Raw genomic sequence first — 144179 nt, 5'->3', positions numbered from 1 at the left:
CCATCATTATATAATTAGGGATAAAAATAATTGAGTTAAAGAATGAAATATTGAAAACATTTGTAGACTTAGGCATTAATTATTATTTCATTCCTGAACGGACAGACTTAAAAACATCACCCAGTTTTACAATTTGAGTAAAATTCACCCCTAAATTCTTGTCATGTTTAAAATGTTTTCAACATTACTCTCAATTTTTCATTAAGAGTGTGTTTGGTATAAGGAAAACATTTTTTGGAAAATGTTTTACAATTTTCCCATGTTTGTTGGGACAAAAGTTTCGGAAAATGTTTTCCAAATCAACTCATTTTCCTCAAAATTAAGGAAAATCACTTCCCTTCAAAAATTAAGGAAAACATTTTCCATAATTCTCCTCCAATTTCAAATTACATTTTTTTAAAGAAAAAATATCAATTTAAATAAATATTTTCAATTTCAAAATTTTATTTTTTCACCTTATCCTTGACCCTCCCCCCACCGGTCAGCCCCCCCAACCCCACCCCCACCCCCAAAAATTAATTTTGTTTTTTAAAAATATTTTCAACTTCAAATTTTTACTTTTAAACTCCTACCCCTCCCCCCTCCCGGCCAGCCCCCTACCAGTCCCCACTCACCCCAACCCGCCAAAAAATTAATTTTATTTTTTTAAAATACTATCAACTTCAAATTTTTATTTTTTCACTCCTATTCCATCCCCCCTCCCCCTCCCCCGCCCCCACCGCACCCCCACCACCACCCCCAAAAAAATAATAATTTTGATTTTGAAAAAAAATTCAATGTCATAAATTATTTTTTTACTCTAGTAAAAATAAAAGATGTCTCTCAAAAACATTTTTCATTCATAAATCAAACACTAAAAATCATTTCCAGAAAATATTTTCTACTCACCAAACCAAACAGAGAAGATAAGTCCAAAATCTATTTGTTTTCCAGGAAAACATTTTCCATGAAAAACATTTTCCTCCATACCAAACACACCCTAAGAGTTTCATGCTTTTACATGGTTCAAGAGTTTAAGGGTATTTTCAAATTTTTCTCGAGTTTTAATTGTATAATTGGGGAGAAAAAGAGAGTTCGAAGGTGTTTTCAATATTTTTCTCGAGTTTATACAATTTGAGTAAAATTCACACCTAAATTCTTGCCATGTTTAAGAATGTTATCAACATTACTCTCAGTTTTTCATTAAGAGTTTCATGTTTTTACATGGTTCAAGAATTCATGGGTGTTTTCAAATTTTTCTCGAGTTTTAATTGTATAATTGGGGAGAGAAAGAGAGTTCGAGGATGTTTTTAATATTTTTCTCGAGTTTTATTTGTATAATAATTGGGGAAAAGATTATAAAAAAGAATGGGGTGAGAGAGCTCGAACTCTCGACCTCAGGATTACTCAGAAGCTATGAGACCTACGCGCTAGCCAACTGCGCCACCACCCCAAGATGTTGTTTACCTTCTCCAAAGATTATTTATAACTAAATTCTGTAATATGACAAAAGCAATATTTAATTGAATTTTGATGTATACTACCTTGGACTAGTAGCTATTATTTCTGTTATTTATTCTTGCCTTAATTAATTTAAACTGAGTCCTCATCCTAGAAGGTACAAAACGGAAGGTAGTAAATGCACAATCACAATTAATAAAATAGGTCGAGAATCATAAGGTTTTGATCAGCTCTAATCGCAGTTAAAGTTAGAAACACTAATGCTTTCTTCCCTAACTTACTTGAAACTTAAAGTTTTTTTCTTTTTTGGTCTATTTGGATTCAGGACTCATTCTATTAAGTGTATGTTTTTCCTTCTATCTTCTTGGTCTAAAAGTAGAAGAATGGGTACCATCTACTTCTTTACAATATATTCTATCCATAATTGTTTATGATATGCTTTAATTGAGTCGAGCGTCTATTGAAAACAGTTTTTCTATCTTCACGAGGTAGGATCAAGATTGTGTACGCACTAGCATCCTCACATCCCACTTGTAAAATTACAGTGAATATGTTCTTTCATATTTACAAGATCAATATGGAGAGTAATCTAGGGAACTAATTTGTGCATTACATGTTTTGATCTACATTGTCACCCTCTTTACATATATATTAAGATTGAATATTTGTGTGTCAAACTTTGAGGTATTTATAGTCGTCAAGAATAAAAACTACTAAACAGTAAAGTGGAAAATTAGTTTTATATAAGACTTCTAAAATGACAAGTCATTTTAAACAAATATAATCAAGAAAACAAGTATTTCAAAACGAAAGAGTACAAAATTTAATATATATTGGTATCGCAGTCTACCTATGTTACAAAGAATGAACAATTTGTTTACGAAAAACCCAAATTTATACAAAGAAATATATATATAAATCTGTACCCGGGTTTAAACCAAATGACCAAATACTAGTAGTATAATAATTCACAATAATGAAAAATGATGTTAGTAAAATTGAAAAAAAAATATCTCAGAAAAAATTACGGATTTGCCCTTGTGACAATATATTTCTCCATGATCAACCCTCATTCATCTGCCTGCATAGTTCCTCAAAACTCCAATCTCTTCTCATCCCGGAGCATCGTTGCAGCCTCGGCGTGACACTGGGAAACTCCATCGGACTACCATAGCTGTTATGAAGGCGGTGAGCACCTTTGTTCGACGTTCGAGTCATCACATTCTCATAGTCAGAGTTAGGTGCCATGTTCCCTGACCAACTCCTATCAACTCTTCCCAAACATGAGCTAAAATTAGACATGTCTTGACTATTGTTGTCAACATTGTTTGAATCCATCCTCCTCAAAACTTGACATGTCAAGCAATTCAAATTCATTTTGACTCTAAATTAAATCAAAGAGATAGAGGTTTGTGGAATTGGTTTAGGAAAAAAAATGTAGTGATACGAAAGAGAATTGATAGTCCAAGTCTTGGCTGATAGAGTTTCTCATTATCTGTGCTAGTGGCATGCAGAATGTACCCTTGAAATTAGTTGAGATATGTGTAAGCTGGTTGAAGTTTTGTGCATGAATGCACTCAATGGTATTAATTGCAAGAGAAAATGAGGGATTAAATTTATATGTTATGGAGAGGGTGAGTATTTGAGGTAGGTTCAATTTCTTTATTCTTCTTATTTTCCCTATCTCCTCACATTTCTTCCCTTGTCCCATACTTCCCCATTTTAAAGGACAAGTTTAAGGGCATGTGTTAATAATATCCATTAAATATTGGTCTTTGAGGTTTGATCCCTAAATTAAAGCTCAATGTCAATTTTTAGTTAGTGGCTACTATTGATTTCTTAGCTTTGACTCTAAACTTTAAAGGAGATTAACTTTGTAAACACATGAATCATGGCAATGATTTTGTAGGTTGTCAATTACTTCCTAAATTTAGCTTACTAAAAGACCAATTCTTTTAGGGAATTAGAGCTAATTACATTATATTCTTATTATTTTTACATTACAAAAATATCTTATATTTATTGGTGTCCGATACATCCCAAAATGTCCCAATACATCTCGTTTCGATTTGAATACATCTCTCAATATCTCGATACATCGCATCTCGATTTCCTATACATCACTCAATGTCCCTATCGCGTATGACCCGGATACATCACGTAAAGTAATGTATCCAAGAATAAGAGAGAATAGAGACTTTTGTAATGTTTTCAAATGATAGAAAATTTTAAAGAATATGATAAATAAATTGTGTAATGAGTTAATTTTTTCATGTTTTAAATTATTTTTCTCAACTAATTGAGCCATCAAAAGGGCTGGCCCAACCATCTGTTGTGGGCTACAGAATTTGATGGGCTAAAATAGACCAATTCATTTAACGAAAAATTGTATATAATAGCAAATTAATAACCTAAATTAAATGGAATAGCTAGGGTTTGATTTAATTGTGCTCCATAGCAAACATTAGCTAAAATTTGCCAGCATCTCTCTCCCAAAAATCTCTCTCGCCACTCTCCATTCTCGCTCGCCTCTCTCGCTTTATACACAGAAGTGTATAATTTTGTTTCTGTTTTGTATAAAACGAGAGAAAATTGTATATACACATGCAAAAATGTATATCTTAGTGTTATACACATAATTATACAATTTACAAACATTTTACTTCAAATATTGCAGAGAAAAAGGCCAACGAATTATACAATTGCAGTGAAATACAATTTTCTCTAGTTTTATACAACAGAAGTGTATATATTGTGTTTCTGTTTTTGTATAAAGCGAGAAAACCATATATCTTCTTGCTATACACTTATAATTATGCAATATACATACATTTTAATTTGATTCAACTGTATGCAAAACAAATTATACAATTGCAGCGAAATAGGCCAGCGAATTATACAATTTAGGCCAGCGAATTATACAATTGTATATGTATAGCAAATTATACAGTTTTATATTTCTATGGAGCGCAATTATGCAAAGTTTGCTATAGCATACAAATATGAATTTTTTGTTGCTATATGTGAAAGTTGCACTTCATTTAAATGGTCCTTTTTAAGAGGGAGGAGAAGTGATAGTGTTCTTTTTTTACGTATTGGCTAAATTTTATCTAATTTATATATCTTGATTAAAATTTAAATAGAGGTCCATCTAGATTAGAAAATACGGAAAATTATGTTTAATTTAATATATACTAGTTAATTGGTTATCACTGTTATAATTTTAGTTAATTACTATTTGTGATCTACATTCAATGATAATATGTGGGTTGTTGGTTTGAGTTTGTATAATTTGCATGTTTATATAATATAATTTGTATAATTGTTTAACTTTCAAATATTTGTGTTTGTATAAATTCGTTATTTCGAGTTTATACAATAATAGCTCAATTATACAAATGTACCCGTGAATTATACACAAATCAAACAACTTAAATTGTAGCTACGACATGTAGGTCCTAATTACTAGGATTCATGATAGTTTCGAATATTACTTCTTATACCATATTTCGTCTTTTAGATGTATGTATCATTTCTCATCAGATACATTATCAAATGGTTCTAAAAATCGAGGTACATGTTTTCTTTGTTTGAATTAAATGGTTATAACTAATTTCACTAATTAAACGAGTAATTGAAGATTTTCATAATACATGGACAATTGATTTTGGAAACTCAAATTAATCAAATTCCTTAATATAAGTCGGAAATCAAAGAGTGTTATTTTGTTCATTTAATTTCATTTAATACTTTTGAAATAGTAAATTCATTAATAAAAGATAAAAATATGTATATCTTGGTTATGTAATTTGATTAATTTTGTTTTATTACTCTTTAAATAATAAAAATTAATTTGAAGTATCTATCAGTATGATGTATCAAACAAACTAAACACTTAGATACATGAGTGGACAGTGTCTAGTATTAATTTCATGTATCTATTTATATAATCTATTATTAATTTTATGTATCTATTTATATGTATCTTGTAATTTATAATTTGATGTATCAAGTATCAATTTCATACGTTACATCCAAAAACATGGATCTCGGTGTTCGCAACAAATATGAAGGGACATAAAATAAATTGTGATCATAATAAAATAAGTAGAAACATGACTTTATTGAACAAGATAGCGGTTACAATTCTATTGATCCGTTGATTCTACTCTTCTAATATTTATCCATGATTCGAGGGTCGTTAGTAGCGTATTTCTCGAACTAGGATGATTTAGATATGATCTATATATGAATATTCCATGACTTTTGTGAAATATTCGAGATCTTGATCTCTTTATGGAATTTTAGAGATGTCTTTTAAGAAAATTTAATACCCTTTATATAGGCACAAAATAGGGTTTAGGGTTGAGTAGTCTCCATGAATCCTAATTTGAGTTGAACAACTTGTCGAGTCCCAACTCGAATTAAATGCATCTTGTAGAGTCCCACAAAATTTCAATGTCTACACTCGGATACATGATAGGCAAATACATCTAATTATGAAATGTAATTAAAACGCATAACTTATTATGTGTATCTAAATATGAAATGTAACTAAAACGACTGAAGTTAAGAACAAATCACGACGATAAAATATGATAGTAACTTTTAAAATATATGATATAAAATATCAAATGTAGTAATATATGCACTTATTTAAAAGTAAAGATAAAATTAGTGTATATGATAACGGTATATGTCTGATTAAATAGTGTTTCCTCTATTATTATGACTATTTGCGAAAATTCCCAATTAAAATACTTGTTTTGAAAGCTCTAAATTTTATGGTTTCACCAAAGACAAATATCTGTTTGTTTTTATTTATTTATTTAAGTCCATTTTTAGTAATTTTTTAATTATAATTTTTATAGAATATATTTAAGATTGCGCGATTAAAATATATTTTAATAGTTTTTCTATCTTTAATCTAAAATCATAAAATTCATTCTTGTTTACTTTTTATAAATTTTGTATCAAGTAAAAAAAAAGATAAATAAGTTAAATCCGAGAAAATAATATTAGTAGAAAAACAAAACAAACGAGATATTTGCATGATGAAATAGTTAGTGTTTCCAAAAACTGAAAATGACAATACCCAAATACCGCAGCCAGACCACCTACCCCTTACTCTGAACAATAATGAACACACAAATTTGGCTTATTCACAAACTTGATGGACCAAACTTTTATTTTTCTATTTTGCTTTGGTTCATATAATAAAAAAAATCACAGCAAATAAATAGGTGGGTCATATAATATAAAGACTTGGAATTAATTATTTAACCAATTACACATGATAAACATGATTTATTTTTTTTGTCTGCAAGTCCACTTCCACCAAATTTGCGTCACGTCACAATTCTTTGTTTTCTAGTCTATGAAAAGAAAAGTGTATTAAAATATAAATATTATAATATATAGTGTAGTAGATGATTTTTTTATTTACATTAAATGTGTCCCTACACTTTTGTTCAATAATTAGCAGTTGAAGCTAAGCCGGATCTACCGTTAGGGTGTCGGGTTCATACTAATAAAATAGTAAAAATTATTGAATTTAATCGAATTAATACATTGACTTCTAGCATCGAGAACATTGGTGAAGCTCGTACCTCCTTTTTTGTAAAAAAATATTGTGTATATTATTATTTTTTATGAAATAAAAATCTTATTTACGTTCTTACGAAAAAGAGAACGGCCTAATTGGTTGGAGTAGAAGTTAGAATGAATGTGTTCAAATGAAGTGTATTTGAAAAGTTGCTATCAGTTACGACCTAAAGCATGATATGGTAATACTATTATGGAAATAATTTTAGTTTTAGTCTGTAATAAACTATAGGGTTTAGACCAAAAAAAGAACCAAGTTCAATGTATTCTCCATATGAAAAAATGCAACACATGACTTCTTATGATTTTTTATTTTTTTTAATTTGTCTAAATATGTGGATATATACAATTCATATTCATCATTTTGATATAAATATAAACAAGCATGCAGCCAAACGAATAAATATGATTAATTCCATCTAGTTTCCTTTATTATTTTTTGATGATGCATCTACTCTAACTTGGTCTACAAGACTAATTTCATCTAATCTTATCATTCTTTTAAGAAATTCTTTTTTCCTATTTTATTGTTGGTTTTTTTTCGGGTTTAATTTGTTAAACAAACTCAAATAAGAAAGATTACAGTTTTTCTAAGGTATATTTGTTTGTATATATAACGAAATCCAAATATTCTCATGAAATAATCCTTTATTTTTTTAGTCAAAATTAATGAAATGAAGGTCGTAAGCAATGACATCTCGTACGTATATTTTAAAATTTAATTTGAACATGAAGTTTGAATTGAAAAAATAATGCATAGTGCTTGTCAAATGATCTCTTTTCACATTTTTCTCATGAGCCATTTGTTTAAAATACTTGAATCAAATTCTAATGCAACTCAAAATTGGGTATAAAGAAAGAAAGAACACGCAATTACTTCAAAATCAAATTAACCCGCCATCAAATTTCTTCTTCATCTATGTAATCTTACATAATCGGAGGCAAATTTATCTTTAATTACATGAACTAAAGCCCGATTAAGTTGAGTTAATCGGGCTTAACATTTATGTACAAGAATGTTTTCAACAACCACCGAGGTACAAGTTGAAAAAATAACACGAAGATAGTCTTCGTCTTAATATCTCAAACTTCATTACAAAAACACTACTTAGAGCTAGCAGAAACCAGAGATTTTAATTTAAACATGGCCCTCGACGATTTCTATCTATTTTCTAAGGGGTTTAGTGTGTTTCAGCAATTTTCGATGTCAACGCTACCCTAAGCTGCTCTTCAGTGTAATGTCTGCTACCCATTTTCACTGTGGCTTGTTGGATCATCAAATCGTTGACAACTGAAACACTGGCATGATGCACGTCTAGGTCTAATTCCATGAGCGCTGCCATTAGCCTTGCGGCTGGATGATTCTTTTTATTACATTGTATACGAATCATTGCATCCCATCCGATGATCTTAACGTCTATATCCACGTCTACAATCTTGCCTCCAGTGTGGCTAGACATCTTGAGATCTTGATTTGGTGGTGGAGGAGGACCGGGGCGCCTTGATTCTTTCTTTAAATCTTCTATTTGGCTCTTCAAGTCTTCTTTATCTGACTCTGTATTTTGAAGCTTCGATTTCAACTCGTTTATATAGGAAATAGCATCTCCAAGGAGTGATGCCTTGTCCATCTTAGACACATTTGGTACAACAGCTCTAAGCGCGTAGAATCTTTGGTTCAATTTCTCCCTCCTTTGCCTCTCTGCCTCGACGTGATTCAATGGCTCCTCCCGTCCATTCGCTGGCTTTCTACCTCGCTTCCTTGGCCTCTTTTCAGGCTCTACCACTCTACTACTATCAGCTTCTTTCACCACTGAAGCCTCGAGATCTGAATGTTCAGAGTCTTCGCCTCCGCCTCCACCTGACTTCATGCCCGAAGAAGGCAAAACTGTACCTGAAACAAATGAAAGCATTCCTTCTTCATTGCTTCCCCTGGAAGTAGCTGATCTTTTCTTGTTCTTGTTATTATTCTCCTCCCCAGCCCCAAATTGGGACTGACCTGTAAACAAGTTCACATTGGCACTGGAAGCACTTTTTTTAGTACTATCACCAAAATTCAAGATTTCTCCTGATTCAGGCTTGCAAGAAACCGATGAATTTCCATTCCTATTACTACTTCCATCGAAACCGAATTCCGAAAAATTCAACTCCCTCGTGAAGAATCCTTGTGTTTGTTGCTGAGGAGGATTCTTCTGTTGTTGCTGATTGTAACAACTCTGACCATTTCCAGATGGATGATTATTCTCATTTCCATAAGCAATTTGCTTATTACTATTACTAGATGGAACTGAATTTGTTTGAACTGTATTTAAAGACTCTCTAACTTCCATACCTGAGGACGATGGATCAGTGAGCCAGAGCGCCGATGGGTCGCTCTCCGGCTGCACAGCCCATGAACCAGAACCCAAATCATTACTGAAGTTAAACAATACTCTAACCTTGTTCATAAGATCAGAACTTTGAACAATCAACTCCGTCGAGCCCAATTCAACCACGCCGTTAGCTGAAGGAATACAGACAATCGTCTGAAGCCCGAACCCTTGTGCTTGCCTCACACGTTCACAGTGTGAAGCTGCCAATTTCTCAGTTCCGGCGACCCAAATCGGGCTGGAACTATACAACGCCTGACCAGGAAGCCCACTTCCATTAACAAACGATTGGGTCATGGAGATAAGAAAGAACCATTCGGTGTCGGTAACTTCTTCATCAACCGCATCATCCGTTCCGGGTGGTGCCCCGGAAATCAACGAATTCAGCTCCCGTAGAACCTTCTTCCGGTGCTCCTGCTCAGCAATATAAGCAGGTGATGACACCGATAATTTCCTTTTTGCTTTATCTTCTTCCCCTTTGTAATAACCATCTCCCCAACCCAACACAGACGGACTTGAGAAATCAACAACCGACGATTGCCAAAAGATAGCATAAGTCCACGTCTCTCTAGCACCATCAATAAGAGCTTGAAGACGCTGCTGAAGGGTTTCTTGGTTGAAAAACGGCATAGATTTGGAAGCATCCACAGTCGCAGCTGCGGATAAAGTAGATGCAGATGTAGAAGAAGATGGTGCAAAAACAGAGGGAGTATTACTACTAGCATGAGGAAGATTTGAATTGACACCAACCACAGCAGCAGAAGTAGAATTATTAGTAGCCCAAAAAGAAAGATCAGAAGACATAAAAGCTTCCATCATAGAAACGTTATCATCGCTAGTACTATTGTTCCACAAATTCATGGTGGGCAAGCTGTATTCAGTCATTCCATAAACACAGCAAAAAAACAGGTGAAAATGGTGGAGAGATAGATAGAAAGAGAAAAAACAGGGGGTGGCGGAGATATATGAGAAAATTGAAAGCTAAAAAAAGATTTGGAGTATTTTTTTTTTTTTTTGGGTTAAGACTAGAATTTGAGTTTGGTTTTTATTTGAGGTGAATTTGAGCTGAATTTAGGGAGTGAAGAAAGAGAGTGGACAAAACCTGGCGGGTTCCACGAAGGCCCCGCCAATTAATTGGCAATTCTACTCCTTTTTTTTTTTTTATATAGACAATTACGTAAGAGTTCGATTAAATTTAATAATATTTTTAAATTTAATAATTAATATTTTTTATATAATTTTTTAGTATTCATATTTTAGTTTTAAATAGACGAAGTATTTCTCATACTCTATTATTTATTCATGTATATATAAAATAAATATTTATTTTTATTATTTATTAAAATATATTAAGTCAATATCAGACAAATAAAATTAAAAGGAAAAAATAGTTAATACTTTAGTCGTTTTCTTGAATTTTTTGCCCACTAGAAAGGAAAGGAATTGTAAAGCTAGAGAAGAAGATATTACTTTAATGGAGTGACTATTTTTGTAACATTACAGTTCAATGTTTCAACTTAGAAAAAGAAATAACTTTATTTCCAATATAAAGTAAATTATTGATATTTTAAGGACTTAATAATTAAGTCATAAAGATAGAAATAAAATATGCTCCCGCTAAAGAGATTTTTTACTTTATTGTATAAGCTTTTAGTCATTAAAATACTCATTTAATCACTATGATAGTTAAGTAAATAAAATGGCAAAAAGCTTGTTTCAGCTCCATGTTGCTATCTTATTTTGGAAAGGAAAATATGTGCATTTATAACTAATTCATTTAATATATAAAGAGAGAGAGAGTTACAATTAAAAGATTGATAAATATCAAGTGATGACAACTGTATTTTAAAAAATTAGACTAATTATATAAAATAAATAAAATTGTAATGTATTAAATACGAGTGTTGAATTTGAAAATAATCATTGGGTTGCTTCGTTAAAATACTTTTTTCTATTAATGACTCAAATGCCCTTACATCTATTCACAAGAGTGTATAAAAGTTAATTGTTTGTTTATTCATAAAATACATAAATAAGTAAGAAATAATAATGAAATAATTTAATCAAGTTATAAGTTTAATGAAACATTACAATTTTGTTGGTGAATTGGAATGTTGCAAACCATATTATTGGCAAAGAATAAAGTATCTAGAACTTAGAAAAGAAGTGTGTCAATTATTTTTAATTTAATATTTAACCACTTTTCAATTATTAAGATAATTCTTTCAAATAAGCAATTATTACTCAGTTAGGTGGTAATGGTATTATACAAACAAACTATTAAGTTTTATTTGCCCTAAATTTCTTATCATAAATATGTTTTTCTTTTAGAAAAAAGTTTTGCATTGACTAATCATTTTTCTGGTGCGAAAAAGTTTAGGACTTTATAAATAGAGGAATGTTCCTTTTAACTTAATCAGCATTCACAATGTAGTCTTAAGGGCTTTGAGAGTTTTGGTTAGGGGGAAATTTGTGGGTCACAAGCTTGATATGTTATCACTTGTCTGAACCTCCCATGTATTCTGAGTGAATTAGTTAAGGTTGTTTCTCTCTCTATTTTGTAGTCTCATATTTATAGTGGATTGCTCATCTCCTTTGTGGACGTAGGTCGATTGACTGAATCACGTTAAATTTTTGTATTTTTTGGTATATTTCTCGTTGTCTTCTTACTCGTAATCTTTCGAGGTTTGTTTTGCTAGCTTTCTCATTTACACCTGCTTATTTTCGATCTTAACACAAACAGAAAAATTAATCAAATGTATGAGAGATTGTTTGATTATCTTTGGAAGATAAAAAGAAAGCAAGTAGAAAGTGGCTACATCGTAGAGTTTGTTACGAATTAGAGCTCCAATAAAATTTGAAATATATATTATAAATTTTATTCTAAAATGCTTTTAATAGAATTATTTCTCTAGTAACACCAAAATGAAAATTGAGTGGATTGAAAATGAATCAATAGAAAATAAAAAATAATCTAATTTACTTATATTTTGTACGAAGTAACAAAGGATTGGATGACAACCAAGGTGGAAAAAGATTTTATTATCTCATATTTATTCATATTTCATGAATAAATGGTACTCAAATTCAAAAAATATTTTATATTTTGTTAGGAGAAATGTAGAAAATACTTTACTTAGTTTCATGTTAAAAGTTTTAAAAAAAAGTTTTTCATATTTAATCTATGAAACATTGTTTAAATCTCAAAAGTCAAACAATTAAATTTTAACCTTGAGCATAAAATATTTACATTCTCTTAAACTACATAAAAATATTATAAATTATAGTAATTTAAAACTTAAAATATTTTAAAAATATATAAAAAATAAAATAAAAAATTTATTTATATTATAAAATTAAAATAAATATCAGATAAATTGAAATAATCGAAAGTACATGCTAACAAGTGAAAAAATATCCATTAGGGAATCCTAACAGAAGTACTTGAATCTCTCTACTTTATGGTCAGAATACTTGAACTTTATAGAGCTAATTAGCTTGGTCAATCAAAAGGAAAGTACATTATAGTTAAAATTAAAAAGGAAAAAAGATAAATATATTATGAACTATTTTGGTTGGAAGTGTCATTTGTAGCGGAAATTGATATCTGTGACATGCATGTATTTTTTGTCATAATTTTGGGATAGTGATATTTATATTGTCCAGAAATTAGAACATATATATCATTTATACTAACATGTATATAAGTGTCATTGGTCCAACATCGGATCAATCGATAAGATTGCGACACGTGTTTCTATTTAATTATCAATCAGAGAAAAAGACATAAATTTTAGTTTTTGAATGGTAGAACAAATAATATCCCAAAAATATGAAGAACTGTATCTGTATACTGTTTGCAGTAATTCGAGATATATTTATCATTTTCTCAAATTAAAAGGATCTACATTACTTTGATTTCTAGTAATGATTTCTACTTTCTTTCGTCCTATATTAATTGTTAAAATTATTAAATATTTATTTTATAAAATGATTTACGAGTAATATTTTGCAGTGAATTTGGGTAAATACTTTTTGGAGCTTCGAGAAGAGCCGCCGATCAGAAACCAATTAATCGTCGGCTGCGTTCCTCAAAAACTCGCTACAGTCTAACAACCTTTAGTTTACAGTTTACACTTTTCTTAAAAACAAGTATATTCAATTATACGACGTCTTACCTTTATTCCCCATTTTTTATTATATTATATAATCATTATCCTTATATTCAAAGAAAAGGTTAATCCATAAATAATTAAATATATTAAAATATCAAATTGAAATGCTTTGGCATCACGACGATGGTTACTAGTTGGTCCCTCAAGTCTTTTTGACCTTTAGTTCGATATTTAATTTAGAGTTTAATTATTTTAAATTTATATAGTATATAATTTCATCCAAAAATAAATCCTATCAAAAAATAATTTATATTCAAAATTTGAATATAAACTCAAAATTTTATTTATTAAATAACAAGCTTGATGGTCAGTTGGTCCCTCTATGTTTGTTCCTATTTCCAAAAGGTTTTGAATAATATCTTTTTTCTGATAATATTATTTATATATATAACGATATTTATTTATTAAAATAATAAAATATAGCTAAGACACGTTTTGTATTGTTAAAATGCCTGGCGTAGAAATAACGTGATTTTTATTTTTAATTCATCCACTACTATTTTTTGCTTTATTTTATTCGGATTTTTGTATTAAAAAATATATCCCCACCCCACAACCCCCACCCAAAAATTAATATAACAAATAAAACTGAAATCAACAAAGTATATTATAAAAACTATCTAATTCCTATCTGATAATTTATATTATTATTATTATACAAATTTATTACTCCATAAGATTGCTAAATCTTTTCCTTTTACGAGAGGAATAAAGAAAAAAAGTGAAAAGAGAATCAGGATCCACAAAATCATTATTTATGTATTTTTATCTCCGTTTATGCAAAATTATTTATTTTAGATATTTATATGATCATAAAGAGAATTCTAAAAATTGAATTATTTTTATAAAAAAAAAATTCTATGATATAGATTAAAATAAAAAATACGTCGAAGAAATTGAGACAAATACTTATACGGTCTCTTTTTCACTTAGTAGTGGACTTATATGGATTGGCTTAAAAAGTTAAATCCAATGTATTGTCTTATCATAAGATTTGTTTTGACATTAAGAAAATAGAAGCTTTCAAATCAAGCTAATTATCTAAAGGGAACTGATAGCTTTTAATTACATTAATGTTCAATTATAATAAGAGTAGTTGAACCAATTCGATTTTTATTTGAGTACATTAATGTGATTCAATTTTTATTTGTGTACATTAATGTGCATGGCGTAAAAATTTTTATTGAACCAAGCAGATTTTTATTTTATTTCTTGATAAATTGTTATATCCAAATAAGTTTGTATGCTTCTCGTTGTATTGATCGATAATTTTACACAGACTTCATAATTACATTTTATTGTTATTCTTTTTCAAATTACAAAAATTTCTTAAAGTTTTAAGGATTTCTGATACATTATAACTCAAATTTTGATTCATCGCATTCAGATTTTAGATACATCACGTCCCAGTTTAGAATACATCACTCAATGTTTCGATGCATCGATGTATCCGATTAATACATCGCGTAAAGTGATATATTCGATCAATATATCGTGTAAAGTGCTATATCTAACTAGTATAATATACTATTGATTCAGAAACGTTATGTCTTTTTATTTATCTCATCTTTGTTCAAAATTGTTTACACCTAGGTAGCAAAAAAACAAAAAGAAAGAAGGATAATATAAGAAAACTATGATCAACAAGTTCCTACTAATATCCATCGTTAGTGACAATAATATAACACACCTGATAGAGAACAAAATGGAGAACTAGGACTTTTCTACATTATTATTAATCAAGATACAAGATACCAAAAAAAAATAGATGCATATATGTTACAAAAATGGTACTAAGTATTAACCAACAAAATAAATTTAGTGCTATAATTTGAGCTTTTGCTTAATTAAAAAATATATGAAGTAATAATTATTTACAAAATATAGCGTAATATATTGTATTCTCATACAATAACAATGAAATATATTATATCAGCACATATAATAAATGTAATCATATTTGTACAATATCCTATAGCACAAAACAATGTATCGTCTAAACGCATAATATTAATATAATATGTTAGCTATTTATGTCCTTGTTAAGTGATATTTTATTTTTTTTCTTTTATATGATTTAGTAATATTCTTTTTAAGTCAATTCATACGAATTCTTAATATTCTTTTCATATTGCATAGCTAAAATTAAAGCAAGAAAACTAAAACCATAGAAAGAATAGACATTTATATAAATTCATCCTCCAAATTGAGACTATAATCTGCTCATTAATTTGTTAATCAAAATGATTGAGCAATTTATTCTCCAAAGCCCCAATTGGTAATTTAAATTTTAAAAACCAGCTTTAATGAGTGCACATTGAGGGTATCTATTTTTTTAATTAGGAAATAGATATTGTTGTCTAGAAAAAGTAAATTAATTAGATTCCGTCATAAGGTTCAATATTTTACATGGATTGTTGGGTGATTTGAATATTTAATATCAAGTGATACAGCTATTACATAAAAAGTCATGGGCCATGTGCTTTGTGCTTAGTTTTTTTATATTTCTTACATGGTATAATTCGTATTAGGGTTTGACTATTTTGGCTTCATGCTATATAGAACTTTATTCGAAAGAAATTCTTAATTTCAAGAATCTTTTTATGCTCAAAACGTAAAGTCGAGACTTCTAATTAAATGAATATACTTCACCAATCGATAATATTAATAGTTAATCAATTTATATGTTCTCTCCCTTGATGAATCTGTAATTGCCAAATTTACCTTGCTAGCATATCAAATAAAATGAGTAAAAAATCTAGAAAGAACTAATCTACATAAAAATTAAGTTAATAACTGCAAAAGGTAATATTGAAGAACTGTAATCTTCAACAAAAACTATACTAAGGGTAAAATGGTAAGTATAAATTAATTTTGTCTTAATTTTTTAAAATGATAAATAATTTGAAGAGGAGGGAATACTCCAGAGGTCTATTTAGTAGTCTTTTTTATTGATATAATTGATTAAAAATAATTATTGTTATAGAACTGCTGCAGCCTGTGATTTAATTAATTAAAGAAAGAGATTATAAGGATTTGGTTTTTCAACCTAATCATTTTTTAAATTTTGGATCTTAGCGACAAGTTTGAGTAATTAAAATATAAAATGGCTTGTATATGAGATATTTTCAATTGTTTTTTTCTGCTGTCCATGTGCTTAGTCTGATTTAAATTAACCTAACTATTAAATAATTGCTAATTATGAGTTCGAAATTTATATTGCTCCAGAGCAGAATCATCTTGATTTTGCTGCTACTCAGCAATTTTTATTAAAAATAAAAACAATTTTTTAAGTGTAAATTTAAATTAATCAACCTTCAAAATTAGTGTTCGTCACTAAAATAAAAGATAAGAAAAAAAGGTTCTCTTTCGGCCCTTTGGTTGGAACATAAATTATATTGAAATTAGTTATTTTTATATTATTTTATTTTGGCAATTTAGGTTTGTTATATTAAAAATAACTTATACGACAATACTTTTTTAAAATAATTATTTGTTTACAAAATATCCTTTCCAATAAATAGTTGATTTTTTTTAAAGTATCTCTAATATATACATTTTTCTCAATTTTATTATTTTGTTCTAAAATAATTAATCTCAATACTATTATTTAACTTTTTGACAGAGATAACTTATAACAATATCAATTACTAATCTTAATACAATTTATCCAACAATTAATGATTAAATAAGAGATAAAGCTATTTCTGAACTATATATATATATATATATATATATATATATATATATATATATTTCTATGTTTGTCTAAACATATCAAACGAAATACAATAACATCTATCAATAAATATAAAATAAATTATTCCAAAAGTTTTTTAAAAAAGTTTATATTATATAAAAGTCATTATTGATCAAATTATGGGAAGTTTTAGAACTATTTTATGAGCTCAAAAAATAACCCTAGGTCTTGGTTGAAAGAAAAGCAGTTGACCTACATAAAAATCCCTTTTAAGATGTTAGTTAGTAAATCATTTACTATATTTTTCACCTGAAACTAATTTTGGTAAATTCAACAATTTTGACACATCAAATTAGTGCCACACGTTTCAATATCACTAGGACCCATTCAATTAAATGGCCTAAAACAAAACGTGTACGTAAAAAGCAAAGACGAGTATGGTCATCAAAAAAGACAAAGTACACCTAATTCAATTGGAGCATATCCCTATTTATTTGTGGCCTTCGAAGTTCGCATAGGAGATTCGACTAAAATCAAATCAAATAGCACGATCTATTTAGGATATTGTTCCTAATATACATAAAATTTGAATTAGAATTATTTAGATACTCACTATTACACCCATAAATCGTGTTCATATTTATCTTTCCGTTCATTGCGTATGCAATGTGCATTATGTTTTTTAATTAAATATTTTTTCGATTTGTTATATTTGTTCATTTTACAAAGATAATAATTCTATTTTATTATTCTTAAATATAACAAGTTAATTATGGTAGGAAATACACTATGAGATAATTATAGTTTATAATAATTTAATTTATTAAAAATAAAATAAAATAAAATAAAAATAGTATTTTTTTAAAAAAAAATAAATTAAAGTGAACGAAGAGAAAAGTAAATATATAAAAGCCGTTTGTTACTTTTTTGACGCAGAGGCAGCTTGCACGTGAAACACACTTCAAAATGCATACTCGGTCTCGTGGACGGCCTGTCTAAATTTAACATGTTTTGACCAAAATATATATATTTTTTTAAATATTAGATAAGCATCAGATTAGTATTAAAAAACAAAAATATAATCCATTAAATTTAATTTATCCTTAATAAACATAGAAGAGTAAAAGAAACTAATATGTTGAAAATTTGATGAATAATATAGACATTTATTAAAGTATTGATGATAAAGGTTGTTAGATCAAATAATTAATTGATGATATTTTTATTCAATTTTACATAATTTTTAAAAAAATAATTTTTTTTAATTATTTAATGACATTATCAATATTCCATCAATGTTAACCATTTATTTGCTCAAAATAATCACAAATATTTATATATTCTTTTAAAGATATTTTAAAACATTGCTAAGTTTTTTCATATTTCTTAAATACTATGTCCAGTTTAACATTGTCACATACTTTATACATTGATCAAAATGAATAGCTAGTTTTAAATACATTCTAAGTGTTTAGAGGCTAAAATAACAAATCCAAATAAATATAAAGGTCTTTCAAGCCATTTAATCAACTAAAAAAAAGCCTCAAAATAGGTGTAACACTAAAATTCAAGAGATTGTAATTGTTTTTGACAATATAATATACCTTTGTATTAAGAAACTAGATTTTCTCAATAATGCTTAATTCACACACAAAAAATAATAATCTATATCCTCTTTTTATTTTTATTTGTCCATTTTAAATTTTACACGTTTTTTAAAAAATATCAATTGATAAAAGTATTTTATTATAATATTTTTATTTATTCTAATGCAAATAATGTGTGAAATAAGTAATTAATGCTAAAAATAAAATATGATTAAAAACAATTGCATTTTTTATATATTAAAAACTACATGTTACAATAAAAATTTATTTCTAGCTGGCGAAAATAATTTAATAGTATATGCTCTTACCAAGGCCAAGGTTGAGGGTTCAAGCCATCCTTTCGCTCCTACTTTTGTCATTTAATAAAGTCAAAGATAAAACGACAATATTATTCGTATTATTATTGAGAAAGATATTAAATAATTAATAAACAAATATTGTTAGACAAACAAAGTAATTTCATAGCTACCTACCATAAATCCTTCTCCATGGAAGTCCCCACAACCTATAGTTGTGACATAGCTTTCCTACCATTAAAGCAGATCTAGATACTTCCATTCCAACACTACAATAGAAATCAAACATTTCCTCACCACACACATACACAACATGAAATACAATTCTATAAATGGACCAACTTGTTTTCTATCTTTGAGGCACAAGGGGAAAAACAATCAAAACCAGACTATCAAATGACCCTCTGACACAAATTATTATATCGTTTTGATATTAATTGTGAAATAAGTTATTTTAAATATAATAATTAAATAAGCCTTAAAATGAAATTTTAATTGAAGACCTAAAATATAAATACACTTTGTATACATATTTATTCAAAGTTTATTTTCCTTCAACTATTTAGATGAAAATTATTAGTACTTAATGTTGTTTTTTCGGTTATTGATTTCAGGTAAGATTTTATCAACTCAATATTGAAAAACATCTTTTCAGATAATTATTATATGAATTGTTAATACTATTCTATAAGTAGAGTTGACATATATTATATAAAGATAAGAGTCAGAACCACATAATCTGGTTCAAGAAGATGATGACTTGATTTACCTCATTTCTATATATTTGTTGTAATGCTTGAAACGAAATAAAAAAGGATTTGTAATTCTCTTTGCTCAACGCTCTTCACTATTACTCTCTCTGTTTCAAAAAGAATGATCTAACTTGACTTGGAACGAAGTTTAAAAAAAAGAAAGAAGATTTTTTGATTATGTGGTTCTAAATTAAAATTATGTCAAATGTATCAAAATGCTCTTTAATCTTGTGACCTTAAATATGTGTGAAGAATTAAAGTTAAAGTTTTGCCAAAAAAAGGGGTCATTCTTTTTAAAAAAGAAAAAAGAAAAATGAGCTCATTCCTTTTTAAATGAAGAGAGATTCTTATTTTTAATGAAGGAAAATATATGTTAAAACCAATAATAAATAATTAATTTTTTCTATAAAATTTTTATCACATAATTTATTTTAGATAAAAATTTAAGGACCTAAGGTATAAATCTTATCTTTCAAAGATAAGAGTCGATCACTCTAGAACTATTATTTTATTTTATATTTATATATTCCTCACCCTAAACGACTCAGTAGTAGGTAAGGAGTCGAAAGATTAACAGAGGTAAATTTCTTTTTCTTTCACTTTCATTGTTGTAACGCACACAGATGATGGTATTATTGTGTAGGAACATTTTTATAAAGAAAAAGAAAAGGCCACTCTAACTAGTCTGACAATTATAAATGGGCATCTGTTATACTAACGACCATTTCGATTTTGTCGTCCTACCATTATTTGAAGTCTTATTTGTAAAAATATCCTTTTATTTTTTATTATGATACGTTTAATATTATAAAATTATATAATAATTTGATATATTTGATATTTGTGATTATTATAATTGCTAAACGGTTTACTTTGTTAAACTTTCATGTCTTATGCACCACAACTTCATTTTTTCATTTAATCAACTCGGACCATATATAGTTAAATTAGATTAGATATTAATTTAAAAAATAAAATAATATTATAAATGTGAGTTATTTTCATCAAATGAATGAATAGATGAATATTTTTGAAGAGATAAAAGTGTCAAAAATATACCTTAATAATTATTTTTTAAAAAGTTATAGAGACTTCTTTTAAAATGATTTTTTATTTATGTCATATTTAGTATATAAGTACAAAAAAAATTCTAAAAAATATATATATACATATCTAACACAACATGAGAAAAATATAAAAACTTAAAAAATAAAAGGATGGGGGACTGTTCAGCGAGCGGGGTACGGGGAAGTGGTGGTGGAGTGTGTAATAAAAAGAATTAATTTTTTTAAAAAGAATTAATTTTTTAGGAATAGTAATAAATCTTTAATTAATTAGTTTATTATTTTTGTCAAGATAGAATATTTTATCTATGTGAAATGTCATGTTTTAAAGTGTTTAAAAAAAAAAAAAAGTGCATTACACACATTATGAGTTGTTTTTCAAATTATTAAGTGATTAATTTATGTATTAAACTCTCAATATTTTATGTATTAAACTAAAAAAATTCAAATACTTTAAACGTATTTTTGTCATTTATCTCTATTTTAAAACTTTGTAATTTTTTCTCAATTCACTTTTATTTGTTATATTTATACTTGAGACATCGATGAAGAAAGAAATAATAATTAATTATTATTTAGATTAATAATGAGTTGAATCTTTTCATCTATTTTCCATCTATGATTAGTGCTTTGTTATAGGAAAAAAAACTTTCATGATCAGATTTTTGTAATTTTCTCTATTCTAAATCCTAATCTTCTATCCCTTTAATTTTCTTGTTTTTCTTATTGATCGAACAAAAATATTTTTTTTTTAATATACACTGTAATGGAAGTACATAAGACATAAAACTAATACATGATCAATTATCACTTTCTTCCTCTCAAAATTAATTAAATTAAAACCCTAGAAAAAATATAACTTAAACAATTATATTTGGAGACTTGAAGTAGCACCAAATTGAGGTGTTTAGGAATTGAATAATCTATTCTTGTCTTTAAAGAGTGCATGCATAATATAGAGAATGATTTTTTTTTTTCTCTTCATATCCACGTCGAAATTCCAAATCGCTTCATTAAATAAAGAAATTTTTATACTTCACTATCACCTTTATTGGTGAGGCAATAATTATTTGAAATAGTAATTTGTACTAATTGTTTGTTTGGAATTATTGTTTTGATAGTTATCGATATCAAATGAGGTACTATCCTTTTGATATGATACGTTTGGTGATATTATTATATCTTTAGTTAGAGATTTTAATTTGAGTTTTGAACATAAAATTTTTTTAATATAAAATATTTTCATCAAATAAAGCTACATTCAATATAAATTTAAAGTAATCAAATTTTAATATAAAAAAAATAATATAAGGTGACTCATGTCAGCCTGTTTAACAATTAATGTTGCACCCAATTGAAATATATAAAGTCGTGGGGCATGTTCGTTTTGCTTATTGATTACGATATTAGAAAACTTATTTTATATATATGGACCCTGCTAAATTAATAAAGGCTGCTTTCAATTAAAGATTTTTTGTTTTTTTCATGTACCCTATTGACTATATATTGTGACCATTACCAACCCCGATTACTATTCTTAATTAATCAATTTAAGGCACATTTAGGGCGGGTTTGGTACGACGAAAAATATAGTTTTATTATTGTGTAAATTATATAAGTGAAGGTCTTTTATTTAATAATTATTACTTTTAAATATATTTTTAATTTATTATTATTTTTGTCAATTTTTAGCAATACTTACTTAAAATAACTTTAAAACAACTTTAATACATGTTTAATAAAACACTAATTCATAATGCAAGTTTCAGTTTAAAATTTTTCTAAAACTTACATTTATCATACAAATGAATTATAACTATTTTTAATACATATTTAATACTTTTTTTTCACCACTTATAATTTTTATATAATATAAATGAATGATACGTAGCATTTTAACACGCATGTGTAATGATATACACATAGAAAATTTCATAACATTCATACATAATACTAGAGATGCGTTAATACTTAATTAGAAGACAAAAAATGATCTGAACTTTTATATTAAACTAATCAACTTCTAAAACAAAATGCTAAAAAAGATTTTATTCCTTATTCTTTATTCTTTATCATAAGGCCTAACATTTTTGCACGTCTTCATTTTGTAATCTTGTTATCCATAGTTTATGTTGAGTGAATCTCTTTTAATAAATAATTATTTATATTAAATATACTCTCTAATTCGTAAACTACATAAAATTATATCAATAATTAATTAGACAAGTAATCTAATCGTAAGAAATGAAGAGATATAAATAAACCGCCAAATAAATTAAATTTAAACTAAAAATATATTACACTCATTTTAAAGTTGAATTAGAAGCGAATTAAACATGAATTCAAAATGAAGCAAACGAAAGAGCACTATGTGATTTGTAAACTAAATAAAACTTACACCAATAATGAATTAAACAAGTAATTCAATCATAATAAATTAATCAATAAACTGCAAAATGAATTAACTTGTATAAAAAGTGCATTACACAAATATTAAAATTGAATTAGAAGAGAAAATTATGCATGGATAAAAAGATGTAACTAATGAAACATCAGACAATGATCTATAGAGTGAATTAAGTTTATATCAAGAATGAATTAAACAAGTAATCTAATAGTAACAAATAATATACTATACAATGAATTAAATTTGTGTTAAAAGTGTATTACACAATATAAAAGTTGAATTCAAAGAGAAAATTAACGATGAAAAACGTTACTAACGAAAGACAAGACAATAATTTATAGACTGAATTAAACTTTTTATTCATGAATAAATTATGTATTATAAGTGTTTTATAAATCATTTTAGTTTGTATCTCTAAGAACATGAGTAATGTTTGCAATATTTATTATGTCTATGTTATATATGTATTAGAAGTGTTTTCTTAAATTATTTTGGTTGATATCACTATAAAAAAAAAAGAGTGAAGTTCGCAATACAACTTTAATACAATTGTCATATAGTTCCTCAAACTTCATTTTTTTTCGAGTTTCAATCTAATTTTCTCCAAAAATCAATTATAAGCTTAATCAATCCCTCTTAAAATTGAGATATAAACTCCAAATGACATTTTTAATTATTTGTAGGAACTAACTAATACCTTCGTTTAAGAGAATATTTTAGGTGTAGAAAGTCTCAAATTCAGGATCTTCCGCTGCGCGAATTTCCTGAGAAACGAAGTCATAGGCACGTAGGTTCAGCGCTAGACCGACTACTCCAAGAGCTCCTTAAAAAAGTGATTTTGTATAAATTCCTGATCTTTTTATTTCTCTTTTCATCTTGTTTTTTTAAAAAATAAAAATAATGATAAATGGGCAAAAACTAATGCTATTTAGGAAACTTATTACTTATTTTATGGGCAAAATCGTAGGGTGGAGATTATAAGGGTGGTGGGGTTGATGGTTACGGCCTATGGGGTGGGGGAAAATACAATTGACACGAATGCTATTTATGAAACTTATTACTTATTTTAATTAGTAAAGTTATTTTTTTTTATTTTTAAGAAGTTTGTTTTTCAAAAAATTTAATCAATCGAAATTCGAAATTATTTTCTTCGATTCCAAACATACTGTTGCAGTTGATTACTTTTTCCGTCCACTTTTTAAATGTCATGTTACACTTTTTAAAAGTTAATTTGATATTTTAAAAATATAATTAGATTTTCAAAAATTATAGGAAAAGGACTATAAATTTTAATTTTTTGCACATTAATACGATGAAAAATACATAATAAAATATTATTTAAAGTTCTTGTAATCTGACTTTAAAAAGAAAATCATGACAATTAAAATTTGATGAAGGAAATCATAATTTTCAAAATTTTAAACGAAAGTGTTTGAAAGTTATTTAAACTATGAATACGAAATAAAAAAACAATATTGAAAAATCTAACTTGGTGATTTTAAAGTCGTGTTTGACCATTAAATCTTAATAAGTCATTATCATTTGTCTCTAATTGATATGAAATACACTTATCTAACTAATCCTAAACTAGAAAAAAGCATAAAATTTTTCCATCTTATTTCTCTTCATTTCGACGTGGTTCTTGACAATTGACATGCATGAACGTTCTTTAATTTATTTTTCGTTTTACAAGGTAAATTGATTTATTTTATTATATTTTATGTTTTAAGAAAATCAAACTGTTCATTACTTATTCTAAGCAATTTATCCTAATAAAGTGAAATTTTAAGAACAAATAAATAAAATAAATATTCTTATAATTAAAATTCAAAAATATACGTTATTTTTCTCAAAATTTCTTCATTTCAATTCTAATATTAACTTGATTAGGACAAGAAAAAATGAAAGTAGGTTATGTATTGTTCAAGTTGGTTGATCAATCTTCATTTATTTACGGACAAGGATTGGTTGTCTTCCGCACATCGAATTTCGAGTACAAATTAAGGAGAAAGACTTTTATCTCATGCATACCATTGCACTTCTATAAAAATAACTTTTAGCGGCAATAAATATATACATTAATAAAGAATGTTAAAAAATCTTTGTCGGCATTAGTTAAGTGTCATTAGATTCAATTTCGGTAAAGGTTTAAAGGTCATATACAAAGAGTGTTAATTGCCGCTAAAATTATATATTTAGAATGTATTATCGTTAATTAATTGACACTAGAAATCATTTTTAATGTAGTGTCGACATAATAAGGAAAGGACTTGCAGAGGTCTAAAGTGCAAACACTCACCGCCGTCAATTGAGAAATTTGCGTGATATACAAGGTGTTGGTCCATTATGCCTTAGGTGAAATATGTAAAAGAAAATTCTAACATTTTAACTGTAGCGAAGAGAAGGAGAAGTACTGAAAGCCACTTAGCTATAACGAGAGGAGCCTTCTTCTTTTTCTTTATTTATTAAATTTTCTAGAGCCGACAACAAAGCTAAGTCTTTTTTTTAGTTAGTTGGTTGGCAATCTATATACAACCCTATATTATTCTTAAGACTTTGTTGAACATGAGATAACAATCCTTGCTCCATCAACTAAATTTTGATTAGCCAATATTTAAACATCTTAAAATATATTTGATCGAAAATAGCTGAGGAACAAAAACGATAGCCAAAGTACTCAACTGGTTTAATTTCAATCGATTTGTATTGTTCAAATATTTAGATAAAATATAAAAATAAGTTTGAAAAATTATCGATATATTCTAACTTTAAATTTTATATTTAATCAAGCTAATATAGGCAGGGTGGGGTGGGGGAGAGTTATACAATTTATCATGTTGTCACCTTTCAATGTAGTGGATTGACTAGTGCATAACATTATCAATTAGTGGGAAAATTCTACTTCCTTTGCAACGTTCTAGTCATGACTAAAACCACACGTACAAAAATTAAAGTAAAGAAAAAGAAAACAAGAATAAAGTAAATTCCACTTCTTCTTTTTTCATTTCGTATTTAGTATATGTATTAAAATTAGAAAAAAGGTCTAAAATATTTTTAAAGTATTGAAAAATCGTATAAAATTACTGTTCATCCACCTATTGGCTCCAAAATGCCTTTTTCATCCATCTATTGACTCCAAAATATCTTTGTCATCCACCTTTGGGTTTAAAATTGAGCACTTATTAAACAGTTTTAAAATTAAATTGTTTAAATATTTTTTAATATACTTGGCGCTCAACTATTGATTATAATTTAATTTATTAATATAATTTTTAAACCAACCCACTACCCACTCATTACTTACTAAACTCTACCCAATTAATAAATCAATTATAATATCAAAATCGCCATAAACACTAATAAACACGACGAAATTATAGATTCCTGAAAATGACATCCAAAATTATTCGAGTCAGAATCGAAACCCCAATTAAATTTAAGTTGAGCAGCTTATATAGAAGGACACTTTCTGTAGGATTTTCTTTCAACTTTGAATTCGAAATTTATGATTAAAGGTAAAGAAGTAGTACATCCCGAATTAATCCTTTAATATATTATTTTAAAAAAAAGTTATTTATGAAGTAACATCACATAATTGAGATGAAAGAATAATTAAGATAAACATAGTCAGAATTTTAAGTTTATCGGTAATTTTTATTTAGACACTTGTATGTATGATAATTTACTTCTATAAATATTTTCGCCCCAAATTTTTAAAAACACTCATTGACAGTAGTTGTTGTTGCATTAGTAATGTGACGAGTTTATTAATTTGGTGGGGTTTAATTAGTAATGAGTTGATAGTGGATTGATTTATAAATTATACTAATAAGTTAAATTATAACAAATAGTTAGTGCCACATATTTTAAAAAATATATAAATAGTTTTAATTTAAAATTGTCAAATAAGTTGTGAATTTTGAATCTAAAGATGGATGACAAAGGTATTTTGAAGTCAATAGATGGGTGGAAAGGAAATTTCGGAGCCAGATGAAAGGTAATTTTATACTATTACTAATACTTCAAAGATATTTTAAGCCTTTTTCTAATTAAAATTTAATTAAATAAATTTGTATTATCTAACCCTCATTCGAGAATAGCACTTTTTTATAGGCAAAGTATAAAGGAGGTTGATTCTTAAGCACATGTTGTAATTTGTAGGGACATTTTATCTAAATTGCATTAATTCACTCCGAACCTTACGTTTAAAAACGTGCAAAAATCTAATTTGTCCTTGTTGTAAATGATCTTTGAATATATTTTGAGGGGCCTTTTTTGGACGGTGCTTTTTACTGCAAATTCATATAGTATATTAAAAATATTTTTTACTAATAATCAATTAATAAGAAATAATTTAATCGTTATTGAATATGTATTTTTAGCAGTAGCTAACACTTTTTATAAGTCTTTTTGAAGCTTATAATATTTTATTTTTTCGAGTTTTAGTATGATACCTTACTAGCATTATTTGGATCTACTATTATTTACTACATACACCCGAGGAATATCAATGAATTTGATTGTTGCAATTGCTCAATATAATCAATTTTTAACTCATAAGATCTATTTATTTGTTCAAGATCCCTTTTATTGATCAAAATAATAATTTTTTTAAAAAAGAGGTAATTTTAAAGACGAAAACCCTTACTATATTAACTCAAATTGATCAAGAATAAGAATGATAATTACCCATTGAAAGATTTTATTTTACACATAATTAAACAGATCAATCTAGATGAATGGCATTTTTACATTGACCCCTAAAACCCTACATGCCTATATATTTTGAGGGTATATTCGTTGAGTTAAATTAATTGCCATGTGAATTCTGCTGCTTGAATATTTTCTTTAAAATAATTTGTTTGGGAAATTGTGAAACAGAAAAAGTAAAGTACAGCAGCAAGAGACCATAGCTTTAATTTCAAAGAATTAATTTAACTCCAAGAATAGTGAAAAATGCCTCAACAATTGGGTGAGTACTGAGTACAATGATAAGTGACAAAAAAACTAAGATATATACAATGTGTGGCCAAAAAAGAAACCAAATGATCTTTTAAAAAAACTATTTTGAGTAAAAGATGTATATGCCCCCTCCTTCCCACCCCCCTACAACCACTCACCCAACCAAGATAGACTTGCCAACAACTTTTATATATGTGGGTAGATGTGGTCTTAGGGATGGCATTGGGGGGTCGGGCAGAGCGGGTTGAGTTTAATTCATAAATTTTTTAATTTGTTTTGTCTCGTCCTGTATAATAATATTTTTTATTTTCAACCCACTTCACTTCGCTCCGCATACAGTCACTTCACATAATTTTTTTAATATTTTTTTTTTCTAGTTATGTTTGATACTAGAAATAAAATTCATAAAAATAAATTTATTGTTTCATTAAGTTATATTAATTTAATAGGATAGTGACTCAAAATTTTATTTTTTAGAGGTCAATTGGAAAACATGTAAGAAATTATAATAATTTTTATTGAACTAATTTCATTTATTATCTTGAATATGTTAGTTGTTTTAATGAAATTATCTTAATAAATAATGCTTTATCACTCTATAACATGTATATAAAAAAAGTTAAAATTAAGTTTGAACTCACATAAAATTACATGTACCCGCAATTCACGCCGCCCCACGTTAATTTTTTTTTAAAAACCCACTCCAACCCGCCCTCATCCGCCCCACCCAGATAGCCTTAAACTCACCTCACCCCACGTCCGCCCCATCCTCATTGCCATCCCTATGTGGTTCTCTATGTATATAGATGGTAAATTAAGTTAAAAGGGGAGACTTACATAAATATATTATATTAAGAATATATTTACTATTTATAACAATAACATTTTCTTTCACTTGATCACTTTTAATACATTTATAATATAGTATTAATACATATTACAAGAACAATTTATTATTCACATATAATACAAACTTTATTGATGATTAATGCATTTATCACACATTTTAATAAACTTATAATATAATGTGTCGATTTATTACAAAACAAGTATAATATATTTTCAAAAATAATTATAATACATATTTATTGCATACATAATTCACTTTTAATACACATTGCAGATTTAAGAGTTTTTGGCCAAAAACATCCTTAAATTATATCTCAAACTTAAACTACATCCTTAAAGTATAATTTTTAGCAGAAAACATCCTTCAAGTATTTAAAGTGAACAATTTTCATCCTTCTATTAGATATCATCAAAAAAACTAATCGATCCTACAAAAAAATATGAGCAGTTTACGTGATTATCAACAAAAATTTTCCTAGATAATTTCATTACCTGCTATAAAAAGATATTTAAAATCTTAGAAATCATTACTTACTAAAACAAAAATATTTGAAAGGTGTGATGATACGTGATTTGCTCTTTTTCTCATTTAGTAACAGAAAGAAGTTGGAGCTTGATAATTATCTTTACTTTTTTAAAATAAATATTGTATTTTGATCAATAAATTTTTGAGTCATTATGATATTGAAGTGATTAAAATATTGATTATGTCTTGTATTTGAGTTTCATTCTACATTATTAAAAGCGAAAGTCTCTAACAAACACCGCTTCTAGCATGTTCAATTGAGAAGAAACATATAGATTCCAAATACAAAAAACTTCAATAATATTTTTTGTTTGAAAGTAGAATTTTTTTTATGTAATATCGATACCTAAATATTCAATTAATAATATTTTTAATTCTAATAACATGAAAAGTAAATGAAAAGCTGTCAAATTAAAATATTTTGCATAATACTAAACTCAATTACTGAAAAATATCACGATAGTATTTATGGTATCTTTGAAAATAATATCACGAAGGAATAACTTGATTTTTGTGGGATCTGTTAGTATTCTGATAAATTCAAATAGAAGGATGAAAATTGTTCACTTTCAAATACTTAAAGAATGTTTTATGCTAAAAATGATACTCTAAGGATGTAGTCTAAGTTTGGGGTATAGTTTAAGGATGATTTTGACCAAAAACTCCAGATTTAACATAATGTTGCTATAAATAATAGTAATTTTTCCTTAAGTTAATGCCTATGTAACTTTTTTTTTCTTCTATTGTTCAAGTCTGAATGGACTAAATTTGAATTATGCATTACATGATTCGTTCTAAATAATACTCTCAATAAAAAATTTTCTATACCCAAAACTTGAATCGAGACTTCAGATTATGAGTGAAGCAGTTACACTTACACTACTATACAACTGATGTTGGTAAGTTAAGGTCTATTCCCTTAATTCTATTTTATGTGCACTGGTTCAGAGTATTGAGTCCGGCTCACTATTCTTGAGCATAAAACTTTTTTAAAAAGTTGTATAAGGAATTATGTAATAATTACTATAAATAGTTATTTAAAAAGTATTTAATAAGATTATGGTAAAAAAAGAAAAAGATGCATTATAAGTCAAATCCAAAGTAAACATAGATACTTTGGAATTGAATGGAGAAAATAAGAGCCTCTTTAAATGACTTATTGCTTTTAGCTTATAAGTCAAAATTAAAGTTATAGGTTAAATTTTGTAACTTATGTATTTGTCTTAATTTTGTTGTTTAAACTTTAAAGTTGGTATTTTTGAAAACACTTTATAATTTTATCCAAACAATATAAAAATATTTAAAAATTATTTTAGCTCAACAATATCTAAGATAAGTCAATTTAAACGAACTCCAAATGTTCCTAATAAATGGTCATTTCACCATTGTAATTACTACAGTACTTGCATCATCATGCATGCATTTTGTTAAAACAAACTGGTAGGTGATTATTTTTTGAATGATTATATTGGTTGAAAATCTAATTAGTTGGAAAGCTAACTATATAAGCCAGTGAGGAAGAATCTTGGTTCAACATGGGCCACATTAGGTTGCACTTTTTCCCAACAACTTCCTCATGGAAGGCATGATGAGTATTGACAAATAGTGATAAAACCAAATAAAGTATATATTAATAACTAGTACACCATGATTCTTTATTTTTTAGAATTTTAGAGTGGTTGGATACTCTTTCAGTTCTTTTCTATGTTTGATTAATCAAAAAAAAAAATTTAAAAGATATTATCTTTAGAAAAACAAATTTCGTCAAAATAATAAAAATAATGTATCAAGTAAACATAGAAAAAGTAAGTTTCACGACTGATATTTTCCTCCTCGATCCCTACCCTCCAACACTCTTACCCTCATTTTCTACTGACCCCTGTAACCCCGTCCCCACATGGCACACCCCTCCCTACCCTCACTCCGCTCTATCTTTCATAATATTTATCTAAATTATAGATAAGTATTTTTAGAATAATACTTTTTGTTTACATAACAAACATGAATAAATAAGTATAAAAATCACATATTTCATGGAAAACTTTTTTTCTCGAAAGTTTTTAAGACCCTCTAAGTAGTTATAAATATGATTTTTTTTTTTTTACATAAATACATAGCTTAAGATATTATAATATCTAAAATTCTCTACCATATAAGAAAAATTACAAGAATTTCCTTTCATAGCTATCCCCTCTCCAATACATTTCTCTCCTCTCGGATGCATCCATGAGCTATGTATCCGCAGATTTTATGAAATATCCGAGATTCTATAATTTTAAGAAATTTTTGTAATTTGAGAAAAAACACAAATAAAATAAAATAGAAAGTATCAATTTGTTTTTAATCTAAAGAGATGGCTTTATATCGGTTACCCAACACAATAGGCCTTCATGGGAAGCCCATCCAGTCAAAGCAGCATACGGCCCATACATTTGTCTATCCAAATTCCAAACCTAATCATATCCAAATAGTCAGTCAATTTTTTTCTAATCATATATACGCAAAATATAGGAAAAATTGTATGAAATAGCGAATTATTAATTCAAATTAAGTGCTATATCCATATTTTATTTTATTTATAATTCGCAGCAAACATTTCATTTTTTTCCTATCTGATTCAGTATACAATTCGTCATTTTGTAGATTTCGATACAAAATGTGTATATGTTTGTATAAAGCGAAAGAAAAGTGTATATACAAATACAAATACATATATTTTTGCACCATGCACTTATAATTATACATAGATCTTATTATACAAATTACAATGTATAAATGAATTTATACAAAACTGAACATTTTATATAAAATTGAATGTATCTAGCGAATTATACAAATCAAAACCTTGTATTTATGTCTTCGGACATAACTTGTATCACTAAACTTATGGCATGCGATATAACTTATGTTATTAAATTCATGTCATGCGACATAACTTGTCTCTTGTATCACTAAACCTAGGTTATGGGGCATAACTTGTGTCATTGAACTTGTCTCTTGCTACTTTATTTTGCTTTTGTGATCTTTTTTTTTTTTCTTGCAATTTTTTGTAATCACTTTTTTGTTACTTAAATCTACGAGACACATTCCTTCTTTTGTTCAATTTCAATTTTACTTTATGTTTAGTTCTAAGCTTAGCTTGCTTAAAATATATGTTGTATGTGATGGTGGTGGTGGTGGTTGGGGTGGGGTGGGGGCATAATTAAGATTTCTTAACTTAATTAGTTTGTTCTATTATTCTTCTTTTGAGGGGAAATTCATCTTTATTCAATTGATGAAATCATATGTGAGATTTAAAAAATGTATACCTGCAAAGCAAATAAAGAATTGTGCCCTTTGCTTCATGTGAAGAAATTGCCAACTTCTTTGACTTTTGAGATAGCAATTGTAATCTTTACTTGAAAGGTGATTTTGCCAACGCCTTCTATGATTAAGCTTGCTAACGGTAGCTTTTTCTATTTCATTTACTTAAACACCACGTTATTTCATTCAACATTTCGATACATTTTAATCATAAAATTTAAAAATCTAATTTATTTTCTAAAATTATGCAAATTAAAATCGAACAATAAATTGAACGAACGGGAAAAAAAATTTCTCTCCATGATAAATATAAAGTTTGATTCTGATCGAAATAATTTTTCAATCGACTCTTAAAAGGAAGTTTGGTATGCTGTTGGAAATCTCGTAAGCTTTCTACCTCATAGAACTACTAGGTTGTTGAAAAAGAACCACCGCAAGTATTAAGTATATGGTATCGTGAATTAATTTGTTTTTAAATTAAAATTCTTGAGTTTTAAATATGAAAATGATTGTTGGTAAATAGCGCTATTCAATAAAATATTATTCAGCACAAATTTAAATTAGTCAAACTTTAATCTAAATATCAAAGGTCAAAGACGATCATAGAGTCATTATAAAAATAAATTATCTAAGATATTTTTTACCAAAGACAATAACATCGCACCCTATTCCATTCCTAATATTCCCTAGGTCTAGTGGGTGTTCTCATTTCAAAGCTGACATTTATATTTAATAAAAATACAAACAGATAAAAAGAGAAAATGTTCAATTCATAGAGTTGTGTGCTTTTACTCATTCTAACTTACAAATTTAATGCACTCCACAGTTCACACTTAAAATAGCAGGGCTGTCAAAAATATTTTTTAATTATATTTTAAATTTGAACTATATTCTTAAAATATTATTTTTAGTAGAAACATCGTTTAACTATTTTCCAAAGTTAAACTACATCATTAAAATATCATTTTTAGCAGAAAACATCATTTAAGTATTTTTAAGTGAACAACTTTCATTATTTTGTTAGATATTGTCAAAAACTAAGGGGTCTTACGAAAACATAAGCAGTTAATGTGACTATCAACAAGCTTTATTATGCATAAAATTTCATTACTTTCTACCAAAAGTTCTTGAAAAATATAAAACATCTTAGACACTATTGCATATGAAAACCAAAAATGATTGGAAGATGTGAGCGTACATGATGCCTTTTTCGTAACGGAAAGAAGTTGAAGATTAATTATTTTGATTTTTTTGTCAAACTCATTCTTATATTATATCTCAAACTCAAACTACATACTTAAAGTATCATTCTTATTATAAAACATTCCTAAAGTATTTTAAAGTCAACAATCTTTACCCTTCTACTTGAATTTATCAGAAAACTAATTGATATATCCCACAAAAATAAGTCGTTCCTTCCTAATTATATTCTTAGATATGCCAAAAATATTAGTGAATTCGTAATTGAGTTAAGAATTATGCAAAATCTTTTAATTGGATCGTTTTTTTCATTCATTTTTCATATAATTTTAATTATAAATGTTACTAGTTTAAATATGTTTCTTCTCAATTGAATATGCTAAAAAGCGACATTTGTTGGAGACTTTCCCTTCTAATAATGTAGAATGAAACGCAAATACGAAACACAATCAATATTTTGGTCACTTCGATATTAGATTGACCCAAAAATCTATTAATTTAATTGTTTAAGAAAAAGATAAAAATAATTAATCTACAACTTCTTTCCGTTACGAAAAAGGCAAATCATGTACACTCACACATTCGAATCATTTTCAGTTCCATAGTAACAATGTCTAAGATTTTTTATATATTTCAAGAACTTCTTGTAGAATGTAATGAAATTATGCATAATAACTTTTGTTGATAGTTGTTAACTGCTCATGTTTTCGTAAGATTCTTTAGTTTTTAAAAATATCTAACAAAAGGATGAAAGTTGTTCATTCAAAATCTTAAAGGTTGTTTTCTGCTAAAAATAATACTTTAAGTATATAGTTTAAGTCTGGGGTACAATTAAACGATGTTTTATGCTAAAAATGATACTTTAAGGATGTAGTTTAAGTTCTGGGGCATAGTTGAAGGATGTTTTTGGCCAAAAACTCCTATTTACCCACTTTTTTTTTTATAGTTGTTAATAAATATTTCTCCATTTTGACAAATTAAAAAAAAACAATTCTTTTTACCTATTATACCCTCAATTAAATGATCAATTACTTTGAAAAATATAAAAATTTTCATCCACTTCATAAATAATCTACGTCATTAAATATTTTCTTAATAACTATGTCAATTTATAAGTGAACAAGTAAAAAGGGACGGAGGGAGTATTAAATAACATTACTTGTTTTTTTCATCCGATGCTCGAAGTTCATATTGAAGCTTCGATTAAATTCAAATCACGCAGATATTCTCCACGTGAAACATTTTCACCAGTATAACACAACTTATATTGGTTAGTTATATTTTTTTAAAAAAAACAAACATAAAAGAGAACTAGTTACTAATTAATTTTATATTAAATTTTACAGAAATTTGATGGTAAAAAGATGAAAATAAGTATTTGATAGAACTTTTGATGAAGTGATTGACAATGGATGAATTATTTTGAATTCACTGATAATTACCACTAATAGTTATACTTTATTCAAAATACAAGAAAAATTAGATGTAATTATTTCTTCATGTAAAACCAACCAAATGTAATTTTGTGTAAATTAATTTGGCTAATTATTTTTAAATTTTAATTTATCAAAATCATTTTTTTACCTCGTAAGGATAAAAATTACATTTGTATAAATATATTTTTTAAAACGCTACTTATGCAATAAGTTGTTGTTGTTGCAACAATAGTTTAGCCAGAATTTATTTTCAAATAATCAAAGGACCAAATTAGATTTTTCCAAAAAACAAATCACAAAAATTGGTAAAAATACCCTTTTAATAGAATTTTTACATTTATATTTTGCAGATTAGCGGTTTTACATATATTCCTCTATCACTGCTTTGTTGCACCATTTCTGTACGTTCCCTAAAGAGGCGATTCGCGTCGTTTTTCTCTCTATCATTGCCACCGTTTATCCTTTTCATCGGAACTTCTTAGAATCATCTATTTCTACAGCCATGGCTTCCGAGAACTTCAGCGACAAAAACGCTGTTTTTCGGAAGCTCAAATCCAAGCCTGAAAACAAGGTTAGTGTTTTAATTTTATTTTTTTGGAACTTTTTTTTTATTATTTACTTGATATTTGTTTGATTACATAAAGATTTTTGAGATCTGTTGTAGATCCGTTATTTTGATCGAGTAATTTTGCTCTTCTGTATGATTTTATTCAAAATTTGTTGTTTTTTCCTTGTTAGATGTGCTTCGATTGCAATGCTAAGAATCCTACTTGGGCATCCGTGACGTATGGGATCTTCTTGTGTATTGATTGCTCGGCAGTCCATCGCAGTCTCGGCGTTCACATCAGTTTCGTTAGGTATTTTTTTTTTCGTTTTGAACTATTGTTTTGGCTTAATGAGTTGATGTTTGCTTGGCTCTTGTTTGATGTGGCACCTGTATGGTTTAATATGGCTGGTTTTTGAGTAATAACATGTTAAGAGCTATGACTTTGGTGTTAGGTAGACACTGGTGAATGCATTCTGTGTTGAATGGCAAGTAACATTCACTCACTTAAATGAAGATATCTGTGGTTTTTGATAGATATGAATTTCTCTTATTGTTCAATGTTTCAATTTATGTTCAGAAATATTGTAAGATGACAGATTTTGTTGAATGGTAGTGAGTATACTTATGCATCTAGTTAGTTTCTCATTGAAGCAAAGCCTTACATGGACCAGAACAAATTGGTCAAAGCCAATAGGCAGCTACCAACCTTATAAGTTTCTTATTCTATTTCACTCCCACGGGTTTCGGTTTATTTCCATTTTAGTTGGACAAGGATAAAAGGAAAAAAAAGAGAATGAGGAAAGTGGAACATGAGGATGGGTTTTAGGAGCAAATTACAGGATATGCCATGGATAGTCACACGGCTTATTGATAGTTTAATAGAAGTTGAGGCTGATAATTGGTAAGGGGGAAGGTTATTGGAGATGGGGTCATGGGGAAAACAATTTAGACCAAGATGTGTGGAAGAAGAAAGGGAACAGGGAGGTTATTGCTCCATGATTTTCTGGAAAGTAAATCACTGGATGACATTCTACCCCTAAAACTTCTTATTATGCACAGTCAAGAATAAATGGTAATATATTAGACTAATAAGGACAATGTCTGGAGTACTTTGAAGATATGGGGGGGGGGGGGTGGAATCCCTCAAATTCTGGAATGCTATACCCCAAGCTATCTGGTGGACTGTCTGAGAAGGAAGGAACAACAGAATCTTTGAAGGCATTGGCGAACATACTTAGCCGTAAGTAAGAACTTTACCTTTGCTAGTGTTTAGGGTGCAAATTGATATTTCTATGTGATTCAGATTTCTTGTAGACATGAGAGAGGAATTGCAACAACTCGTAAGTTGTAATACAACTAAATTTTGACGCTCTAGCTTGGTGCTTATTCAATTGTAATACAATACCTTTATGTTTTCTCAAAATGGACCCTGGTTCCTTTTGTGGTGAAGTTAAAAACTGTAAGAGCATAAAGTTAGAAGAAAATAAATGATGTTATAACGCAAAGTGAAGAAGAAAATGTAGTGTCTCCCAGAGAGTACATCCAAAATAGTCGGGGAAACTTGTAATGTTTCAATATGATCTTTGCTTTTTTTTGCATTTTTTCTTAAATAACTGCGCAAAGTTGGTGCTCCTTCTCATTCCCACAATTCCTTCCATACACAACTCTTTCTACATGTGAACTACTGTTGTGGGTACTGTTGTGGGACTTGCGGTTACTCGCCTGTGCAGATTATGATGTGTCCACGGGGAATAAAATATTGAGTATATTTGCTGTCTTGTTGGGATTACTTGAAAAGCAAGCAGTGAGTGATGTGGAAAGGAGATGTCAATTCATTTCCTTCTTTTCGGATTTATTACTATTATTTTTTTTGATGACACTGGATTTATTACTATTATTAGTATATATATATATATATATATGTTTTTTTTTTAACATATTTTTATTTACTGTGATGATGATACAATTCTTAAATGAAGATTCATATAGCCAGTACCAACTTTTTTAGGACTGAGGTGTAGTAGTAGTAGTAGTTGTTGATAACCGTGGTGTCTAAACCCACAGTTCACCCTTCGGCTTAGTTGCGCGGACTCTTCACTTATGATACCTCACCCGTGATTCTCCAAAAATACACTACTTTTGGCGAATCCGACATGCACCCATTGATGTTTTGGAAGAGTTTGAGCAACATAGCGCTTCGGGGTGGCCCAGTGGTTTGCTAGCCATTGCATAAGAGCGAGAGTTTTACCTTGTGCGCACCCAAAGGGTAGTGGCTGCGGGTTTCCCTTGTCGTATAAAAAAAGACCCAACTGTCAATTCATGCCATTGGTCATCCTTTGTTAATGAAAGAGAAGAGAGAGTAGATTAGCGGTTAGTATTCTAGTTTGGTGGTTAAAATGATGGTGGCAGTATGATAGGCTTTTTTTCTTTACTATATTACGGTTGGGGAGTAGGGGTTGATGTATTCAAACAAGAGTAATTGTAATCTTCTGTTGTTGCTTCGTCATATTATTATTTCTATTTCCATTTACTGAGAAGTTGAGTCTTGCAGATCAACAAATTTAGATTCGTGGTCTCCAGAGCAGTTAAAAATGATGTACTTTGGTGGAAATAACCGTGCTCAAGTTTTTTTCAAGCAGCATGGATGGAACGATGGAGGCAAGACTGACTCCAAGTATACCTCAAGGGCTGCTGACTTGTATAGGCAGTTACTCTCAAAAGAAGTTGCTAAAAGTACTGCAGAGGAAGCAGCTTTGCAAGCAGCTTTGCCAGCAGCTTTGCCAGCATCTCCTGTTGCTTCTCAGGCTGCACAGGCTACTAATGTATTTCCGGATATTAAGACTAGTGAACCTCCAAAAGAAACGTCTTCGTTGAAAGACGAAAAAACCGAGGTTATTGCTTCACCTAAAGCCTCTCAAGCTGTTACCACCTTTCTTAAGAAACCTACAGTTGCGAAGAAAGCTGGGAAATCTGGAGGACTTGGAGCTCGCAAACTTACTAAAAAGGTACATATTAGACTTACTACAGTTGCGAAGATGCTTGTTCTAGTGATTTTTGGTTTCCAATCTATTGACCCTTCACCATGTACAGTCTAGTGAAAGTCTTTATGAGCAAAAGCCTGAAGAACCGCCTGTTCAAGTTCCCTCCTCCAATGCTGCAAGTAATGCACCAACTGTAGGTTCATCATTTGCGTCTCGTTTTGAGTACACAGACAATGTCCAACCCACAGAGACGAGTTCTGGAGGCTCTCGCGTTCTTAACCATGTGGCCCCTCCAAAGTCCACCAGTTTTTTTTCAGATTATGGGATGGATAGTGGTTTCACAAAGAAGACGAGTTCCAATTCTTCAAAAGCTCAAGTGAGTTCTTATCCTAGCTTTATTTTCCTTGATCATCCAGGATTTTGTTAAAGCTGATTCAGTGAAATTTGTCATGTATGTTGTTTATTTTCCAAGTTTAATGGAAGGAGAAAGGTGGACATTATTGCGGTGTCTCTGACTGTCTCTATTGTAACAAGCATTCAAAATATTGAGATGTTGGTCTGATGTTCCCTGTTACGGAGCTGACTGCGTCAAATTTTTTTTGCTCTATCCAGAACCGACTTGAGACAATTCAAGCAAGTTTTATGCAGTAAACCCTCCCCCCCCACCACCACACACACACACACACAAAGGGAATTATTTGTGAGCAACTTAAAACTGATATGGCTTTGTGTTTCTTCTCATTTTTTGATTGACTAATTATTCAGAAATTGGTGAAATGCCCTGGATCGTTAACAAGTAATGCCCTGTTCTGTTGGAGCTTTGGATGCTTCTTTAGCTATTATTTTTATTTATGAGATTCCCAAGTGCTCTGGAGTATACTTGGACCACTGACCTTCCCACCAGTTTCCTTGGCTAAATTTCTGGGTGACTATCTATATAGAAATTAGTGTATATCTCGCTTTTTGGAAAAGCAAGCAAGGATCAAAATTCATCCTAAACTCTTGGTACCTCAATTTTCTAGTGTTTGTTTACTTGTTAAGCCATTTTGGGTATTCCTAGACTGCCTAGAAGTAGGTTCTTGCTCCTCTTTCTGCATCATATGTTTCTTTTTGTGATTATGTTCCTTTTCTCCCCAGTCCTTCTGCTCCTGACAGATCAGTTGTTTACTTCTGATGTTTATGTGACAAAAAGTTTCTCCTTTCTGCCTCTTGATCTTTATCCAGTGCTATTAATATGTTTTATCTTATGTGTTTGCGTTATACTCTAATCAGATTGAGGAAACTGATGAAGCAAGGAAAAAGTTTACTAATGCCAAATCCATTTCATCTGCTCAATTCTTTGGTGATCAGAGTAAAGCTGCAATGGAAGCCTCAGTTTCTCTTCAGAAATACTCGGTATGGTTGTTATAACACACCTCCTCCCAGTTTACTTGGCTTATTTTGACCATCTATTAGAGTGATACTGGACTTTACTATGACAGTGTAACTAACAATAGAGTAGACATTAATAAACAGGACAGAATTGATATAAACCAATTAAATTTGATGTTCCAAAAGACCAAAGAAGTCAGAATTATATTTTAATCATCAATATAGGTATAGTTTAGTAAATTTGGGACAAGGGAAGTAAAATAATATTCCCTTATATAGGTATACCTACTGCTTTAGTTAGCATTGAATCCTTGAATTGCCTCTAATCCTTTATTTAACATCTCATTAGTGTTTTCAGATTCTTCTCCGTTCCTAATTATTAAAAACCTCCTGGAAAAGTGAAATGAAATTCTTTTGGTAAGGCAAGAAAGTCGCCCAAGGAAAGTAGAAGTCAATGCACACTAATCGAATCGTTGGGGTTGGATGAATGTGCAAATTACCCTTTTCCCTTCTCCTTTCTAAAGCAAAAATGGGTGTCGTCATTTTGATCGTACTTGCAGAGTAGAGAGGGTGTTTCCGATAGAGCATCAACTCAGAAAGAGAAGTTATTTGAAGCAGGAGTGTAAGAAAAATATGATAACGAAACATCAAGATACAAAGAAAACGAAGCAACAGATGAATATTATTAATAATTATGTCTTAGGAACCGAAGATAAAAAAAAATTACTTCACATACTCAAACTCCTGCTTAAGGGACTTCCTTATAAGTTATTAACTACTCAATTCAATAAGAGAGATATAAAAGGCCTAAACATGATTTAATTGATCCTCTTCCTATTGAAAGTCATTTCAGAGACTTCATTTAAAAAAAAATCAACCACTTCAGGGACTTCTGAGGTCCAACTTTTGGTAGGAGTTGAAGAGGTTTGAAACTATTACCTTTTCTCTTCCAACAAGCCTTTCACAAATCATATAACAGACAAGTTGTAAAGATAATGCATCTATAATGACTCAAAAATAGTGGAGCTCTCTAGTGTACTGCTAAAATATTCAACCCCTAGATTCTTCTAGTAACTGCTCAGTGGCTGAGTTTATTTTAGCGGATTCAGCTATTATTATAATAATCAATAATCCATATGTTTGGTGCAAGTTTATAACAGTATGCTATAATTAGGCTATTAACTATTACTGTAGTTTGTCTGATGATTTTGAATGTAAGTCTGATGATTTTGAATGTGCTTACGATGCATAATTGACGAAGTTGGCTTTTGGTGTCTATCTTTTAAAACAAGACTGAAGACTGTATCTGATAGTAAAGCTGATGTTTCACTGCTACATGAAGTTTATCTGAAAACTGAAGTACCAAACTCAGGTTCTAAAACATATTTCTTTTCTCTTTGTTATTCATAGGGTTCAAGCGCCATTTCTAGTGCTGACCTTTTTGGTCAAGATGATGGGGCAGCTTATGAAATAAGTGCCGGCGATTTAATAAATAGGATCTCTTTCCAGGTATAGTGAAAATTTTGATACGCAATGCTTTGCGTTTCACCAGTTTCTATATGAAGGTGTTGAATGGATTTTCATTACCAATACTTCCAGGCACAACAGGATATGTCGTCTATCAAAAATATTGCTGGAGAAACTGGGAAGAAGCTGTCCTCCTTAGCATCCAATTTGATATCTGATCTTCAAGATAGAATCCTGTGAGGAGAGACTTTTGTGTGTTATAAATGAAATGAAGATGACAGTATCTAAATATTGCTTGTAGAGGTGAAAAAAGTACGACATTCTTTCAGAAGAAGTAGAGTTTTAAGGCTCTTGAGGACTTTGGTGTCTAGTTCTATAGCGCGCTTAAAGATACGTCTTTCCAAATTTCCTATTGTAATGTGTTTTTTTGTTTGTCTTTCACTCTTTTACTTGCCTTAAAGCTCATAGATGTTTGTGAGTCGAATATTTTGCTCTGTATTATGTGCTCTTGCTAGAGTTGAAATACAAATCACCGACTTGTAATCTAGCAATAACTGTTCTCTTTGTTGTGCCCACGATTTGAAATGTATTAGTTCTAAAACTTGCCTCGTAAATTATACTTCCAAGTTACTCAAAAGTTGAAGATTAAACAAGCTTTCTTCTATTAAAGAGCGCTAGGAACAATATAATAAGATAAAACTTTCTTCTTTCAAGTATGTTCGTGTGAATAATATAGCTTCCCATCTTCTATTTATACGATTACATAGAGGCAGACAAAGAGAAGGTCATAAACACGATTAGGGGGAAAGATCATGGAGGAGGTGGGAGATGTAGCATTAAGAATTTGAAGTCATGGCAGAAGTGGAACATATACTGATATGAGTAGTGGGGAGTTTTTTTAGTGGACATCCAGATAATAATAATTTTCATAATAATAGTAACATCTTTTAATTAAATAATAGGATAAATTAACGTCTCACGAGGATCAATTTGGTTTGTAGGCGGATTCAGAATTCTTGATTTATGGGTATACACTTCTTTTAATATAAAATTACAATTACTCACATAGTATAAATCCATGATTATCTGCATTCGATGTTCAATGAAAAAAAAAGAAGATTAATATTACCATTTAAAAAACGAACACTGTTTTTGAAGATTTAAAATTTCTTAAAAATAAGAAAAGTGATTGGAGAAATTCATAAACCGTAAAAGAAATGCTTCAAACTTGCCGCTAAACCAAAGTACGAGATTTGTTTACGAGGTGCTGAACGCTTAATATAGTCAATTTTTAAAAAAATTATTATATATATAAACAATTTTATGCCAAAGTTCATGAATGAACGGTACGTGAATCCGCACTTGATTTGTAGACAAAATTACTCTGTGATTATAATCCAGGAATTCCAATTCTTAAACTACTTTGTTCTATATCCAGATAAAATAATATGATAAGTTTTTTCTTTTAATTAAATAAAACTCATACATATTTGGTGAGTTTTTGGTAATTGTTTTTAACACTTGCGCGCTGTATATACATTTGGCTCATTCGTAACTGAAAAACACTCTTGAAAAAATCCAAAATGGCGGCTGATTTTCCCTCCCATTTCAAAACTCTCCATTAATCTGAATAATTCCTCTAGATTTCACTTCCCAATTTTCCCTCAATTTTCATATTCAACCTTTTCCCTCTTCTTCCCCTTTCCCTCCATTCTTCAAAACCTTTAAACTTTGCTAAAACTCCCCAAATTCAAAACCCTAGAAAACCAATTTCAGCTTTCTTTCTTCCTCCAAGTCAACTTCAATGGAAGCGCTTTGCTCAGAAACCCTAGAAACCGGTTCAAAACCGGTTGATTTTGCAAATTCTGACGAAACCCTAGATATGTCTTCTCCGATTTCTGCTGATCAGAATCTACCGAATACTGAAAATTCAGCCGGTTTCAATGAATCGGAGGAGTTATGTATGGAGGAAGAGGAATTGGATGCGTCACCTGTTCGCACATATTCTGCTCCATATTATTGCTCCCGTTGGGGTCAACCTTGGGGTAAAGTCACCGACTCCAAGCCTTTGGATTCACAACTCACTGATGCTGAGCCCAAGGATGAGCCATCGCCTTTCGATTGGACGGATGGCTCTTCGGAAAATACAGTTGAAACTAAGAAATTGGTGACAGTTGAGTCTCAGTGGAATTCGTATAGAGACGAGGAACCTAAGTTTATACAGGTATTAGTCTTCTAGCTTCATGAATTGCTCTATTTTTTTTTACTGTAGGGTATATGTTAAATGAGATTTTGGTACTTCTGTTGATTTTTTTGGGATTTTTATCAGGGTGCAGGGCTTGCTAATTTAGGCAATACGTGCTTTCTAAACGCGGTTTTACAATCGTTCATGCACACAGTACCTCTGATTCAGGGCCTTAAGTCGATTGATCATGCCACACCATGTAATGGTAAGAACTAACCTCTCTGCTCCATTTTGTATATCTCTATTACCATTAATAAAAAGTTTTGACTGGATAGATTTATAAATTTTATTTTTGAAAAATTGAATGGTTCGATCCTTGTACTCAAATCACTTTAAGTTATAGTTAGTGTGTGTGGTCAGATTAATCTTGTTTGGTGGAGAAAATATCATCTTTATTTCTCTTTCTATTCTCGAAGTTGATTAGCAATATGTCTATGAAACAATTGCAGGTTACCTGAACGGGTTCTGTGTAATTTGTGCTCTGAGAAAGCTTATTGATGCTTCGCTGTTTTCTGAGGCTGGTGTAGTCTCTCCCTGGAAATTTGTTAACAACTTGAACTGTATCCTTTCAAATTTATTGTGATATTTGAGTAAGCTCCTTTAAATGTGTAATTTTGATCCCTTTGCTAGTAAATGTTCATAGTTATTACCGACATGTTATGATAAATGTGTGTGTTTTACTTCATATCTGATGGTAAAATAGTTCTAATAATTGTTCAACTATAGTATACTTTCATTGTGAAGTGATTAAAATACATATTTCAATTAATTAAAGGTTAAATGTGCTTAAGTCAAATATCACAAGTATCAAAATTTATAATTTACCAATAACCGTGGAGAAAGTGTTGCTTATTATCTTTTTAAATTAGTTATTTACCAGTTTCAACTTTCAAGATTCTATCAAGACATGCCAGCTAGGTAAGAAGGTTGTATAAATTTATTGCTTTGCTTGCAAATCTGTAGCTGTTGTTTCACTGTCATCCTTAACTTTGTGTAAAAAACAGATTTTTCTTCTACTTTCCATCGGTTCCAACAGGAAGATGCTCATGAGTTTCTACAGTGTTTCCTGGATAAACTTGAAAGATGTTATGATGATTCAAAATCAAAAGACTGCCAAACTTTAGAGACTGACAACATTGTGAAGCAGGCTTTTGGAGGTCGTTTAGTTAGCAAAGTAAGAATCAAACACTTGTCATTTTTTTATGCCTTGTATTTTGTCATTGCATTTGCACATATGCTATGATTTTCATTCTTAAATAAAAATGTGGAACTAATACTTTACAAATGCCTTTCTGAAATTGCAGTTGCGGTGTTGTAATTGTGGCCATTGTTCTGACACATATGAGACTCTAATAGATCTGAGTTTAGAGATTGAAGATGTCGACAGTGTGGACACAGCTCTAGAGTCATTCACAAAGGTTGAGAAAATTGAGGACTCTGAAACAAAATTCACATGTGAAAAATGTAAGGAGCAAGTCTCCATTGAGAAGCAACTTGTACTTGATAAGGCTCCTACAGTAGCGGCCCTTCATTTAAAGAGATTCAAAACCGATGGTTCTCTTGTTGAGAAGATTGACAAATATGTTTCGTTTCCTCTTGAATTGGACTTGCATGCTTATGCTGATAACAGCCAAACTGATAATGTGAGTTCGTTTTGCTCCTCTGAGTCTATGTTAGTAACTAGTGTTGCAGAGGTTTTTTTAGTTTCAGGAGATGGAAGATATGAAATAAAGTGAAAATTTTCTGGTAGAGAACACGATGAAGAGTAATTACTATTGCTTAGAAGAGTAATAGTTTTTACTTTTCCTGTGTAAGTTCTAGTAGCTGCAGGTTCTGGGATTCTTACAATGTAGTTTTGGTAAAAAATTTGCTAGTAGCTCTACGACTTGTATATGTGTAATGTGTGTAAATTTTTCTCCTTTGTTTATGTTAGATATGATATGGGGTCTAAGCATGGTTTAATACTGTATACAGAATTTCACTTAATTACTATTTAAGATCTTTTTTGTTATTTGCTGAATCTTTGAAACTGGTAATAATTTTGAATTTTCCTTCTCATGTACAGGTAGAAATGAAGTATGATCTTTATGCAGTTATAGTGCATATAGGATTTTCATACTGTTCTGGGCACTATTACAGCTTCATTCGTTCTGCTCCTAATGAATGGTATAAATTTGATGACTCAAAGGTATTTACTACAAACAAAGTTCTCTTATTCTTTTTTATGGTTTGGTGTGGGATTAGTCAGTTTTTTCAGGTTCCCTAATAGTTTTTGGATTTCGAACTTTGTAACCATCTGGATTTTGTACCGAATTAAACATCATTTCGTCTTTGTGTATTTTTTAATTCGGTATTCTGCAGTTCCCCAAGAAAAAAGGGGGCAAAACTAGCATTTATGATGCACTGATTTTATATTTGTTTTAACTTGATAGGTTGTTCGTGTTCGAGAAGATTATGTTTTATCACAGGAAGCATATGTTCTATTTTATGCAAAGAGGGGCACTGCTTGGTTTTCAGATTTTATTGAAGGGCAAAAGCCTTTTATAGATCCGTCCATACTGAGTACTTCTCCCAAATCAGTTTTAGAGAATACAGATGCTGTCTGTGTTCCTTCTCCGCTTCTGCCAAATGCCCAGGCTTTTGGTGTCAAAGAATCCAATGGTGCTGCAAATGAGTCATCTCCCAGTTCTCTCAACAAGGTTCACGATAGTGATGGAAAGGAAAATGTGCAGATGATGTCTACTCCTACACCACCACTAGGTGCAAGCAATATTCTGGTTTCCAAGTCACGTGAAGTGGGTAAAGTGTCTTCACCTTCAGTACTCAAAGATTTGTCTAAACCAGTTTCTAGTGTTTCAGTACTCAAAGAAAACAGCAGTACTCTGACCCCTGGTTCTACCAGCAGAACTTTATATATCACACCCGACACACCGCCTAGATCTCCAAGCCCAGAGATATACAGAGAAGATCCCCCAGGTATCTTCCTTTTCTATGTTATTGTCAACTTTGTTGCTTATAGTGAATATAGAGAAGCTGATGCTAAATCATTGGTTTTCATCTGCAGATAACGATTACCATATTCCTCGTGGTCATCTAAGAATGGTAGGCCAGGTTTCTTGCAAAAAGCAACTGCAGAAAGACGATGTAGAGCAGGACATGGAAAGAAAGCAGGCGTGCTTTCTGATAAAGAAAAACATGCCTGGGTCTAGAGGCCAGCAATTACTAGCTGCTATGCAGGGCTTGCGCAGTGAAGGTTCTGCTAAAAAGAGGAGGAGAAGAATGGAAGTATCTCCAACTAGAGACGACAGTAATTCCACCAGTCGCCGAAGGTCTAGCATTGGCTCTACGATGCGTCCTGTAATGGCTGGCAGCATGAGATAAGTTATGAGAAAATACTAGTAGTTTGTTAATGGAAATGCTGATACCAAGCTCTAGGCATCTTGTGTCCTCCAACAAACATGGCGTTCAGCTGTTTTGTTGTTCATATTTCAGAGTTCCATTGTATAGTGCAGAGTAAAGATTTTATATTATATTCTCATTGTTGAGAATTATAATTACTCGCATATACCTAAGAACTTGGAGAGCTTTTATAGTATGAATTTTTTATTATATACGCCGAATTTTAGTGCATAGTAAATACCAGTGCTTTTATTCATTGTCTAAAGAAAACGTTTGGATTGAAGCATCTTCAATCATCACAAACCATGCAACTTTGTTTGGCTTCATTATATTTTGTTTTTCTACATCCTAGGTTACATAAATTCTTTTTCTGGTTAATATCGAACAAATTATTTTCAGCTCCTCAAAATTTATGCTATATATAGGTGTCTGAAATGCCTTAAGCAAATCCCTTCTTTTCTCCTTCACAAATAATTATATCTCCCCATTTCACTTCAAATATATTACTATATTGAGATTATGTCTGGTGATAAAGAAGAGAACAATTTTTTCAAGAGAACACCAGAACAAGATTTCAACTTTCAAGATGTTCCCAAACATGTACTTATAGTGATGAATGCATTGAAAGAATTCTCCATTGAATCACTTGAATGGCCACTCAAAAATGTTGCCTTGAAATCATGTTGCAGTGTTACCATTATTGGCATAACGCCTTGGCTAAATATTCCTCGTATATATACTTCTATGTTTAATCATTTCGATACTCCTCACGTTATTAAATTGACGAGTCATGGACTAATTTAATTTTATCACCTAGACCAATCAATATATACTTGTGTTCTTAATTTTACAGTCTCCGCCAAGACATGGTCGGACATCTGGAGCGTGGATTTTCAAGAAGTTACAATGATTAGAGAGAGAAGTGATCAATGGAGAAGTACTGATTATGCTAAATATCACAAAGTTCAATATCTAATTGATCTTTGTGAAAAATATGGGGTATTTACTTTAACTCTCTTAAATAATAATCATATAGAATCTTGTTTAAATGATTTCTTCTTCAATAAATTAACCCAAGCTTAATTATTTTCTAATTTATCAAAATTAATTTAGGTAGAACCAAAAATCAGAACAGAGATGGGCCATCCACTGAAATCTCTCGTGGTTGATTTAATCACTACCCTCCAACCAACTCTAGTAGTATTCGACAGGTATTATTCCCTCTTTCATTATGGTACCTTCCCTTTTAATTGAGAGAAGGACTCGGAATTGACTCCCCTCGATTCGAGATCCGAAAGAAGGGTATAGAGTTTATCCAAGGAATGCTCTCCCATGGCGGTACGCGGATTCTCGAGATAGATCTTTGCCGGGGGAGATTGGTGCCCCTTGAGGTATGCCCTTCCGGTGGGTTGTTCCTTTATCTGTCTTTTCCATCCAGTGCCCGCACTGCGTCAGAAAATCTTCGTCTTCGATCTCTCTTGGGCGAAACGGGGGATATCTCGATCGGGGGAGAGAACGGGGAAATACCATATGACCCAATATATCTGACAAGTCGCACTATATGTCAACCCAAGATCAACTTGACTCTTATATTAAAAATAAATATTTCATTTTACATTTTCTATTTAATAACGAGGCAAGAAAAATGTATGTTAACTAGCTAACTTATTTTTAGGTTATGGACTCCACTTGTTATATTAGGAATATATTGCTATTACACGTGAGATGCTGATGATACAAATATTTTTTACACTATCGATATCGCAGGCACCATGACAAAAAGAATATTGAATACTATGCAGAGAAAGTACCAATATATGATATGGTATTAATAAACGAAGATGGAGAAGTGGATATGATGATCAAAGCAAAGTCTCAGAAAAATACCAAATCCCCTGTACCTTCATCAATGGTCACAAAACCTATGATTTCTGGACATATTATTAATTTTTTCAAGCCAAATTGCGTCAAAACTTGAAAAGTTCCAGAAAAAAATGACCATTTTGCTGTCTTACAAAAATATAAATAAGCTATTAAGAAATTAAATAATGTTATTTTACTCCATCCTTTGTAAACAGCAAAAAAATTTAAAGAAAGCAGCATCTTCAAGAGTCAATATTACTAGCACTTCTGCTATTATATATATATATATATATATTAAAATAAGTTTGATTATGTTTCTCTCATTTCTTTCTTTTCGTGATTTTATCATGGAAAAAAGGATAAATATACTTCCGAACTAGTGTAAATAGTATGCGGATACCCTCCGTTATCCTTAAGGGACATAGGCTTTAGTTTTTGGACGGCAGGGCACCAATATTCCTAAAGTATGACAAAGAGTATTTATATACCATTTATGATAATTCAAGGGTATATTTATTCTTTATCCTTTTATTATAAATAGATCTTTGTTAACTTAACATTGAACTTCAGCATTAGAGCCAATAGATGTTAAACAACTTTAATTTACTGTGATGGTGTTGAGAAACGATTGATTCCCTGGAAAATTAACTAAATACTACTCCCTTCATTCATTTTATTTGTCATATTTTGCTTCATGATAATCGATTTGACTTATATAATTTTTGAGCTAAATTGATTAGATTAATCTAATATTATAAATTTAAATTTAAATGTTGGAAAATCATATGATAATGCTATAAGTTGCAATCTTTGTCACATTAATATGATAAAAGATTATATCTTAAAACATTATAGCTAAAAGCGAACGAAAGATGAACTAACAAATTAAGGATGCAACCTGCAAAGAAGTGCCGTCTGTTTCATGAACTTGCAAAGTATTTTTTCCAGATAGAAAAACAAGGTATCAATTAACTCCTATGTACATAGCTAATGAAAATAGGTTGAAGATCAGTTTTTTTTAGGAGCTTTAGCTTTACTATATGTGAAAAAAGTTAGTGCACTTTCTGACTATGATAAGAAGAATGGAGAGTTTGATAGCTTCACCATACTCATTGCGTTTATAATATGTGCTCACACTCATCTAAGCCACCTACTAGGGGACCAATTCTTTCCCAATAACAATAAGATCATCAAAATTTCATTTGCATTTTATTGGTTAAGGGTGTCATGTACAGACGTCACTATACATACAATTATAGGTAAATATTACATTCTTTAACGCTATTTATATGTGCTTCTAAAACTTGTATAAATATTGGATCTTAACAACAATTAATTAATATTAGTAAAAATTTTAGCATTAATTTGTTATATATATTTATTGTTGTTAAAATTTATTTTTATTGTAGTGCGACTTGAAGTGGCCAATATATCAGTAATCTACAATTTCGATGATGAAAATTTCAATTGATTCTTATATACTTTTAATATCAATACATATGAAGTTACATTAAGGATAACAACAGAAGTACATATATATAGTAATTAACTCTACTTCATTAGTAGTGTAGTACAGTACTAATGGGATTGCATGCATGCATGCATTAAGTCCATACTTCAACTGGAGGAGCATTTGTTGTTATTTTCTTTTATAGTACAAAGTTATGAAAGTTCAAGGAATGTAGCCACCATGGCCACCTCCTCCACCACTTCCACCACCTCCACCGCCACCACCAGCATGTCCACCTCCATAAGCTCCTCCTGCGCCACCACCTGCACCTCCACCGCCTCCGTATCCACCACCACCAGCTTCTCCTGAACCATAGCCTCCTCCACTACCTCCTCCATGACCACCTCCCCCTCCATATCCACTACCAGGTAAACCCCCTGCTCCTCCATAACCACCACCACTTCCTCCCCCTTCTCCACCTCCATAACCACCTCCTGGAACCCCTCCTGCACCATATCCACCACCACTACCACTTCCACCTCCACCTCCACCACCATATGCACCTCCACCATATCCACCACCACTACCACTACCACCTCCTCCTCCACCACCATATGCACCTCCATGTTCTACACCTCCACCATATCCACCACCACTTCCTGTTCCTCCTCCTCCTCCACCACCATATGCACCTTCATGTTCTGCACCTCCACCGTATCCACCACCACTTCCTGTTCCTCCTCCACCACCACCACCATATGCACCTCCATGTTCTGCCCCTCCACCATATCCACCACCACTTCCTGTTCCTCCTCCACCACCACCACCATATCCACCTCCATGTTCTGCCCCTCCACCATATCCACCACCACTCCCTGTTCCTCCTCCACCTCCACCACCATATGCACCTCCATGCTCTACCCCTCCACCATATCCACCACCACTTCCTGTTCCTCCTCCTCCACCACCACCATATCCACCTCCATGTTCTACCCCTCCACCATATCCACCGCCACTTCCTGTTCCTCCTCCACCACCACCACCATATCCACCTCCATGTTCTGCACCTCCACCATATCCACCACCACTTCCTGTTCCTCCTCCACCTCCATATCCTATATCATGATCACCACCACCACCGTAACCCGCTCCTCCACCATGTCCACCACCACCACCTCCTCCATATCCTCCTCCAGGTGCATAACCACCACTACCTCCACCACTACCACCACCTTCGCCACCACCACCACCATATCCACCATGATTAACTACACCTTCATAACCACCACCACCACCTCCAGAACCTCCACCCCCACCACCTCCATATCCTCCAGATCCACCTCCCCCATAACCGCCTCCGGAACCACCACCATGCCCTGCACCATAGCCAATGTTGCCACCCACATTGTACCCAGGACCTCCCTCTAGATTGAGGAGAGCTCTAGAAGAAGCATAACATATAGTTACACTAACTAACATAAATAAAAACACAATAGAAACCTTATGATTAGCCATTGAAGAATGTTTTGTGAATCCCACAATTTTGGTTTTGACATGTAAACAATTACACCTCTATATATAGACATTCCCCCAACAAGCATGTTGTGGTTGGGTAATGGTCCAAAAGCGTGTCAATGAGCAAAGAGTGGTTGAAGCACATGCAACAACAAATTTTTGATTCCCCCACTATCGCAATATCCACAAAAATACACAACAAAAGTGTAATAAAGAGAACTAGGATGAAAATGATATACTTACTCTTTCAATTTATTCGTCTTATTTTAGTTTGAAATAGAATTTTTAAAAAATATTAACTTCTGAATTTTTATAATTTTGAATTAAACATGTAATGTAATGTAGAAAGTTAAAGTTATATTTAATTTTTTTAAGTCAGTAAAAAAAAGAAAGAAGTTGGATAAACAGAAACTATTACTTATCGCACTAGCTAGTAGACTACAGTAGTGTGCTTTTGCTGGCATCCACAACTTTGATTATCACTGCCATCAACACTCCAATGCACATGAAGTTAGTAATCCAATTCAAACTGTTATAAATCTTTTACTAAATACAAATTTGTCCTTTTTAATTTGAAATGATCATGCTTGATCAGACACAAAGATTAACAAAATAATTTTTTAATAAGATGCAATCAAAATAAGTTCAAATTAGAATAAAAAAAATTTTTGATTTTGTTTTTAAATGTTTGTATAGAAATTTGAGCTAAATTATTTTTATTGCCAGTTTGCCACTAATTAGATTATCTCTACTAACCCATTCATGTGATGTACTTACCTTTTGTTATTAGTGCATTTTGCAACACCCATTGAAAGGATAAAAGTAGCAAGTGGTTGAAAGATTTACATGTCTCCCTCAATCATTTAAAATGTACTAATGTTCCAATTAAATAATATGAGAAAATTTAATTTGCATAATTTCTGAATATTTAAATCCATCAAATTAGATTTGATTGTTTCACCTTTTTTAGTGAGAAGCCATATCTTCGAATTCGACATTATAAAATTTGATCAACAATCTTAAAATTAAAGAGCCTAACAAGAACCAAGCATGCCCAAATAGTTTATGAATCTTTTATAAATTGATCGGGTAGGCATACTTCTGTTTTATTTCGATAGTCATATACAAAATCCGATAATAACAAATTGAGAGTGTAATTTTTTGCACCAAAATAATCTATAGAGACGATTTTTTTTTTAAAAAAGTAAAAATTAATTAAAGGGACGAATCTTCCACTTGCTCTTTTGAGGTTTTAACCAAATTAAGCCATTATATAAAGTTATTTACCAAAATAATATATTTTTCTAAAATTTTACAGAACTAGTATAAACGTATTCCACAGTAACGTTTTAGGATATATTTTATTTTTTAAAAGTTGATGGCGTCAGATTGATATACGTTACTCACAGTAACATTTTACTCCTAAAACGTTACTCATAGTAACGTTTTAGGAGTAAAACGTTACTGAATATAATGTTTTAGGAGTAAAACGCTACTTACAATAACGTATATCAACCTAATGCTGTTATTTTTTTAAAAAAAAATATACCCTAAAACGTTACCGTGAAATACGTTTATACTAGTTTTGTAAAATTTTAGAAAAATGTATTACTTTGGTAAATTATTTTATATAATGGCTTAGTTTGGTTAAAAATTCTGCTCGATCTTTTCTTTCTTTTGTTTATGATAAGTTTAATTAATGGAGTATATTTTTTTCTCTTTTCACTTGTAGTACCGTTTATGTGAGGTAGTTTAAAAGTCTAAGAAAGAAAGGAAAATTTTAAAATTTATGATCCACAATAAATAACGATAAAAATTTGTGTGACTATAAATAATTTCATTAAAGATAAAATAAACATTTTGAAGTCAAATTATTACTCTAAATAAAAATGTGTCACCTCCTTCACCTGCACCAGATCCACCACCATGTGTTCCACCATCACTGACTCCACTACCTCCACCGGATTATCCACCTCCTAGTGCCCCTTCGGCACCATATCCGTTGATACCATTTGTTAGGATCAAAATAAGCAGGTGCAACACGGAAACTAGTATAACAAATCTTGAAAGACCGGAAGCTAGCACAACAAATCTTGAAAGACCATGAGTAAGAATACAAACGAGCAATAAAAGAGAAAGAGATTTAACGTGGTTCGATCAATCGACCTACGTCCATAAAGGAGATTAGCAGTCCACTATAACAAAATATAGAGAGAAACAAACTCAACCAATTCACTCGAAATACAGGAGATACACAAAATTCTCCACCATAACCACAATTCTAAAAATTTTAGAACTACATTGTGAATGTTAATGAAGTTAGAAGGAACAAACTTATATTTATAGATTCTTAAAACCTTTTCTACCAGAAAAGAACTAATCAAAATATTAAAACCATTTTTTAAAAGGAAAATCAATTTATGGTAAGAAATCAGGGCAAATAAATTCAACACCACCTTTGGCATTACACTTTAACCAGCATAACCACCATGATGACCAAACTACAGCTCCACTTCCACCACCTCCACCAGCATAGACTAATGAGGGGTTCTAGCAGCTGAACACATACTGTACTCAATAAAATAAAGAAAACTATGTTAAAACATGTAGTGGTTAGTGCTGGAGCTAGAATTTTTAATAAGGCGGTTCAAAATCTGAACAACTAAACACACAAGCTAATCGAATGGGGTTCAACATCTACTATATATACATAAAAAAATAATTTTAACAATGCATAAATAATAATATTTTCCTCCAAAGGGGGTTCGCATGACCTCCTACTAGAAGGGTTGGCTCCACCCTTGGTAGTACTACTTTTCGCCATTGGACTTGCTAGATAGTTGAATATGAATATTGCATGGATTCATTAACGCTATTTATAGATGTTCCCAATGATAAGAAAAACGCTTCTATGCCACTAACACATTTAAAGACCTAAGTATCACACCGAACTTCAAAATGATTGTATTGGAAACAAAGGGAAAGGAAGACAAACTCTAAAATGATGCTCTCTCAATTTCAATTTAGGTGAGACTTTTCGTTTTTCGAGAGTTAAATAGTTTAAATTTGACAAAAAATTTAGGCATGAAATCTTCAAAAAAAAATTGAAAAGAAAATTATATATTTATAAAACTATAAGTCACAATAATTGATAACTCAAAATATTTAAAAGACAATAAAGAATTTATAATTAAAAGATAGACTTATTTGAATCTAAAAATTCAAAAAGTACCGGGGCCACGGAGGGAGTAGTTTAATTTGCACTAATAGAGTGTATGCTTTTGCTGGCATCCACAGATACTTGATCATCAGTTTACACCCTAATGCGTCTATCGTAAGTCCTAATCATCATGATGAATTTCAGAAGTCTATAAAATACAAAACGTTTTCACACTCTCAGGGAATGCAGGTGATTTACATGATCTTCAGCTAACTCATATTTGTATTTAATATTTTCAGTATAGTTCAAGCTATTAGTAACCAATCAAATGCAACATTATCCGTTAGTTGTCATTAGAAACTTTGCTAAAGCCTAAATTCAAGCCAAATTTTTAAATTTTGAATTTGCCTCCGACGCAACTTAATTCCGGGAAGCGTTTCTTACTTTTTTTTGTGTGTTTTTGTGCTTGTAGAAGATTATACAAGTGCAAGTATTTTAGTTACATAGAAATTCACTGAGCTTTTAGTTTAATTATAGAGAAATTAGATTGTCCAACTATTTTTTCTAACAAAAAATGAACTGAACTAAATTTTGTACAGTAAGGTTTTGACTAAACTAAATCATTGTATAAAGTAATACACCAAAATAATATGTTTTTATAAAATTTTAAGAAATTAATATAACCGTATTTCAATGTTTTAGGGTATATTTTATTTTTTAAAAGTTGACGACATTAGATTGATATACGTTAATCAAAATAACGTTTTAGGAGTAAAACGTTACTCATAATAACGTTTTAGAAGTAAAACGTTACTCAAAATAACGTTTTAGGAGTAAAACGTTACTTAAAGTAACGTATATCAACCTAACACTGTTAACTTTTAAAAAATGAAATATATCCTAAAACGTTAATACGTTTATACTAGTTTTATAAAATTTTAGAAAAATATATTATTTTAATAAATTATTTTATATAATAACTTAGTTGTGATTTCTTTCTATCTATTTTACTATTAGTGGATAAAATTATCTTATATTTATTGGTAAAAAATGATAGATATCTCAATAGAATAAATTGAATAACAAAGTAAGCACTCTGCTTTTGTGCTGCTCAACACATTTAGCAGATTGTGGAGCAAATTATTTTACTTTGTTTTGCGTAATGTGCTTCGTAGATTTAAGGATAGGTTGTAATACAACCGTTGTATTATGGTTTTTTGACCTCATAGCAGCAAGAAAATATCTTTTCTATCGAGACACATATATTTATACATTTCAAACACAATTTTTAACTTACTTAAGGAGGAGTTCTTATAACTCATAAATGTGATAGACATATAGTAGATGACTTAATAGAGATAATTAATAAAGCATGCATGCAATGTCTGGAGAACGTATGCAGGAATTTGCCAAGCCATTTTCTTATATTAAATGCACCAAACATATTGTGCAAGACATCATTGTTTAGATATCTTTCTTACATTAGAATTTAAAAAACATATAGCTTTAAGAGCTGCAACAATATTAATTTGCTTTCATGCAATAAATCTCTTATCACAATTTGATCATGTTATTTTTTAATAATATTGTAGATAAGAATAGGAAATCATATAGTGTTTGCAAATTGTGAAGAGAACAAGATTTCAAGGAGCATAGCCACCACCACCACCATGTCCGGATCCAGCCCCTTCACCACTACCATATCCACTTGCATGTCCACCACCTTCACTGCCCGCATACGCTCCTCCACCACCGGATCCACCACCACCACCGCCACCATATCCTCCTGATCCATGAGATCCTCCTGCACCACCACCAGCACCTTCACCACCTCCGTATCCACCTCCTGATGCTCCACCAGCTCCTCCTGATGATGCTGAACCACCTCCACCGCCACCTCCGTGGCCACCTCCACCGCTTTGTGCTCCACCAGCACCGTATCCACCACCGCTTCCACCTCCTTCACCTGAACCATGTGCTCCACCAGCAGTTGCTCCACCACCACCGGCTCCACCTCCACTGCCACCACCACCGCCATATCCTCCTGCACCTCCATGTGCTCCGCCTGCACCACCACCGGCACCTTCACCACCTCCATATCCACCACCTGATGCTCCTCCCGATGCTGAACCACCTCCACCACCCCCACCATGACCACCTCCACCACCATATCCACCACTTGGCGCCCCACCAGCACCGTATCCACCACCACTTCCACCTCCTTCACCTGCACCATGTTCTCCACCAGCAGCAGCTCCACCGCTACCGCCACCGCTACCTCCACCACCTCCACTTGCATAACCACCTCCTGGTGCCCCTCCGGCACCATATCCGCTTCCACCACCTTCACCGCTACCACTTCCACCAGCATAACCACCATGTTCACCAGCTACAGCTCCACCTCCACCTCCACCAGAACCTCCTCCACCGCCACCGGCATAGACACCAACCTTTGCCCCAACACCAACATCAAGACCAATTAGGGTTCTTGCAGCTGAGCATATTCCTATACTCAACAAAACAAAGAAAACTATATTAAAAGACCTACTACTCTTCGCCATTGGAATAACAATTGAATATATTTCACAACTTATAGAATGCATGAAAGGAAGGTTATTTATAGTTTTTTTTGCAAGGATAAGAAAAGCGCGTTTAAGCAAAAAGCGCTTTAAATAAAAGAGTGATATAATTCACTAACACTATATCACTTGTTTGGTTACTTTCATTTCATTTCAATTCTCAATTCCTGGCTAGTGTGCTTCTACTGTCTCCCATATTCCATATCAAATGTAACATATGACGGCCCTACATATACAGTGGTTGGAGCGAGAAATTTTTTAAAGGGTGTCCAAAAATAGCAACTTATTATATTAAGGGTGTTCAAAATAAGTTATTTAATTATTTCATATATCATTTTTTTCATTTTTTTTTAACGCGGGTACAAATAGTGTGTGCTATTGCAGAAACCAAGGAAAAAAACACTAAGCTACACTACACTTCTTGGGTTATTAACCTAATTAAGTTACTCTCTCCGTTTAAAAAAGGATGATCTAGTTTGACTTGAAATTGAGTTTAGAAAAGAAAGAAGATTTTTTAATTTTGTGATTCTAAATTAAAGTTATGTCAAATGTATCAAAGTGCCCTTTAATCTTGTGGTCTTAAACATGACACGTGGAAAGTTAAAGTTAAATTATTGCCAAAAAAGAAAAGGGATCATCTTTTTGAGACATACTAAAAAAGAAATAAAGACATTATTTTTGAAACACAAGGAGTATTAGTTTCAAGGTTTTACCTGGTGTGTGTGCTATTGTAAACTTATTGTTAATTTTTTGAATTTTTTTTAGCATGGTTGAATTCTACATGCTAATGTGAAAGTAATTAAGCATTAATTGATCAACTAGATTTTTTTTAAAATCTGGTATATTAGCTTAATTCAGGTTTTGCTAACACAGATCTGTAAATCTCAACATAAGGGATTAAATTATGAGGTTTGTCCTGTTTGAGATTAAACAATAAATCTCGATTGATTTGATTACAAGGATTAGCACATAGTTGAGAGAAAATTAGTATCATTGAAAATAAAATATGAGATATTGGAATGATTACGATTACATTACATCCACTAGAACAAATTTGTGCATTTTAGATGGTATCCACAATCATATTTAATAAATAATACTAATACATATCAATTCAATTAATTAATTCCACATGCATGCAGGGTAATTATAATTATTTATTTTCGATGCGCTCATTATGTAGAAAATGATCACCAATTAGTGCAGAAAACCAAAGAAAAAAAACTAATCGTACTAATAATACGAGAAGAAGCATATATTATATTTGAGAAATAAGTATCGATTAACTCTGTGCAAAATAGTGCAGTAGATGTAAGAGTTATCCGAAATGATTGGTCGTATGACAGTTAATCATTGTACTGTTCAACCTAATCAGGGTTTACATGTAAATTTATCGTTGTTAAAGAGTCCTACGCCAGATAAATCTTTTTATATAATTTTGGACAAATTTTTTCGAGTAAACTAACTTTTAGAGCGGAGTTAGACTCACAATCTATTCTTTTAAGTATCTTATAAAGCCAAGTATGAACAAAGACTTGAAATAATTTGGAAATAACAAGAATTCTCGACCTCTTTCCTTAGCTGAGAGAGAGGGAGCTCACTCTCAACATGCAAGCATATCTCGTTGAATCAGTCTTTTTAGCAACATCAATTATAAAGTAAATCGAACCCTCCTATCAGATAGAAGCTTTTAAAAGGTGGCTAGTTTGCATTGGGGCTAAGGCAAAATATATACAAATATTGAACTGCCATAAATCATTTAGAACCTCAGTTTCTAAAATAGAATAACAGCACTGTTGTGTCATTTTGACACTTTTAACTTACATGGCATAGAAAGTGTAATACACTCGCTAGTTGCGCTTGAAAAGCATATTAAATCAATTTTTAATTATTAATTTTTTCAACATTTTCAACCACCATTTCTCCATGCTTAACTTCATCCATGGTGATTCTTTCTTGGAGGAATTTAATGTTTGCATATAGGAGTGAGATTTGAGTTTTTTTCACGCCTGTTCCTTCATTGGCCTTCAGAGTTTATTTTTCTGTTAATATTTTTTTTCAGTTAATTTTGATGATTTTAATTTAATTTAACTGCTTTGTTATTGATGTGATTTTTTTTCCCTAGTTAATTTCCAATTTCTTACAGATATTATAAATAGCGGACTGTTTATGTACAAGTAGACCAAGGGGCAGGTGGTGTTTCTACAAAATGGATATTTAAAGAAGACAATAAGAAGGCTGAAAAAAAAAACCCAATCAGTTAAATCTTTTTCTTTTTATTATGTGGGCAAAATGTCATGTATCACCAATTTATTGGCTACTTTTTTATTTTCTCAAAATTGATTATTTTAGTATTATTTTGGACACAAAATGATAAGTGTTATCATTTAGTTTGATATTTTACACGTTATTAATAAGTATAACATATTTACATTATATATTTTTATTGATGGTGTAAAAAAGTGTCAAAATAACATACTGAAATCTGACATTAGGTGTCTAAATCTAGTTAAAATATCTAAGTAAACATTAATGTTAAGTTTACAAGGTGCTACCAATGAATTTGGCCTTTCTAATAACTTAAAATCTACTAATTCAAAATGGTTAATATTTCAAACTCATCCACTTTAAATTGGGGTAAACTCTATGTAGCTACCGGACATAGAATGTGCATGTCAACAAACAATGACTAATTTCAACACTCATCATGCATATTATAACTTTATATACCTTTTATTATACAAACAAGAGAATCACTTAGTGTGAACAATATTTGATACCATGTGGTCCTTTTAATCCCTCAACTTCATTGAATTGAAATGTTGTTATATTTTAGGGGCAATATTAGAATTTCCTTTTTCATTTGTATGACATCAAAATGAGATCATATTTATATCTAGATTAGGATACTTATAATTAGTTATATCCTACATAAACATTATCAAAAAACCTAAAGAAATGGTCCTTACCTTCTAGAGCTTCACATGCCATACCACCTTCTCTTCCCTTAAGTGGGATCCCTCCACCCATTTCACTTTGATATGTTTTAGTGGATCTTTTTTTCCCTTTATAAAACTCACGCTTTACTATGATACTAATTTAAAGTTGAAATCATGTTTAGATATATTATCTGAATTTAAAAGTTTTTAAATTTATTTTTCTTATAAATATGAAAATTTTATAATTAGTGACAACTATTAAAACTTCTTAATTCATACATTTTATAATTATCGAAATGTGTATCAGTAAAATTAATAAGTCATATATCTTCATATGTGTTGTATGGATAAATTCTTATGATAACATGCCAAATTTTTAAATATACATAATTTTTTAATGATACATTTTCCAATAGAGCAACAATAGTGTGAATATGAGATTTTTTCTACAAAGTACAATATTTTCTTCACGTTGAACATGATATTTTTTTTTATACAAAATATAGATTCATGGACCAAGTTTTAATTTTAAAAAAATGAAGATTACATACTTGGAATTTAAATTCTACCTTTTAAATGAATTCTTGAAATATTATTTGATTTCAAATTGAAGTTAAATTGTTCAAACATGTAAACAACAAATACAAATTTTAAATTTGAATTCCAATTTGCTATGTCAAAAAGGCCCAAACATTTTTGTCTCGACTTCATCATTTCTCATGTCCATCTTCACCTAATTCTTAGATCCAAAGAGACATCAATAACAATGTCATTTCCTCTCTATTTTTTTATTATAACGTAGAAGACTTCATTTGATTATTTTATGAATATGAAAAGTTCGATTTGTGCTTGTCATTCTCTTTATGTATTGTTCTAATTTTGTTGGATCGACGTTAATACGATGAATGAAATGAATTTCAGTACACTGGTAAAGGACAAGAATCATGTATTCCTCATAAGGTTTGGATAATCTTCTTCTTTTAAAACTAGCTTTCAGAATATTCGTTACGCTTAATATCTAATTATTTGACAAACGGATCGAATCGATTAGGCGCAATGTGGCCCCTCGGGGAATCGGGTGAAAATTGTGAGGGTGAACATATCGAAGTCCATTTAAAATATTTGGATAATGATGAAAGGAATGAACAAATAAAATTCTAAAAAAATTTAAAATCACTTATTTTTTAAGAAAATCTTTATTTGTAATATTTTTCAAGAAAAATAATTTTCTCCTGTGTTTCACGAATTAAAAGTGTAGAGTAACCTGCCGTCTTCATATACTTTGGTGGCGATGATTTAGTTCTTCTAAGTCATGATTGCTTTTTTTGTTTGTTTGGTTGTTTTGTTTTGTTTTCAAATGGTTGAAGTGGATATTACACTCATTTTAGAAGCATTATCTTTTATTTGTATACTCAGTATACCAATATTGACTTTATATGGAACCAAACGATGAAAATTAAGTATATAATACTGATCCCGAAAAAAGAAGATGTAGAATTCACCTAGCTTTGAGGTTATGCAAACTAAAGTTTAGATTTGATGTTTAAATCAGATCATGACATGGCAAAATCCTCATAGACGGTGCAAGAGTACTATATTCCGAGGTCATTTAATTTCATAAAATATCTCATGTTATAAATTATATTTTTCTTTTGATAATATGAGAAATTCGTAGTCACTATCCTTTTAAATGCGCACAGCTAAAAACCCCTTATACCATTTCATCAAATATGAATATCCCACCATTATACCAAATAATATTTTAATATGTAATTTGTATATATAGTAAGTTCTAATGTTTACGATACGCAGACTAATTATAGACTAATTACTTCATGTTTTTACTAGATAAATTTTGTAAAAGATAAAATTATGGTCATTTTTAAAAATGGGACACTGATTATATTGTTAGTGTAGAGATCCTTTTTTATAAAACGATTTTATATTGTATTGTTGTCACCTAAAATAATAATAAACATATGCATATTATAAGTATAATATATAATAATAAAAAAACGCACAATCAATTTATATTTGGCTAGATGATATGAGTAACTATTTTTGCAAAGGGTCTAATGTGTAACTTTCCCATTTTCTAAAGGGTTTAAAGATTATTTTGAGTTAAAAATTTGGACTATTATATATATATATATATATATATATTCTTCTCTACTGATAATTGTATAATTAATATCTTGAGCTTCATCTCATATTTTAGTCATATAAACAGAAAACATTAGTTAGTTGTAAGTTTTTAAACTATTTTTTTGATAGAGATATCTATTTTAGACCTCAAACTGCCTTTTTGTCATTTTAATTATTTTGGGCTTGCAGCCTTTTGGACAGTATATACACAAGTAATATTCAAGACATCATATAGGATATCAATGTATTTTGGGCTTCGATAAGGTTAAGTGTAATGAACTCAAATCTAATGTAACGGTAACCAACCGTTCAACTATAATAATAAGATTAGAGTTTAATTACAAATCCAGAAACTAAAACAACAACTCAAATAACAAAAGCCCAAACAAAATTGTAGACGTAAGAAAGAACTAGTGATTGATAGACTGTAGAAGGGAAATGAGAAACTTATACTCAATGGGGATGAAAAACACATAAATGCCTTTGCATATAATTCATGATAACCTTTAATCGTGATGTCTTTTTATATGTAACGATGAAAAATGGCACCGATCCAAAATTATCCTTTAGGAAGGGTTGACCTTATTGCTCTTATTGGGCCTACTGGCCCAATATCTATTGTAGATATCCTTGTTGGGCTTGGGCTGATTCATCCAGCCAGTTGAAAATAGGCTGTCATATGGAGTGAAAGGTAGTAGGAAAACTCTAGCAACCCCGAGTCTAAATGATAAATGTATGTCGAAAGTGTGAATACAGAACTGAAATGTTATAAATAAAGGGTGAATTTACTTGATACATGTTTTTCAACTTCTCTCACAACGTGGGTTATTCAAACCTTATAATCCAAGAAGGAAAGTCAGCTTGCACGGTTTACCTGTATCATCATTAGGCACTAAAATAAATTGAAAAGGCAAATGAAGAAAAAGATAATGTATAAGAAAAGACTTGAAATATTTACTAAAATATAGTAGGTGTTGATATTGCAGAGAAACTAAATTGCCAGATAAAAAAGGAGGTGGTTGCAAATAATAAAAATATACGCAAGTTAAAAAGTGATAGATTCAAGAACTGAACCATCTAATATCGATACATTTTTTTTCTTTAAGGTACGCAAGTAGCTATGTATTCGGGTCTCTATATAGAACCATAACTCACTGGTATTTCTTGCAAGATTATCCTGTTTCTAATTTTCTTTTCCTTTCTGCTATTCATCATTAATATGGAAAGCAAGAAAAATAATGAGATCTACAAAAATTTTCAAAAGAAGACGATCTTTATATACCCGCTCACAACAATACAACTAATGTCTCGCATCCACAAAATGAGATCACCACAACCTAAGATTTGTCAGAGTCAATTATAATGTAAAATATTCTGGCTTTCCTCCTCTTGAGCAGAACTATTATAGATTATTTAAGAAAACTTACAATAATCCATTTTCAAAAAACAATCTCGATAGTTTCAAAAGTTATTAACAAATTATATGAGAGATACTATATGCCTCCATTAGAAGATTGACAGATACATAGATTCATACTAACATAATTCATATATGATGGTAAGTTTCGAAAGGAAGAGTTCAACAAAGTTGTCTCTAATTGACATTGACTATTCTTTCTATTTAAATTTGTGGCTTCTTTTGAACTACTTTTTCTGTGAAATTCATCTCATTAGAGTCAAGTGGTTGATGTCTCTCTCCTTATGGTTAAGTGGCATTCGACCACAAAATTATGGGTCACTCAAATAGCCCCGAAAAATGTAACTCACAAGTAAAATAACAGAATAAAAAATATAACTAAAAATATGAAAATATCATTCAGTCAAATCTATAGTACTTAAAGTTAAAACTCATACGTCTTTCATAAGTAAATTCAAAAAACCTAATTCAAGCTGCAAGACCTTGTAAAGTAAAATTAATCTATACACCATGAATTAATAACCATACTCTCGAATTATCAGCTCAAAGTATGTCTTACAGAAGCTGGTGATGAAATTTAGACTTGGACTTTTGACATTTTAATATGAGCAATGTTGATGACATTCATATAAATTATAATGAGGGAAATCCTTATCTTTGGTGTGTATTTGTGATACTATAAAACTCTACCTTCCCTTTGCTCTTTGGTTAATGTATTTCGAAGTTTGTGACTTCACACAACAATGTAAATCTATTTACACATTGTTTTTCTGTTTAACTGAGAAGTCATATGTTGTGCTTGCAAATTCCTAGCGCTAGAATTAAACTTACACTACACACACATTCATAATTTCTCAGTAACTAATCTTATTTCCTTTAGAATGTATGAAACAACATGACAACAAATTTGAAATAAAGTAGTCTACCATAAAAGCTAGCAATATTTGCAAGTGGTTAACATTAGTGTCCACCTGAACTTCCTGTTAATCATCAATAGCATGGAAAATGGAACTCAAACAGGTCACTTTCTTCAATCTATTTTAACGGAAGTGAAAAGACGATGCACAAAGAAAAAAGACGTCAACACTTACCAGCAAATATTCATCTCATTATATTCTCTAAAAAATTGACTAATTGCACAAGATAAAAATTGAAGCAAAAAATTAAGGAAGAAAAAAGTGAGAAACACTTACCAGCAAATACAATTAACAAACTTTAATTTGGAAGAGTCAGTGAAAAAGTAAGTGAACTTCAAAGATCCATGTTAGCTGGTGAGTTGTTTTGAGTGCAAATACGCGTGTCAAGAGGAAAATATCAAAAAAATGACGTCCAATAAAATAAAGCCAAGTTTATAGACAATTCACATAGCTAATTGTACAACATGTTATTGCCATGTTCGTACATATCAAGTCCCATTTTTAAAGAAGGGAAGGATTCCGAAGCGAGCGAGTTCCCTATTTCGTATCTCGGTCATCTTATATGCAACGGCGGCTTCCTCCGTTTCTGGTTTGCCATGTTAGCTGGTGAGTTGTTTTGAGTGCAAATATGCGTGTCAAGAGGAAAATAACAAAAAAATAACGTCCAATAAAATAAAGCCAAGTTTGTAGACACTTCACATAGCTAATTGTACAACATGTTATTGCCACGTTTGTACATACCAAGTCCCATTTCTAAAGAAGGGAGATATAGATAAAAATAAAATAGGAAATTAAGTCAGCAGATGCATATATATGGTATATTATTAAAAGAAAAAAAAAGAAGACGCTGTATATATAAAGCTTAGAATAAAATAATAAAAATGGTTTCTTAAATCTATTTTTCAGCAATTTTGGTCATTTAAGTCTATCAAAAATAAGTACTTTCAATGTTGGTCAAATACTTAACAAATTCTAATGGCTACATTTATTGAAAACCGTAGAAATTTGTATTAGACTTTAATGTTTCAAATTTAATAATGACCCTTATCTCGTAATCGTTTCATTTTCTTTAAGTAGACAATTTATCAATAATAATAAAGGTTTAGATAAAGAGCACTTTTGGTGTCAAAGAAATTCCTGAAATTATTGACCATATATAGTGGCTTCTTTTTCCCACAAAAGTAGTCATAATAATTGATAAAAGACAAGATAAAGAATTAGAATAATCACAAGATGGGGCTCTATTTGTAAATTGAATGGTGAAAAGTGAAAACAACCAAAAAGCAAATTTGAGCAGATTTGGATTAGTTGATTATAAATAGTCAATAAATTTTAATTTTTTTTGTTTCATTTTATAAGTAATTAGATATAATATTTGTTATTTTATAAAATTTATATATAAATTATCACATTTTCTTATTATAGCTTTAAAATATGCTCATAAGTCATTACTTATTATAAAGTTGACTTAAGAAAATATTTAATAAGAATAAAAGAATAAAATCTCATTATTATTTAATGCAAATACAAAATAAAAAAGTAATATATAAAATAAGATGAAAAAATATTAATAAAATAATTTATAATCACTCAAATGTATAACTGATATTTTTCCGCCGTTGCTTAAATAGTAGGAGGAAAAGGGACCGAGCTCAAGATTAATAATAATAATAATCTTTACTTTTTTAAAATAATTGTAATATAATTTTTAACAGTGTTCGACTTGATCAACTATTAATACATAGCTCTCTTACCAGCTAAAAGTGATTTCTATTGTTAATTGTTTGATGGATATCCTTTTCTCAATCAACAGGTAGGCTACACCATCCTAGAAAAATTATTAATTAATTTTCTGAATGTATTAATTAATAGTACTAGTATGGGAAAAATATTAACAGCTGGCCTTGTATCCAACAGCTTTTCAGATTTTTACGCAGTTATCACACGAAAGAACTTTGTTGTGCACCAGTAATTTAAAATTTGAATAATTTCAAATTACGATATATATATATAAAGTTTTTATTTTATAAAAGGAAAAAAAAATTATTTTAGTTTTGCAACAAAGGAGGCACGCTTACGAGTATTTTTTTCTGTCTCATTTTAAGTGATAATATTTGATCGGAGACGAAATTTAAAAAATAATGAAAATTTTAAAATATTTATTAAATGTTCTTCAAAAAGTAGTCATATGTCACATTAAAGGAATGAAGACAATATTATTTAGTAATGGATCTTTTGCAAAATTATATAATTTAAAAATTTGTAATGAAATTTTGTCGCAAATACTTGTTATTGAAAGGAACACGGAGATACGCATTTATAATTGTGACACGTTAGAATTTAGACTATTATTTTTTATACACGTAATATAAGATAAAGTATATTCTAGTGACTTCGTGAATCACGATAGCTAAAAGTATTCTAGACGATAGAAAATGACAAATAATTTCAAATATCTTAATGTAAAGAAATAATCAGTAGCCACATCTATAAAGCTGCTAATCAGATGTATATGAGTCACCCGACTTGTAGTAAACAAATTTCATGATAATTAGCTAGAACCAAAAATAATTAATTTACAACAAAGAATGGAGGCTCTTAGCTCAAGCCAGCAATCACTCAGGTTAGCAAATAGATTCTAATTACCAAGTGATATTTATATTTATCTGAACTACGTCTTAGCGGCTCAGTTCGTTGATTATCTGAACCTATGTAGATGTTGTGAAAAGTTGGAAGATGGGAAAGTGGAGTGCAAGTGTGCAGAAGGATGGTCTTGTTCTGTTACCAAAACAGAGAGTTCCAAGGCTGGCAAACCCTTTTGCCAATGTTCCAGCGGCATCAATTGTACCCGCCTGTATGTACTCTAATAATAATAATTCCATAAATTTATGTTATTGTGTATGTCAATTTAAACCATATACATATTTGTAATTTGTTAAAAATAGGGAAGAATCTGATCCAGAGGCACAAAAAGCACTAGAGGGATCAGATGGTTGCAAGGTGATGTGCAAGACAGATGCAGGATATACTTGTAAAATAAGCAAAGCAGGGGAAGTTATAGCTGAATGCGGAGAAGGTTGCATTTGCTTTGTGGATGAAACTGGGAATGTTAAATGCATAACAAAAGCAACTGAAACTTCATGCTGTGCCTCTGGTTGTAACTGATAATATTATTAAGACTGATGTTGGAATTTGTGGTTTTAAGTTGTTTGTATTGAAGCTTTTGAGTATGTTTATGTGTTTTCAGTTTGGCTTATCAAATAATAAATATGAATGTCTGTTTGTTTAAATGAGAAAACTCTTCACTGAGTTGCAATTTTATCAACTGTTATTAGGTTAAATGTGATTTACAACCATATGTATCTGTCTATATTAGTCTTAATACATATATTGAACTCTAAATTTGATTTCAAATTTCAATTTTGACATCAAACTTTCATAGTGCTTAATACATATATTGAATTCTAAATTTGATTTCAAATTTCAATTTTGACATCAAACTTTCATAGTGCACAAATAGACACTTTAAATATCCCATCTTTCAATAAATAAACATGCGATTTTTACTTTTACAAAATTCGTGAAATGTACGTATTCTGCGCGAGTGAGGGGTAATTTTCAAGGCCCACAAATATTAAAAAATGTTGAAATGACAATTCTACTCTTAATGAATCTCTTTTATATTAATTAAAATTAATTTTAACTTTTTTTTTTAGTTTCAAAATGACAGGTAAGGTATTTTTTTTAAAAAAAAAAGACATGTAAAATGTTTAGTTAGTTGACAGTCATTGATTAACTCACTAATACACGTGGGAGTATTTGCATTTCACGCACTTTGACTCCGAAATTAGCATATTTATTTATTGAAAGATAGGATAGTTAAAGTGCCTATTTGTGCACTATGAAAGTTTGAGATCAAAATTAAAATTTGAATCCCAATTTAAAGTCCAATATATGTACTACGCCGTCTATGTTATGTCTAATTTGGAAATAGTTGTGACAATCTGTTAGATGAGAACAATTCAAGCAAAATTTATGTCTCACGATTTTTACTTTAAAAACTCTTCAATAATCTACTTCACGTTAAGTGTGTGCAGACAATTCAATATGGGAGGGTGGGCGAATAATTGAGATGGGCCCTAATTTGATACCAAGTAAACATGAGTAGTGGAAATATTTTAGGATATTTTGTGATTTTACTGGTTAATTATGCACAAAGTTTTAATTATTGACTCTATACAGTTACTGCAGCTTGCCATAAAATAGGGAAAATTTTCAAAATTACTAAAATCAACCAAAACCTCCTTCTTTCTACCCAGCTCACCATTAATGACTTCTAACTTTTTTCCTCTTCCATTGCGTTTTGCCATTAACGAATTCTTTTCCTTCTTTCTCCTCTTTTGTCTTCCACACTTTTTTTTTCTTTTGCTTTGTTAAAATTTAACATACCATAAAAGTGAATTGTTTCGAGTAAATTAAATATCAAAGGCCTTGAATCATTGAAAAGATTTCATGGGACTGTTAATTGAGATTGAATAATCAATGTATATTTCACGTATGTGTATGCTTTCATTAACTTTTGGCAAGCTTAAGTGTATAGTTACACACTTCAACATAATATCAGAGTAGACAGAAATCTTGAGATAGAATTTGGTGTCACCTATATAAAAAAAAAATTACTTGTTTGATTTGACCCAATAAGGGGGGGTTAAAAATATAATTAAATATGAAAAATATGTTCTATCTTACAAGTTAAACTTTTAAATGCGTTCATTATACATTTCAACAAATAAAATATGGATATATTTATTATAATCTAATTATTTTATTATATATATTTAAAACCACAAAAAAAATATTGGAGCTAAAAATTTAACATGGAGTTATATTGGACTTCCACACAATTGTATTTGGATTTAGTTCTAAGTTGGACAATTCAGCTTGGGCCATAAAAGTAAAGAGTGACAAGTTACACAATTCTATTCTTACAATCAACGAGTCCCAAGTTTTCCTTGCTACTTGATAAAAATATAAACAATACACATCGAATAATTCATTAGAAAGAGTACTTTATATAATATATGTACATAAACTTTATTTGCATAAATCAACTGATCTAATTGAGTATTAGAGGATTCATGAATTCGCTAATGCAAATGCCACAACATGGAGTATTGAGAATATAATTAATTAATAAAATTATAATTTCTTTAATAGCTTAAGCTTTAACTAAGAGCATCTTAGATCAGATGGGAACTTAAAATTTGAAGATTTCGAATACATCAACATTACTTTAGCTCAAATACAAGCTAAAAAAAAGGCTAAAGTTTGGATTTAAATCCAAGTCTCAAGTGTGATTTCTCTATCTTATCATACCAGTATCACAATTGATACTCTTTTGTTCCTTATGGGAGTAGTGTTAATTATATTTTAACGAGTAACATTTTCTTTTCGAGATCCCCTTTTATTCTATTGAGTGGCGTATAAGAAACATCTTGTTATATTTTGTGATTTTGCGAGCTAATAATTTAGAGTGTGAACCATACATTGCCTGTAACAGGTCCAATTCTAGTTGGATCTAAAATATTTGAGCTAATGATTAGAGTAGGAAATGGAATTTTCTTAGTGGACTTTAGTACATAATTCAATTTGGATTGTGATAGTTCTGAGTTGGACAATTCAATTTGGGCCGTGAAGGTCAAGAATGACAAGTTCCATCTGATTGAAATAACCTAGGACAATTCATATAACAGAGAATATTATATCTATAATCAATTTGATTCATCAGTTCCGTCGTTATATTATTATATACTAAATGACATTAGTTAAATGATAAAACATCAAACACACTAACTTTATTATGATTTTATTCACACGTCATATTTCAATTATTGTGTAAAATAGCTAAAATCTAAATGAATCATCTCAATTTGATTTGATTTAACAATACAAAAAGATACACGAAATTTAAATATGTTATTAAATTTTAAATTACTTAGCTAAACTAAGAGTACTTTCTCGTCACGATAAATGTATATTCACGACCATAAAGATCTTATTTCGATCACTCATTGGTAATTGTTGACACTTCTTGATTGAGCATTCTGGTCCCTCATCATGTGATGATCACCAATCTATAGACATGTGACTTTTCGAATGTCTAGTTTATTTTTCGAGATAAGCTACTCAAAACTAGGATATTTTTTGGACTTTGCAAACTCTTTACATAAATATATCAACACAAAATCTCGTTGCCGTTTGGTTGCGTTCAACGATAAAGGGCCATTATAATCCATCCACTATAAAATATTAACCCTTCCATCTCTTCTATGCTTTGTTCTAATAGTAGTAATAATTGACGAGCCGTGATCCATACGAGTGTTCCGTAGATGCGATGCTAATATAAGTGCGCGGTCATCTCAAATTAGATAAAATTAGAAATAGACACATTTCTCAATAGTCATAATTAGCACGCGTTGAAGATATAAAATACGAGAAGGTTATTTGAAATGATTTAAACATGTTTAACGTGGAGCAAACTATGATAAGTAAAAGCGTTACAAAAGAACAAGGTTAAAACTAAAAATTACATGAAAGAAAGTGATTTTAAAAGATCTTGACATACTTAACTAAATATAAGATACAATGAACCAAAAGAATCCATGTAAGTGTAAGTTACAAGTTGTGCATAGGTTTTAAATCTCATATCAAAACTTTTATTAGTATAATTTTTATATAATCGATTCCAACTTATTTTAGATATTGACGCATGTAATAATTGTTTTTTTTTTGGGAAAGAAAAAAACTAAAGGAGCAAGCGTGTGCGTATGTGTGTGGCAGAGTAGTGAAGGGAACGTGTAGATTCACACAACCCAAGAAAGAAGCTAAGGTATATGTGAAAAAAAAGAAAGACAAAAACAAAAAGCTGAGATTGAAAAGGAAGTAGAGTGCTGTTCAAACTGGTCTGCTTCATGACAACAAAACAACAATTCAGTAAAAGCCAACTTCACGTGTACGGTCGGGACACTGCACAGAGACAATTCAGCCCGTTTTTCTTTTTGAAACGAATTCAAAATATAAATTTTATAAATAAAAGTTTCAATTTTTTATTGTAATATTCGTCGGATTCACTAAGTTTGAAATTTGTTGATCCTATTTATTTGGTGAAGTTTTTAAATATGCATGTTCTGAATTTGAGTCAAAACTGATGAATTTATCGATCGGTGCACTCTAAATCTGCCTCAAGCAATTGGATCGATGTACTTTGCACTATCGTGGCTTTCTTTCGTATCCACCATACAAGTTATGGATAATGTATGATGTAACTATCCATTGGGGATTTATGTTCAAAGAAAAAGTTGAGAATTTGATTCTAATGGCATAAGTTTGAATTTTAATATGATTTAAAAATTGGTTGCTCAATTGCAATAATTTCCATTATGTACATATAGGAACGTAACTTAGCTATAATCCTTTCTTCCATAAATCCGAAGTAGCTTTAATTTGTTAGAAGTGACGAGAAGGTTATTTGAGAAGATCAGAAATCGTTATGAATATTATTTTTACAATCACGTCATGATATTTTTGTAGTATTAGAGATGTAGAAATTCTCTCCATTGAATCCTCTCGCATGTCAAAAAATTTAATCTAATTTTCGATCGGATAAGTAATTGTTATTTTAATTTGGTAAGCATTATATATAAACTAGTTAGACTATCGCTACACAAAAAGAAGCCAATTAGGTGAATCGAAAACTTTAATGTATAATATGTGACACATCTACTAATGTTCCGTCTATATATACCTAGCTAAGACCTATGTGATCATAGATTCCAAATACTTCCAATATTTCATATTATTTGATCATTCAATTTAAAGTACATTTCAAATTAAATTTTATTTAAGAATAATGTCACGTCAATAAAAGTTAAGTAATATGAAATGAAGGGAGTAAAATATTATTTTTCTATAAGCGTACATTTCCTCAATATATGTTATAATTATTAAAGCTTTCTGAAGAATTATGTCACCCCAGTAAGGGTCAAACACCAAACAATATGAAATGGAGGGAGTACAATATATATATATATATATATATATATATATACATATAAAATATTACTAAATTAAAGATAATCATTAGCGATAATAATTTTTTTAATTATTATTAAATATCTATTTTAAGCGGTAATTAACGTTTTTTGCATATTTCTGTAATATCTTTAGCGATATTGGTTCTAATGACACTTAACTAGTACCGATAAAGACTTTTTTTGTTTTTCATCCGGTGTTCGGAGCCTACATTGGACCTCCGACTAAATTCAGATCGCACTCTGCAGGCCTATTTGGGGATGGTGTTCCCAAAAGAATTTTCTCCAATACCAATAAAGACCTTAATTAACACTCTTTATTATTGTCAATATTTGATATCACTAAATATTTTTTTTGTTATAGTGTATATATATATGTAATAGTTTTGTTCTCTTCAATTTCTTAAAACCTATCAGTGTCAACGAAATATTGTATCTTTGTAATTATTCAGTGCGTCTAATAATCAACCTCTTTGATTGATTAATTTTGTTTAATTCTTTTAACAGTCCATGTGTTTCCATGTCAGAAACAGATCAGAGACTTGAAAGCTTTATGAATCTGTCAGGTAATGTGTGAGTCTGATAAGACATAACAAAGTAAATGCTTGCACTAAGCTCCAATAATTAATTAAGAATGAAAAATCAACCTCACCTAATTAAATAGTATAACTTACAAAAATATCATAGTGTAAAATCTATATTACTTTCTATCCCTATTATTTTTATAATTACATAAATTTTATATTTTTTAGACATTTTAAATACATAATTAAGGATCCGGATATATTATTGTTGATACATTATATATCAGTCTGTTGCACTTACTAAGGAAAAAAAACTGTAAAATCAATTTAAAATCCCATAGTATCCATTTGTTCCATTAATTAATGGGAAAAACTGAAAATTAAATTAAGATTCCATAAATTACGTTATTCCATTTAAAATTATTATCAAGAATTCAAAATCATATAGTGTAACAACCCAAAAAATCAAAAAATTAAATTTCTTCTTCTTGTTCATCGTTCTCTCTGTTTCATAAAAAAATATGTCGAAATTTTGAAAAGCGGGATGAGTTATGAAGGATTGTATGGAATTGTTGTTGGACAAACGATTTCTTTTGTAAATCTTCAAGTTCATCGAATATCTTTTCGATTTTGATTCAAGAGTATCAAAAATTTTGAGATTTTAAATTCTTCTCCAGTCATTGAAGATCCTTTCCATTTTGATTCAAAATTGACTAAAATTTTGAATTTCAAAATTATTCTCCTAGTTCATTGAAGGTTTCAATTTTGATTAAAAATTATCAAAATTTTCGAAAAGATACATCATGAAAATCCTTTCAATTTAAATTGATAAGTGTTGTATTTCTACTAGGTACACTAAATAAGGAAGTGTTGCCCATAAAATTTTAGGTTTGAGATCAATACATTATTATTTGGCAATTGTTATGTTACAAATACATTTAGTATAAATTTAAATTTACGTATCATAACTAAAAAATTAGTGCATGATATATTATTATTTATGTATGTTCTTTTGTTTGAGATCATGAAGATCCTTTAGATTGAATTAATAAATATTATATTTTTACTAGATACATTAAATAAGTAACTGTTGCCCATAAGATTTTAAGTTTGAGATAGATAGATTATTGTTTGGTAATTGTTATGTATAAGATACATCTAGTATAAATTTGAATTTACGTATCATAACTAAAAAAAATAGTGTTTGATACATTATTATTTATGTCTGTTATGTTATTTGAGAAATACAACACTTTAAATTTTTTTTAAAATACATTATAGTAATTGTTTGAGATCGATACATTATTGTTTGGTAATTGTTATGTATCAGATACATTTAGTATAAATTTGAATTTACGTAACTAAAATAAGCGCTGATATATTAATCGTTAAGTAAGATACATTATATTTTATACATGATACATTAATCTGATGCGTCAGATACATTTATCTGATACGTTGATACATTAATTTAATGCGCAAAAATAAGGGATTTTGAAAATTTGTAAAACAATAGATTTAAAGCTCGAGCATGTGTTGTGTATGGAAACATATTCTTCTAAATTTGAATAAACGTAAAAGATACATAGCAACACTTGATACATGATAAAATGATACATTTGGTAGAGACTATTTCTTTTCATTTTATAATATAGTTTCACCAACAAAAGAAGATTTCCTAAAACTGATTTTTTTTTGCAGGAAACAATATGAATACATCATATCATTACCTTTCCCTTATGCATATTGTGAAGGTGAAAATGAAGGAGAATCAGGTAATTCTTTGAAAAAAATGATAAAGCGGAAAACTTGAGTTGTTTTGAAAAAAATTGTGGAGAGATATTACTGAAAATAGAGAGAATTAAATCTGAAAATTAAAAAATGAAGTAAGTAAAGATTGAAGGAGTGAAAATAGGAAGAGATAGAGTAAGCAAAAATAGAAGGAGGTTGAGGGAGTGAAATAAGGAGTAAAAATAGAAAGAAAAAATGTGTATAACTTTATGTATTTGAAACAATGAATTTGAAAGAAAAAAGAGAAATTTTAAAAATATTTTTAAATAATAGAAAATAATAGAAAATTATGAAAAATAAAGACGTGTATATAGATAATTATCCAATTAAGTAAGACTTTTATTTGTTCAACTTTAGTTTTCCTTTGATATATAGAAGATATTACCACTATATATAATGATTGAGATAGTACATATTAGAAGATATTACCACTGTTGTGATTGAGATAGTACATACTTTGGAACTAGTTACACAGCTCATGATCAATATATGGGTTGTTAACAACTAGTCAGTCCTAACTAGTCTTTCTAGGTATCTATATAACTTTCAATTTTGCTTATTGTCTTTGGCTCTTTCCTAAAAAAAGTAGTGGTGTAATTCACTTGTAAATTGCGACCGTAATAGATGAGTCAGAATTTTCATTAAGGAATTTAAAATTTGAATAAATCAACATAAAAAGAAAATGGCAGAGAGTTCACTGTCTATTCTCTCCGTCAGATATTGTTTGTCATAGTTTTTATTTTTAGAGTCAAACTATAAAAACTTTGATTAACATTTTAAGATGTATTTTTTCATCATATTAATATGAAAAAAAAATGTAATTTATAGTATTTTTCATATAGTTTTAGTTTTTTTTTGTTTAAATTATCGAATTAATGTGATATTATTTAGCTTTGAAAGTTAATTAAATTGACTTTCGAAAAATACAAACATGATAAATAATACCGGACAGAGAAAGTATTATATATAGATAATTGAAAAAGAATTTTTATATCATTAAAATGATTTTTGACGAATCTCTCGATCCTACCTGACTCCGCGTGATTGCGACAAAGATATGTATCAACCTTCAAGTTGAAGAATGATCGAAGTGTCACTTGTAATAGGCTTAAATGGTTGGGCTTCTTGTTTAGTTACATCATGTTTGGGTTTCATTTAGTAATAGTTGGTAGGGTTCAGTCAGAGTTTGCAAATTACATTCATTTTGACTCTATAAATAATGTTTTGTGATATATTATATTTTGTGATCACAATATAATGTTCCTTGCCGACTATCTGTGGACAATTCTGTATCAACCATTTTATTTCATGTGTCACAATTTATTTATTTATTTATTCCAAACAAGATACAAATCTATATTAAAATAACTTATATTGAAACCTTTTTATTATTCAAAGAGATTAAAAGCCACCAGAAAGGAAGAAAATGATGCAAGAAATTTAAATACCAAAGAAATTCAGTCAATACCAATTACCAGGGTTCAATATTCTCTCTTTTGATGTTTACTACTCCTTCTCTCTCAGTACAACGATAGTCATTCATTATTGACGTTGTATACTTTTTAAGAAATTATAAATGAGAGTGTAATTTTATTATGTCATACTTTAAATATAATAAATATAATGTCTCGAAAAAATATATTAGGAAAATAAATATAATTTAGTGATAAAGATAAATTAAATATAAATTTATCTATTAGTTTTATAAAATAGATGAATATTGTTAGACATCCCAAACTAATATGGTAATAAATATTGTTAAATGAATGAAGTACTTAGAAATTAAATAGTACTACTCCCTTCATGCCAAAATGCTTGTCATGCTTGCATTTACATATTCTTTATGAAAAAATTTATTAAGTGGAATATAATTAGTTTTTGTTTTAAACTATTAAAATGATAAGTAGTTTGAGTTGTTTAATTTTTTTTAACCCCTCACTAAAAATTCTATTGTTTTACTCTCTAATAATTCGAACCGATAATCATACAAATACTTTAAGACGAATAAATAATATTTCTTTAATAAATTAAAAACATGTGGTGGAATCATTCAACTATACATCGGATGACAAAACAAGCAACGCAGAATTCTATACTACTATAATAACATTGTAAATAGAGCCATTAATATGTTATTTCCAACAAATATACGCTTAGGAAATAGTTTCAAGTTCAGTGTTCTATGAATATCGTCGTGTGTTTAATTATTTGTTTATTTTTAAATTAATATAAAAATATATAATTAATATAATGAGTTTTCATTTTATTTATATCAATTATGAAATGAATGTATTAAGAATTTAATATTTTTAAGAATTTTTGTCTTTTCTAAAATAATTAATTGAGTGTTTAATAGATAAAAAAAAATATCTTTTTCTGATTTGTTAAAATAAACAAATAATTAGGAATATAGAAAGTATTAATTTAGAAAGATGAATTTAACGGTGAAATTCTAGAAACTTATACCTTGGACGTAAATATGAAAATGTGTCAATGTTCGATGCATTTCTTTGAACATTTTAATTAAATAATTGCTCTTTATGTTGATCCAATGGTCCTAAATCCTGTACCCAAAAAATTAAAAAAAAAATGGTCCCTAAATCTTCAATGAAGATTTTACAACCAAACAGCCAGCTTAATCACGTGATTAGGTTTTTAATTAATTATTCTGAAGATTCGGACAAAATACTATGACGATTTGGTTTAGCAAAAACTAATACTCCAATTTCATGCTTTTGGAAAACTAAGATTATGCTAATTAAACCAAAGCTACGAAATAGAAATTAGGTAAATTTATAAGTTAGCTAAAGAAGGATATAATTCTATACGATTTCTTTTTTTTAGAGTTAGGCATTTTTTGGTATGGTGTATAAATATAGATAGTCTTGAAATAAAAAATTAGTATTATCTTAACTCTAGTTTGATTACTTATTTTTGGATAAGTCATAATAAGATTAATAATTATATTCAGATAACATATTAAAAAAATAAACGGACAATTGTCTATAATAGCAAACTAATAACTTAAAATAAATGGAGTAGCTACTGTTTGATTTAATTGTGTCCCATAGCAAACTTTTGCCAAAGTTTGTCAGTCGTCTCTCTCCCAAAACTCTCGCTCGCCACTCTCCCTCTGCTCGCCTCTCTCGCTTTATACAACAAAAGTGTATAAATTGTGTTTCTGTTTTGTATAAAGTGAGAGAAAATTGTATACACATGCAAAACATATATCTTCATGTTATACACTTAATTACATAATTTACAAATATTTTACTTCGATTCAATTGTATACAAATGCAAATTTTATACAAATATTGCAGCGAAAAAAGGCCAACGAATTATGCAATTGCGAATTATACAATTGCAGTGAAATACAATTTTTCTCTCGCTTTATACAACAGAAGTGTATAAATTGTGTTTCTGTTTTTGTATAAAGCGAGAGAAAAACATATATCTTCTTCCTATACACTTAAAATTATACAATATACAAACATTTTACTCCGATTCAATTGTATGCAAAACAAATTTTATACACATATTGCAGCGAAATAGACCAACGAATTATACAATTGCAGTGAAATAGGCCAGCGAATTATACAATTGCAGCGAAATAGGCCAGCGAATCATACAATTGTATATGCATAGCGAGGCCAACAAATTATATAGTTGTATATGTATAGCGAATTATACGGTTATATATTTGCTATGAAACACAATTATGAAAAGTTTGCTATAACATACAAATATAAATTTTTTATTTATTGTATATGAAAATTGCCCAAAGTAAAGGTATAAGAATTTAAGAGGAAATATATACACTAAACTTATTTTATTAATACCTCAAAGACATATTTATAGATATAATTTTCAATTAGAAAATACAAAATATACTAATAAACTTACTAATAAATTTTAAATAACAAATATAAAGAAACTAACTCCTAAATTAATTCAAGTCACGCAAAACTCTGACAAAAATAATTAATTTTTTTAAAAGTTAGCTACTAAAAAAAGAATTTATTATGTAAAAGAAATCTTTTAAAGAAATTGAAGCTATCTCTCTTGTTTTATTTTTGCAATATTCTTGGACATTTCTTCAATATGCAGGTGGAATATAAGTATTGAGATAAATTATCTTATTAAAAAGAAAGATGAAAATGACGAAAATATTTGTGAAGTCCCTTAAATTAATCTTTTCTTTACTAAATAAAGTCGACGATATTCGACAAACAATATGTTATATTTTAATACGACAAACTAAATAATTACTAAAAAGAATTATTGAAATGAACCGCACAACTTTTAAGATTATATTTATATCCATCTTCTTTGTAAAAATATAAATTACTATCAACATGAGTTGTGGTGCATTGTTGAAATTCGTAAATATGGAGAAAATTATGTTGAAAGCATCACTTCTGAATGGATCCTACAGAGCGCAATTCAAATTCAATCAAAGCTCTAATATATGCTTCAAACACCGAGCAAAATATAGGTAACTATGTTACTTTACAGTTCAATATATATCATTTTTACCGTTTTTTATAGAAGAAAAATAAATTTTTGATATCTTTAATATAAAATCAAATTAACAAATTTATAAACCGTCATAAAATCAATGGCCCGGCAATTTTAGCATCATAGTCACGCCAACAAAAAAGAATATAAGATTTTATTTTAGACAAGTTAGATTATAAAGCAATTATATATGGGTAACTAACATGTGTCTTTGACTTCTCATTCATGAACTTTTTAATAATTACATAGGCTAAAAAGTTTCATTTTGAACCATCAAACCAGGTAAAGGTAGAGTGTCAAACAAACAAAAAGATTCATGATTATTCCAAATTAATTAAAGTAAAAATAGTTGGTAGAACCTTAGTCAATGGGCCATAAATTTAAGCAATAAGCTTTCACATTATTGTTATTGTTATTATTATTATCATTATATAACAGAAATCAACTACCATAATCATGTCAAAATATTCGTCAAAAGTGGTCTTGTAAATATTATATACATATATAATGCTACTTGATTAGTACTTAATTGATAATTTGTTTCGGCCGTTAATTAGTCAAAAATTTAATCTAGCGTTCACATAGTTACCATCTTATGTTGAACATATACATATAGGCAACAAAGGTGGCGATTCTTTTTTATATGATATTTGATGTCCGATTAATTTATATGTATATTGCTTATTTTTTTTAAATATTAACAGGTACTATATATTAAATTAATTTTGATCATTAAAGTTTCATGATTTTTTAAAATTTTATTAATTAACAGCATACGATCAAATACTCTATTCTAAAAATCTCTGAATCTATACTTATTTTGTCCTCCGTGACCTGCCGCCACAGCTTTGTCCAAGTAACGCCTTTTTTTTTTTTTAATTTATAATTATAATTGAAGACAAAATAAATTATCAATAATAGTTGAAGACAAAAGAAATTATATTTCAATGGAAGTACTGTTTTTTTTTAAAAATTTTTATAAACAAGTGCCCAAGGCAGAGAAGACAAATTGTATCATCCAACAGCATTTAACAGGTCCAAACATATAATAGTTCACCCATAAGCCTCTTTTAGTATATGTTAAAAAATTATAAAACGACTTTTCCCTATTTCAACGGGTCAAAAGTAAAAATAAAACGCTTAAATTCACCAATTCAATTTAAGATTTAATATGATTAATTGTGGTGGTGAAGTGGGAGAAAATATTACGTAGTAAATGACACAAATTTGTAATTGCAAATAAAATTAGTAAATTACACCTTGCGAAAGATTTCGTGAATATCAATTTTTACATAATTATGATTTATGATGATATTTTTATCAGGATTAAATGATAAAAAATTATATAATAATGTAGTGCAAGCGATGAATAGCGCTTAGCATAAAGAAGCTAGCCAGAAAGCAGGTCATGCTTCATGCATTTATTAGTTTAATATAATTAACTTTTTAGTTTTCATGCTTTTTTTTAATTTTTCTCGTACGATTTACATTATCCCGTCCCTTCATCCACAATATTAAACATGATTAACATTCATCCATAAAAGTATTTGGAAAAACTTACTCCAATTTGGTTTATTTAGGACAAAACCTGTTCAAAAAAAAAAAAGTCATGAGACAACTTGAGCTCCATTAGTACAATAAAGTTTTGTTAAAATTGAAGTGCCTCTAATTCGAAGAAAAATATCTGAAATAATAATTATTTTTCTTAAAATTGTCTTCAAAGGGGGCCTCAATTTCATTAAAAACAACTTTTTTGTCATAAAACTTATAAAGATAGGAAAGGACCCCCATTTTATTTGATATGATTTAATACCTAATCTTTGAACTGATATACTTTGGATTTGTGTAAAAATAAAAAAGAAAAAACAACACCTAGCATGTGCTTTTGTTTCAATTTGCTTTGATTTCTTACAAACAAATATGGTCACTAATAATTAGACAACAATATATAACATTCATATATACCCACTTATATTTAATTATTGTTATGTAATGAGACTCAAAATTATGATTAAATTATATTTCAATCATAAGTCTATATTAACTAACCAACTACCCTGAATTATTTGATAAATTTTGTTCTTTATGTATCTTGATGACTGTCTTACTCTGCACAATCAATTTCCTTCTTTGCTATTGATAATGATCCTTAACATGTAGGACCACTTTTACTATTATTATTATTAACAATAAATAGAAATAATAATAATAATATCATTATTATAAATTATTTTAATTATACAGATGAGGGCGAGATAACACCACAAAAGAAAAAAATGCTAGGTACATAATTATAATCATCCACATAATATTGTTTATCTAAATAGTCATTGATAGTGTGTATATATATGTTTCTCTTCTTTTTGAATTTAAAATTTGGAATTCTATTTAGTTTTGGGGATTGATAATATGTATAACATTATTGTTAATAGAGTGCATTAATAATTAGTATTAGTTATGTAGATATTAATTTCACATATACATTATTTGATTAGATATATTAAAAATAACATATATTGTGTAATTTTTTTAAAAAAATTATTTACGATAATACCATCCACAAATATGATGTTAAACATGTTGAGAAAAGTTTTGAGGGATGATCGGGTCTTCAACTATGCTAATCCGTGCATTAAATCCTCTTCTATCACTAATAGTCTAATACCTCGGATTTCCTCTATTTATAGCATACTCCTCAAAATACTACTTATATATAAAATAAACTACATAATTAGACATACTTTATTATCATATATATTATTATTACACACATTTTCAAAAAGTTATGTAACTTACCAATAATCAAGAGCTTTTTTTAATGTATCTTACACTTAAATACATGTATTTTTGCTATCAGATATAGAAAATATAAAGAGAGGCGAGCGAGACTAGAAGGGATGTGAGCGAGATTTGTATGTGTTTCAGATACTTGAGAATCACACTAGATACACAATATACATACATTTTGTATATATCTGGAATAATTCACATGTATCTGCGATTCCAAATACACGGGACAGAAATGAGGGAGGTGAACGAGATTTGTTATGTATCCCACATACATGTGAATCTACTGAATATAATGTATCTGAAACAAATTACACCTAAATTTGACCCCATATATTCGGTATACATGTATGTAATGTATTTGGAGGAAACAAAATTTGATAAAATACGTAATATTGCAAAGTAGAGTGTATTCAAGTATTTAACTCCTAAACTAATGAAACTTACACAAGTCCCCCAAAACTTAATGCACAATTATTTCTTCTAATCCAATCAACAAATGCTTTAAAGCTTTACTATTAGTTTAGGAGTTAATTACTTAGATACATTTCAGTTTGCAATATTACATAATTTAGCAGATTTTAGTATATCTAGATATGTCTACATACGTGTCTCATACGTACGGTCAAATTTTGATTCAAATAAATAAAAAATCTTTTTCGCCTTATCCCTCACCTCTCTTCCATATATTTTTGATATCCCAAATTGGTGTGAACCGTATTAGAGGTTAGTGAAATAGCTTCAGTGAAGATAGACATAATCTTTGTATTATTCTCCCATATAGGCAAAGGACGTAGGACCACTTGTTTCTACAAAAAGATATAAATATATATGCCCATAAATCAACATATATTATTATAAAATCAACCCATCGAAGGTAACATGGTATTTTGATCATAAAATAATTTACATAATATCTTGTAGCCGAAAAAAAGATTTGGAGTCAAATTTTTATTGCAAGATGTATTTAATTCATCTATTTCAAGATAAGTGAGTTGTAAATATTTTATAGTTAAATAACAAAATATTATTAGCAACAAAGGTGCTAAATTTTAATTTTTTTTATTTTATTTTAAGTGACAGGTCCATCAAAGTTTATGGAAGTTAAAATGAAGCAAACATAAAATAAAATAAATGAATGAAGCAATAGTAAAGATTATAATATTATATTTATGTAGATTTCTCATTCTTGAAAATGAAAAGAGTGACATAACAACAAATTGATAAGATTAAACGCTCACTCTTCGAGTCAAAATTAGGTGAACCAAAATCCAATTTAATTGTCAATGTTTTATTAAATTGATGAAGACACATATATTTGATATTTATAATAGTAGAAAACCGTATATAGATATCTCTCAAATATTATTTAAAATACACATAAATTAATTCAATTATTGCAACTATAAAAAAAAACATGCAGGCAGACCATAAGATGTTCAACCATTACGTAAAATTAGATTCAATATAAACGAAATAAAGAAGTAGAAGACATGTACAATGGAGATTTACTCAACTTATAAAGTACATTGCAACTTCTTCTAATAATAATAAAATACATTAGTGCAATTATTTTTTCATACTCAAAGAAATAAAACTCTAATTATGCTATTTACTGTTTAGTAGAGTAATTTTCTCAACATTAAAAAATACACTCCAAAAATAAAAATAAAAAAAAAAACGAAAACTCAACCTCTGTACAAAGGCGACCGTTCGTGAACCAATTTCGAAGCCTTCGATTGCCGGAAAACTCTCATTGGACTTGGAAAATGCCATCCTTTCGACTTCGACGGTGACTTATTGCAGTCACCGGCGCCGGAAACTGAAGTTATCACGACACTCATTGATCGTGATCTCTTCATCATCCTTGCAAAATCCTCAATTCTACCATCAGTAAATTCGTTAATATTTTCATGATGAATATCCGCTTTCGCTTTTGGTTTCGGTTTCGATTCATCATTCTCTGAATCTCCGTATCTCTTACTCTTGCTCAACTTGAAAACCGACCAAAACGACGGCGTCTTGCTCATCTTACTGTTTTTACAATTCGGCTGATTTTTTCTTTCGACGGAATTTTTCTCTCGTGATGATCGGAGGAACGGAATTCCGACGGATCTCGATCTACGGAAAGAAGGTTCACTATCTATGAGATTGGAGACTCGTGCGACTGAGCAACCTCCGTCGCAACCGCCTCCACCGCCGCCGCTACGACCGGACGATGAGGAAAATAGAGAAAACGAAGAGGAAGCGGAGGAAGAAGACGACGTCGCAGAAGCGTAGCAAGCACAGGGGCGTACGTTAGCACAGTCAGGGCAGAGAATGACGAGACGGTCCTTAAGACAAACAGGGCAAACACCGTTCCTCCGTCTCTTTGAAGGGTGTTTTGGACATTTCCATACTTCTTCTTCATCTAAAAAGACTGCCATTTTAAAGGTGCGTTTTGAATTTCTCTGTTCTTTGATAAAATTCTGTTATTTCTTCCTTCTTTTTTGCACGCTTAATATATAAAGGGAAAGACAATAACTTAACCATGGTTAGAGGGATAAAAGAATTTAACTATGGTTAGAACTTATTGGGGTATAAAACTTAACCACGGATAAGTAACTTTTTTGGCAAATGTTGGTAGACCAAACAGCGTGTTTCGTCCTATTAAATAATATTTTAACACTGGGCACAATTGTGGGAATTATTTACGAGAATGCCAAATTATTTAATGACAGCAGTAGTGAACAGTCTGACATTGGTAAGTTGGTGAAGAATTTTTCTTTTTTGGGTGGTAGTTAAAAAAAAAATAATAATAATATTTACATAAAAAAAATACATACACAACTATAACGAAGACAGTTCAATGCATTTAAAAATAAGTCATCCATTCACTTGATATATATAAGATTACAAGAGAAAAATATATATAATTTTAAAAGATCAATAAAAAGAAAGAAAAAATTTTGCTTCTCAAAAATTAAAAAAAATAATAATCAAATATTAAGAGTTTATTTTTTATTTTAAATCACTAAGTTGCTTAAGTCAATATTGTTCTAACTAACTACCAAACAACCTTTGAGTGTTCAATATATTTAAATCAAAAAATGAAGATCAACATGAAATAATATCTCTCTCTTTATATATATATATATATATATATATAAAAGTAATTTTTCAAATTTTACTTATAAAAATTACAGTAATTAGTGGGTAACAAAATGCTAAAATGCTATTGTAAAAGTAAAATTTGTAAGATAAACTGTATTAAGAAAATAAAAAGATCAAGTTTTCAAACTAAAAATGTAAAATATACCATCTCTACCTCTGATAGTATTAAGTGAATTTTTGGACTTCTATTATAGTTCAAAAATAAGTTAATTTTTAAAATTTTAGAGAATTATTGAATCTTTCTTTTCATATTCAATCTTCTTTTTTATGAGGTTCTAAATTAATTTACATTTTCTACGAGAATAATTTTAAAATAATTATAGAAATAATAATTTTCTTGAATATATTTTTTAAAATTTATATCATATCTTAACAAGTCACTTAAAAACAATGTTATTCTACAATCACATGTACGAATGCACTAAAAATATTGATATCTATGGGCAATGTACACCTTAAGGCTTTAATCTATCCGAAAATGTTGAATTTTTCAAGAAAGAATATCAAGAAAACGATCACTAGGTATATTATTAAGTTAATAAAATATTATTCATTCACAACTTTTCCGCATGATTTTAACTTTTAGCTAAAATTTCGTGATTTATATTAATTAAATATACTTCTAATATGATCTATAAATGTGTACATTATATTTAATACTTCTTGCATTTCAATTTACTTATAATTTTCGTATTGATTTGTTATAAAAAGGTACCCACTTTTTATATTTAGTACAGTAATATTAATTTATCTGAAATATTTATGATCATGAGATTTAAAAATTTATTTTTATTTTTTCAAATTTAGGGGTCTAGGTGTGAGAGACCCTTAAATTTGGTACAAAACTATCTATCAAACGTGGGAAATAATTATGGATGATGGTAGTACTTAGCTTGCACGACTAGGATTTGAAATTGGAATGACGCTGATAAGATTATCCCAATTATTGACCTAACAAGAGGAAAAAAGTGTAACTCAGAAATGATGGTACGTAGAGTTTCGAAAATTCAAGCAAAATGGAGTACTCCCTCCACCATCACTTCATAATTATTTGTCCTCCCTATAAATATAGATGGTTCAAAATAATTGTTATTTTATATAATTAAATATATGTATCAATTTTGTCTCTACTAATTAATTTAGGAAGTAATAAATATTAACCTACTTGTATAGAAAATTTAAGTGAAGAACATATACACAAAGTTAACTAAAATGTAATTGTTGAAATTAACTACCTTTTCATTTATCATAATTAGAAAATGACAAATAAGAATACAACAGTAAATAAATAAATGATCATTTCTTAATATTTTATAAACCAAAAAAAAAAGACAAAGTAAAATGATTGAGAGAGTGCACATCAACATAGGTTGTGATGTAATAAAAAAAAGAATCAAATATCTCAAATTCGAGCTTTGATATAGAGAAAATCTTACTGAAGCATCACCCTTTAACGTGTCATGCGGTGTGCGACTCAATTAAGGCTCTAATACAAGATTCAAGCACCAAGTGAGAAACGCAAAGATAACTACTCTAAATGAAAGAATAGTATATTTTCACATTGGTTACTTCATATTGTGTTACACGCTTCAAAAAAAACTAAACTACATAACCGGTTTCCCACATCAATTGGTTCAAGAGTTAAAATTGACTAGAGTGTAATTGATTGGTTGAGTAGACAATATTTGACACTTTGCAAGCATTTTCTACGAGGTGACCAAGAAATGGTGTACTCACCTACTTTTGAAATAATCCTGCAAACGTGTTTATCTATTGAAACCACCTCTGAATGTGGTAGTAGGTGATATGCATTAACTTTTTGAAACAACGTCAACAGAAAATAATTCTAACCTACTTTGCAGCACTCTCGTTAGAACTCGATTAAATGTGTATTTATGCTTTATAGGGTTCATTTTAAAAACGCTCTTTCAAGTATGATTATTTCTATTCAATAAACTCAAACTCAACAGCTTTGATTATAAATGAAAGAATCAATAATCATTCTATCACAATTCATGTTGATAATATAATAATACTAGTTTCTTATTATGGAAAAAAAAAGTGCTACCTTTTTTAAAGCAGGATTAGGGTATTGTCTATAAGACTAAAACAAAAGAAATATTGGTTTAACTTGCAACCCTTTCAACAAATACTCTGAAGGAATACTTTTTCATTTAAAACTCAAATTTGTCAAAGCGTTGAAACTGATAAAATTTTGTGCGGTATGAAAAGAATCTTTTGCTCTTTTGACTGCAAATTATGTCATGGTGATGGCATTGGTTCAATTACAAATATTTTTTTTTTGTTATTTTTGTTGTATTTCTCCTCTTTTTTTTTCAATTGGAGCTCGAATGAAATCGATAATTGATTGCTATTTAAAATTTATCTTGAATGTGTTAAAATCGATGTTTTCTAAAAGTATTTTGAGAGAAAATTTCCAAAAGATAGCAGTCTTGTTTGTCTTTTCTCTTGGATGTTCCAAGTAGCACAAAGAATAATTAATCACACAATTCCATCTTGTCATAAATTGCTTGGGCGCAAAATTATGTCATGGTAAGTAAGCTTGACAAAGTCTACCTATAATTTTGACTTGAGGGATGGCAAACGTGGCGTAGCGAAGCAAGGTTGGTGTAGCCTTACTATTCCAACTTCTATCCACATTGCATTTATAAAATTTTATTTTGATTTAACCCCTCCTTCTCCATATTGACCTCCTCGGTCCTCGCGGCAAGAGTGTGTGTATCGATTAGTTCGATTATATGTTTTTCGATCTATCGATTTTTAATAGTTATCAATTCAGTTTTCAATTTATCAAAATGTTTATAAAATATCATATAACTTATTACTTTTCTAAATGTTTTATTATAGTAAAACAAAATAAAAATAATGAAAAATTATATTAATTAGAAAAAAAATATAGTACGAAAGCCACAATATAGTATGAAATTTCTTATGTGAATCAAATTACAGACAGTTACAAACTTGCAAATGCTAAAATCTACGATTACAAACTAAAACTAAAATAAAAATAGTCCAACAAGATTAAAACGAAAACTAATATCACATAGCTACAATTGTGAACCCGTACTTTAGTCTTTAGGTTTTGAGTCTACAATAAAAACTAGTAAAGCGGCCTAATGTGAAATTGATAGAGTACTAATAATTTGCTATATTCATAGTGTCTAGTTATATATTCAATGATTAATATTTAGAAAAGGTAAAATAGTAAATTAATACAATTTTATTGAGTTATCGATTTACCCAATAACCCAATAGTAAATACCAAAACCTAACTAATAACCCCATAACTTTTTCGTATAAGCCTATTAAAAAATCAATAACATTTTCTCGGTCGATTTATTAATCGGTTCAATTTTGAGCCAACTTGTAGTCAGAATTCATCTAAACTTCTTTTAGCGAAAATTTATACATATTACTATTTACATATGATTAAAATTAATTTTATATATATAGAAGATGCCAAACTCATTATTGAAAATTCTAACTCCACCACTTTGAGACCTCTCCCGCGTCCCCGTTACATTTCTCATTGTTTTTCGTTAGCCAAATGCCCAACGCTGACGAATTTAACATATCATTATTCTTTCAATTATTAAATCTCTAAACAAAACAATGTAATATATTTCTAGTAGTAACATACAATATCAACGCTAAAATTTATTTTCTTTTTCGTACGCAGATCATAGATTTCTTTTAATGGTGCATCTAGATGGACACCTTAAGGTATACGAACGTGGTTGAAGCCTGGAGGCTTCAATATAAGTTCCCAGCTTGAAATTAATTATTCTTTTTTTGCCTCCTCATTTATATCGTGATTGGAAACTTGAAAAGTCTCAAGAGTAGTATTTTTTTCTTTTGCTGTGGGATTTTTTTCCCTCAACAAATGTTAATTATTTTGTAGTATAAGAAACTTGCACTTTATTTATTTCTTTTATCCCCATCAAACAACACAAAATAAAAGACAAAAAAAATTAAAACTACTAACTCGATAATACAACACTTGGACTAGGGTACCACACTGCTAGGAATGAAGTGGACAGTTCTAAAAATATCAAGAAATCACTTATTGGTTACTTCGATATTTTTATGACGTTTTGGTGTTGCATAATTGGATTCATATATTTGTCAATTCAAACGAAGTTGAACCCCTCACACAATTTAATTTGGTAGGAAGTGATCAGATTAATTTAGTATATATCTTGATTAATTTTATCGCTCTAAACGTATCTGGATTATATTTATCAAATGTTATTTATAATATGTATCATAAAATATTGTTAATGAATGGTTATAAAAATAAAAAATAAAATTAATTGATCTTTTTATCTTCAATAAAATTTGAATAAGAGATCTCACGATTTTTTTCACTTTTATTAGAAGATCACATCTACTAAACATCAATTTTATCATAATAGTAAAAACACCTTTTGGAAAAAGATTAGTGTGTCGTGTGAAAGTCTCCGAAAAAAAAGTAACATTTTCTTTTCGCCGGTCTCTTTCGATGGATCCGTTAGGTCATGGATTATTATTTTTTTACTTTTTTTCTTTTCAAATTATTCAACCACTTAAAGTTGTATTTAAAATATGAAAAACACTCAAAATCACAGTTTTTACTTTTATACTAGTAGTTTGTTTGTTTTCAAATTTATCCCTTTTTTTTTTCTTTTTATTACTATAGTCATTGGATTGAGGCCGGGTGGATAGGAGAAGACAATAAATTTGAAAAATTACTACATTTGGAAAATTATTTTTCTCATTTTTAGAGAATTTATTTTTTTTAAAAAAAATAATTTCTAAATATTATGACCAACAAAACATAGAAAAGACTTGGAAATACTTTCCTAATTTTCTTGTTATTCGTTTCAATAAATAGTTGAAACATAATATTTGTCATTTTATAAACTCAATGCATAAAATATTATATTCTTTCTATCATATTATTTATATAGTAGTTAATTAGTCTTGGAAATATTTGTTTTGCTCAACCTCAGAAACTAATAAGTAATTAATATTCATTGGTTATTCTCTGTACTCACTATTCTACAAAATTTAATTTTGAAATAATCATCCAAAATGCATTTTAAATTTTGAAACCTAGCATACTCATCATTTATTGAAAAAATTTGACTTAAGAAAACATTAAATAAAAGTAAAAAAATAATATTAATTAATTCTTAATATAAATTCAGTCAAAAAATATGATATATGATAAGGAATGGAGAGAGTATTAGATAAAGTATTTAAGAGGCAGTCAAATCCACGTTCTAGCTAGCAGCCTTGTTGCCTTGAGAAAAATAAACTATAAGACTACAAAGTACAAACTAGCAAGTCCATAAATTCAAAGCTATACGCAAACAAAAGATGTCACCTCTTAGATAAGCTTGACAAAGTCTTCATCCTCTAATTTTATCTTATTAAGAGTTTATAAGATATGCGAAATGAAAAAGATCTTTCATATTCACTAAAGATAATTACAGGTAGTCGATAGGATAGTGTGAAAAAAGAAAACTTGTGTTTTAATATGCTCAAATAAATAAGTTATACGATGATAGGATAATCATGTAAAATTTTTAATTCTAGGAAAAACAAAACAATGACATGGTGCAGGTGCACCCTAGACTATTGGGCTTTACGTACCAACATATAAACTGAACCATAACAAATGTAATTGGGCCAATGCAACTTGATTGCTAAAGAGGAAATGTCATAGGCCCAACTAAATTAGACTTAATTCTACATTGTAGAATATGACGAACCGTATAATGAAAAATAAGTGAATTCTTTACTTATTTTATAAATGTTTAGTAAGAAAAACAATATTATACCGAAAAGCATTGATATGTAACGTGAAAAATACTATGCGAGTGGGGCTGGGGTGATGGGTTTTGGGGCATTAGAGTGTGAAAGAGATGATGATCTTGAAATGTCACTTTTTAATTTTATTTCACGTTTAATTTTTATGAGATATTGTTAAAGTATGTATAAGTTATAAGTTAAAGAAGTTTCCTTAGGCGCTATACAACTGTTCAATTGAACTTGTGAGCCCATTTTATACCCAAACTTACCTATCCTAAGATGTCACAAAGCAGAATGGGATAAGAAACCACACAATTTAGACTTGCTCTTCATAAACACATTTGAATCATTTTTCTAATTTCGTATCTAAGCTTTCGAGAATAATTTATATTTAAATTATCACCCATTAGTTAAATAACCTTTTTTTATTATAGATTTTATTCCGTATAATTATTGTATCGTTTGTGGATAATATACACATTAGTATCTATGTGGATTATACAAAATTGCTATGACTAGGTTAGTGAGTTCTCAGTTTAATTCAGTTTAGCTAAAACTTGAGATTCTTCTTTTTGGCATGAAATTAGCAAGTGATTCCATTATCATTTAAACGATTTTGATTTTTTATTCACTTTTAACGAAATTTCTGTGACTCAAAAATCAATATCATGATGTAAAAAGTCAAATATGATTTCCCATAAACATGGGAAGTTAACAACCCCTTTACTTCAAAAAATTCAATTGAACATCACATGTAAATTTGCTTTTCCCTTTTTGACTACAAAGTTTTAACTATTCACTCGTGTGATTCCAAAAGTTATCTTCATCCAAACAAAGAAAAACTTGACTAAGAAGTGTATATTTTAAAAAAAAAGTATCGTTCGAAAATATTGTTTAAGGAGGTTATCATTCACATTCAATATTATATATCATATATATGAATAGTGTATTTTTTTTTTTTGGAAAATTAAATTGACTATGAAAAAAAAGATTTTTTTTCCTTCTTGATGTGCCTCGAGTGATATTTGCTTATTCTTTCTTTTTTCCTTTTGTTTCTTTTTTTTTTCCTTCTTTTTAAGTTGAAAACAATAGTGAAAATGATGTCCACAACTTACATTTCATGGTGCGTTCTTATAAAAATAAGATAAGGTTTTGGCTATGTAAAATGATTAGTTTTCTTTTAAACTATTATATAAAGATAATTCCATTGTATTTTTTTTATTAATGACATATGTAAATTATAAAAAGGTCTACAATTTCCACTAACTTCGACTCCACTATTGCGTATTCCTAGTAATATTCATTTTTGGACTCGATTAATATAAATTTGTGGTAAAAATTTTTTTACTTTCGATGAAAACTTTTTTTAATTAAAGAAGTCTTCACATTTCAGTATTTAATCTGAAGCATTTAATTAAAGAATGGAGAAATGATTGTCATTCCATCGCATAGTAATCACTTTATAGTCCGGTGTTCATCTAAATTTCAATCGTCAGAAAATTATATTATTTATACTAAGTTAAAATAATTTTGTAGATATATATAATAGCTACTGAACCTCCTTCGATTATTTTGTATATCTATTTTTTCAAATTTTTAACCTCTTATTCACAATTTTAGCTCCGTCACTATTACCATAAACTATAAAAATGTATTTGTTCAAATTTTTCATCATGTCATTGTTACTTATTTCTACAAACTAATATAATGCCTTTTTTTTTTCCTTGACACTAATAATTCCTTTTTTTCTTTTTCTGGTTTTTAGTACTTCTGCATCTTTTTGGGCATGTCGAATTTAATCTAAAAGTGTGTGGTGTTCTTGAGTTACTTCCCTATTTAGATAATCAGATTCCTCACGCTTCATTTAGATTCTGTACCGATAAATTCAAATATTGCTAGATTTTAAAGCAGGGGTGTACATGACCGGATTAGTTTGGATTTTTAAATATCAAATTAAATTATTTTAATCAGATTTTTAAATTTATAAACCAAATCAAATTAATAAAACTGGGGTTTTTCAATTCCGGGCTTCTTCGAATTTTCGAAGTTTTTTGGATTTTTGGATTTTTTCGATAACCTTTCATATAAACATATAATTTACTTGTATTTCAAATATTTCTTTAATCCTACCAATATGCAACTATCCAAGCTATTTCTCAAGAAAATAACAAAAAATATGATATGATAAATGACACTAAAATATCCAACAACAACAAAAAATTACATTAAAAAAATTACAAATTAATAAGTCATAATGAAATTGATCATTATTTAAAGTACTAAATCATGCTAAAATAAGTTTAGTAAGTATTACTTACATGACTAAATATTAAAAGAAGTTTAGTCGGGTTTTTTTCCGATTTGAATCGATTTACGATTTAGTTTGATTTTCAGTTCGATTTTATACGGCCTACTTTAAAATTCTTTATATATTTCTTTTATCAATTTAAGTTTTATATTCTATATATTTTATATCATGTCTCTCCGTTTTTCTCTGTGTCCTTAATAGTTCTTTGTTTTAGGTTTATTTTTATTGAAATCAAAATAATAAGGTTGTTATGCAGAAGTTAAAAGTAAATCAAATTAAGATCAAAGATAAGTCTAAAATAAAAGAGGATATTATAATGTGATTAGGATTATAAGACTATAGAAAATTTTTCCACCTAAACATGACTCTTCTAATCTAAAGGACTACAATGAACAAGTTGTAAAGAAAAAAGGAAAGATTCTCAATTTATAAAATATCAAAGCCTTTTCTCGAAAAAATGATTAGTTAAAGTGGAAAAGATTTATATTTTTCTTCTAAATTAATTATGATAAATATTTTGCACTTTCTTTGACAAAGTTCAAATACAAATAAAAAATTAGGAAAAACTGAGAAATTTTCCGTTTTTCATTAATGTAAATTTTAGAGTAACAATTAAAGGTGAAGAAAGGCTTAGGTTTTGGGTTTTAACTTTATCATTGGTAGAACTGAAAAGGGTCAAAATTTACATTTATATTTTTCGGTACGATTTGGAATTAAAAAAATATCTCTGTCATTATTTCAAGAAACCACAAATGTCCAGAACAGTTATCTACTAAAATTTCAAGGGATATGACAAGTTACAAGGGACTAAATCCTCCACCTAAGGGCGTTGCCAACTAAGAGTTACTTTAAAAAAGTTAGACCTTTTAGCGACGACAAAACAAAAATTCTTAAATATTGTCACTTAAGGTGTTGAGTGATTTTTAACGGCGGCAACTAAGGTTGAAATAGTCATTCAATAGTAAACCTATTTTTTTAACAAAAAAAATTGATAGTTAATTTTCTATTGCAATCTAATTTTCTAAAATAAATAACATATACTATCAATACTAAGAACATACGATATTATTATGAAAATCATCAAAATTATTTCTCGACTCAAATTTCTAACTACATAATCAATTTACATTTAATGCATCTATATATGTCATAAAATAAAAAAGTATAGAGTCTTCAAACTCCTCTGTGATCAATATCATTTGCGAATTTTTTTTAAAAAAAACACAAAATCATAATTTAATGTCAAAATTAAAAAAAATATCTTGGCGGTACTATGGGCTTTGTGGCGACTGTTATTGTCGTTAAAGATCTAATTTTTTAAAAGTGAATCTTAGTTAGAAATTAGTCTCATATGGCTTATCATGTTTTAATTTGTTAAATTTTGAGGATACATAATAAAAACAAATTTTATTTAGTTGTCAACATAGGTAGAAACACTTGACAGTACATATAGTAAGGAAGTACACAAAAGAAATATTTGTAAGTACAAAGATTAATCTTTTTGAGACCCCAAAGGATTAGGAGGCCATGTGAACTATTGGTGATTATTCTTACTGGCCCTCCTTTTGTCCCCAAAGATACGATACTAATTCCTTAATTAAATCATTACAATTTAAATCCAAGATATCCATAATCATCTGCCATCTCTATAACTGGAATAGTATTTTAATTTAAAATAAAGGGAGTAATTGAATTTATTTATAAGAAATGTTATATGTGCCTCTTTATAGGGTACTTTTAAATAAATTTATGTTTCTGGAATTAACTCATGGAATGCAGTAAATTTAATATCGTAATTCTTAATTATGACATCAGAATGAGGTCTTAAATTTATTAATAATTTTATAAATATTTTAGCTCACTTATTTGTCTAGATTACTTTCATGCATCATATAGAATTTTAAAACTCTGAATATGCATTTTTCTTTATAAAATGTCTCTTTCAATAAACTATAGATTAAATGAAAGTCCGCTTGCATACGTAAAGGACATCGCAATTGCTATAAATAAAATAAATAAAAGGAGTAGAAGACAATATATAGCAATTGTTTTCAAATTCCGGAAAATAAGAGGTAGCTTTATAGCTTTATGTCACACTCGTTTCAATTTTTTATTTGAAAAAAAAAAGATTGTTTTTAGCAAAATGAATTTTAACGATATATTTGATAGGTTTAAGATTATAAATCGAAAAAAATTAACAAGTAATCATAAAAAATGTGAGTCTTTTTTCAGTTTCTTAAATTCGTGTCAAGTCAAAACTAGATAAATAAATTAAAATAGAGTAATAATTTTTCTATCATGGCATTAAAAATAATTTCGTAGTGATAAATAATTAAAAAATAAATATAACAACATTGAATTTAGTGATAATTAGTTAATATCAATAAAAATAATTATATTTTTTATTAATGTGTATATTCTTTTTGAGATGAAAGTTATTTTAGTATACTACGTATATATCTATATGGTACTCCCTCCATCCGACATTATTTATCATGATTTTTGTTTATAGAGTTAAATTATAAAAATTTTGCCTAACATTTTAAGACGTACTTTTTAATCATATTAATATGTAAAAAAAATTGTAATTTATAGTACTTTTTATATAGTTTTAGAAAATTTAATTTTTTTGTTTAAAATATCGAATTAATGTAATTTAATTTACTTTTAAAAATTAGTTAAATTAACTTTTAATAAGCATAATATGACAAATAATTCCGTACGAAGGAGTACTTAGTTTTTAGTGCAAAATTTTGTGGTGGTAGCAACTTCTACTCAATTTTCTTGAATATTCTTCTTGGCTACTTCTTACTCTCTTGTTGGAAGTTAGGTACAAAGTTCCTTGAAATGCAAGACATATATATACACTACATATATATATATGGGAAAATGAATATCATCTTAGACTATGTCGAAATTTTAGAGACAAAGTTTAATTAAATTAAGGTCTTATTATCTTTTTGAATTTTTTTTAATTTTGTGCATTTTTTTTAACTTACGTGATATTTAAATATCTTTCATGCGTCTCAATTACGTGAAGTCATAGAGTGTATCACTTAAGATAAAAAGCACATAAAATTACAAAAATACTAAATTTAAAAGAATAATAAAACATTAATTTAGTTAAGATGTATCTTCAAAATTTCTATGATAATCTAGAAAGTACAATTTTTTTTTTTATATTGAATAGACAAAATTTACTTTAGTTTTTGTTTCAAAAAAAACATAGCTTTATCTGGAAATTTCTTTATAATATGGATCAGAGGCATACAATTAATAAGTCAAGCTTACGTGTACAAAATTCCTTTCACACAATATAAGTAGAAATACATATAAGAAATTGTAATTAATTAAGCCTTAAGCATCATTTGTCAACGTTCTTGACTTCCAATTCTCTAATATTGTTCAATTATTGGTTGCTTGCTTCTTCATTAAGTATATAAAAATATATCGTATTCCAATTAAATATCATCTAAGAGCCTTAATCTAAGAATCACTTCAAGATTTTGAGTCCTTTAATTATTCACAATAATATAAAACAATGTTTTTATCTATGTTAGCTTTATATTGATGTCAATAGTTTTTCCAGCCATTCATCATCACGAACTACCTGGATTAAAAAGATATTGGAAATGAAAGCATTGGGTTGATCAAAGCAGGTTAAGTTAATAAATAAGCGAGTTATTATTGAGATTAAAAATGCAAATAAAAATTTAATGCGTTTAATTTCTCAAAGCAGGTTAAGTTAATAAATAAGCGAGTTATTATTTAGATTAAAAATACAAATAAAAATTTAATGCGTTTAATTCCTACTAAATTTTGATTGCTTTAGTAGTTTTTTTTGAAGGCAAGTCTATCTATTGTATTTGCCCTATAATTCTATAGTATAAAACAAAATCATGGTTGTTTAGGTGGAACAAAAACAAATATAAATAGTTTTAGTGATTAATTTATTATAATTGGATGACCATATCATAGAAGTTAGTATTTCACTCCCATTAGGGTACAAGTTGTGTACGGTTTATACTGTATTATAGCCAAATGCAACTAATATTTTTTCTTAATTGATTCACCAGATTATGGTGGTAATTTAAACAAATTTGTTGAGAGAATTTTTATGTAAATTTTTTTATCGTAATTCATCAAAATCGAAAATGACAAAATCTCGAAAGCAGTGGGACAAGGAAAAAATATATGTGAGGGTTTATTTGTCAAAATAAAAATGAGAACATAAAAGGCTGCTAAAATATTTTGTTGGCGGCCGTGTAAGGTAGTTTCGTAGCGGCTGCACAGCAATAATAAATAAATAGGATAATAATAATAATAATAAATAAATTAATTAATTAATTAATATTTTCAAATATTTATTTTACGTTTAATAAAATGATACAATCATACAAATTTTTATTTGATCATAAGTTTAGACATATTTAAAACTCAATTATTATTATGCATTAAGTTAAAAATTAAAATTATCATAAAATTATAAATTTGTTTTTCTTGCGCTCAAACTCAAGAGTCTTTGCAATTTGGGCCTTCTTTCTTTTGTTTTCTTTATCCTTTTGTTTTTAATGCTCTTCCTAAATTTTCAACCATTCCGTCCAAATAATATTTTCTCCGTCCCCAATTATTTATCTATTTTTCTATAATTATTTTTAATTATTTATCCATTTTAATAAATTAAAAAAATATAATTTTTTTTACCTATTATATTATTAACTAAATGACTAAATTACTTTGAAAAAATGCAAAATTTTTCATTCTAAACTCATTATGTCATTAATTATTTTTTAAATAAGTATGTCAATTCAAAAAGTGAATAAGTTAATTATGGACAGTGAGGGTAATAATAATAAAAATTGTAATAATGATAAATAAATAAATCAAACTTTTTAATAAATAACATAGATATATCTTCTATTAAAATTCAATGACATACTTGAGCGTTCAGTGAATTTCAAATAAATAATTTTGTAGAACTAGTTGATCAGTTGAACATTTTCCAGGGCACTATTTAGTCATTCTGTAGGAGAAAAACTACCAAAGATTTTCCTTTCAAATGATTATAAAAGGACTACCTATAATCCCTTTGTGATGCAATTTTTCATATTATTAATTATTATTATTATTAAAAACAAAATTAAAGGAAGATGTCTCGTTAACGTAACAATTTGTTTTTTTGTTATATATTGAAAAATGATAAATGATATATTCTTGACTTTTATTTTATCTATAATACCTTTGTTCACGACATGCTCTTGCAATTTGTGCTACTCTCAAGGCTTTTGAATTTTTGTCTTTTTTTTAAAAAAAAAAATATGTAACACGTTATCACAAAAGCGTTGATTTCGTTTAGAAATATATTTAAATTTTGAAGCACTTTTAAATTTTAAATACTAGAGTATAATGTCCATCCCAGCATGGGCCTCATATTATTAAATTTTATTTTATTTTTTGTTAAGTTTGTTTTGATGTGAAATTGAAGAAAAGAAATTTGATGGGATCTAAGGGTGTGTTCGGCGTGGAAAATATTATTTATCAATTAAAATTTTTGTGAATAATTTTTTTCAAGAAATTTTTTTAATTGTTAATTTTTTGAAATGAGGAAATAACTTCGACAATAGACATGAAAAAACAAGTTATACATGTGATTCTCTACATTGATATGTCATTGATGTTCTTAGTTAGTTAGTTTTTTTTTTTTACCAAAAACACATTACGGATAAATTTTATTAATTATATTTTAAAATTTTAAATTTAATAAATGGTTAGTATTTTATGTAAATTTTTATAATAGAATAATATTAACAGCAAATAATAAATTTATTGATTTTGATTTGTTAATAAACAAGTAAAAAAAGGAAAAATAGTCGGTCAATCAAGTAAAAAGTAAGAAAGAGTATATGACACGTGTTTATAAATAAAGCTTCAATATTCACTTATGATAAATCAATATAAAATTATTTAATTACTCCTATAATATATAGGCCCCGTTTATTATTAAGTAACAATCTTCCATCAAGTTAAAATGAAAAATGAAAAATGAAAATATATGAAGTTAATTAAAGTAGAGTAATGTATATATTTTAAAGTATTAATTTGGGTATAAATGCATATTTTTTTCATTTTGAGTACTATTCTTTTCTTTTTAGTTTATTTTTTTAAAAAAAATCACATTGTTAACTTTTAAATCTTTCTTTATCCTAATGAAACAATTTTCAATTAGACAAATATCTAGATTAATTTTAGATTACAAAATTAAAAAAAATTATTTTCTTAAATATTATATTATGTTAAAAAATTCACATAAAATGAAACGATAGATATAATAATAATAATCTTTCACGAATTTGAAATGAAATTGGAAAATATATGGAGGAAAGTAGAGCACAATGACAATTGTTATGTCAATGCACAAGTTCAGAAAGTTCAATGGTCGCACTATTCAATGACATTTCACTTAGGGCATCATTTGTAATTTATGATAAAAATGTGATTTTTTTTTAAGTCATTGATTTGGTCTAAATAAATAAGCATGAAGGATAATCCATTTAAGCAAGCAAATTTTACAAAATAATAGAAAGACCGTAATACCCTCAAACTTTAATTGTAATGAACTAAAACTAACATTCCAAAACAATTCTTTCACAAAGAAAATATCAACCCTAGGTAGAATTGCTGGTCACTTTTGCCATTTTAGCTAAAGTTGAGTAATTTTTAAAATGTTTTTCCTAATTTTTACATTCATTTAGTTACGAAGAATTCAATATTGGATGAAAACTCTTCCATATAGATGAATTTCAAATACTATTTATTAGTTTTTATAATGCATCGAATATTTTATTAGTTTTTAAAATGTATCGCGTCAAAATAAATCTACATGTATACTTTTATAAATGTTAATCTAACAAAATAAATTATGTCCAATTGTTAAAGTAAAGTTCTCTACAAATTTTAATTCGACTATAATATAAATTAAAAAGATAGTTTAACAAAATTTATTATTAAACAAAGATATTAACAAACATATCCTATTGTATTAGTAAATAAGCCACAATGATCTTCCTACATCATTTTGATGATGCAATCAATAAAAGAATATCATTACAAATATAATGCTACAATGAAAAATGGTCATAACATAAGTAAATTTTGAAATAGAAATTTCTAAAACAGAAAATATATATATAGTAAATTGAAACAGAATTTATGTCTACACCTCATATTTGTTTTATTTTCTTTTTTTATCTCAATTAATTGTGAATTAAACAAACTCTATTATTCCATTTGTTATTTATTTGATAAATTTATTCACTTAACCATGTAAATCATATTTACATGATTAGCAAATTATTTAAAAAATTAAAATTTGAAAATTAAGCCGACCACCAACATGTTAAAATATATGATAATACAAATATTTTTATGTTATTATCATGATACGAATGTGTTGGCTTTATTTAATTTTTACCACCATTGTTTGTACCCTCACTGTTGGATTCAATTATTATATCATATACTAATATATTAATATTACAAAACCAGCCTAAAAGTGCTGGAACCTTTAAACACATGTATATTTAAAGAAGATTCTAATTGGATAATAATTATTAAACTTTAGTATTTTCTTTTCCAAAATAACATATAGTATTTAGACAAACTATAACTACACAAAAATAAAAAAATTCTCATGTCTTCTTGAGCAAATATAAATTTACTAATATGCTTGTATCATTGCAAGGAATTTAGTTTTTCTTGATTTTCGTGTAACTATAACAATGAATTTAGTTTTTCTTAATTTTCATGTAACAATAACATTTCTCACTTTTGCAATTTGGATATTTGGCTAAATATAAATTGTAATTTATTTAATGGTAAGACTGATTTCCCTTCGTCTTCATTAGTTAGGTGAAAAGTCATAGAATACATTACCCCAATATCTAGAAATCCGGAAGCCTCCTTAAACATCAATATCTGTTGGTTCTTTCCTATTCAAGGGACTTATAAATTGAATACAGATGGATCTTATTCAGAGCAAACATGTACAGGTGGCATTGGAGGTATAATTTGTGACTCTCAGGGGTGGGTGATTGGCTTTCAAAAAAGTGTACAATGTCTAAACCATAATTTTTCTGAGACTGAAGCCCTTCTTAACGGTTTGAAAGTTGCCTATACTCATAAGATGTTGCCTCTAGAAATTGAAATAGATTCCTTTGAAATCTTGCATTTATTCGAAAAATCCTCCTCCTTGTTTATACATTTATTATAATGGATTGCAGATCAATGTTGAAGAAGTTGGGGAATCCGAAAATCCGTCACAACTTTCGTGAAGCAAACATGATAGCTGATATTTTGTCTAAGATGGGTGCTAAGCTAACAATGTCTAATCAAATATCTTACGATCTCCTCCAGAAGCTATAAAGGATTACCTTGCGGCTGACCTTGGTGGAGTACTATCTAAAAAGCTAATATTATGATTTATGTGTAATATGTTAGTCTGTTTTGGTAACCTACTTAATAGTACTAGTTCGGATGTAATAATCAACTAATTATATATTATTATATATATGAGTTATATTTTTTGTTGGTGTGACATTTTAATATAAATAAAAATATATATTTTATGTCACATTATATATCATGTAATGTCTATTGATAGACATTACATTTTTGCCTCTTTACTCTCTCAATTGTGAAAGAAAATGGTCATTAGTTTTCAATAACTCATGTAACCACCAACTCTTCATTTCATCCATTATTCTATATTTATGTCTAGTAACTTATGTAACATTGAGCCATTCATTTGAAAAATTTACTATCCACTATTCTCCTATTCATTGTAAGGAAGAATTCATCACCTATAAATGATGTAGTCTTCATTTGTGTTGAGATAGGAGAAGAAACAAGAGAAGTACAAGAAAATATAGAGTGAAAAAGATGAGTGGTTTATATTGAGGTTAGTGTAGTGAAAGAGAGAGTTGACACATAGAAAATATTCTAAGTCTTCAACTATATTCACTATACAAAAGAGAGTATTATATGTTGAAGGAAGGTGTTCTTTTGTGAAGCTTTGGACTCTTCAACTAATTCGGAGTTGCTTGAGTTATACACTGTTGTTGGGATATTGTATCCTGGAGGAGACAAGTCAAGAGTATTACTGCTGCATCGGTGTAGATTATGCCGCAGTGGGCTTGAATCTTTTTAAAATTGTTAATGAAAAAACATACAATATAATAAAATTGCAAGATTACAATTGAAAATAAAATGAAGAAATAAATCTTTAGGCTGAGCACGAATATCTCGCTCTCCCAACACAAATGAAGACTACACTATTTATAGGTGATGAATTCTTCCTTACAATGAATAAGAGAATAGTGGATAGTAAATTTGCCAAATGAATGGCTCAATGTTACATAAGTTAGATGAAATGAAGAGTTGGTGGTTATATAAGTTACTAAAAACTAATGACTATTTTCTTTTACAATTGATGAGAGTAAAGAGGCACAAATATAATATTTATCAATAGTTACATGATATATAATGTGACATATAATATATACTTTTATTAATAAATATTATATTTGTGCCTCTTTACTCTATTATATTATATATATACACAATAAATGAACGAACAAAGCTAAAACATTGAAAATTTTAGTAGCTACATGAATTTTTTATTTTATCCTAAAAATTTGATTTCCACTTAGTAATTTCTTTTCCCTATCCCTAATTTCTTTATTTCAATTTTTTTTAAAAAAGAAACAAATGATTTTTTGGAATCTTGGCATTGACACTTTTTTGTTTTACTTCTTCTAGAAACAAAATATTTTTTAGTATAAACTATTGAAAGTACATATTAATGAGTATTTGAAATATACTCCCATATTCTTACGCTTCGCTGGCTTTCTTTACTTCTAATCCCGCAACTCTGTCCCTCCACTTTTATATTATCTTTTTGTTATTATTATTATATTATTATATTTTATGATAACATTAAATAATACTTAAAATAATTTTATAGCAAAAATGACTTTAATTCGTATGATATAAAATAATCAAACTTTAATTATTCCATTGAGGAGCGCAAGATGACATTATTTTGGGTGAGCCATCCCCTAAATATAGGGTATAACTTAATACGAGCAATGTGTTGAAAAATACAGGAGTAGTTTGACATTTTCACTAAATTGATTAGGTTTACAACAGAAGTTCAAGATAGGATACTAATAAAGTAATTAAGAAAGTAATTAAGGGAGTTTGACAGAAAAAACTTATTCATATCGAATGTTTATATCAAGCCAATGCAAAATTCATTATTATTTGATTTAATAAAGTAAAATGAACTACGAATTTAAACACGTGACATGCATGTATTGATTTGGTATAAACATCTGATGCGGATAAATTTTACCCATTTTTTGACACAAGATAGCCGTATTCCAAAAATATAATCCATAGATGAGACACATATATAGATTAATGATCTTCTCACAAAATTAAAATTTCATTTATTTTTAAAAAACAATCAAATATTACTTGCTGACATTCATGTTGTTTAAAGATTTAATGATCCAATAATAAATAACATTCATCAGGAAATATCACGATTCAAATTTGCACAAAACTGAAAAAAAAATTCAAAGTAATACATATTTAGATATAAAGTTAATTCAAAACTATTCGACATACCTTGTTATTACTATTATTGTTTTTATCTTAATATTTTTATGATCAAAATTTTCTTTATAAAAATATTTTCATAATATTGAGAATAATTATTTATTTTATCCAAAATAAAAATAAGATCGATATATACTTTACTCTAATCATATTTCAGTCGCAGTACGATCACAATAAATATGTTGTTGTGTTGTTAGAACCATAAAGGCAGAAATCATGCTCAATAATTAACATATATTTATTGTATACATTGCATCATGATTAATGAGCATGCTCCCTTTAAGTCAATTAATTTTTTCTAATTTTTCAAACAACATTAAAATTAAAACCAGGGTTGAATAACTCCAAATGTTTGTCTCTTTAGTTAATTTATAATCTAATACACCTATTAAAGGTAGAGTCTTGGACCACACCACTAGCTTTTCTAAAATTCTAAAATAAAATAATAATACATTTAATTGTCCAAATTGCCCCCACAAATTATTAGAAATTTAGCTTATATAGAGTGGATTAAATAGTCAAAACGTATTAACCAAATAGGCCTAGTCCATAGGCTATTCAGAGGCCCAACTTTTAAAACCCAACAAATATATGGCATTTTGCACAACGTAGAAATAATATCTTTATGACATTTTAGAAGAAAAAAAAGTTATTTATATTTTAAAAAGATAGGATTAAACTGTTGCTAGTCAATGACTCTATCTTGTGGTTCAATTTTTTTAATTTTTAAAAATAGCATTTTAATTTATGTATATGTTTTTAAAATTATTATGACGTGTCTTTTAAATATTGACGTGGAGATTCACTTTGAAATTTTTGTTAAATAGCATTAAAAATTAGGATTATAAAATATGTCGTTATGTAGATCATGAAGTACATGTGAATTGTCATTTTGTATGCTTCAAGCTTTCCTTTTCTTCTACTTTTTTTTTTCTTTTTGGTTGGTATATTTGATGAATTATTTTCATTTTCTTGATTGTATAACGGTTTGTAAAAGTATGTCAAGTTTTGTTCCTCTTTTTTTTTTTTTTTAATATAAGTCTGTTTATTTATTTCCTTGTTTTATCACCAGAATAATAGATTGACGAATATATTTTTAAGGGTTAATATATTTTTCAATATGGAAATTGTCTCCTTGAAGAATTTTTCATTAAATTTTTTTTTGACAATGAGCCAAACTCTAATAAATTCAAATGATTTATCGGAAATTAGCATTCACTTTTAGTAATGTGTTTAAACGTATAATGACAAACAAGCAATAAAGGAACACACAAGAAAAAAATATTGACATGTTCAGGCCTCATTAACGTAATAATTAATAACATTTGGTTTAGATGATAATTCAAGAGCCAACAAAGCAGTGTATATTTCAACATGGTGAAACAGACTTTATTATTATTATTATTATTGTTATTAATAATAATTATAATAAAGGCTTAGTTCTTTAATAATCATAGTGTCTTTATCTTTTATCCTTTTAAGGTTAGGATATAATACATTATATAATTATGTAAAGATAATTATATATCTTTACATCTTGTATATTGATCCTCTTTAACTTCCTTGTGGATTTATTTTTTACGTTTTAATATTAATAAATGAAAATTCTGTCTCAACTACGATTAAATTGATGAAGTTTGAGGCCAAAAAGCTGGCTTTATTATAAATAATAGAAGAAAATTATAAGAAGTTTGATTAGGTGGCTAACTACATATGGAGAATGACTCACCATGTTTTACTACTTTCTTTTAATGTTTCATTAGATTTTCTCTTTTAAAGAAGATTCTGGTTTGTATTTACCAATGGAAAGAGCTAATGGGAAAATATTATATTGAAACAAGAAATTTCAACGTTGTAATATTACTATATGCTAAAATTAAGTACTTTCCCCATTTTATTTTAGTAAATGAAATCAATTTTCCTTTTCATATGTTTCAACCTATTAGTTATGTGTTAAAATGGTGCAATTTTACAAGGAAATTACCATAATTTATTCTTGTATTTATTAATTTGTCATTTCAAAAGTTTCTCTTTAAATTAACAGATAAATTATTAAATAAAATTATGAACATAAAATGCCAAAATACATTTTTACACAATACATTATTACTGAATTATTGTATCACAATTTAATTTATCAAATATAAAAAAGTTCAGTATTTAATTTCTATTTTTAATTATCATTACCGAATTAATATGAAACACCCATTCATAATTGAAATAAATGATTAGAATATAATATTTCCAAGTTGATTAAATTACTAAGAATATTTGTTCCTCCTACAATGCCCACTTAGAAAAACTAACTAACTAAAATGACCAATAATGGACCCAAAAGATACCAATTTTTTTGTAAAGAGAATAATATGCCAACTCACTATTGAAAAAATACCCACCCCACCTCTTCCTATTAAAGAAATTAAACTAATCGACATGATTAATATTTTTAGTGAACATCAAATAAAGAGTAATTATTTATTTTTATTAGAAAAATAAAAATAAAATAAAAGTATTCATGACAAGACCTAAAACAAGAATATGTAAAACATGAAAATGAAAGAGAAATTAAAAGGAAAGAAGGAGGTCGGTTCCTTGCACCCAACGTATCTTTAGGTTTTGCCTCGGAGCTAGGTTCGGACTTTGTTTATGTATGACCTTTTAAAGGATAAGAACGACCCCCCCACCCCCCACCCCTAATATTTTTTTCTTTACAAGTAGCCTTATATTTCTCACACCGCCTCCAATTCCTATATTTTCCAAACCATAGTTTTTATTTTTTCTCTTACTGTCACTAATACACAAAGCGTTACTACTTTCGAGAAATACAAATAGTTTTATTTTTTTTTGTTTTACAAAGCTGGCGATCGATAATCAAGACACCACTTTTCGTGAATTCAAGCCTAAGAATAGGCGAATCATGGTAAATTTTTGTTTAAAAATGGAGATTTAGGTTTGATTTTTTTTTTTGGGATTTTTGGTGATTGTGGTTTTAATGTTTTGTTTTAGGGAGCTGGAGGACCTGATGAGGAAGATAATAGATGGCCACCGTGGTTGAAGCCATTGTTGAAGGAACGGTTCTTCGTTCAATGCAAGTTACATGTTGATTCTCATAAGAGCGAATGTAACATGTACTGTTTGGATTGTATGGATGGTGCTCTTTGTTCCATTTGTTTATCTCATCATAAGGACCATCGTGCCATTCAGGTTCGTTTGTATTCCTTGTTTTTATGTATTTGATAAATTGAGATTCTTCGTAGCTCAGTTGATTAGCTATTTGATCTTTTTACTTGGTTAATTAGGGTTTGATTTTCATTCATTTCCAATTCCCCCCAAATAAATGATTCTTTTCGATTCCGATTTCAGTTTTCCGCCATTTTTGTCAAATATAGAGAAATGGAATCACAAAAATGTACTGTTTTGAAGCATCCATTCAATTTGAATTTGAATTTTTTGGGGTTTCTGCCATTTTCTGTCAAGTACAGAGGACTTTTTATTTTTCTCCTTTACTCTTTTCCTTTAATGGAACAACAAAAGAAATGTACTGTTTTAAAGCTCCCCTTTTGATTAGTGTATTTGTTCATTGTTCTATTTTTTCATGGTTGACTTGAAGATTGACTGATTGAATGTGGGTTGCTCTGTTCTTTTTTTTTTTTTTAAACAGATTCGGAGGTCATCGTACCATGATGTGATAAGGGTGAATGAAATACAGAAATTTCTGGATATCACTTCCGTTCAGACCTACATTATCAACAGTGCAAAAGTTGTTTTCTTGAATGAGAGACCACAGCCTAGGCCTGGCAAAGGTGTCACCAATACCTGTGAAGTCTGTGAAAGGAGTCTTCTTGATTCCTTCAGATTCTGCTCTCTTGGTTGCAAGGTACTAAACTATAATTTTCTTCGACTTTTAATGGTCTCATAAAATGAACTCTGCTGCAATTGGGTTTTTTTTTGACAAAATGTGAAGCAATTGGTCCATTGTTTTGGCATTATCAACAGATTTTTGGGATACAGATTAAAAAATATTGGGAATGGGTGATTCTGAATCTTGATTGTTAGTACTTCTAGAAGCAAGTTGTATTTAATATGTTAATTTTTGATTATTTTGATTAGATTGTTGGGACTTCAAAGAACTTCGTTAAGAGGCCAAAACAATCGCCGGAGAAGAAGAAGTCCTCGCCGGCTGCTGCAGCCGCCGTCTATGACTCAGAGGATTCCTACAGCAGCAGCAGCCATGGCCGGCAGAACAGCACAAGCAACAAGGTCCACCAAAGTTTCAGTCCGTCAACGCCCCCTCCAACTTCAGTTAATTACAGAACAGCCAAGCGAAGAAAGGGGATTCCGCATCGAGCCCCAATGGGAGGACTAGTTATAGGTTATTAAGTCTTAGAAAAATCAAAAATCAAAATCGAAGTCCTTCATTTGCTCCTAATTATACATTAGTAAAAAAGATCAGAATGCAGAATGCAGAAACTTCTCCGTCAAAAACACTAGTGCTTTCTTTCTTCTCTAGAGAAGGCCAGTGTTTGCTTTATTGTGTATATACTTTTTAGCTACTATAGTGTATGTTGGGATAAGTTGGAGGGGTGGAAGTTGAAATAAGAAAATGTTAAGGGACCAATACGGAAAACTTAGTTGGGCTTAGAAAATAAGCTATATATTATATTAAATATTATATAGTATGATGAAATATCAAGATACAGTGACTCTTGGCTTTTTAGAGTGATTATACATAAGTTTTGTTTGTTTTCTTTTACCTCCTACTGTAATCTAAAATGTAAATATAATGTTCTTATAGTTTGGAATATTTTAGCAACTGTGTCTATCTTCTTGTTTACATCATTTTTTAATAATACCGTCTTTGTTTTCCGATTTTTTTTAAATAAATTGAATCGAACGAAAGTATTTGTTTGATTTTTGAGCAGCTAGTATACAATCTGGTAAGGTTGGAAATTTTTGACTGGTTGAGGTACTAACTGCCAATAAGTGTGTCACAATATGGGGTCGAGGTTGAAGGAGACAAAATACTACGTGGCAGGTAATGATTGGATGAAAGATGCTAGGTGTTGATTTTTGGACATTCTGGGTGTAGGTTGTAGACTCATAGCCGCCCCCACAGGGCTTGGTTTACGGGAGTCTGATTAAATTTGAAGCCGCTGAAAATTTTTATATTTCTTAATCAAGGTAACTCGATATTTGGAAGAGATTTAAAATCGAAATAAAGAAATATTTATGACTTTATCATTATTCGTTTTTGTGGTTGGTCGGTTTCTTGGTGGAGGGGTTTTCTTTGTTTGTTAAGTGGAGCTATGGTTGATCGAGGACCGTTGGATTAAATGGTTGATTTGACGGTCATGATTCTGCAATGACGTTTAATGAGTATGAGTTTTTTGACTATTATAATAGACCTTATTCGGGCTTGAAGAAAAATAAGCGGGCCGGGCTCTGCCATGGCCATTAAAATGCCCGTCCAATTATCCTTTTTTTAACTTTATTCTAAAATATATAATAATATTAAATGAGAAGAATATCGTAGAAGAAAAGATGATGTGTGGTTCTGGGGACCCCATGAAATAGCAAGTGGCAAATTGTTATAAATAACTCTTTGGTTGTTTGATATTCTAAATTCCATATGTGACTCAAATTGCAAAAAAAAAGGTTTTATATTTGGCTTTAAACTAATAAGTAGATTATTTAATAAGAAGATATAGAGGTCAAGAATAGGATAGAAAATACGAGCGCAATTTTATTTTATTTCTTTTAGTTATTGTGTTTTCATTTTGGCGTGCTATTATTTTGAATTTTGCATATCTGTTTATATAGGTTTTACTTAAGCAGGTAGTTTATCGAAAATAATTTTTTTATTAGATTAAATACGTACGTATACATTATTTTTCTCAAAGCTTACTTATGAGATTATACTGCGTGTGTTATTGTCGTATATTATATATCTATATCCTTAATAGTGTTAATTGAAGTGGTTGGATGGAAGAAGTATGTTTAGGATGAGGTTTGGTGCGTGGTGCTCGTGTTATGGGTAACTTTAAGAGTAGGGCACGTGAAACATGAGCAAATATTGCCATTTGAAACCCCCCAAAGACCAAAAAAGATATGATTGACTACTTTTTGTTACAAAACTGCCATCTCTTTTGAGCCCTTTCTTTGGCTTTGCTTCTCATCAGTTTCTCTAAACTAATTTGACTTAAAACTCTGCTTCCACTGTATTTCCTTAACATTGCTCTAAAATAAGCAAATGTGTATTTTTTTTTCCTACCTAGGGGGTTACAAAGGCAGCACATTCTTTAAGATTTCAAAATATACGTGAATTTATTAATTTTTATCGAGGCTATGTAAACTCAACAATGATTGATATAGTATTGATAAATTATTATATAAATTCATAAACTTCAAATCTTTAATTCAGTAGGGTAAAAATAATTTTATCGTCTAGTCTATCTACTGATCCTTAAATATAAGACAAAACATTTGCTATAACAACTAAAAGTGACCTAATCGTGTAATCATGAACTCTAGAGGTTTTCTTTTTATCTTTTTAACTTCTTTTTCACATTAATGCGACAATAATTTTTTTGAAGTAAACACTTAACACAATGTTTGTGTATCTCGATGAAGATCAATTGATGTGTTTTGATTTAATTTATCTATCTCTTGTGAAAAGAAGTATATAGTTAAAAAAAGTTTCTAAAGAGCTACAAAATCGAATCTTCCGATTATGACTACCTTTATTTACGGTTCTGAATTTGCTTCTTTATTATTTGCATATTTCCATTTTGGAATGGAAAAAATGTGTGATAACGAGTTGCCACATTGTGAACGGTACTTATATGTATTAAAAACAATTGGGGGGGCTGCCCAATTGACACCTTTTTATGCCTTTGGCATGTTTTTTTGCTTTATTTATACCCTTTTTAGTTGCATGAGGAAAAGATTGAATGTTCTTTTGTAGAAGTAATCAAATTGTACATGTGTTGGTTGCCATTTGCTAATTGAAGATCTAATATATTGAACATTGTGACAAGGATCTCTTTGGTGGTGCTACTTATGCCCCATAACAATCAATTAACTAATAGTTAAATTGTTGTTAAATATATATATTTTTTTAGAAATAATTAATGCTTTTTATAAATATTCTTGAAATGTTAACTATACTTAATTCAATAACAATTAACTGATATGATAAAATATTTTAGTACTTTTTATTAATGTACATATATATACGCGTTGTTACAAGCTATTTTCATTATTGTGATAGGAAAATGTAGAAACATATCTAGATATGTAATTAGTTAAATTAATTAAATGAGATTAACTATATAATCCAAAAAGTACTACAATTTGCCGAAGGCAGATGTTTTGTGTTTAAATATAAAAAACAATTTAATTTGCTTCTGTCAATTTAGCCAGGCAAAAGAATCCAGTCCATATTAATTAAAAATAAGAAACGTATAGCTTCACCAACTATATATATAAATGTCTGTATGCGACGGTTCTGCATAACATAAGAATTTTCAGTTTGATACGTGGGATAAAAAATGTAATAATTTAGTGATGTAATTTAAAATTTAACATTATCTTATATTTGATTTGAATAATAAGATAATGAAATTAACTATTCATAAAACATCGGATAAAATATTCATATGGATTGTACCAATCCATAAAATACAGAAAAAGGCATGTTCATTGCTAAACTCTCAGAAGAACGAAAAATATTTATCGTTCATCATACTTTTAATTTGAATAAAAATACATATCCATGTATTTTTTTTAAAAAAGGTTATAGTTATCCTTATATTGAGTTGGGAGTACAAGAATAATACTAGAAGGCAATTTTAAATGAAATAAAAATATTCACGTAAAGTCCACATACAATGATAAAGGATAAATACATGAGAGTTAACATATGATAATAATTCATATATTTTAAAAAGTATAAAACAAAAAATATTTATCAAACTATCCAACGACATGAAGAAAGTGCTGGAAATGAATAATGAGAAACACAAAGCAATAATTGTAAGGATGGTACTTTTTTTATTTTCACCTTATAATATTACCTACTTCAAATTATTCCTTTCAAAACATGCAAACTTTTTTCCATACTTTTAGGCAGAGTTACCTTCAACAGTAAACTGTAATTTGAATCTTGTAGTTCAGTACTCTTTCACTGTTTGTTCACTCCTTGATGATAACTCATGTCGCATGCCACATTGCTATCGAAAAATGTACTCACAATCTCGTTCGCCTCTATTCTTATTTTAATGAATTTGGTTATATATATTGGCGTAGTTATACTTGTGTCAGGGTGTCATACGTCGGAATAATACACTATATATACAAGTAGAATAATAAATTAAGTGATTAAATAATATATTTTGAACACCCTTGACATAGTAATATGATGTAGCCTAGTGATTTCACTTGAAAAGTGAAGATACGAAAATTTAAAGTGTTAGTGTGTTTGGGTTTCACTACTAGCAAATTCTTTTTCCACTTTTTAAGAAGCTTTAGCACTTAGATACTCTTCATGAAAATTCTGGTTCCGTCATTATATATATATATATATATATGTGTGTGTGTGTGTGTGTGTGTGATAAAAAAGAAAATTCTTAATTAATAGAAAGATAGTTAATTATTTGAAGGGAAAAAGGACCAAGATTCTTTCAAACTATCGTAAAATAATTCAGATATCTTCTATTATACTTTTGGGATATTGATGTCCTTGCCTATGGCAGAGCCACCTTACAATGAGGGGGTTCATCTAAACCTCTCAGCGAAAAATTATATTATTTATACATGATTTAAATAATTTTTTAGGTATATATAATAGATGTCGAACCACCTTCAACTACTTCATGTGTCTATTTTTTTTTTATTTTGACTCTCTTATTCAAATTTTGGCTCCGCCACTGACCCTTATCATCTAAGAACTAGACCATATATACCATTTACACAAACGGACATACACGTGTCACAATCTTATTCACATACCGATATTTATTAAATATCATATCAACAAATAAGTTTACGTCATATATCTATATTTAGTCTTCTATTAGAATAAACTCTACAAAGCATATATACTATAATTTTTGGACTAAAAATGTCAACATCCAAAAAAATATAACATAGATATTTACATACTATTTATGATAATTTGAGAATATATTCATTCTTATTTTCTTATTTAAAAGTATAAATAGAATTATACATATGATATGAATGTATCAACTTATTTTTGTTATTTTGAAATAAGTGGTTTTATATAAATTATTAGTATTATAATTAGTCTCATGTAGACATTCTATATAAAAGTTAAAATCATGGGATAGGAGTACAATGACTTCTGTTTAAATCGGAAAAAGAAAAGTCATAAATTCTTTTCAAATGCCAATTTGATACACAAGATTTTTAGAAAAAAGATGGAGAAACTTCAATGTAAATATTTTTATTTTTGATTTCTTTTTGGATAAGAAAGTTCAAAGAATTAAAGGTGAAGAAAAGAAAGTGTAGATAGGAGATGTGTCGATCCATGAAGGAACATGTAGATGATTCTTTTGCATCTTTCGTTAGGGGGGCCTATGATGAGGGACTTTTGACACGTTGTCTATTACAACAAACGTCAATGAATTTAGCGTAACCTCATAAAATAAAATTAAAAGAAAATAAAATACAATCATACATAAAGAATTGATCGTTATTTTATTAAAATCGTAAATTTAAGAATAATACATTCACAAGTAAAATAAATGAAATAACGTAAATAAAGTTGCATTCTAAAGAAAAGTAATTTACAATACGTTGTCTATAAAAAATAATTTTTATGTTTATATTAACTTTACATAGTGTCATTAACGGCTTTTTTTTTTGGAAAAAATTAACGAGATCTAACTACATTTCAAAATATAGTACTTAATATCAATCAGTGCACATACAATATTTCTCATGCTAACTTATATAAATTGGGAGCAATTTTATTTGATTGAAATTATTATGTATAAATGCGTGGTATATATTATAAGAGTCAACGTTGAGGAGCTTAGAGTTTGTTGGTTAGTTATTCGATTTAATGTCTTTCTCCTCAACTTCCTCTATTCATATTTTTGCATTTTATTCGTTTTAATATAATCATAAATTTGGTTAATTGTCAAAAGCTTATTTGTATTGTATTAACAACTTAAATATATTACACATGTCACATAAATGGTAATAAAAAGGCTAATATATATTATTTAAAAGTTGCGTTCATAAAATTATAAATTGCAACTTAAATATTTAAAATATATTAAAATGTTGATTAATTTTAAAATTTCACGTAAACTACGTAAATTAATATATCTAACAACTCAAATATTTGAACAAATATATTAAAAAGACCGATTAACTTACTAAATATCACATGCATACTATTTGAAAAGTAACCCAAAAAAATATTTAATAATTTCATTAAATTTTTTAATTTTATTTAGATCACATAAATTAAAACAAAAAAATAATATATTTTGAACCGGACTTGCACGAATTTTTGCATCTAGTAGGTATATATGCGTAGTAAAATTTGGTGTGTTTATAGCCAATTATGTGTAGCCCGTTATAATTAGGTATTTTAGACACACAAACACATGAATAAATTTGATAAAGAATTGCATAATATTACTATACCGTGTACTTTTTTTTGAGATATCATCATAAAAATTGATTTGTGAGTAGATAGAGTTAGTTTAAATAATTTTTCCTAAAAGAATCATGAAATATCATGTTTGCCACGACCCAAATCGAGCCGCGACTGGCACCCACACTTACCCTCCTATGTGAGCGAACCAACCAATCTAAACCTTAACCATTTCAATATAATATCAACAGAAAGTAATGCGGAAGACTTAAACTCATTAATAAAAACCAATTAAATAACTTCTAAAAACTCAACAATTATTATTATCCCCAAAATCTGGAAGTCATCATCACAAGAACATCTACTTCAAATTACTAAGTCTAAGAGTATCTAAGAAGCTAAAATACATAAACAGCTAGTCCATGCCGGAACTTCAAGGTATCAAGACATGAAGATGAGGATCCAGTCCAAGCTAGAAGCATTAGCTCACCCTGATATCCGGAGTAATGAAGACTGGCTAGAGTTGCGGTTGAGTTGAAGACGACGGTACGTTTGCTGCACTCCACAATTTACAAAGAAAACAAATACAAGTAGGGGTAAGTACAAACACAATTTGAGTAGGTATCATCGGCCAACTCAAAATAGAAAATAGTATATATCAGATAACATCATAAAATCAACTAATATCCTTAGCATGCAGCATTTACAATTACCATAACCCTTGGTTACAACACCAAGCACATCAATGAGGACTCACGCCTCCTCATCATACTCATTTGGGAATTAGGTTCATTAGATTGAGTATATTAACATCTTTCAAGATTCATTATCTTTATTCCTCTCGTGTCGGTACGTGACACTCCGCTCCTCATATACTATCCTGGTGTCGGAACGTGACACTCCGATCCTCATTCTATCCTGGTGTCGGAACGTGACACTCGATCCATATTCTATCCTGGTACCGGAACGTGGCACTCCGATCCTCATTCTATCCTGGTGTCGGAACGTGACACCCGATCCATATTCTATCCTGGTACCGGAACGTGGCACCCGATCCATATACTATCCTGGTGTCGGAACGTGACACTCCGATTCTCATATACTATCCTGGTACCGAAACGTGGCACCCGATCCCCTAATCTCACTACTTTCGTTCATCAAGCCTTCTTTTATACTAAGGCATCATCATTAACAAAGTAGATTAGGGTTTCTCAAGATTTAGGATTCAATAGCTTCATCATGCTTATTTTATCACAATTACATAATCACATTCATGCAAGCATACAATTAAGCATATAGAAGGGTTTACAATACTACCCATACATATCATTCGCTATTAAGAGTTTACTACGAATAGTATAAAACCATAACCTACCTCCACCGAAGATTAGTGATCAAGCAAGCAAATTTCCCAAAGCTTTGTGTTTTCTCTTCGTTTCCCTCTTGTCTCGATCGATCCTCTCTCTCTCTCTCTTCTTGTTCTTTCGATTTTTCTTATTCAAACCCTCTTTCTTTTACCCTAATTAGCATATAATTAAGAATAAAAGATGGCAATAATAACCCACTAATTAACTTAAGGTTACCTCTTATAACCCCCCAGTAATTGAGTTATTTAATAATAAACCACTAACTTTATAATTATAAGCCGGAATAGTCCAAAAGCGCCCCTTAAAATAATTAAAGAAATCCAACCCCGCCTGGGATTACGCAGCCTGTGACGGGCCGTCGTGCCTGCAACGGTCCGTCCTGCTGCTCCATCACAGAGTTCAGAAACTCCATTCCATTAAAGGGTCTAAGACGGTCCGTCGTGCCCACGACGGTCCGTCCTGCCATTCCGTTACGAAGTTCAGAGAGTCGATTTCAGTACCCAAATTTCAGAATTCTAAGTGTTTTGGAACGAGACCCCCACGATGATCCGTCGTGCCTATGATGGTTCGTCGTGGGTTCCGTCGTCTCAACCTGTTTTTCCAGAAATAAAATCTGCTGCTCAAAACGACTAAACAGGTCGTTACATATGTATATTTGTTTCATCTCATATAAGTTTCTTGTTTAATGATCTATATTCAAGTTTGACATATTATTAACAATTAACTTATTTAATTTAATGTAAATAACAAATGTCGATAAAACCTTACATTTTGTATCTACTAGTATATGTTACCTTTAATATATAGTTTGATGAATGAGGAGTCAAATTAAGTGATGTTTGTTTTGCCAATTGTCAGTCTATTAAGCGGCCAATGTGACAGCACATATATGAATGGTCCTAATTCCTTTTTTTGTACATTTTTGTAGAATATTCTACGTACAAGTTAGAACCGAGTTATTTTTTTTTTTTTAAAAAAAATACATTTTCGTGTTTGTGAAAAGGAATACCACAAAAGTGAATTAAGTTACTAATTTTTTACCTTCTATTACAATTCGTACGACATATACTTTATTTACTTATTTATTCTATCTGAAAAAAGAAGCAAATTCATTTTTAAAACAATGTAATAACAATAATAATAATATAATAATTTGTAATACATTAATATAGATTAATAAGCAAAAAATGATGTTAAATTTTTCTGTCACATATTCTATTTATAAGATCTACACGAGTGTAGTTGCATGGATAGTGTATGGTTGGCCAAGTGTCCTGACCTTTGAAGTCTGATGCAGACACTTTAAATCTATGTATATGACTGGACTATATGCAAAAAAAATAAAATTAATATTGGTATTTAAAGTTTATTACGTGTATTATATTAATAATTATCGTAAGTATTTTATTTGCCCTAACCCAACCTAGAACTCAACCCGAGCCCAACTTGAGACACATGAACCGTAACCCAACCTCGACATGAGACCCTCCTTCCTCCCCCCACCCCCAAAAAAAAAAAGAAGAAGATTCAATATTGGTGGATGTCGAGGTCAGTCCTTGAGATTAGGTCTTCTTATGCATCTTGGATTAGCTTTGTGTCTCGGTGTCTAAATCAACGATCAGAATTGAATCTCAAGTTATAATCAAATTTAAAATAATAAATATTTTTTTTATGATCCACGATCTCAAACCGCTTATTTTTAAAAAGTAATGTTTTCCACACACCTAAGTGCATGCATATATAACCATTTAGCTAGAGTAGTCATCAATGTGACAAGGACCAAATGTACCGATATAGTATGTATTTGGTACGTAATACTAATAATTATATTCAGTAGGGAAGGTCGGCAAACCCTCTCTGAATTTAATGCTCTTTTTGGTTGGCTTCTATTCTTTCACTTTTTTGCAACTCAAATATTTGGTTTCTTTTCACTCAACACATGCCCACCTTACTATTTTTTTTCTGTTTAACATTTGCTACCTAAATTACCAAATCGATCAAAACCTACGATATCAAATAGATAAATAAATCGAAATTGAAAATTCATAAAATTCTAATATTAACTTTGCTATTAAAAAGGTACGGCATTTATAATTAAATGTTGTGATCGACATGGAATTTATGCCCTGTATAATTCACTGCGATGCTTTATGAAAGGACCACTTGCTATAAATAATGAAATTTTTCTCTATTTTAAATAAACCACGTGCACAAAAGCCATGGAATATTGATTGAGATTTTGGGGATCTCTAAATGGGGTTGGCCATTTAAGTTATTAGGGATTTCCAGAAGGTTGGCCACGTGCACAAAACTATGAATTTAAAAAGAATTACCCTCAAAAACACAAGTGGAAAAATCGGGAAAAAAAAATTCTCATGACTGCTTACAAATTGAATCGATAGAAATAATCTATCTCGAATATATTATGTGTAACAACTCATATTGCTTCGAATTATGTCAGGTTGGAAGAAATTTAACTATACAGTTAAAATTTGATTAGTGTTTTCCTAGTCAAATTGAGCTTGATAATTTATTTGGAAAATTAAAATTATCCCACCTAAATTAGTACAGTTAAAATTTATAGAAAATAAAAAAGATAAAACTTTTTAATTTTTTGTAGCTTGTGGTGGCCACGTAAGAATACACAACAAATTGGAGTGGGGAATAAGTGTGGATCATACTTCCCCATCTTCTACTTTGTGTTGCATTTGATTTGCCAACTTTCAATGCCCATTCCTTTACCTTTTTTATTTATGGGTTCAAAAATATAAATAAATTATTATTATTATTCATATAATTATGTATTCAACTAAAGAACATAATCCTTATCATTTCAGCACTTCAAGGTGAGGTCAATTACATAATGAAATGGGTGAAAATTATAGGAGGTCATCCATGAAAAGATTTCTAAAGTTTTTATTCGATATTTGATAAGTGAAAAAATTTATACAAAAAATAATGTAATCTAGGAAAACATTATGAGAAGGGAGAGGAGAGTATGGGTGACGAGGTGAGTTGTAAAGAGATATGGGTTAGGGAGATCGGAGTAGAAATAAAATGATTTTTGAAATGTTTATATGTAATTTCTTTATATCTGTCTATATAAATTTTTCGAGTATCTATGTTACAAAAAAGTATCATACAGATAAGTTAGAAATAAGTAAAAGCTAATTCAAACAACTATTTTTTAAAAAGAAAAAACAGTGTACTTGGATTCTATCCCCTATTTTCCCTTTCTCTATCATTTAAAATACTACTCAAATTTGGCCCTCTAAAAAAAATCATATAACATAAAGTCAAGTTGCCTAAGCCATGATGTCAGGTAAGTTTACTAACCACTATTATATGATCATGCAAAAATTTATAAAAGCAGCAAAAAGGGGCAATTTTCATGACTACTCCCCACAATTGCTGATTCATTATCTCCCCTTTGTGGACCCTTATACAATATTATACATATACTATATAATATAAATGTGATTAAGGTAAATAGAATAGTCTTCTACTAACCCACCTACATTATACCTGCTTTTTTTATTTGTATATTAGTTAGATATATAAGAATTAGTTCATTCAATATCAACTAATCTATTGTCCTTAAACATCACTATTCTCTAGTTGACCAAACTGTTTTTTTTGTTATTCTAAACTATATGAAGAAAAAGTATTTAATAGGGAGTTGAATTTATGCATATTGTATGACAGTATACTCTATTCGCTAACAGATAAGGTCAGATCATTTGATTTGAGTGTATAAAAATAATACTTAAAAAAATGTATTACTAATATTATTGAGATTTATGTTTTATTTACTCCTTGATATGGTGTATTAAGGGTAGTTCCATTTTTAACTAAACTTACTCATGTATTAATAAGAAGAAATAATATAAATAGTCGCACATCAAATTGCTTAAACTAAAAAATAACCATAAGATATACAATATATGTATAACTAATGTATACCAATTATAAAAAGTAAACCGTGAATATAACGGATAATTAATGTAAATATCCGGTATTAGTAACCCTTGTATTGATTATATTATGGTATGGTTTGATATGTCTTAGTTACGTAAGTATATAATAGACTGAGTATGATTTATAATCAATACATAAGCTAAATATTCAACCAATAAAAATAAATATTATCATGACTAATAAATGAATTATTCGTTCTAATACATCCTGCCAAACTAGGTATAGTGTATTAATATATTCAAAAATTGTTTGTCAAAGTGGTTTGTATAAGATAATTAGGTTCCTCAGATTGAACAATGATTAGACATATTCTGTCATGACTAGTGATTCATCAACAAAGTAAAGTGGATCATAACATTTATCTGTTAAAGAAAAGCCAAAATTAATTAGAAGTAACACCCTTTGTATCACATCCAATAATTCACACTATATATATCATGATATTTGTTTAAAAAGCACCTAGAAAAATGGGAAAAAGAACCAAACTTTATAATCTTACCGTGCTGATTTTAGAAACCATATTTGCAAGTCCTATTCTTCTTAAAGTAAAAACATAATTGCTACTATTCTTGATCAAAGTCCACATACATTGCTACTTTCATGAAGTGGAAAAAATGTTGTCCACCCTTTTTTTCCCAAATATGAATTGATGGACCACTTCCCTATGGATGGTAGCTAGGTTCTAAGATAGAAATTTCACATATAAAGGTGGTACATATAGTATATACTACATTTACTTGTTACTTAAGTTGTCTTATGTTCATGTATATTGCATAATACTTTTTTCGGATGTAATTTATGTGACATAGTATAAATCGGCATGAAAGTTAAGGATGAAGGTCTGGAAGACTTGTGGTCTAAATTATGTTATAATGTTTAATCGTGTGACAAAAACTTTTTGTACTTGTGATTTTTTAGACATGTAAAAAATATTTATGTGATTATAAAAACTTTACATTAACAGTAACTTAAAGTATGAAGTTAGTTGTTATCAAATTTAGAAATATAACACTCTTATCATAACATACGAAAAGGGAAAGTGTAGCATTTCTTCTTTACTTTTAAGTGATATGGGATGACAAAAGATGTCTTAATGTCGCTGTCCCACCAACAAACATAGCTTAATAGTCAAGTCGCAACTGAAGTGTATAAGTGATATGAGATGACAAAAGGTATACAAAGTTCTTAATGTCACCGTCTCACCAATATAACTTAATAGTCGTAACTGAAGTATTTTTCTTTATCGATTGTCATTTCGTACTAGGTGTCCGATATTTCAAATATAATGTCATACTTGATAGGCCCATTCAATTGGGCCTAGCCCAAGAAAGTAGGGCCCACAATTGATGATAAGCCCAAGAAAACAGATGAGAGTTGGATATGAAAATGGACAAAAGGGTAGAACTTGGTAGTAGTAGACAAGTAGATTGTTGGAAAATGGCAAAGCAATAAATTAGGGGTGGGATCATATTGCTTTCAATAAAACGTAATCCAGTAAATAAACAAGTTGCTAGGACCCACCCACCCTTCTCTTTTTTTATGAGAATTAAAAAGCAAATTTGTCTTCATGTATTATAATTATAAATCAATTTTGTACAAGAGTTGTCTAAATGCATTTCACTACATTATTTATTGATTGTGCTTTGTTATCACTTTTTTTTTTTTTGTATTGACACTGATCTTACACATAATCAACTTAATTTCAAGACAAGTGAACTCTTCTTCTCCACTAGAAGTCACTTTATACAAAAATGATGAAAAAAAAAAGTAAAAAGAATATCCAAATTTATATGCAACTCATTTGTCTTTCAAAAGACAATATATAGGTATATTAAACTCTCTAACTCAACATAGAGTACTAGTTAATGCCTACCTATATCTACCCATAATAAGTTGAATGTTCAATTCAACCTACTATTTCATCATGTAACATAACATAATGCCTGTATAAAAGATTATATTTCGTTTTAATTCATTTGTCTTTGTTTAAAGAAGAAAGTAAAACATATCAAAATTATACTATTATTAATTATATTTTATGGTCTTAAAAACGTCAGATAGAAAATTGAAATAAAAGAACTGTTAAAAGTGGAACATGATATTTTTTAAAAACAAATTAAAAATGAAATAAGAAATACTAATAAAAACATAAGAAGTAATCTTATTTGAGCCTATAATTTCAAAAGACAAAATAATAAAGTTTGAATCATGAATCCTTCCTTGATAACAAAAATTATAGTAGAACATGCGTTTTGAACTGTGATTTTCTAAAATTTTCTCGGCAAAAAAATTACTTCTATATATAAAATTAAAAATTACTTTTGTTGATATGTATATAATAGATGTATCATTTTAATTTTAGTTCGATTATTGCTTGTTGTAGTGACTCTTCAAAAATAAAAATATTGCACTATACACAACATTGGAAAAGTCTGAATGTGAACGAGACAGTTACTTACCAAATGCCAATATTAATACGATACCATATACTATATACTTTGACTTTTCATTAAAAAATAAAATAAAATAAAATAATGGAAGGAACGTAACGTTTTGACGAATTATGAGCAGAATAATATTTAGATTTTTGTTTAGATATTTCATATTGAGAAGTCAATTTCTTCTAAAAGTCACATCCTTTGAATAGGCCTCACTATTATCTGGTTCTAATTATTATTATTATTATTATTATTATTATTATTATTATTTTACATTATATAGTTCAAAAGCATGCAACTTACAGATTCTGGGTCATAGTGTTGTACTTATTAATATCTCTTTGTTGAGTTACAGCTGCGATAACAATTTTTTAGTGTCACGTGTCGGAGAATTTTACAATAACTCGGTTGATTATAACTCGGTTGATTAGTTATTTGAATTTTTAATTGATTGGTATGAATATAATTCCAACTTCATAATCCCTCCCTCTGCCTCCAATTTGCATTTAAATGTTTTTGAATTTTAAAGTTGAATTAAAAAATTCTTTCACATTGTATATATTTCTTATTTTAAGATATATTCACACTTATGATCAGTATTAAGTTCACGTGTGAACGTAGAATCTACTTACACATGAAGAAATATATCAAACTATATTCTCATAATGCCCCAAAAAAATTGTGAATTATAATTGCCTTGCTCAACCTGTTTATGGTAAGAAAAGGGGTTTGTTGTTCGGGTCGAAGTTATGATAGGATATGATACTTATTTAATGAATTTAGTTAAGAAAAAAAAATTATGTTATTAGTATTAATTATACAATTTTTGATATAATAATAAGTGATTGACGCATTTTTTTCGTGGATGTCAAATTCTTCCACACCATTGGAGAACTTGAATGTTTTTCATTAATTTTTTTTTTCAATTTTAAAGATTCAATGCTTTTAAATTGAGATACTAAAAGGTGATGTGAAGTTTGGGTAATACAAAGTCAACAAAAGAGCTTTCAAAGTGTTTTTTGAGTATAGGACTCTCCAACTATTTGTAGCATTATCTTCAAATTCTCTCAACTCCTAACCATTTTAATAATTAAAAAATAATAATGAAATCGAAATGTTGACCTACTTCTCTTTATCACATCGTTATTCTATATTTTTATTATTAACAAAAAAAACTAGCATTGCAAAATAGAAAATTCATCGCTATGGAATTTAGGAGGTAACAAGAAAGTTGATTTTATTGAATTTCATAGTCATAGTAGGATTATATAACTTTATTATTTATAGGTACACGTAAATTCAATAGTTCTTTCCTTATAAAAGCTAAATAAATCTAGCTCTCCGAAGAGCTAGAACAAGTGAGAGGGCTATTAATTCGATTTTTTAACTAGTTGATACGTTCAAATAATAAAAAATAGTTATCTATTAAATTCTATTTAGATGTTGTTGAATGCATAGAATTAAATAGAATCTAATTATGTCGTAATAACTTGAATTCAAAAATGAAATAAAAAAGATACAAATCAGAAAACAAATATCACTAAACATTGTATATTTGTGTCACTAATATTAATTGTAAACTCAATTATTATTATTATAAATTAACTTAAAATTGTTTTAAAATTTGTAAATGGAAGGTGTTCACCCCCTGATCATCCTTCTCTTATCATTTGATTTCATTTATGTTTAAACTAGTACAACATTTAATAATGCACATAAAATTGAACCTCCCAAAATCTTGGGAATTTTATGTAGCAATTAATCTTCTTCTCTTACCAAGTCAAAGGCCTAAAGTCAAGTCTTTATATTTGAATCTACCATGTGTGTAAGTCAACACAATTAAAAAGGGTAAGTTACTAGTCAAGAAATCCCCCCATCCCTTCCCACCCCACCATCATTTTTAAAGTCAACTCTTATTTAAGGTTAGTTATATACGTTTATTTTTACTTATCATATCTAATTGGATTTAACATATTTATTAAGTAATGATTATAATAATTATTTTAACACATTATATAGTTGTGACGAAATTAAGATTTTTAATAAAGATCTAAAATTTAAAAAACTAGACACACAAACTAGCTTTTATGTATACATAGAAATTACTTTAACCATATATAATTAGTATAATTTTTCGTCCAAGAGGATTTAAATGACCCCCTAACCATGGTTGCCTACTTGACACTAACCCAAGTAGTAACTACTCTTAGGTTATAAAATGATTTAAGGAATAAGTAATTAATATCAAGGGTAAAATATTTAAAATATATCTATATCTTCCTGATATGTTAAAATTGATAAAATAAAAATAAAAATATATTTTTAAAATAATGATCAAATAAAAATAAACGGAGTAATATAATCACATTATGATACACAAATACTCTCTCCTCTAATCCTAAATAAATACTTTTCATATATACTTTGTGTTTTTTCCACTTTGAATTATTCCAAAGACAGGATTTAGGCTACAATGGAAAAAAATGTCAAGCTAGTCTAATACGTAGAAACAGTGAAAACCATACTATATTATTAGTTGATTGAATGTATGAAGGTTGGAATATATTTTGGAAGAAAAATTCTAGAATTGAACTAGGAAAGAAAACATTTTTAAAAGAAAAAAGAACAAAAAAACTTGTGTTTATATTTGTATTGAGCTTCAATTATATATGAATTCACGTCAGAAAATATCACATAGAAGTATAAAGATGACTTCATACTAATGCCTAAATAACACCTCAAATTAAGAGAGAAATACTTATCAGTATACTACAAGATGACATCGATCAGTCATACCGGAATTTTTAACCAGTATATGTTTATTATGCACTATTTTGATCAATATATAAGCGGTTATTTAAGGACATGTTTGGATTGATTTTTGACTTTTGGCTTATGACTTATGTCTTTTGACTTATTTTTATTTTAAAATAAGTGCTTATAAACACTTTTTAATTTTACCCAAATACTTCAAAACTGTTTAAAAGTTATTTTGGCTCAAAAACACATAAAATAAGTCAATCCAAACGGGCACTAAGTTAATTCTTCCGACAAGAAAAAGAAAAGGAAAGTCTCTAACCAAACGGGCAAGGCCCAAACAGATTGGTTTAGACTTTAGATGGGCCAATTTGGGCTTGATTAATTCATAGCGTGACGTTTCTTCCATGGACATTATCAAATTATGGGAAGTATTTATTCAAATCAATAATTTTATTCTTGAACTAATAGTACACATAATCGGGCTCTACTTTATACTTGATGGATAACAACCATCTACAATTTAAAAGGAAAATTACAAATATTTCTATCATATTTATTTTGTTTTTTTATAGTTTAAAATAATAACATTTATCTTACTGTTTAATAGTTGCATACATTTCAAGTTAGATATACCTAAATGTATATTTTTTGTTGCCAGTTATACTGAAATAGAGAGAGAGGTGATCGAGATTTGTCTATGTATCCCAGATACGCAAGCGAGATGAGACGGAGGAGAGAAAGACTTGTCCATATAAATCCGATACATGTCAATTTAATTGAATACCGTGTATCTAAAATGAATTACACCTAATTTGGACCTATGTATCGAGAGATTCATACACACCAAAATTTGATAAAATTGATAATATAGTAAACTAACACACATCTAACTAGTGGTGTGATTTCAATAAATTACCTGTGTTTCATAGGCTTTTGGTCTTCTTAATCTGTCAACATGTCCAATGATAGTAAATTGTGTCATTTCCACCTTTACTCCTTATTTTGTGTTTGCTTTTAATTTATATCCCTTGTAATAAATTATTCTTTTGCAGAGAATTATTTTAATATTTTCGTATTATAGTATTCTATTGCTAAAGGGTTAGAAGTATAAATCAATTCATTCAAAAAGAAAAACATGTAGTTTTATATAATATATTATAGACATAAATAAATAAGCCTTTTGGATCTAAGTTGTCATATAGGTCAAACTTGAACAAACAAAAAATTGCCCCAAACACATTTATAATCTCTTTTTTTATAACTACCATATAAGTATGTATATACTGAAATTATAAGTAGGAGTGATTAGTTTTGAATTTAAAACTTGAGATCAGATGGTTATATTTGAACTTTAAATTACTGTTTTGGAATCTGGATTTCAAATTAGCCAACTTCTAAATACAACACCGTAAAAGTGGCTAACTTCTAAATACAATACCATAAAAGTGGCCAACTTCTTAATACAGTACCATAAAGTGGCCAACTTCTAATACAATACCATAAGTGGCTATTTATGTAAATTGACATTTGACTTAGAGGGTTAGTCAAATTAACTGATACAAAAAGTCGAGTCGTAGATTACATTATTAGCCCAATTTAACCCACTATTGAGTTATCAACAAATAAACTAAGAATGTCAAGAAGTTGCTTTAAATGGAGGTCATTTGCAATTTTTTGCTTCTCAATTGACATGTATCAAGTTTTTGCAAATAAAAAGTGAAAATAAATTTTTTGTTGATAGGGTTTTATTTTAGTGGTTAATCATGTAAGATATATTATAAAAGAATCAGATTGTTGAAGTTCTTGTTGAGATTTTCGATTCTTGGCTAGAGTTAGCTATGTCGGATTCTTGAAGTCTAAAGCAGCTAGAGTTAGGGGTCGTTTGGTGGAGTGTATAAAAATAATATAAAATAGAATATATTTACAACACCTGCATAGTATTGCTTGTATTAGTTGTGCATAGATTATTTCTTATGCATTGTTTGGTTTGATGTATTAAAAATAGAATGTATTGTATATATGAAAATAGTTATTTACAAAAATATCTTCCATTATTATGATATAAAAATGCTTTTGGGGGGTTATTTGTGTCTTTAAAATGCTAGCTAATGCACACATTATGTCACTAATACCTAGAAATATATGATATTAGTAATACACTACGAATACGCAATAGAGTATATAACTAACGCATAGCATGAAAAAAGTTATCAAACAAGATGCTATCGATAGACAAAGCTAATGCAAACATTATTTTTGTAAATAGATTCTATCAAGCGATCCCTTAGTGGTTTAGTGGACAATACAACTATTGTGAGTTTTTGCTAATAGTAAGCTCTATTTCGAGTGAAATGGAGTTGGGTTGAAAATTCTGTGAGACATGTCGTGATTCTCTTCTTTCTTGAGAAATGAGATTTTCACGTAAAAATTTACTCATTTTACTTCTACACTTATATACTATCGAGGGATCTGTTCCAGTGATTATCAGCGAACACATACATTTTGTCAAAATTATTAATTCTTTCCTCGTAATCCCCTCGCCATTTTCCTAGCTATGTATAGTAAAGAAATCACATGGCTCATAATGTTGCAAAATTTGCGGCCATTTGTAGTGCACTGAGAAGACTTACCATAACTTAAATCTTTTTAAAATAAGATGTGGAGCAACATCCTATAATTATTGAAGTTAAAAAGAAATGACCCACAAAAGATAAATTACTTCTTACTATGTCTTCTTTTTTATTGTATTTTTGAAGGCAAATAGTAAAAAAAGAATTAACTTTCGGCGCGTCCCGTAAATGATGTTAAACTGTTCTTCTTCGTAATTCGTGCTACCACTAAGGTCAAATTTTCCACACCAAATAGTCAAGACATCAATCCCAATGCCCTATTTGTTTCACACTCATATCCATATTGAAGCCTGACTATTTGTAATTCGTAAATCGTAAAATCTTGTTAATAAAAAACACTTTTTTCTAATAAATTTTTCACATTTAAAATTAAAATTTGAGACCTTTAATTAAGAGAGGAACAAATTAATCAATAGCATTGTTGTTGTTGGTTTGGAGGTGGTGGGGGGGTCAATTTTTTCAACATGAACAATCTTAAGGAATCCAAAGATTTGAAAGTGAATGGAATGATGTTTTTAAAAGTTAGATCAAATTAACAAAATCAATAAACAAATTATCTAGGGCAGAGGAATTTAGTGCGAGTTCAACTAAACTCACTATTTTCAATTCAAAATATGTATACTAACAGGAGAAAAAACAACATTCAAGTAGCATACATATAATATAATCACACCGATTCTAAACTTTGAATTCGGCTTAAATAAATTACATGTTAATTATCAGCATATCCTTGTTTGTACTTGCGGAATATTTCTTCAGTTTTGGCATTTCTAAAAGCACAACACCCAATCAAATAAACCCAAATTAATCCAACAAGAGTTATAAGCAAAATAATATCAGCCCTTCTCCATTCTTTCTTCAAATTAGCCAATAATCCAGCTTTGCAAGAATCACAAGAATAACAAAGTTGTGTTTGGTCATTGTTCCAATTTAAACAATCCATGTCTGCTGCATTATTTATTGGACTAATCCAATATGTTGGGTTCACAAATGTGTAACCACATTGTGTTGGTGGCTTACAACACCCTGACTGTAAAAATAAGTGTCGCTTTAGCTCATTTCACGCTTATTAAAAAAATACATGATATAATTAGCCACAACATATGGTTCATTAATATATACTCTAGAATATAATTGAAATTTTCAAAGCAATACTTATTTCGAAAAGAAAGGGGTAATTAATAACTAAAAAGAAGTTAATCCTAATCCTAGGCATATTATCACATGGAAAAGGAATAAGATTCTTGTGTCTTTTAATTAAAGCCTGTTTGCTTAATGTTATTTCTTTGTCTATGCTTTAGATATACTTGTTTTAACGTGGGAATCACTCTAGGTATAATCACAAGTTTTAAAAGAGGTTTTTCTCTGAGTAAAACATAAAGTTTTCCTTTAAAAAAACAATTGTTTTTCTAATAGAAACGAAACAAATTCTAATCTACTTTATAAATCCTCACTTTTCATGTTGCTCTATTAAATCATTCTTAACACACAAAAAAAATAATATATATATATATATATATATAATAATTTTATTAGCATTACAAAATTTCTACATATTTTATTTGCAACAAGATCATCCTTACGGAGAAACAATAATAGCAAATAAACAAATAAAACCTTCATAAGATATATTCTTGAAGAAATAATAAGTTTCTAAGCAAGCATTTGAACATCATTAATTTTTCATATATTAAAAATAAAATAAATCGAAGTTAAGTTGAAAAAAGATATTTAAAATTGAAATTATATTTAGACATCCACTTCAAGTTTTGTGACGAAATATTTACCTAATAACTTAAAAAGAGCTTCCAAAACTTGAAGATCTCAACTCCAAAGTTGAAGTAAAAATTGACTACAATGTATAACCAAATAGCTTTAAAAAAAATTTCTCATGTGCTACATTTCTCTATGAGTTTAAAAAAAATCATAAAACCATGAAATCATGCAAGTAAATTCAAAACATAAATACTAAAATTCAAAATAAAAACATACCTGCAAAGGACTTAAAGGTGCATTAAAAAAATCTTGAGCCATCTTATAACTTTGATTCAATTGAGCACACATTGATGTAGAGCTAAGACAAGTTCTAATTCTATCCCATTTGAATGAACTTTGAACTCTTCTTCTAAGCCAACCAGAATAATCTTCAAGATGATATTCCAAATATGTTCTACTTGGTTCCATATGACCAGAACCTCTAATAGTAACCATATAAATAAATACAACCAAACATGCTAGCAATATTATTAAAATAAGCATAGCAATAAGGTAGAAAATTAATAATGCTGGAATTCTCCAAAATCCACCAATAAAACCAGCAAGTGCTACAACTAAGATAAGAACTCCTAATATAATTACTGGCCATTGTAGAATTTTGACACAAGAATTGTCAGGTTCCATTGCTAGCCAAATTCCAGCACCAATCACTGGAATTGAAAGTAACATGGCTACAAAGTTAATACACCCTATCACATTATTACTTAGTGCCATTCTTGATTATTATTTTTTTTCTCTAAGGAATTCGAAAGATTGAGAGAGATGGAGAATGGAGATTGTGAGAAAAAGAGTTGTTGATATCTAGGGTGATTAGTCACTTTTTGTTCCTTACTTTAGATCCATGAAACTACTAAAGGAAAAATATATTATAAAGGGGATCGGATACCAACATAGGTTGTGGTGCATGACCGGTGAATTCTTTGATATTAACTAGAAATTTCACGTTCGAACCTCAGATATGAAAAAAGAACTCTGTTGAAAGTGTTATCCCGTAAAAATAGACGTTATAATATATGAAATTAGATATTAATCAGACTTTACCGTAAATATCTTATATTGAGATTTGAAATGTGTAATGAGGTTAGTGCAACTTTTTCAAAAGGGGAACAGGTTGTAAAGAAAACAAAAGTGAAGGGAAAGAAGAAATTCGTTGCTACATAGAGTAGAATCAAAACTCTATGTCCCACATCTTGTCATAGAGCTGTGTAGTGCATAGGGTTATGGTGTCTCAAATTTCTATATATTCCAAGTTTTGCATATACACTGAGATCCTTTAATAATGAGCCTTTTGGTTTCCTTTTTTTCATTTATTTTCGAAATGTGCATGCTAATTGCTATAATTTAACCTAAGTATTAGATTATTTACAATTTACAAATAAAATCATGTTGAATCATTATTCTAAAGTTACAAACCTAAGAGATGAAAAAAATATATTAAATTATAACATGCAAATCATGAAAGATCGATTATGACTTTATCAATAAATGTCTTATTGAATTATTTACAAATTATGTTGAAAATCGTCTATTCGTGTTGATTCCAAAAGTTATAATAGCTCATTCCAACACTTTTTTAAAAGCAAAATTCCCACATGATTCTCCTCATGTTTTCAATCCTTCTTCTTTTTCAAAATTATTCATTCTTAAAAATTTAATAAATCAATTTATCAAAGAGCTTTCTTATTCGATTGAGCATAGAGGTCTCTATATTCTCATTTCGTCTTATGAAAAAAGAAAAAGCAACAACAACAACAACAACGATGATTTTTTTCCCAATACAACAACAATTACTTGAGGTAGTTGAGACTTGAGATGAAGAAGTCGTGATATTGATACATTTTGATATATCTACATATACAAATAATATACATATATTTTCTATAAGGATAAATTGTGACCCATCGGGAAAGAAGAGAAACCCTAATTTCACAATAATCATAAGGTAATTTTTTTAAAAAAAAAAATCTAAATCCAGTATTTTCTTTAAAAAAAAAGAATTTACAATTATTATCAAGATATACAGATATATAATTAATTTATTTATAAAAATATATATAAAGGCACACCTCATTCATTGAATTAGCCTAAATACCAAACTTAATAAGTTTGTTATCGGCATAATTAACATACATGCCTTTTAACTTTTTAACTTAGACTTTTGCATGAATATGCTTAATCATTCACTTTAATTTATATAAATTTGAACAAGTAAACATAATTTAATATATACACATAAAATATCACTAAAATCATAAATTATTATATAAAATGTCATATAAAATAAATATATTTACTTATTAACTTTATATAAATTTAAGTTACTAAATACTTGGTGCATTCATATCCAAAATGGTAACACGAAAATATCAACTAAAATCAAATTTGATGACATGTATTATGACTTTGGTATCTCAATTATTATAGTGTGGCCAATAATGCTTCCAATCTAAAATATCCCAAAAATAAGTAATTTGAGTATTTGGTTTGAAGAGAAAGGGATGAAATGACTATTATACCCTTGCAATATCTTTTGTGACCTTCCCTTAGCTTCAAGCTTTGTGTAACACAAACAATGGCTGCAATTGAATTAGCAGCATCCTCAATTTTCTCATCTCCTCCTTCTTCCTCCTCTTATCTCAAATTCCCATTGTTTCCCAATTCAATTAAACTCCAAAATTACAATCATTCTCTTAATCTTTCTCTGAAATCCATTCTATATCCTCTTCCTCTTCCTTCAAGAAAACAATGCACCCAACTTCACTGCTCAGCAGTTGAAGTCACTGAACCTGTAACAGTACAAGAAGAGAAAACAGAGAAACCCCAGAAAAATAATCAAAGAAGAAAGCTTTTTGTTCTAAACTTACCATGGTCTTTGACTGTTGCTGATATCAAGAACATCTTTGCTGAATGTGGAATTGTTGATGATGTTGAGGTATTCTTTTTTTTTTTTGGAGTTTGTGTATGTTTATCTGGCTGTTGTTGAAAAAAAGGTGTTAACTTTTTACCTTTTGGGTGTTGAATTAGTAGATTATAAAGACCAAAGATGGAAAGAGTAGAGGATTTGCCTTTGTGACAATGTCTTCTGGGGAAGAAGCTCAAGCTGCAATTGACAAATTGGATTCTTATGTAAGTTTTTTTTGGTAATAAAACATGATTAGGTATTTGATATTATGCTAGAAAAAAATAATTGATGTTTGGTTGTAGTTAGCATAATTTTGTGTATTTCTCTGAGGTCAATGTAACAGTAAAATTCATGTGAGAATGGTTGTCTTTGTAGTGGAAGATATTGTTCAAAATTTTCAAGAATTAAGAAGAGAAAAGCAAAGATGTCTAGTAAGGACAATATAGAAACATGAGGCTCCTTGTGTTAAAATATTAAGAGATGGTTTCTGGTAAACATTGATAAATACTGAACAAAGCATGCTCAATAATGCAGGGGTTGATGGATTATGTACCTGTCTGATGTCGCTTAAGTTAAAGTACTTCATTGGTCTTTTAAGTAATTATAAAGATCTGCGCAATCTGATTTTTTTTTATGTGCAGCTTTGTGTAGTTCTATTCTTGCTTGGTTGGATGTATACTGCTTTTCATTTAAGTAGTAGAGAACATTTGCTATTACGTTCATCCTGAAAAAAAAGAAAAGAAAATACGCTTGCTATCAGATTCATTATGATAAACAAAAGAAGAAGAAGAAGAAGAAAATACTTGTTATCACACTTACAGGAATGCAAATGCAAAGATCAACTTTTTTTGGGTCATAACATGACATGGATCATTTGATTTGAAGATCAGAAGCTAATTCATAGAACAATGAATGGGTTACTTCTGTCTCTTGAGGATTGAAATATTTTTTATGTTAAAGATTACATGCATCATTGTTGCCAATGAGCTGGATGAAATCTTGCTTCTTAATCTAAGTACGTAAGCATGAAATTAGTGCTTAGATTTTCCTTTTGTTTGTCTTAAGGGATTACTCTTTTCATAATGCAACCTCTGGCTTTCCTTTAATATGTTTGTTTCTTTGCGTTATTGTTTTTGGTTTACTCTTTTCCTGTTTGTGTCTTCACCCTTCTTTGTCCATGTTTTGGTGGTACAGGAAGTATCAGGAAGAATCATCAGGGTAGAATTTGCGAAGCGATTTAAGAAACCTCCAGGAGCTCCTCCTCCTTCAACTCCTCCCCAAGGGGAAGCACGACATAAACTTTATGTTTCTAATCTTGCATGGAAAGTGAGGTCTACCCAACTAAGAGAATTCTTCTCAGCAAACAACAATCCAATTTCAGCTAGGGTTGTTTTTGACAATGCTTCAGGAAGAGCTGCTGGGTATGGTTTCGTAACCTTTGACACAAAAGAACAAGCAGAGGCTGCACTATCTGCTTTAGATGGAAAGGTATACCTAAACAAACTTCTTTCCCTTAGTTTGCCTTCTTTTTTTCCCAGTATGATCATTTTATCTTATTTAGCGTTTGCCATTGTACTATTCTGCTTCATGTTTTTGAGGATTATCTTTTCAACTTGTCAAAAATTTAAAATAAGCTACACAATCTCATTTTTATTGTTTGTATGTTAATCGAAATTTTTCAGAGACTTCGTTGAAACTGGGACTTGGTTTCAGAACCATATTGTACGCAGCATTGGTCACAGTGTAAATTTTGATAAGATATAGTCTAACACTTGCAAGAAATTTTGACAAGAAAATGCCTTGGGTTTTATCATTCGGATTCAAGATATAAAGTGAGCGCAGAGTATCTTTGAGGTGCATGGGATGGATAGTCTACTATTGGTTCTCTAAGTGATTTCAAGTAGTGTAGTTTCTTTATAAACATGTCACCAAATTGTGTTGCACTGCGAATGTCTATATAGGTCTTGAGTTTTGTTTGGATCATGCACAAACATGGTTATGTCTCAGATGCCTTAACCGGTAGTCTTGAAAATTTTAGAATTGCCAATGACTATAAATCTGGATTTTCCAGTGATTTTATCTGATGCTCCTTCAAAAATTCCCTTCCATTAGATGTGTAAATACTGGAACACAAGTATGATCATTGATCATAAGAAAAAATCATATTTGTGGGAAGTGATGCCGGTGTATATGAAGAGAGACTTATGGAAAAATATATATTTATTACCATTTTTGAAATCCTTGTACTGTAAATGTCAAGACTGTGATGTATGTTTTACATCTTAATTTAAAAATGCAGGAACTGATGGGCCGGCCAATTCGCTTGAAATTCAGTGAAAGGGATGCTGATGGATCTGAAAACAAGGAAGAAGCACCGACTCAGGAAAATCCTGAAGAGCCATAGATGACTCCGGTGATTATACTTCTATGGATCATCAAGGTCCTGTTTAAACCAGACTTCTCTTCTACTTGTGCAAATAGTTGCTGACTGTTACATGATAACCATATTTTTTGTAGACTCCAAATATATTTATTTGACGTGTTTGTTTGGTCATACTTTGGTGACCATTTATCTTGTTTCCCTGTTTATTGGTTCCTAAAGTGTCACTGATGTTTTTGTTTTATAATGTCAATCTTCATGAGAAAAATGTAAAGATGGGTATTATTAGTCAAGTTTTGCATTACATTATATGATTTTCACATACAAAATACACCCTTTATATGATTTTCACTTATATTTTCTGCATTCTTTTCTGTTTATTAAGAGGATCTTCACCAAAGTTTATATGATTCATGTTACAAATGACATGTTCACTATCGAACCAGGAAAATGAGTTAAAATTCAACTCTTAGGATAAACTGTGTTCAGGTTATGTTGGAGGTTTTCTGTGATCAATGATTGACCTGGAAAGGTAATAAGTGATGGATTCAAGAGAGTTGTTTTGGCTGGTCTTGGCAAAACTCTAACCTATCATCCTTCATTCTGTTATCTTACGATTGTGTTTATTACAATTATATAAGGGAGATATGTAGCAGCATCTGAAATGAGTTTAATGTCTTTGTCTCACTGATGACTTCTTGAAATTGAAGATTTGTACACTACTCTGTCGAAAAGTGTTAACCTCGTTTAGTTGTGTGTCCCATGCCTACCCACCCCAATCCCACACTCCCTTCCCTGTGAAAAAGACCTCTAGGGAAATACTTTTCCAGTTAATATATATTTTGACAAAGCTTTAGGGAGAAAGCAAAATATCACAAGGTTTACTGTTCTATTGATGATCATTCCAAAATATCTTTCCTTTGGTGTATATAGACAAGATACGAGAACAGGAATATTAAGTGTTCAATGTATCATCTTGTTTCTATCTTGGATGTCCTTGATATTTAGGAAATTACATTAGTCATTACATTTTCTGAAGCACGAATTTCTGTGGAAATCTGTCTTTGCTTAGGGAATCAAAGAGATTCTTCAAAGGCATTGGTTGAGTTTGTTAGACTAGTATTCTCTTCTTCTGCTGCAAAACTTTAATCGTACTTGGAAAGTAAAAAGGGAAATGAGAAACCAATGGAATATCGATTATTGACCTCCTGCTGAGTAAGCTATTTGGACGTTCAGCGGAAAAAATAAAAGCAAGTACTGAATCAACAACCTATGTAGAGTTTATTTTTTTTAAAAAGAAATGAGTGCGAAGAGAAGGTATTTCTCGGTATTACAATATAGGAATGCTACATAACTGACCATGCCTGAATTCTTTCACCCACATTATCCAGGAAAGATACCTCATGACTAGTAAAAATTTCAGTTCAATTACATTCTCTTCGCTCCTTTAGTTTACCTCACTTCATTTACGCCATTACATTTTCCCTATCTACTGCCAGAATTTAGATCAGTATTTAGAACCAGACACAGGAAAGGCCAAAGAAACAACATCAAACTTTAATAAAGTAGTGTTTGTTGGACAAAAGATTATCAAGAACCAAAAAGAGAATATATACTTCTTCTCTCAAGTGGCTATATAGCCAAGATTCCCACTTCCAATGTCAAAGTCACAAAGATAATGAAGAATACTTTTGGTTGATTTTACAAGTGTGCTCTAATCTAATGGTGCTTACTTTGAGTATTCAATAAGTTGATGAAATAATTTCTAACTAAACAAATCGTACATAAAGATTTATTGATCGAATTTAGTGGTTAGAATGACAAGATTTGTTTACTTTCTTGATGGAAGTGATTGGAAAGGATCTACTTAAGGATGAAGATACTTGGAAGGTCAACTTAGTGAGTTATCTTAATATAAAAATCACAGAATTTCATGCAATATATATAAGTACTATATAGTACTGTTTAGAGTTAGTTTAAAGTGGCTTAAACCATAATTAAAGCATTGCTTACTTTGATGAGTTCCCCATCAACATGATTAGTCAACAGACCACTATCAATAATAAAGCAAGTTAAAGAAGAAGAAGGGAGAAAAAGAAAAGAAAACTAAAGGTAAAATACCTATCACAAAGCATTCTCCCTTCTTGGTTTATTATTCTCTCTGCTTTCCATTTAACTACTTTATCTCTGCCTCCCCTCTTTCACCTTCACTCTTTCGAGGCAATCATCATATTTTCTCTCTGTTTCATTCATCTGTTGCTCTTCACTTCCTTCTATCTAATATCAATATTTTAGGAACAGTCCTCACTTCAATTTTGTTTTATCTAGTGTGTCAAGATTACTGTATTTGAAAGTGTGATGTTAAGTTTCTTTTTCTCGTCTGTTTTTCTTGAGTTCGATAAATGGTGTCTGTAAACAGTTCAAGAACTTGGGCACCACCACATATGAGCACAAGGGATTGTTCCCAAGAATCCTGCAGTTTATACTGCCCACAATGGTGTTATATAATCTTCCCACCTCCACCTCCATTCGACTTCCCGGCTGATGATAATGATTCTGGTCCAAATTTCTCTCCTCTAGTTATCGGGATCATCGGAATCCTTACCAGTGCTTTCCTTCTAGTTAGCTACTATGTCATAATGTCAAAGTGCTGTGGACACAGGATTGGTTTAAGTAGGGAGAATCATCTGAATGATTCAGAACTAGAAGAGAATGATCCTTCAATTCATGAGGCATGGAATGTGAACACAACAGGTTTAGATGAATCTCTGATCAAGTCAATTATGGTGTTTAAGTACAAGAAAGGAAGTGGATTAGCTGAGGGAACAGATTGTTCTGTTTGTCTGAGTGAATTTCTAGATGATGAAAACCTTAGACTTTTACCAAAATGTAGTCATGCTTTCCATGTTACATGCATTGATACATGGCTGAAATCTCACTCCAATTGCCCTCTATGTCGCTCTAATATAGTGTTTGTAACTGCTGCACCACCTCCTGTTATCGAACCTCCTTTGATAAACGAAAGAACCTCTGAAAACCAACCTGAAAACGATATAGAAATGGGGGTCAGAGAGGAAGATGATGAACAAGAAGTTGTAGAAAGTAGAGTTCCTTCCAAGAGACTAATAACACAAAACATGAATCTACTAATAAGAAGATCAGTATCAATGGATCAAGTGTCGCGAGGTGTTTTATCTATAGCTGATATACTAAAGATTGATCATGATGAAGATTGTGAACTGGGAAATTGCCCGTTTCACGATAGAGAAGTTGGAACATCAAGACAAGAAGTAAGGGAAGAAGAAGAAGAAGAAAACACATTACCTTATTGTGTGCCAACTCCTATGGGGATAAAGAGATCTTTTTCCAGTGGGAGATTCATATTCCCTAAACGCGGAAGAGGACAAAACACGATCATCCCATTGTGAAATTTGTTTTGACTACAGAATCATGCCTGTCTGTCAAATCGAATTGGATGATCAGGCCGAGGCTGCTCCCAAAATTAGGAGGATTTGTGCATTTTGTGCCATCAGATAAAGAGTTCATATAAAGGAAAAAAAAAGTTTGAAAGGTTTTTGCTTTAAGTAGTTGAGGTTTTTGTGTGTTGTCAGCTCATCTTCTACACTACCAATATTTATTTTCTTTGATATCATTTTGTGCTCAAACAAGTTAAAATATAATGTATCATTTCACTATGATAAGATTTAACTGTTGGATTGGACTTGTCACTTGATGAAAGAACAACAAAAATTATAAATTCTCTCTTTAAGTTAATTCATCTTTATTTTATTTTGTATTTGTTTTCAGTAACTCCTTACTCCTAAAACGTTACTGTGAGTAATGTTTTAGGAGTAAAACGTTATTGTGAGTAACGTATATCAATCTAACACCGTCAGCTTTTAAAAAATAAAATATACCCTAAAACGTTACTGTGAAATATGTTTATACTAGTTTTGTAAAATTTTAGAAAAACATACTATTTTGGTGAATTGCTTTATATAATGGCTTAGTTTAGTCAAAATCTCAATTTATTCTGTATCACTTTAAATTTAAAGTTTTGAACTCTTAATTTGATGTTTAAAGTCAATTGGAAAACATCAAGTTCAAATAATTAACAAAAAAAAAAGTTCAAATCTGAAGCTTAACTCAAGTACTTCAAATTACTTCACGTTTAAATGTTGAACTCCTCTAAACTAAAAATTGTAACCTATTATAGGCAATAACCCAATGGATCAGCAGGGGCAGAAATTCACTATGGGCTAGTTTTGTTTTGGTATATCATTTTAAAATGTGGATCAATTTTGTATATTTTACATAAATCTCATAGTGTTAAGAGTTAGTTACATATTTCTCTACTTTTTTTAAATTATGAAAGTCCCTTAATATTTATAGATTTCCGATACATCATTGGACTTCTGGATACAAAGGCGATAGATGTATCAAAGAGGGAGGGAGGTATCCGAGGAATGTATATGTATCATAAAGGAGATATGATCCGGATACATAGTGGAGGGATGTAAAACTTAGATATAAAATTTAGAGATTAAAGTAAAATCTGATGTGTATTTGGATAATTTGTCAATTTTATTAGCACTGATGTGTCAATTGTACTTGCCCATAATTATTTCATTAATAATACATATGCTCCCACAAATCTTTCAATTTTATAGAGTTACAGCATTTGAAAATCAATATAAAATAGTACTTTTTGCTCATTTATCAAATTAAAAATAGACCAAAGACAATCATTTTTCAGATTTGTAGCAACATATATGTGCTATAATGTTGATTGTCGTTGCGTTTAATGAAGAAACATTTATAATACATTCATTTTAACCTAAGCTTTTCGTTCAAGCCTTTTCAGATATTGAGTTGTTTTTGTTCCCTATTAAAAATAAATAAAAATAATTCCACTTATTTCTTATCAATTATGCTCTTACTTTTTTATATAAATTTTCCCAGATCGTGTGAGATCTTGGCTTTAGTCTTCGATTACGACACAAGGATCTTATCGTATTCGATCCTTATTGAATAAAATATTTATAAAAATAACCGCTAAATATCTTCATCGATAGAAAATACGTTATTGAGGACTTCTCAACTCTAATAAAAAAAAAGAAACAACATATATAGTTTTATAATACTAAGTAATAAGGATAGTAGTGTAATTGTGTGCTAAATTACAAGTCTAGAATAAGATAGACCTATAGGGATACCACATTATTTGGTCCAAAAAATCATTAGAAAAATATTAAAGAAATTAAGCAGAAACCAAGCATGTGCATTCACTATTAATAATTTAAGCTAATGGCAGTACAAAACACTTTAATCACAATAACCTGCTTAAATCATTTTCATTAGATTATCGTTTTGGATTGTATTACGTAAAAGGGAAAATATATTAAGGACCGTCCTTCAACAATTAGACAATTTAAGTAGAGACATATCCTGTTAAATCACCAAATTAAGATACTTTAAAAAGCAACGTAATTTCTTTTTAAATACTAAAGTAGAATTATTACACAACTAAATTATTTTCTTTCCCAATGACCTCTCACACTCTATCAAGAATATATAAATGTACAATTGTAAAGTTCAATCATGTCAAAATTGTTTAAATGGACATGAAAAGCAAAATATCAACTTACCTTTTTAATTGTTTTGATGTAATATTCTTCTATATTATCATTAAAGAAATAATATATAGTTATATAAATAATATGTATAACTTATTTTAGATTGTAGATTTTAAAATTTATCATATAGATTGAGACAGAGGGAGTACATTATTTTCAAAGGTGTGAATCACCTTCGTATAGAAATTGAGATAGATTGGGTAATTTATTTTTGCAACGGTGTTTATATACATCCTTGTATGCACTATTTATACACTTTTATATACTTAGTGTTTTTTCTTGTATAAAAAATATATTATAAGCTATATATGAGTCTATAACACGTCATTAATTATGTATAATGCAATTTCTATTATTACAATCAATTAAGATGTGAATTTGTTGGTTTCAGTTAAAATTATTGCTTGTATTAACAAATCTTATATAATCATACATTTATAATTTTATTATTTTCTTTTATAACATACTCAGTATATATAACTTAAATTCACATACATTAATCGTTATTCGAATTCATAGTAAGGGTAAGGAGGAAACGAAGGAAGACCATAAACGTCTCTTTAGTTAAGATAATTATTTGTTTGCTTAGGTATACATATATCCACCAAAAGAAAAAAGTAATTGGACTTATTACATGAACAGAATAATGATATTAACCACACAAGAAGTATTGATAAAATAAAAAATGTGAACATTTTAGTTGGTAACAAAAAAAGTTACAATTTTGGACATATATATACCTAAGATTATTTCATATATATTATCTTGAATTGTGTGAAAACAAAAGGACTGAATTTGTTTCTATACGGAAAAGAAAGAAGAAAAATACATTATATTCTTAAATATTTTGCTAAAGATCGAGTCCATGCACTTGCATGTGTAGCCACATGTATTTTAGCCATTTCTCAAACTGATGATGATAAAAACTTTTTTTTTTGTACAAATTATACAGAATCTGAAAACCAATTCTTGGATTTTTGGGAAATTAGATGATTACAATGTTCTTGAATTGTGTACAATTAAATAAAAAATAATATACGTTTATTAGAAGGGTGTATTATTGTTTTTTTGTAACGTTTTAAAAAGTCTCTATCAAATTGTAGCACTAGAAGCCATGTGTTTTAATGAGAGTTGCAGAGTGACCCCCACAATCAAAAAAAATTAAAAAAAAACTTACTATGGTAATTTTGCTTTGAATTGAACCACAAAAATTCTGCACATTTTTATTTAATTTGCTAAAAGAAACTACTATTAGTAAAAATCACAAATATTAAAACCCGAATAATTGTACATTCAATCGCATAACCTTAATATAGTCAGCGTATAATTAATGTATATCGATTAAGAAAAGTCAATATTGAACCCGACTAGTTATTTACGTAAATATCCCTACATTACATCAATTTTCTTGAAATGTTCAATTTTTTCCCTAGAATTGATGGTAATTACAGCAACCTCATATGCAAATACTGCTATATTTTTCAACCTAACATGTTTTGCTTTTGCACAATTATAGATATAAGCACAGGGATAAAAGTCCAGAACGTTTAAATGAATTTTGTCCTGGTTAATTGTAGCTATAGAGATGGACCACATATATACATCCTTTTTTTTTTACAATTTTTAACCTTGAAATTTTATTAATTGTCCTTCAACAAATTTAACTTCATTGTAGTAACAATGTAAAAGAACTTTTAGACAATTTGGTAACTTAAAATGTAGATATATTTATGGTTAGGTTGAACTTAGCAACTTTCTCCCAAACTTGATAATTATGTTAAAAAAATTACTTATTACGAAAAAACGCAATTCAAACCTAATAAGTTAAACAAAGTTTTAATTTATCATATAGAAACAATAAATTTAAAATTTGAAATTCATCTCTAGTCGTCAGTTAAAAGTGAAATTTTATATATATATATGCATGAACTCATTTCCTTTGTAGTGTGCTAGCTAAATGTGTTTTTTTACTTCTCCATAAAACTTCATACTTTTTTCTTATTTGATGACTCGAATTCATATTCAATTCAATATGAAGTTTGTGTTTACCAATTTGAGCAAAATCCCCTCTCGTCTACATGTGCTTGAGTTTAATACATGGTTTGAAATGTCATTTTATACAATTTTTTTATACGAATCTTGTAAGTAACGTAGGTCGTAGAGCGACATAGAAAAGGAGTTACATTCAATTAAACTCGATAATTTAATAAAACTTTTATATTTGTCCTTAAACTAACAAAAATTTGTATTCATAAATTTAATATTCTGACTCCACTCCACCGAAGATGAATCTAAACATCATGTAGTACTTTATTACACAATAATTTGCTCA

At 29.1% G+C, this 144179-nt stretch overlaps 11 protein-coding genes and 2 long non-coding RNA genes across 13 annotated transcripts; 7 read left to right on the top strand and 6 right to left on the bottom strand.

Annotated features, from left to right (window-relative positions):
* Positions 1–2502: 2502 nt before the first annotated feature.
* Positions 2503–2817, bottom strand: LOC104648971 (uncharacterized). The gene has a single exon (XM_010327254.3). It carries the CDS (start codon positions 2815–2817, stop codon positions 2503–2505), a length of 315 nt encoding a protein of 104 aa, XP_010325556.2.
* A 5106-nt stretch (positions 2818–7923) lies between these two features.
* MYC2 (transcription factor MYC2) lies at positions 7924–10408 on the bottom strand. Its single transcript, NM_001324483.1, is given in 1 exon segment — positions 7924–10408. A coding segment is annotated over 1 exon segment (2070 nt). The 5' UTR covers positions 10296–10408; the 3' UTR covers positions 7924–8225.
* Positions 10409–35890: 25482 nt separating this feature from the next.
* Positions 35891–42667, top strand: LOC101244022 (probable ADP-ribosylation factor GTPase-activating protein AGD9). The gene is made up of 7 exons (XM_004245848.5): positions 35891–36258; positions 36426–36544; positions 38786–39239; positions 39325–39591; positions 40488–40610; positions 41997–42095; positions 42186–42667. The coding sequence occupies exons 1-7, from the start codon at positions 36190–36192 to the stop codon at positions 42291–42293; spliced, it is 1239 nt and encodes a 412-aa protein (XP_004245896.1). The 5' UTR covers positions 35891–36189; the 3' UTR covers positions 42294–42667.
* Positions 42668–43388: 721 nt separating this feature from the next.
* Positions 43389–48000, top strand: LOC101244309 (ubiquitin carboxyl-terminal hydrolase 20). The gene is made up of 8 exons (XM_004245849.5): positions 43389–44277; positions 44383–44503; positions 44748–44858; positions 45303–45472; positions 45603–45941; positions 46364–46486; positions 46731–47274; positions 47363–48000. The coding sequence occupies exons 1-8, from the start codon at positions 43858–43860 to the stop codon at positions 47677–47679; spliced, it is 2145 nt and encodes a 714-aa protein (XP_004245897.1). The 5' UTR covers positions 43389–43857; the 3' UTR covers positions 47680–48000.
* A 3006-nt stretch (positions 48001–51006) lies between these two features.
* LOC101244606 (glycine-rich cell wall structural protein 1.8-like) lies at positions 51007–58390 on the bottom strand. The gene is made up of 2 exons (XM_069288564.1): positions 57514–58390; positions 51007–52386 (listed from the first exon to the last, which is right to left on the bottom strand). Exons 1-2 carry the CDS (start codon positions 58286–58288, stop codon positions 51233–51235), a joined length of 1929 nt encoding a protein of 642 aa, XP_069144665.1. The 5' UTR covers positions 58289–58390; the 3' UTR covers positions 51007–51232.
* A 5245-nt stretch (positions 58391–63635) lies between these two features.
* Positions 63636–66324, bottom strand: LOC104648973 (uncharacterized). Its single transcript, XR_742922.4, has 2 exons — positions 65959–66324; positions 63636–64222 (listed from the first exon to the last, which is right to left on the bottom strand). It is a non-coding gene; the product is annotated as an uncharacterized lncRNA (long non-coding RNA).
* Positions 66325–67957: 1633 nt separating this feature from the next.
* On the top strand, positions 67958–68980 carry LOC101244894 (uncharacterized). Its single transcript, XM_004245851.5, has 3 exons — positions 67958–68305; positions 68399–68536; positions 68628–68980. Exons 1-3 carry the CDS (start codon positions 68271–68273, stop codon positions 68845–68847), a joined length of 393 nt encoding a protein of 130 aa, XP_004245899.1. The 5' UTR covers positions 67958–68270; the 3' UTR covers positions 68848–68980.
* Positions 68981–84828: 15848 nt separating this feature from the next.
* On the bottom strand, positions 84829–86011 carry LOC101245191 (uncharacterized). The gene has a single exon (XM_004245852.4). The coding sequence runs from the start codon at positions 85816–85818 to the stop codon at positions 85081–85083; it is 738 nt and encodes a 245-aa protein (XP_004245900.2). The 5' UTR covers positions 85819–86011; the 3' UTR covers positions 84829–85080.
* A 15680-nt stretch (positions 86012–101691) lies between these two features.
* On the top strand, positions 101692–103252 carry LOC112942029 (uncharacterized). Its single transcript, XR_003247863.2, has 2 exons — positions 101692–102826; positions 102950–103252. It is a non-coding gene; the product is annotated as an uncharacterized lncRNA (long non-coding RNA).
* Positions 103253–107798: 4546 nt separating this feature from the next.
* On the top strand, positions 107799–110163 carry LOC101260164 (protein RGF1 INDUCIBLE TRANSCRIPTION FACTOR 1). The gene is made up of 4 exons (XM_010327256.3): positions 107799–108270; positions 108357–108554; positions 109012–109227; positions 109461–110163. Exons 1-4 carry the CDS (start codon positions 108268–108270, stop codon positions 109728–109730), a joined length of 687 nt encoding a protein of 228 aa, XP_010325558.1. The 5' UTR covers positions 107799–108267; the 3' UTR covers positions 109731–110163.
* A 19561-nt stretch (positions 110164–129724) lies between these two features.
* LOC101245482 (protein TORNADO 2) lies at positions 129725–132176 on the bottom strand. Its single transcript, XM_004245853.5, has 2 exons — positions 131146–132176; positions 129725–130183 (listed from the first exon to the last, which is right to left on the bottom strand). The coding sequence occupies exons 1-2, from the start codon at positions 131641–131643 to the stop codon at positions 129866–129868; spliced, it is 816 nt and encodes a 271-aa protein (XP_004245901.1). The 5' UTR covers positions 131644–132176; the 3' UTR covers positions 129725–129865.
* Positions 132177–133206: 1030 nt separating this feature from the next.
* On the top strand, positions 133207–136540 carry LOC101245785 (28 kDa ribonucleoprotein, chloroplastic). The gene is made up of 4 exons (XM_004245854.5): positions 133207–133861; positions 133957–134055; positions 135026–135319; positions 136131–136540. Exons 1-4 carry the CDS (start codon positions 133502–133504, stop codon positions 136233–136235), a joined length of 858 nt encoding a protein of 285 aa, XP_004245902.1. The 5' UTR covers positions 133207–133501; the 3' UTR covers positions 136236–136540.
* Positions 136541–138613: 2073 nt separating this feature from the next.
* LOC101260465 (RING-H2 finger protein ATL52) lies at positions 138614–139932 on the top strand. Its single transcript, XM_004246135.5, has one exon. It carries the CDS (start codon positions 138614–138616, stop codon positions 139637–139639), a length of 1026 nt encoding a protein of 341 aa, XP_004246183.1. The 3' UTR covers positions 139640–139932.
* The last annotated feature ends 4247 nt before the right edge of the window (positions 139933–144179 follow it).

This window comes from Solanum lycopersicum, chromosome 8, assembly GCF_036512215.1.
Source record: "Solanum lycopersicum chromosome 8, SLM_r2.1".
Taxonomy (NCBI): Eukaryota; Viridiplantae; Streptophyta; class Magnoliopsida; order Solanales; family Solanaceae; genus Solanum; species Solanum lycopersicum.
Note: the sequence above shows the minus strand (reverse complement) of the source record. Positions and strands in the feature narration are given on the sequence as shown.

Coding starts and splice junctions, on each gene's coding strand:
- LOC101260465 (XM_004246135.5), top strand. CDS start 138,614: ATGGTGTCTGTAAACAGTTCAAGAACTTGGGCACCACCACATATGAGC.
- LOC101244309 (XM_004245849.5), top strand. CDS start 43,858: ATGGAAGCGCTTTGCTCAGAAACCCTAGAAACCGGTTCAAAACCGGTT. Junction 44,278..44,382: donor AGGAACCTAAGTTTATACAG/GTATTAGTCTTC, acceptor GATTTTTATCAG/GGTGCAGGGCTTGCTAATTT. Junction 44,859..45,302: donor ATTTGTTAACAACTTGAACT/GTATCCTTTCAA, acceptor TGTAAAAAACAG/ATTTTTCTTCTACTTTCCAT.
- LOC101245785 (XM_004245854.5), top strand. CDS start 133,502: ATGGCTGCAATTGAATTAGCAGCATCCTCAATTTTCTCATCTCCTCCT. Junction 134,056..135,025: donor TTGACAAATTGGATTCTTAT/GTAAGTTTTTTT, acceptor TTGGTGGTACAG/GAAGTATCAGGAAGAATCAT. Junction 135,320..136,130: donor TATCTGCTTTAGATGGAAAG/GTATACCTAAAC, acceptor TTAAAAATGCAG/GAACTGATGGGCCGGCCAAT.
- LOC101260164 (XM_010327256.3), top strand. Junction 108,555..109,011: donor AGGACCATCGTGCCATTCAG/GTTCGTTTGTAT, acceptor TTTTTTAAACAG/ATTCGGAGGTCATCGTACCA. Junction 109,228..109,460: donor TCTGCTCTCTTGGTTGCAAG/GTACTAAACTAT, acceptor TATTTTGATTAG/ATTGTTGGGACTTCAAAGAA.
- LOC101244022 (XM_004245848.5), top strand. CDS start 36,190: ATGGCTTCCGAGAACTTCAGCGACAAAAACGCTGTTTTTCGGAAGCTC. Junction 36,259..36,425: donor AATCCAAGCCTGAAAACAAG/GTTAGTGTTTTA, acceptor TTTCCTTGTTAG/ATGTGCTTCGATTGCAATGC. Junction 42,096..42,185: donor TAAATAGGATCTCTTTCCAG/GTATAGTGAAAA, acceptor CAATACTTCCAG/GCACAACAGGATATGTCGTC.
- LOC101244606 (XM_069288564.1), bottom strand. CDS start 58,288: ATGCATTCTATAAGTTGTGAAATATATTCAATTGTTATTCCAATGGCG. Junction 52,387..57,513: donor AGGAGGTGGATACGGAGGTG/GTGAAGGTGCTG, acceptor GCTATGGTGCAG/GGCATGGTGGTGGTTCCGGA.
- LOC104648971 (XM_010327254.3), bottom strand. CDS start 2,817: ATGAATTTGAATTGCTTGACATGTCAAGTTTTGAGGAGGATGGATTCA.
- LOC101244894 (XM_004245851.5), top strand. CDS start 68,271: ATGGAGGCTCTTAGCTCAAGCCAGCAATCACTCAG. Junction 68,306..68,398: donor TCAAGCCAGCAATCACTCAG/GTTAGCAAATAG, acceptor GAACCTATGTAG/ATGTTGTGAAAAGTTGGAAG. Junction 68,537..68,627: donor GGCATCAATTGTACCCGCCT/GTATGTACTCTA, acceptor TGTTAAAAATAG/GGAAGAATCTGATCCAGAGG.
- LOC101245482 (XM_004245853.5), bottom strand. CDS start 131,643: ATGGCACTAAGTAATAATGTGATAGGGTGTATTAACTTTGTAGCCATG. Junction 130,184..131,145: donor CACCTTTAAGTCCTTTGCAG/GTATGTTTTTAT, acceptor TTATTTTTACAG/TCAGGGTGTTGTAAGCCACC.
- LOC101245191 (XM_004245852.4), bottom strand. CDS start 85,818: ATGGCAGTCTTTTTAGATGAAGAAGAAGTATGGAAATGTCCAAAACAC.